Below are 144,179 nucleotides of genomic sequence, written 5' to 3' on the forward strand. Positions count from 1 at the left end.
CAACCTGTGAGGCACTCTTAAGGCAACTGATGTTTGGTTTTATGTGTCGACTGGACAATTCAGTGAACCATATAATCGAAGCCCTGAGTCAGTCCTTTGAAAAGCTGTTATAGATACACTGAGGAAGCTTAGAGCGACGCTGGTGTAATAGCCTGTATATACTATAGGCTATTATGGAATTTTTATGTATTTTTGTATTTCCTTTCTTATGCTGTATGTTGTGTTATATGGACTTGTGTCTGCAATAAATCTTTATTAATACCTTGAAAAAAGAAAATGGTTAGTGTACTCACCGTCTACTGGCACTGTATTCTGTTACTGCTGCAAGTTGTTCAGTATAAGAGACAATCAATTTGTCACTGGATTTAATGACTGGAAAAACTGTGCTAATCGCTTGCATGAACATGAGAATAGTATGGATCATCGTACTGCTGTGCTGAGTCTATCATCACTTGGAAATAAAAATGCACGCATAGATTCAAACATAGTACAGCAACAGGAGTCTGAGAGAGCATACTGGCTCAACATTTTGAAACGTATAGTGGCAACTATTCAGTTTCTTTCTTCACGAGGACTGCCCTTCCGTGGGGACGATGAGTTAGTAGGATCACCCCACAATGGGAACTTTTTGGGCTGCTTGGAGTTAATTAGTCGCTTTGATCCACTTCTGTCAGAGCATCTAGCCAGATATGGAAACAAGGGCAGGGGACATACCAGTTACCTGTCCTCTACAGTTTGTGATGAGTTTATTAATCTGATGGCTGAGAAAGTTCTGCGTGCCATTGTAAAAAAAGTTAAAGATGGCAAGTATTTCTCCATCATTGTGGACTCAACACCTGATGTCACACATGTTGATCAACTTGCTTTGATAATTCGCTATGTCCTGAAGAAAACTGGTGAGCCTGTCGAGAGATTTTTGGAGTTCATACCACTACATGGTCATACTGCAGAACACAAGGAGGAAACACTCAAATCTGAGTTAAAAGAACTGGACATTGATTTGATGGACTGTCGTGGGCAGAGCTACAACAATGCTAGTAACATGGCAGGGAAATATTCTGGACTCCAAGCAAGAATAAAAAATAAAAATCCTAATGCTGACTTCATACCATGTTCTGCACATTCTCTTAATTTAGTTGGTGCATGTGCAGCAGAATGTTACTCTTCCAGTTCATAGCAATGGCTCTTCTGGCATGTAACAATCCAAAGTCCAATAGTCTAGTGTGTTTCTTTGTTTGTGAGAAACCTGTAGGATATATTCCCAGTACACAAAGTTTGGCACAATGTGGTATTTTAAGATTAAACCGTTCTGACAAACAGTTTATGACATCATTCAGAACTTCGGTATATCAGAACATTCCCATAGACAGTGAAATTAGAGTTCCTTTATAATTTTGGGATTTTGTACATATATCAGGAATATTGCTAGACATATGATTGAGTTTTCAGGTGTTATATAAACCTTGTCAACCATTTATACTGTAATAATTTAAGCCGCGTGTTTATGATTTGTTTTTAGCCTTTAAAACGTATGCTTCAGTTCATTCAAATTCCTCTATTTCTTTCTCTTGAATGTCTTTCCTCCATGCGTTTAAATTGTCTACAGCAGACTCTTTAGAGTTAGACATTATTAAATTATAATATTTGACAATTGGCCCTTTTCACCTCTTTTTTTCAATTATTTCCTCAGTAATGACAGTTTGGGAATGTACATAATATCTGTAGACCTGGAAGACATAAAACTTTTAAGCTGTGAATATTAAAAAAAAAAATGTTTTGAGGGAATCTGGTGTTTAACACACAATTCTTGAAATGTAAGAAGTATTCCATCCATATACAAGTCTTTAATAGTCTGAATACCTTTAGTTTTCCATAGTTTAAATCCTCCATCCTTATATTTATTATTATTTATTGTTAGACAGTTTCTAAATGGTCTTGATGAATGTGAAGGGGTCATGTTTGCCTTCTTGTTCTTAATTACAACATTTATAAATGTTGTAGCTATTGCATTTTGCAGAAAATCTTAATTACAACATTTATAAATGTTGTAAAGCTATTACATTTGCAGAGAAAATCTTAATTAAATGTGTTGATTAAATGTAAACAGAGCAAATAAGATAAACTTATTTGCTCTGTTTTACCTCAGACTTACTGACACCTATTGGTTATTTACTGGTACTACTGCCTTAACAATGACACTCCCAATGGATGAGGATAATTTAATAGCATTTAACAGAGCCATGTAATGACGTATAAATATTGAATATCAAAAAATAGTCTGATAGACTGTTTAATATACAACACAACCAATTTGTAACCAAAGACTAGGCTATGTAAAATTGTGAATTAACTTTTATTAGTAACTTTGGTAAGTTTCAATTCAATTCATAAATAACATCGATGGAGGGGGGCCCAAAAAATGCAGCCTGCCTAGTGTAGTCCATTTATTTAATCCGGCTCTGGTGGAAACACTAAGAGTCAAAACTTATCACACACCAATCAGAACCTTCAATATAAAAGAGCCCCATTCAGTTCATTCAGTTTTGGAACAATGGATCCAGAGAGACATGACTGAAAAGGTCGAGGACACCAGAGAGGAGGAAGAGGATGAGCAAGAGCAGTAAGGAATGGAGGAAGAGGTGAAGGAAGAGGAAAAGGAGGAGAACGAGGATGAGGAGACAAGGAGTCTCATATGAAATTTGTGCCACTAGTTGTCCATGGTATGACTATGAGGGAGGCTGGGCAATGAGTTCAGCCAAACTTAAGTTGCTTCACCGTCGCCTTGATCATAAGAACATTCAGGGAGGAAAACAAGTAGATGTACCTCAGTGTACTCTATGTAACTTTTGAGAGCTGTACTCTGTTACAACACATGCTTCAAATTGCCTTACATACAGATAGAGTTTCTGTCTGCTTCCATTTTGTAAAAAGTACTTTTGTAAAATCAGTACTTCTTTTTTTGTAGGACACAGAGACGATAGAATGGAAGAAGCCTGACTAGACATTACAGTTGATGTGTGACAGGGGTGGATCAGTCATGCAAGAGGATTTTACCCCCACTGCCTGGCTAGGGCCAGTATATGTCTGTCCCAGACCAAAGATGTGATGCTGGGGCAGAATATTTTTTGTTGTTGTTGTTTTTTGGTGTACTGTACTGTACAGTATATTAAGGAATAGAAAATGTGCAAATGTATACACGTGTTCATAGTGAAATGTTCCTTGAGGGGGAGAACTACAAGCAACAACTTATTACTGATTTTTGTTTTTGGTTTTTGTAGTATTGTTTTGAATTTATCTCACCAGTGTGTAACACTATGTTGTGTGTGTGTTTTTGAGGGCTTGTGTGTGATGTCTGAGGGCAAAGTTTGATTTTTCAGCAAGTGTGAATAGTTTTGAGATGAAAATAGGTTGTTTGGGTAATTGGGTGAGGCGTTAGTAGCTGTCATTTAGCGTTATGGATTTGTGTTTACTGTTTTGAGAATATGAGGCATAGTTTCAAGAAATGTGTTTAGCAATCGAGAAAACTGTAATACAGAATTTTGATCCATTTTGTATCTGTCATTTATATTATGCACACAGTGTTTAGAGTTCTGAATGATGGATTGGTTTTGCTTTGACTGTTACTGGTATTTAACTCCTTTGTGTTGTGGTCACAATGTTTTGCAATGCATCTCTGTAAAATTGTTTTTACTCTGCCTTTGACAGTACAATCACAAATACTTCATAAAATTCTAAACCAGACCTAGCAATATGTAAAACATAATTAATTACAGGTGGGGTTAGGTATGACCTTCAGTACAAACCATTTATAGTCATCTATCCACCTTTTTCTTCAAGTAAGCCTGGGTGAGACTTGCAGATCATTAACCCATTAGCCTATGTAAATAACGAGGAGAATAACAACGTGCAGTAAACGGTAACACTGTGTGCACTACAAACCAGTATGTTCTTAATTAAGATAATGTAAAAATATAAGATAATAAAAAAGAAATAATATGATAAGAAACACCAGTTTTCAATATCAAGCAGTAAAACGAACTGTTTTGTACAGCTAAAAGTAGCTGGACGCAGATGAGACCGGAAGCCATACCCATAGAATTTACTAATGGCCACGCCCATTTTTACGTAGAAAGAAAAGGTGGATTGTCTTTCCCATTTTCTTGAGATTTATCTCGACATGTTCCTAGACCTAAAGTACCCTCCAAAAGAAAAAATAGAAAAGCCAAACGTGGGGAAACATGTCCTGTCAAGATAGAAAAACAGTAACTGCTAGAGTGATAGATAAAAACAAGCACCAGGTTTAAATGTGTTAACTTTATGTAAGAATTCAATTTATTATTTTTGTTGCTTGTAATGCTAAATGCTTTCAGAGACTAGATTTGCTTTATGTTCCAGAATATATTCTGAAAAGTGATTAAATATATATATATAAAAAAAACTTAACTACTTAAAACTGCATAAAGCACAACAAACATATGTTTCATTCAGTGCAATGTTCATGAAATAATGCTGAAATATAAAATACACAAACACTAAAACTTTAAGGCAGCTGCAGAGCATGAGCTCAAGAGATCAAGAAGTTAAGACAAGTTAATCCCTGCACAATGTAGTGCGGTCCTTCTGCATTATGAAGCTGTTACTGAATCCACTCTTTCTCAGGACCTTTTTTGGGTTTATTAGTTCAGGAGCTACCAGAGTGTCATAAAGTGACAAAAAGGAAATCCTTAAATACATGACTGCTTGTACGGTTATCTGTCAGTGATGGTCTTTGAAAACTCTGCTGAAAGTCAGATTTTCTTTGATGTTTGATGAATAACAATGAAATGGCAGTGAGGAAATAAATAACTAAAAAATAATAAATCTGTATTCTACCTCAGTGATTCTCAACTGGTTTCATTTGAGGACCCAAGTTTTACATCAGACATTTGACCAAAATTGCTAATAATACTAAAGTGACAGTAAAACCACATCTGATGCTGAAATGGATTAATATTACAATGAGCTGCAAATCAATTATTAAAATTAAAAACAATAAATATGATAAATATAATATCTAAATCCTCCAAATCCCCAAATCACTCCAAAACAACATATTTCATGAAATGATTTCACTTCTGCATGCTGCATTTTAATATCTGCACGCCACATTGCATCCCTCACATATATCCCAAAACACTGGGCTCATGAAACACCAGTTTCAGTTGAGAAACACTGCTCTGTATGGCAATTAGATTTTTTTTTCTTTTTTCTAAGACAAAACATCACAAAGAGCTGTACTTTAAACTCCTTAATCACATGCAACACTTGAGTACACTATTTTGTCTTCTCCATCAGGTTTATGTGAGAAAATAATCACAAAGATAAAATCAGGAATCGTGTTGATGCCACAATCACAAAACTGAAGAAAGTAAATCTCCCTGAGAATAACAAAATACAGACAGAAAATTTGTCACATTATTAAACTGATTAATCTAATCACTATAATACATTGTTAATCTAAATTCAGAGTTTACTGGAGAAACATTCTTCACACATTCAATGGACAAATACAGGAAACAGGATAATAAACCGAATAAATGTATTTGTGATTTTGAAATGGATACTTATATGTATTGGCTTTGGTTTTGAAACCCCCTTCCCCCACTGTACGCTATCCCTCCCTGTAGAGCAACGTTTACAAATGCAGTAACATGTTATATCTGTGTTTAACAAAATCCACATAGAACAATAAATATGGAAATAGAACATGCTTATAGCACAATACGAAATACGAGAAATATACTGCTTAAAAATACACTATAAATTAAATTTTGGTAACAATAAATATTTCAAACACAAAATGATATGCTGCTTTGGACACATGATATAACTATGTTTAATCATCACCATAATTGTTTGGAGATTCGAGTGTGCCAATGAATCTTTAACATCAAAACATACATTTTGTATGGAAGCATGAAGACATCTGAGTACAAATTACCTAAAAATCTTTAATTACCATTCCGGTCGGTTAACACTTTTTATACTTTCATCCAAAGAGACTAACAAGTGATGAACATCAAAAGCAATTGGTCAAAAAGCAGACTATTGTATATACACATAAGGTTTAGTGCAAACCATTAGAAAAATTGAAAGTCAGCAAAGTTACAGAAAAGAAAGGACATTTCTAAATAAATAACTATATTTACTAATGTTATCTACTGATGTGGAGGTCAAATAAGTGACAAACATGAAACTGAGAACAGAAGCAGCTGCTGCCCAAATGCAAATTCTACTGCTAACACTTATAATAAAGTGAGATCTCAACTGATGATGCTGTAAGGCTTGTTTCAGGAGCATCACTATTAAGAGCTGCTTAAAATAATCTTTATTTTAATCTCAGTAGTTTCTCTTTTCAACCCGTTCATGATGCTGCTGTGTTTAGATAATGTTTAAATTGCTACTCAAATCTAATTTCATTGGTACAAAAGACCAAGACAAACTACATGATCACCACTTTTGACATTTACAAGACATCCAACTAAAATCAATCACTAATTGTCTCAGATAAACATTTTGTATAAAAACAGAAAATAACTAAAAACAGTGAACAAAGCTCATGTAAATGACAGGTTAAATTACTTTTAATTCAACTGGACTGTGGTTTACAAAAGCAATAAAAATTTATTTAACACTAAAAAAATGAAAACATACACACACACACACACACAAATGTCTACATACACACACACACACACACACACACACACACACACACACACACACACACACACACACGGTCACACACACACACACACACACACACACACACAAACCATTAGAAGCTACTTCTGATGGAATACAAATAAGTGTGGACATAGATGGTCTTAAAATACTTCCAATTTTTTATTCTTATTTATATTTTGATTCTTTTAATTTTATTGTTCATATTTTTGTATGGTTTCAGAACAATGAAAATTAAGTAACTTTACAATTTGATAGATTGATAGTTAAGCAACATAAATGCTTAAAATGTTTCAATTCACACAAAGATAAATAAATAAAGTAGGCTAACTTATTTACTTTTGATTTTAGTCAGATCTGCATCTCCTGCCACAGAACAATTCAGAAAGAGTTCAAATGATGTAATTTCCTGTGGGACGTAGTGACATCATTTTTAATTTGAAGATGTGCTCTGTTTTTTTTTTTTTTTTTAATACTATGCTTTTGCATGATATTGTATAGCATTTTCCCCAATTTCTATTGTATTATTTCAAGGTTCACTTTTATGTCCTTTTCCTTCACATTTACTAAAAATGAAACTTTTTTCTTTCATTTTAGACCTGATGGAAGAGAATGCAAAAGAGTGAAGAACTGGAGTGAAGTGGGAGGAGAAACTTGAAGCACAAAAATTGAAGAAAAAAGCGTTCGAGTTGTGCTGCACACACACTACAAGTCATTTTGGTTGAAAACAAGATCATTTTTTACATGCCCTCATTGTGGGAAGAGTTTCTCAAACAAGCGAAATCTGGGACTTCATCTTAGAGTTCATAGAGGAGAAAAACCCTTCACATGTGATCAGTGTGGGAAGAGTTTCAGAATGTAATTTTTCTCATTTTGGAGAAAGACTACTTAACTGTGATTACAGTATATATACAATATATAAAAAGTTGTATTATATGCTATTATACAATATAATAATAATAATATAATTCAAATCATTATGCTTCCTTATGATTTTTGTATTGTGTCCATCTCAAATTTTAATTTCTTATAATGCATGTGTATATTTTTTCATTTACTCTTTTATGAGGGAAACCATAAATTTCAAAAATGTTCTGTTCTCATATCAACAGAAAGAGAGCAACTGAACGAAGACAAGAAGTTCAACCTTAATGTGCAGTCCTTTTTTTCATTTTAGATTGTATTCTGCTGTTTGTCCTTCTTTTATTATGATTTTTTCATCTTTTATGAGTATGGTGTTTTACTGAACTTTTAAAGAGGTGCGTAAATATAAATTAAGTTTGATATTGGAAACACAAATAACATGTCATTTAGTAATTTGTTTATGTATAATGAAAGACGAGTAGCCTAACATTAATGAGCGAAAGAATGATGATGATACCCAGGTTTACCTGGCCTTGTCTCCTGGACTTGCCCCAAATGACTACAGCCCCATTGACTCCCTCTGCCAATGCACTATGATGACATTAACAGTTTAGACGTGCCAGAACTTTCTTCAGTTAACATTATGAGAAAACTGAAGTCATTGCATTTGGAAACAAAGAACTAAAAAACAACTAAAAAATCAAGTCAGGAATCTTGGTGTGATTCTGGAGACAGACCTTAGTTTCAGTAGTCATGTCAAAGCAGTAACGAAATCAGCATACTGACATCTAAAAAACAAGAATGAGATGTTTTGTTTCCAGTCAAGACATGGAGGAACTTGTTCATGCCTTTATCACCAGCAGGGTGGACTATTGTAATGGTCTTCTCTCACGGCTTAAATTCTTAAAATTTTGAATAAATTTCAAATCATTTTCAAAGGTTTTAAATTCCTTGTTTTATTTTTGTGATTATTATTTTCATCATTATTATACTACCATCAATTAAAAAAACCACTAATAAATTACCCATTGTTTAAGAAATGTACTTGCCTTGCCTAACATTGTCACTGTTTGGCCCCATAACACTTTAGCACTAAAACACAAGCACTACAAAATAACAAATTACATACACTACATACTTAATGGCATTTAATGATTTGTAGTTTAGATCACATTCTCATGAACTCATCTCTATTTGGTTTTAATAATGTGTCATTGTTACGTTGCTACATGCTATGGCTTTGCTCTCGTGACATTTACATATTTTTTTTGACCGGCAGATGTCACCAGAGCACAGTAATATGAGTATTTCGAAGCAAACGTTCCTAATAATACAGAATTTCGATCAGCTTCGTCTCTGTCATTTATATTATGCACACAGTGTTTAGAGTTCTGAATGATGGATTGGTTTTGCTTTGACTTTTACTGGTATTTAACTCCTTTGTGTTGTGGCCACAATGTTTTGCAATGCATCTCTGTAAAATAGTTTTTACTCTGCCTTTGACAGTACAATCACAAATACTTCATAAAATTCTAAACCAGACAAGCAATATGTAAAACATAATTAATTACAGGTGGGGTTAGGTATGACCTTCAGTACAAACCATTTATAGTCATCTATCCACCTTTTTCTTCAAGTAAGCCTGGGTGAGACTTCCAGATCATTAACCGTTAGCCTATGTAAATAACGAGGAGAATAACAACGTGCAGTAAACGGTAACACTGTTTGCACTACAAACCAGTGTGTTCTTAACTAAGATAATACATTCAAATAATATGATAAGATATAATTTTCAATATCAAGCAGTAAAACAAACTGTTTTGTACAGCTAAAAAATAGCTGGACGCAGATGAGACCGGAAGCCAGACCCATAGAATTTACTAATGGCCACGCCCATTTTTATGAAAAGAAAAAGGTGGATTGTCCTTCCCATTTCTGAACCTATCTCGACATGTTCCCACCAAGGCAGGAAAACAGTAACTGCTAGAGTGATAGATTAAAACAAGCACCAGGTTTAAATGTGTTAACTTTATGTAAGAATTCAATTTAATTATATTTGTGGCTTGTAATGCTAAATGCTTTCAGAGACTAGATTTGCTTTGTGTTCCAGAATATATTCTGAAAAGTGATTAAATATTAAAAACCACTTAACTACTTAAAACTGCATAAAGCACAACAAATGTTTAATTAATTCAGTGCAACATTCATGAAATAATGCTGAATTCTAAAATACACAAACACTGAAATGCTGAAAATACATGGCTGCTTGTACGGTTATCTGTCAGTGATGGTCTTCGAAAACTCAGCTGAAAGCCAGTTTTTTTTTTTTTTTTTTTTTTTTTTTTTAATGTTTGATGAATAACAATGAAATGGCAGTGTGGAAATAAATAACTAAAAAAATAATACATTTGTATTCTACTTCAGTGATTCTCAACTGGTTTCATTTGAGGACCCCGCCGACAATCCCTCTTCCATTTTCCAAATCACTTGATTTCATGAAATGATTTCACTTCTGCATGCTTCATTTAATATCTGCACGCCACATGCTCCTTCACATATATCCCTAATAATGTGCCTCATGAAACCACCAGTTTCAGTTGAGACCAATGATCTGTATGGCATTAGATTTTTTTCTCTTTTTTTTTTAAGACAAAAACCTCACAAATATTGCAAATTTTGCTCATTAGATGCTGCAATACTGAGTACACATGGTACGTCTTCTCCGTCAGGTTTCTGGGGAAACATAATCACAAACGATTAAAATCAGGAATGTTGTTGATGCCACAAACACAAAAATGAAGAAAGTAAATGCTTTCTGAGAATAACAAAAATACAGGAAGACAATTCTTCATCATTATTAAAACTTGATTAACAGAGTTTTGAAAGTGAGACGCTTAGATCTCAAAACTGCCATTTTGCCTGGAAATTCCAAAATTTCAAGAAATAGAGAAATCTGCTCTAGAAAACCAAACAAGATGTTTCATCCTCCCTTCACCTCTTATCCTTACCATTACGGGTTTACAGAGTTCTGTTACTATACTTTCCAATGCCCTCTTTTGTGGGACAGAAATTGTGGAACTTCACAAGCTTAATTTCAATAAAAGAGTCATTTTATTACAGGACGAGGACAGTTCGGGGCTTTTATACCCTAAAAATGCTATTTTCTATAAAGAATTCAGCCATGAAATTAAAAATCACGTGAATGAGATGGCTAACACATCCAAACTACCAAATCACAAAGCCAGGACATAACTGTACGATATCATATTAAAACAACTTGAAACCAAATAGTGTAAAAGGGAGCAATTATTTGCAATATCTCAACAATAACAGACAGGAGCAGTTTGTGATACAAACCAAGTCTTCTGCAACTCGTGCAATCTGCAACAAATATGATCATGATCTGCACAAACCATGATTGAATGATCAATGCAAATAGATGCACACAGTACAGTTAAAGCAGCAACAAGACAACAGCAAGAAAGCATTTCCCTCTTAATGGTTATTTCAAAGGGAGCAAACCGTGTATCACTATACAAATAGTAATATCACTAGAAACATAAAGCTGGATCTATTATATGTATTTTAGAGATCTATCAAAACATCATCAGGGAGTAAATATGAACATTGCAATTTAAAATTATGGAAAAGTACACCATTTTGTGTCATTGTTGGCAAGTCTCAAACAGCAGGAGGTGATGTTTTTCTAAAAGTACACAATCACCTACAGGAGATTTTACTACTTCACAAGATAATGATTTCATCATTATTTGTGAAATCACATAAAAACAGGGTTTGTTTAATGTGACCCCTAAATGACTAACTGGAGCCTTTTCAGTCTGTTGCTACTAAAATCCACTGAATTTATTTGTCATACTAATCTGTGTCGGTTAGACATATTTGTAAAGATTTGCCACACTGTAGTAATGGGTGTGTAGCTAATTCCCGGAACAGGGTTGTCCATCATGCAGTGCCTGATGCATTGGTGTATGTGAAACATAACATATCACTTAAATGAAATCACTAGCTTTAAAAACAAAAATCATCGATACTTCAGTTTAAAATAAAGCAGGAATTTCTGCTAGGTTACAGTAAGAAATAAGCAAGCACAGACGAATATTGAGATTTCTTTTTTTTTTCTTTGAGCATTAATAATCCATCAGTTCACTAGTGCTAAGCTTTCTACAGGAAAGGAATGAGACACAATGCACATGTCTTCATTTTCAACCATTTTAATAATAATCAAAGGATGTGCAACGAATGTTGCTGTAGCATAATCTATGTAATCACATTCAAAAACATTAAAAATAACATTATACATGCTATAAACCCTTATACATGGAAATAGTGGTCGATAATAAACACTTGTCCAACACAAAGAGATAAAATTATTGCAGTTGCAGTAATACTTGCCCAAGTTTGTCGCTGTTTGACTTACGGTTCCTGATGTGCAAAAAACAAAAAATCCCCTCCCAAAACATGCAATTATGGCCGAGCCAACACACAACAATACACACTGGTTTTAAATAGGAACGATGAGGTTTCTGTACTAAAAAACAGGGCATAATACTTAGTATAAAGCAGATCTGGGGAAGACATTTGGTCTAACAGTGTGCTTAAGTTAAAATTCACAACTAGAAAGAAACTCTTAATATAAGTTTTTTATTTTTTATTTTTTTGCATCACTAGGTTCTTATTAATATAAACAAAGGATTAAAAAAAAGACCTATATTATGAGTATTAGATCTAGTCATAAGTATGTTGAGAAAAGAGAATGGGGGGAAATAATCTAATGTTGATAGGTGAGTTTTGTTTGTCGAACAGCACTTAAGGAAAAAACTTTCAACTTTTATCGACTTCAACAATGAGCGTAGCTCAGGTAATTTGTTTGTCCAATTCTCATAAGTTCTCATACATCATTTGAAGGTCTTTTAATAGAGAATGTTAAAAAATGAAATTGAAGAAATTTGTTAACTGTGATCCATTGTAGGCAGCAAAGGTCACTATTATATTACCTGTATCCAATACATGGGGTGAGGAGGGAGATTAATCTCCTCGCTGACCGCAAACTGCACATGTGTGACAGATGTTGGACTGATGTCCACGATGTATGGTCTCAGCTGGGGCTTCAGAATTGGGATTGTTGATCACCCAGCGTAGGTGTGTCAGTTCTCTTACATGTATGATTCCACCTCCATGAGTGTTACAAGAAGATGAGGATGAATGCTGAGATCAGACACACATGATTGGGGACAATAAACTGTTTCCTTGTACCAGGAGGAAAGAACGTCGAGAGTCACTGACTCCCACATTCCACAGCACTGACACACAGCAGAACCACATCTGGAAACTGATGATGAGATCTTTCAGTATGAAGTGAAGAAAGAATTTGAAGAGTTAATGGATGTATGACAGGAGAGGGAAGAAGAGCTGGAAAAACAATATAGAAAGAAACAAGGTAAAAGTAGTGTTATCTCCGTATTATCAATAAAAAACACATAAAGCAAAAAATAACCACGATGCCGATGTTTTCTTTCGGACCTGTCTAATCAAAATGAAAACACAACATTTTTAAATGCAAAGGCTGAGAACAAACATGAGAAATGCTTGTACGAGTATCCTCTACTTTAAGACAGTGATTGATCATTTAAGCAGCTGAATATATATTTCAACATTTGGTTTGTCATTTCATAGTTTCTGGCATTTGAATTAACATTTAGAAACTTTTATACAACATACTAGAGTTCAGAATTAAACATTGATGATCAAATCCTAGCATTAGTGAGAGTAGAGTTTACTCACCATACACAGTAACACTGGAAGCTCTTCAGTGAGGTTTCTCCACTGATAACAGTCAGTTCATAAAGGTCCAGTGTGTTCAGATCTGATGTTTCTGATGGTCAGAGATCCAGTTTGATTGTTCCATCAGTAGTTTGTCTCTGAATCTTCCATCCATTACTGACAAAAATAAAGTTTTATTTGAGTTCTTTTTAATGATTTCAGCTATTCGAGTGTTTTGAGGTCAAACTAGACGCCACCGTATCAGATCATCTCTCTGTACTTTAACATCAGTGTTGAGAGAGACAGAATCTCCCTCCAGCACTGCTAGACTGACTTCTACTTCATTTGTTTTAACATCAGTCACACCATGAAACACAAATTCAAACAACGAAAAACTAAGGATTAAAAGGAGGGTTTAAATTAAATATAATATTAAAATAATATTAAAACTTATTAATATAGTAACACATAAGCATATAAAAACGACTATTTGCATAGGTATACGTATTCTACACCATATTTGCGGGCTTTTCCGTCAAGACCACCCAACATAAAATGCATCCAGCTTTACCCATTTGTGATAAGAATCCATAAACAGATGAAAGCAGCTCGGAATTTCATATTACTCAAAAGATTTTCGACAGATTTCTGATAATTAAAGTTTCATAGCGCCGTCGAAAACGTTCGTCAGTCAAAACGACACAGCTGACATAAGCAGGAAGTAAGTCTTGATCTTGCGAGGAAGTGGAGGGGGCCATATGGCTTTATGACGCTATTGCACAACGCTTAGAAAGAGTTTTTTTTTTTTGATTGTTGTAAATTATTCGTGACTTCGTTAAGTTAATTGTTCTTAATTTAGATCTACTTCACATATACTGATTTTGATGTTACGTGTGTTGACTGAGAGAGTATCTTCATTATGTTCAGTCTTTGTAGATATCACTAACAGTCTATTATAATCTATAAACTATCCTATATACCTAATCACTATAATAACATTGTAATCTAACATTCAGAGTTTACTGGAGAACACATTCTTCACACATTCTGAGACAACTAGATGCACTTTTTTTTTAACAAGTGACCAAAAATATGGCAAATATTTTATTTGCATAGACAGGTAGACATTAACTGTAAATATAATGCAATTCATTTATTTGGCATAAATGCCTACCTGAGTTCACAATGGGATAGAGATTGTTTTGACCACTTTGTGTTTTAGGTTGGCCACTATTTCGAGGTTAGAGAAAATATACAAATGCAAAGTAAAGATGTTAAAATCTGTTGTTTATCCAAACGCGTAACAGCGATAGGCGACTGAATACCATTCATGGGTTATGCAAATATGGAAATAGAACATGCTTATAGCACAATACTTAAAAAATACACTGTAAACAATTTGCAACAATAAATATTTCAAACAGTATATGCTATGCTGCTGACACATGATATAACTATGTTTAATAACTGTTTGGAGATCTGAGCGTGTAATGAATCTTTAACATTATCCATCCATTTTGCATGAAGCATGAAGATACTGATACAACTGACCTAAAAATCTTTAATTACCATTCCGATTGGTTATCACTTTTTATACTTTCATCCAAAGAGACTAACAAGTTATGAACATCATGAGCAATTGCTCATAATGCAGAGCAATTGTATAAGGTTTAGTGCAAACCATTAGAAAAATTGAAAGTCAGCAAAGTTACAGAAAAGAAAGGACATTTCTAAATAAATAAATAACTATATTTACTAATGTTATCTACTGATGTGGAGGTCAAATAAGTGACAAACATGAAACTGAGAACAGAAGCGGCCCACTGCCCAAATGCATATTCTACTGCAAACACTTATAATAAAGTGAGATCTCAACTGATGATGCTGTAAGGCTTGTTTCGGGGGTATCACTATTAAGAGCTGCTTAAAATAATCTTTATTTTAATCTCAGTAGTTTCTCTTTTCAACACGTTCATGATGCTGCTGTGTTTAGATAATGTTTAAATTGCTACTCAAATCTAATTTCATTGGTACAAAAGACCAAGACAAACTACATGATCACCACTTTTGACATTTACAAGATATTCATCTAACTGCAATTATTTCTCTATTGTCTGTGATAAACATTTTGTATAAAAACAGAAAATAACTAAAAACAGTGATTAAAAGTTCATTTTAATGAGTTACCTTTACAGTGGGTACTGAAAGTATTCAGACCCCCTTAAATTTTTCACTCTCTTATATTGCAGCCATTTGCCCAAAATCATTTATGTCCATTTTTTTCCTCATTAATGTACACACAAAAAAGCACACCATATTGACAGAAAAACACAGAATTGTTGACATTTTTGCACATTTATTAAAAAAGAAAAAAACTGAAATATCACATGGTCCTAAGTATTCAGACCCTTTTGCTCAGTATTTTAGTAGAAGCAAGCACCCTTTGATCTAATGCAGCCATGAGTCTTTTTGGGAAAGATGCAACAAGTTTTTCACACCTGGATTTGGGGACCTCTGCCATTCCTCCTTGCAGATCCTCTCCAGTTCTGTCAGGTTTGATGGTAAACATTGGTGGACAGCCATTTCCAGGTCTCTCCAGAGATGCTCAATTTGGTTTAAGTCAGGGCTCTGGCTGGGCCATTCAAGAACAGTCACGGAGTTGTTGTGAAGCCACTCCTTCATAATTTTAGCTGTGTGCTTAGGGTCATTTGTCTTGTTGGAAGGTGAACCTTCGGCCCAGTCTGAGGCTCCTGAGCACTCTGGAGAAAAGGTTTTCGTCCAGGATATCCCTGTACTTGGCCGCATTCATCTTTCCCTCGATTGCAACCAGTTCGTCCTGTCCCTGCAGCTGAAAAAACCCCCCACAGCATGATGCTGCCACCCACCATGCTTCCCTGTTGGGACTGTAATTGGACAGGTGATGAGCAGTGCCTGGTTTTCTCCACACACACCGCTTAGAATTAGGCAAGGCCAAAAAGTTCTATCTTGGTCTCATCAGACCAGAGAATCTTATTTCTCTGTTTTTTTTTCTGACTGGTGGAGGGCTGCAGTGATGGTTGACTTTCTACAACTTTCTCCCATCTCCCGACTGCATCTCTGGGAGCTCAGCCCACAGTGATCTTTGCGTTCTTCTTCTTACCTCTGTCACCAAGGCTCCTTCTCCCCCGATAGCTCAGTTTGGCCGGACGGCCAGCTCTAGGAAGGGTTCTTTCTGGTCGTCCCAAGCATCTTCCATTTAAGGATTATGGAGGACACTGTGCTCTTAGGAACATTAAGTGCAGCAGAATTTTTTTTGTAACTATCGCCAGATCTGTGCCTTGCCACAATTCTGTCTCTGAGCTCTTCAGGCAGTTCCTTTGACCTCATGATTCTCATTTGCTCTGACATGCACTTTGAGCTGTAAGGTCTTATATAGACAGGTGTGTGGCTTTCCTAATCAAGTCCAATCAGTATAATCAAACACAGCTGGACTCAAATGAAGGGTGTAGAACCATCTCAAGGATGATCAGAAGAAATGGACAGCACCTGAGTTAAATATATGAGTGATGTGAAAACTTGGAGACCTAGACATTAACACCTCCCTCTGAGTTTTTCTTTTTTAATAAAATCTGCAAAAACAAGTTCTGTGTTTTTCTGTCAATATGGGGTGCTGTGTGTACATTAAATGAGGAAAAAAATTAACTTAAATGATTTTAGCAAATGGCTGCAATATAACAAAGAGTGAAAAATTTAAGGGGTTCTGAATACTTTCCATACCCACTGTAGTTCAACTGGACTGTGGCTTACAAATTTCTACACATTTCTTTCTTAATCCATCTCTGTGAAACGTCTTGTAATGTACACACACACGCGCACACACACACACACACACACACACACACACACACACAAACCATTCGCTACTTCTGATGGAATACAAATAGTGTGGACATAGATGGTTATTTTATATTTCCAAAACTTTGTATGGTTTCAGAACTATGAAAATTAAGTAACTTTACAATTTGATAGATTGATAGTTAAGCAACATAAATGCTTAAAATGTTTCAATTCACACAAAGATAAATAAAGTAGGCTAACTTATTTACTTTTGATTTTAGTCAGATCTGCATCTCCTGCCACAGAACAATTCAGAAAGAGTTCAAATGATGTAATTTCCTGTGGGACGTAGTGACATCATTTTTAATTTGAAGATGTGCTCTGTTTTTTTTTTTTTTAATACTATGCTTTTGCATGATATTGTATAGGATTTTCCCCAATTTCTATTGTATTATTTCAAGGTTCACTTTTATGTCCTTTTCCTTCACATTTACTAAAAATGAAACTTTTTTCTTTCATTTTAGACCTGATGGAAGAGAATGCAAAGAGTGAAGAAACTGAGTGAAGTGGAGGAGAGAAACTTGAAGCACAAAAACGGGAAAAAAAACGTTCGAGTTGCTCACACACTACAAGTCATTTTTCATTGAAAACAAGATCATCTTTTACATGCCCTCACTGTGGGAAAGTTTCTCAAACAAGCGAAATCTGGGAAACCATTCACATGTGATCAGTGTGGGAAGAGCCTCAAAATGTAATCATTCTCATAATAGATAAAGAAAACCAAACTTTCTAATTAAAAAAAAATAAAACACAACTGTGATTACAGTATATATACAATATATAAAAAGTTGTATTATATACTATTATATAATATAATAATAATAATATAATTCAAATCATTATGCTTCCTTATGATTTTTGTATTGTGTCCATCTCAAATTTTAATTTCTTATAATGCATGTGTATATTTTTTCATTTACTCTTTTATGAGGGAAACCATAAATTTCAAAAATGTTCTGTTCTCATATCAACAGAAAGAGAGCAACTGGAACGAAGACAAGCAGTTCAACCTAATGTGCAGTCCTTTTTTTTCATTGGGTATTCTGCTGTTTGTCCTTTTATTATTATTTTTTCATCTTTTATGAGTATGGTGTTTTACTGAACTTTTAAAGAGGTGCGTAAATATAAATTAAGTTTGATATTGGAAACACAAATAACATGTCATTTAGTAATTAGAAGCACATTTATGTATAATGAAAGACGATTAGCCTAACATTAATGGGAAAGAAAGAATGCTATGATGATGATACCCAGGTTTACCTGGCCTTGTCTCCAAATGACTACAGCCCCATTGACACCCTCTGCCAATGCACTGATGACATTAACAGTTAGACGTGCCAGAACTTTCTTCAGTTAAATTATGAGAAAACTGAAGTCATTGCATTTGGAAACAAAGAACTAAAAACAACTAAAAATCAAGTCAGGAATCTTGGTGTGATTCTGGAGACAGACCTTAGTTTCAGTAGTCATGTCAAAGCAGTAACTCAATCAGCATACTGTCATCTAAAAAACAAGAATTAGATGTTTTGTTTCCAGTCAAGACATGGAGGAACTTGTTCATGCCTTTATCACCAGCAGGGTGGACTATTGTAATGGTCTTCTCACCGGCTTAAATTCTTAAATTCATTTTGAATAAATTTCAAATCATTTTCAAAGGTTTTAAATTCCTTGTTTTATTTTTGTGATTATTTTTTTCATGATTATTTTACTTTCATTTATGTAAAGCACTTTGAATTACCATTGTGTAAGAAATGTGCCATATGAACTTGCCTTGCCTAACATTGTCACTGTTTGGCCTAAAACACTCAACACAAGCACTACAAAATAACAAATTACATACACTACATACTTAATGGCATTTAATGATTTGTAGTTTAGATCACATTCTCATGAACTCATCTCTATTTGGTTTTAATAATGTGTCATTGTTACGTAGCTACATGCTATGGCTGTGCTCTCGTGACATTTACATATATTTTTATTTTTGACCGGCAGATGTCACCAGAGCACAGTAATATGAGTATTTCGAAGCAAACGTTCCTAATAATACAGAATTTCGATCATCATTAATATAATGCACACAGTGTTTAGAGTTCTGAATGATGGATTGGTTTTGCTTTGACTTTTACTGGTATTTAACTCCTTTGTGTTGTGGTCACAATGTTTTGCAATGCATCTCTGTAAAATTGTTTTTACTAGTGGCGCCCCCAGAAAATTTTAATAGGGGGGCCAGATGAGGCCACAGTAAATCTTGGGGTGGCACATCAAAAAATAAATAAATAAAGGGTTTGCAATATTGACAAAAAATGATATCTCTGTGATTTCTGGGATTTTATCGATAACGAAAATTAGACAATATTTTTGCTGTGTGTGTTATTGTGCTGATATATTATTTCTAAGTGTGCTGACAGCTGAGGCTTTTATTTTTTTTTTTTTACCTTTACGCCATTTTTTTCTAAAAGTGTGCACCATCTTTTAAGTCAGACACTTGCATTTGGGCTGTTACCAAGCAAATTGCAATCAGTATCAACAAAATTGATCTTTGCAATGCAGAGAAAACAGAAAACTGCATCTGAAGTGCCATTTAGATGTTTTTACACACTGTTAAATGGAGCTCTGAGGGACATGGAATACTTTAAACCTGGAGTTACAAATGAATAGTTTTGATATTTTAAACATAAAACACATTGAAAACTGATGTTTAAATTGTTTAAAAAATAAAATGGTACTTAAATGTGAAATTAAAACAGCCAGTAGGTGGCAGCGAGTCACTGTTAATAAGTGAGTCATTGCGATTGAACCGAATCTTTTAAACGGTGATCATTCAGGAGCGAAACACTATCAGTTGCTCAGAGACGCAAAACGTGGCTGTGTTTGGAATGATTTTTTTTTAGAAATAGAGCGCAGAAAGTGAATATGTTGTCTACAACGTAATATTGATATTATACTTCTTTCTGAACTTTTGAAGTTGTAAAAATCAATGTCACAGTTGCAATTATGCAGACTTCTGGAGTAAAAACGTCACTCTTCGTGTGATAGTAACTATATTAAATGATATGTAAGTGTTTATAGATCTAAAATTAAAGATTGGTTGTTGATTTAAAATAGATTTAAATTAATAGTAGCCCACTGCAAATCATCTAGGGGTGGCCACAGGGGTGGCCAGAGTTTATACAGGGGTGGCCGTGGCCACCCCTTGGGGGCATGCTCTGTAAAACCTTTTTTTTACTCTGCCTTTGACAGTACAATCACAAATACTTCATAAAATTCTAAACCAGACAAGCAATATGTAAAACATAATTAATTACAGGTGGGGTTAGGTATGACCTTCAGTACAAACCATTTATAGTCATCTATCCACCTTTTCTTCAAGTAAGCCTGGAAGACTTCCAGATCATTAACCGTTAGCCTATGTAAATAACGAGGAGAATAACAACGTGCAGTAAACGGTAACACTGTGTGCACTACAAACCAGTATAATTAACTAAGATAATACATTCAAATAATATGATAAGATATAATTTTCAATATCAAGCAGTAAAACAAACTGTTTTGTACAGCTAAAAGTAGCTGGACGCAGATGAGACCGGAAGCCAGACCCACAGAATTTACTAATGGCCACGCCCATTTTTATGAAAAGAAAAAGGTGGATTGTCCTTCCCATTTCTGAACCTATCTCGACATGTTCCCACCAAAAGAAAAAATAGGAAACACAAGACAGGAAAACTAACTGCTAGAGTGATAGATTAAAACAAGCACCAGGTTTAAAGCACGTTAACTTTATGTAAGAATTCATTTTATTATTTTTGTCTCTTAAAACTAAAAACTTCCATAAAATACAATATCTTCTTTTTCCCCAGAATATATTCTGAAAAGTGATTAAATATTAAAAACCACTTAACTACTTAAAACTGCATAAAGCACAACAAACGTTTATTTCATTCAGTGCAATGTTCATGAAATAATGCTGAAATATAAAATACACAAACACTGAAACGCTGAAAATACATGGCTGCTTGTACGGTTATCTGTCAGTGATGGTCTTCGAAAACTCAGCTGAAAGTCAGATTTTTTTTTTTTTTTTTTTTTTATGTTTGACGAATAACAATGAAATGGCAGTGAGGAAATAAATAACTAAAAAAATAATACATTTGTATTCTACCTCAGTGATTCTCAACTGGTTTCATTTGAGGACCCAAGTTTTACATCAGACATTTGACCAAAATTGCTAATAATACTAAAGTGACAGTAAAACTACTACAATCAGATCTGATGCTGAAATGGATTAATATTACAATGAGCTGCAAATCAATTATTAACCTGAAATAGACTGAATATGATAGCTATAGTTTCTAAATCCTTCCATTTTCCAAATCACTTGATTTCATGAAATGATTTCACTTCTGCATGCTGCATTTTAATATCTGCATGCAGCATTGCATCCCTCACATATATCCCAAAACACTGGGTTCATGAACCACCAGTTTCAGTTGAGAAACACTGCCCTGTATGGCAATTAGATTTTTTTTTTTTTTTTTTTTTTTTTAAGACAAAACATCACAAATATTGCAAATTTCGCTCCTTAGGTGTTGCAACACTTGAGTACACTATTCCATCTTCTCCATCAGGTTTCTGTGGGAAAATAATCACAAAGATAAAATCAGCAATCGTGTTGATGCCACAAACACAAAACTGAAGAAAGTAAATCTCTCTGAGAATAACAAAATACAGACAGAAAATTTGTCGCATTATTCAACTGATTAACAGAGTTTAAAGTTAGACGCTTAGCTCTCAAACTGCCATTTTGCCTGAAATGCCAAGATTTCCAACATTTCAAGAACAGCGACAACTGTTCTAGAAAACCAAACAAGATGTTCATTCATCCCTTCAACTCTCATCCTTGCTGCTATTGGTTACAGAGTCTGTGAATATACTTTCATGCCTTCTTTTGTGGGACAGAATTGTGGAACTTCACAGCTTAATTTCAATAAAAGGTAATTTTATACAGGAGAGGAAGTTCTGAAAGGGGCATTATACCTAAAAATGGTATTTCCTATAAATAATTCAGAATTGAAATTAAAAATCAGTGAATGAGATGGCTAACACATCCAAACTAACAAATCACAAAGCCAGACATAACTTTACGATATATATTTAAAAACTGAAACAAATAGTGTAAAAGGGAGCAGTATCTCACAATCACAGACAGAGCAGTTTGTGATAAAACAAGTCTTCATGCAACTAGACAATCTGCAACAAATATGACATGATCTGCACACACATGCATGAATGATCATGCAAATATACGCACAAGTACAGTAAAGCAGCAACAAGACAACAGAAAGATAGTTTCCCTCTTGATGTCTATTTCAAAGGGAGCTCAAAACAGTGTCACTATACAATATAATATCAATATAAATAAAGCTTGATCTATTATATTTATTTTAGAGATCTATAAAACATCTTCATCAGGGAGTAAATATGAACATCGAAGGAAAGCTAAAATGATTAAATTGATTAAATTTAAAATGATTAAATTAAATGAACAAACAAAATAACAACATAATATAAAATATAAAGATTAACAAATAATAACAAGATAAGATAAAAGATAAAGATTCACCATTATTTGTAAATCACAGGTAGAACAGGTTGGTTTACTTTTAACTGACAAACTGACTTTTTTCAGCCTTTTCAGTCTGTTGATACTAAAATCCACTGAATTTATTTGTCATGCTAATCCATATTTGTAAAGATTTGGACACTGTTAGTAATGGGTGTAACTTAAATCCCTGTTCATTAGAAAGGGTTGTCCATCATGCAGTGTCTGATGCATAGTGCATGTGAAGCATAACATATCATTTAAATTAATCATAGCTTTAAAACCAAATTCATCTATAATTCAACTTAAAATAAAACAGAATTTCTGTTTAGGTTACAGTAAGTAATAAGCAAGCACAGATGGATATTGAGATTTCTTTTTTTCTTTGAGCATTAATAATCCATCAGCTCTCTAGTGCTAAGCTTTCTACAGGAAGGCAACGAGACACAATGCACACAGCAAAACTGCATCTTACCATATGATGTAAAAGATGTGCAACGAATGTTGCTGTAGCATAATCTATGTCTTCATTTTCAACCATTTTAATAATAATCACAGTTTAAAACATTATACACAAAAATACTTACAAAAAATAAACACTTTTCCAACACAAAGATGAATATATGCAGTTGCAGTACTTGCCAGTTTGTGTTGTTTGGTTACGGTTCCTGATGTACCAAAACAAAATCCCACCCAAAACTGCAATTATGGCCACCAGCAACAGTACAGCAAATGCCTGTGGTATGAAATAGGAACGGTAAGGTTCTGTAATAAAAGAGAGAAAACAATACTTAATATAAAGCAGATGTGGGAGACATTTGACATAAAGTTACAAATCACAACTTAAGAAACTCTTAATACTTTTTCTTTTTTTTTGCATTGGTTCTCATTAATAACAACAGAAATCAAATAAAAATAGCTATATTGTGAGTATTAATCTAGTAATGATTATTGAGAAAAGAAATGGAGGGAAAGAATTAATGTTGCTAGGTGATTTTGTTTTGGAACCTTCAGAAAACTTCATCAGTTTTTTCTCGAAATGGACTTTGATGACTTTATCGACTTCAAACGAGCGTAGCTCAGTCATTTTTTTGTCCAATTCCAACAACTCATATATCATTTTGAAGGTATTTTAATGGAGAATGTAAAAATAAAGTCTCATTTAGCCAGCACAGGTCACATATTTATATCAATACAGGTGATGAGATTAATCACAGCTGACGCACCTGCACATGTGTGACAGAGCTGACTGATGTCCAGATGTTTGGTCTGGTTTCTGATGGGATTGTTGAGCACACAGCTGTAGGTGTTTTTCTCCAGATATTCCACCTCCAGAGGTAGAGAGAGACTGATGCTGAGATCAGACACACTGATGCTGGACAATAAACTGTTTCCTTTGTACCAGGAGAGAGTCACAGCACTCACATTCACAGCTGAACACAGCAGTGAACATCTGGACACTGATGATGATCTTTCAGATGAACGTTTAGATGATGATGATGATGAAGATGATGAAGAACAGTTTGAAGAGTTACTGGTGATGACAGGAGAGGGAAGAGGAGCTGGAAAACAATGTAGAAAGATCAAGTAAAATTAAGTGTTATCTCAGTATTATCAATAAACAACAACAAAAAAATAACATGATGCAGATGTTTTCTTGCAAGTCTAATAAAAAAGAAACCAGTATTTTAATTGCAAGGCTGAGAACTAATTTAATGCTTGACACAGTATTCTACTTTAAGACAGTGATTGATCATTTAAGCAGCTGAATTATTATTTCCACATTTGGTTGGTCATTTCATAGTTTTTGGCACTTGAATTAACATTTACAAACTTTTATAGATAATACAAGAGTTCAGAATTACGATAAACGTACTTATTAAGCTCACCAAAATCTACATTTTTAGTGCACAGCATATTGGTTTCAGTACAAAAAGTGATGTTAAAATAAAATATTCTATCCCTCACGCGAAAATAAATGACAAAAGCATTTCAATTAAGATATACATCATTAAATGCAAAAAGTCTGGCTGTGCTTAATGGGTACATTTTCGTACCCTTTAAGCACACCCCTGTTCCCATTAAAGGGATATTTCACCCCAAAATGAAAATTCTGTAATCATTTACTCATCCTCATATCGTTCCAAACATGTATGAGTTGCTTTCTTATGTTGAACATAAAAGAAGATATTTTGTAGATTGCTGATAATCAAACAGTTGGTGGTTCCCATTGACTTCCACAGTAGGGAAAAAAAAATTTGAAAAATCTTTGAGCTCAGAATGGAAGTGTGCTTAATGGGTACGTTTACCCTAAACATTAATGAACAATCAGCATTAGTGACAGCAGAGTTTACTCACCATACACAGTAACACTGAAGCTCTTCAGTGAGGTTTTTCCACTGATGACAGTCAGTTCATAAAGTCCAGTGTGTTCAGATCTGATGTTTCTGATGGTCAGAGATCCAGTTTGATTGTCCATCAGTAGTTTGTCTCTGAATCTTCCATCATTACTGACAAAAATAAAGTTTATTTGGTCTCTTTTAATGATTTCAGCTATTCGAGTGTTTTGAAGTCCAAACGTCCACCGTATCTGATCATCTCTCTGTACTTTAACATCAGTGTTTAGAGAGACAGAATCTCCCTCCAGCACTGATACTGACTTCACTTCATCTGTTTTAACATCAAACACACCTGAAACAAATTCAAACAAAGGAAAAATATCTGTCATAAACAAACAAGGACAAACGAGGGGTTGAAAATAATTAATATCAAAATTTGAATACAGTAACAGTACACACACAAACGCATATAAAAGACTATTTGCATAGGCATACTGTATTTACACTACATATTTGCGGGCTTTTCTAGTCAAGACCGCCCAACATGAAATGCAATCTGGCTTACCATTTGTGATAAGAATCCATAAACAGAGGAAAGCAGCATCTGAATACATATTATTCAAAAGATGTCCGACAGATTTCTGATAATTAAAGTCTTCATAGCGCCGTCGAAAACGTGCGTTCAAAACGGCAGCTGCATAAGCAGAAGTAAGTCTACTCTGGTCATGCGGAGGAAGTGGAGGGGCATATGGCTTTATGACGCTATTGCACAACGCTTAGAAAGAGTTTATTATTTACATTATTTGTGAATTCGTTAAGTTACTTGTTCTTAATTTAGAACTACTTCACCATATACTGATTTTGATTACGTGTGTTGACTGAGAGAGTATCTTCATTATGTTCAGTCTTTGTAGATATCAACAGTCTTCTATAATAATAAATATCCTATATACTCTAATCACTATAATACATTGTTAATCTAAATTCTGAGTTTACTGGAGAAAACACTCTTCACACATTCAATGGACAAACACAGGAAACAGGATAATAAACCGAATAAATGTATTTGTGATTTTGCAATGGATAACACATGCATAACTTTGGCTTTGACTCCACCCCCTGAGGGGGGTGTTAGGGGCTTGGGATCTTGAGGCACACATTAACTTTTTTTTTTTTTTAAGAAACAAGACTAAAAATAGTAAATTTAATTTTATTTGCATCAAAAGTAGACATTAACTGTAAATGAAATTAATGAAATAAATTTATTTTCCTCAATGCCTACCTGAGTTCGCACTTTCTTTTCTTTTTGACACTTTGGGTTCTGGTTGGCCACTATTTCCTGTAGAGCAATGTTTACAAATGCAGTAACATGTTAAATTTGTGTTTATCAAATGTTACAGTGATGTGTGAATACCATTCATGGGTTATGCAAAAATGGAGATAGAACATGCTTATAGCACAGTGTTAACAATTTGCAACAATAAATATTTCAAACAGTACATGCTATGCTGCTGACACATGATATAACTATGTTTAATAATACCATAATTGTTTGGAGATCTGAGCATGTAATAAATCTTTAACATCATACATACATTTTGCATGAAGCATGAAGATACTGATACAACTGACCTAAAAAATCTTCCATTACCATTCCGGCCATTTAACACTTTTTTTTGTATATACACATAAGGTTTAGTGCAAACCATTAGCAAAGTTACAGAAAAGAAAGGACATTTCTAAATAAATAAGTAAATACATTTACTAATGTTATCTACTGATGTGGAGGTCAAATCAAGTGACAAACATGAAACTGACAACAGAAGCAGTCAACTGCCCAAATGCACAAATGACAACCACATAGATCCCATAATAGACAAGTTCTCATATACTGGCTGTCCATTTACCAAGAAACAAAACAAAACCACATTGGTTCAGTTCACACGTAGACCTATTGCCTAAATAAACCAGACCACAGCAGATCTCGCTCTGACTCAGAAACTCAGAGATGTCACTGTGTCACAGTGCATGAAGACCCTCATGTTTATTCCACTCACAGGCCTTCTGAAAATCCACTGCAGAAAAAAACAAAAACAAAACACAATGCAAAATCGTTTCATACATCATGGAAATCACCTGTTTATCAAGTTTTCTGTTGGTAAGGAACTTTAGATGCAGATCAAGGGTGTGGGAACAATTTTAAAATGCGATGACACATATAAGTGGTTCTGGGATACTCAAATTCCATCTGAAATATTCAGCCCTGGAGAAATAACAGTTTTACATCTTCTTTTAAAAAGCTGTAATGTAATGTCAGAAATTTGATTACAAAATGAAATAATCTCAAGCAAATCAAGCTTGAGCACAGTTAATTCATGCTAGCAACATGCAAACAATGTCATTGGTTTGGTTGAACAAAAAGTCCTGTTCACTGGTTTTAATTTAAGTCATGACATTAGTTCAAAGACCTCAACCATGCTGGGTAAAGAAGTGGTAAGATTAAAGGGGTCATATGATGCTGCTAAAAAGAACATTATTTTGTGTATTTGGTGTAATGAAATGTATTTATGTGGTTTATTTTCCAGATACTGTACATTATTGTTTCTCCTCTATTCCCCGGCTTTCTGAAACGCATTGATTTTTACAAAGCTCATTGGTCTGAAAAGCGAGGTATGCTGTGATTGGCCAGCTATCCAGCGCATTGTGATTGGCCGAATACCTCAATGTGTGACGGAAATGTTACGCCCCTTAACATATTGTGTTGCCTTTTTCCGGCCGGAGCGAGGAGACATAAACATACGACATTGCGGCAGCAACAACAATACTACACCCAGAATAAAAGGTATGCCTTCTTTCTTTGCGTGAACATTTGGGCGCCGTTATGCAAATATTCCCACATAGTGACGTAGACAGGTGGGGGCGTGTTAGAACGAGCCATTTTAGGGGGTGTAGTTGACCCTTAACTTTTATAAAGAATATCTCTTTGGATTTGAGACTTTAGTCTTTGCAACTTTACAGATCTAATTAATTCACCAAGAGCTTGTAACACTCCAAAGAGAAAGGAAAAATTTAAATCGCATCATATGACCCCTTTAATTTTTTTATCTACAACATTATTGCTGTACAAACATCAGAAAACATCACTTACTGGCTGGCCTGGTAGAAATAATAATAAAAAAAATCCATGGAATCTTATTCATGGAAACTATTTAAATTATAAACCACTGTTTATCTCAAGACTTCTTACATCAGCTTCAGATAAAGTGTGGGCTCATTGCATCAACTGCTTAGCTTTTAGTTTGTGTGTGTTTTCCGTTGACACTTGGTTATTTTAACTCTCTATAGTTATAGGTCAAGTCTTGTGATTTTTTTACACTGCCCAGATATACAACAACTTTCAAAACAAATGATATTTTTGTTTTACCACGATGATAATGCAGATCTCACAGCATCTTTGTCTTTTTTTTCTCTCTCTCTGGTCTTTCCAATAATGCATTAGCTATCTGATACCATGCAGCTTTTATTTCACTCGGATGATTCGGTAGTGCTCTCTAAATGGGATTTAGTGGTCAAAGGGCTTGATTACTTCCTGCAGACTGGATCTCTGACAATGCTAGTTATTGTTCCTCTTTTTAGTTCTCTAAAATACTTTTATGACTGTAACAACTGAAATAAAAAACAGCACACACTTTGGAAGTCGTTGCATCAAAGAAATTGCTTAATTTGCTCTTATTATAACAGATCATATAAGAAATCATTGTATAAGATTCTAGTCAAACAAACAGGAAAATCTCCCCCACATTAGCTCTGAGAAATTCATGAACGCCCTCCCTCTATTTCAGTTTCTACATCTCTCGCTTACAACCCACATCCTGACCACACCGTCACGAGAGACAGAATCCAAATGCGTGACTAGAAAAATTATATAGAATTCAAATTAAATACTTACTTCATATAAAGTTACATAAACATTTTATATAAACCTACATAAATCATTTAAACGCAGTCTGGTAAACAAACTCATGCACACGCTGATAAAACTCTTTATAGTGTACCACATGTAATTCTTCAGAATACATGGCTACTTTTGGATGAAAGGCTTTTTGTCTTTTTGTCTGCTTAGCCTACACATCTACCAGCAGAATGTGATCAGGTGCGCATGTGCACATGTTGCTGGACATCATAGTTAGTTATTTATTAAAGATTAATAAATCTTTTCAACTGCACGTCAAACAGCATGTCTGTTGTTCTGCTGAAAAAAAAAAAAACAACCCCAGCTAAAACCAGCCTAAGTGATTGGCTGGTCTTAGCTGGTTTAAGCTGGAAGTAGCTGGTTTTAGATGGTCTCCCAGCCTGACCAGCTAAGGAAATGGCCAAAACCCCTCTAAAACCAGCCTGATGAACAGCTAAGACCAGGCTGGACGACCAGCTAAAACCAGCCAACCAGCTTAGGCTGGTTTTAGTGTTTTTTTTTTTAATTAATTAATTTATTTTTTTCAGCAGGGACTTAATTCTGCTATTTTGAGCAGAAATACAGCATGCGTGCATATCCTACAAAAGTAAAGATATAAAGTGCCTTGGAAAGTGTACTTGTTCAGTCTGAAGAGCACTGTAAATTGTTCAGGGGATAAACGTACACTTCAGTGAATGTGACAAATTTAAGCAGCCATATCACCCTGCAGCCCAAGACTGGTTGCCCACTGAAGCTAAGCAGGGTTGAGTCTAGTCAGTACCTGGATGGGAGACCTCCTGGGAAAACTATTGCTGTTGGAAGAGGTGTTAGTGAGGCCAGCAGGGCCAGCTCACCCGGTGGTCTGTGTGGGTCCTAACACCCCAATGTGTAGTGACGGTGACACTATACTGACAAAAAGCACCGTTTTTCAGATGAGACATTAAACCGAGGTCCTGACTCTCTGTGGTCATTAAAAATCCCAGGATGATTATTGTTTTGGAAAAAGGTTAATCCTCCCGCGATCAAACTATGGCTTGAGGAACTGATATCTACTCTGCACTTGGAACGAACCAGATATCTTTTAAAAGGCAACATTAAACAATTTCACAAGATTTCTTCTGTTACCTCAAAAGTAATTATATTCCTTAATTCAATGTATTGTAACTTAAAAGTTATTTTGAATGTCACTGTATTGTATATTGACAGGCTTGGGATGAGGTGTTACAATTTTTTTTTTTTTTTTTTGTGCATATAAGAAAATTAATCCTGGATCATGTGATTATTGTAAGGTTTTTCTGATAATTGAATAAAAATTTATTTGACAAAAAAAAAAAAAAAAAAAAAAAATCCCAGGATGTCCTTCGAAAAAGAGTAGGGGTGTAACCCTGGCATCCTGGCCAAAGTCACCCATTGGACTCTGACCAACATGGCCTCCTAACCATCCCCATGGAAGCCCACAGGGACCACGTGGTTTTAAGTCTTCTACACACTGCATGGTTTTAGCAATCATTATAAGTCATACTGTGCAACATGATCTAATACACTTGGGTATTACATGTATAGGGGGGGTACTTATGTTTGGGCCCTATAACTACACTACAAATGCCCTCAAATAGAACATCACAAATAAGACTTAGGGGGGCGGGGTCCCAGGGCTTGAGGTTATGTTTGGGCCCTATAACTACACTACAAATGCCCTCAAATAGAACATCATTATGGAGTAACACAAAATACACAAACATATGCTTTGAGGTTCATAAATAGTACAATTTTAGGTTTTAGCGCCATGTCGGGTTGTTCGACATGAGATTTCATGTCGCATTTTTATTGCCTGGTCAGAAAACTTGGGTCACAGCAGTAAACACTAGGCTTGTTTGAGATAAGCACATGCTGTGTTGCTAATAAACAAGATATGATTTCAGTTATTTTGCTTTTATATAAAAATAAATATGATGATCAAGACACTTAAAGTGCCTGCTATTTAATTCCATATGAAAGGTGTATTTATAATCAACTTTTACTTTAATATAAACTTGTATTTTAGATTTTTATAGAAATATAACAATTATCACATATCTCACACAGAGATTGCACTGTCATAGTGTTTGTAAATATTCATGCATAATTTAAATACATAATCGCATGAAATCAGATAAAAAATAAAATATTTTAGCCATAGACCATAGACCAGATATTCAATTAGTTTTATTTGAGGGTCAGATTATTGAATTGAAAATTTGAAGGGGGCCGGATTGGGGCGGTCATCCCAATGTTTTTTTTTTGAGGGGCCTATAAAATAATAAATAAAATTGAAAAGCATATTCAGCTGTAAAATAAACAAATATTATACCAACAATAACATTTTTGAAAGGTTAACATTAGTGCTATCAATCCATTAAAAAATAACTAATCAATCACACATTTTTATGTAATTAATTGTGATTAATTGCATATTAATGTATTTATGTTATCATAATTTCACATCGAACCTCCAAATTAATGAAGAAATAACAAAGATAGTATATTTTAAATACGATTTTAATGGCATTTTTTCCCCCAAGTAGCCTACTGTTAATGAAGGCCAGTATCATTGATACCAGTAATGTTACTGATATCTCTATTAAATTAATTTTCCCTCAATTTTAGCCAATAATTATATCCTTTCAACATTACAGTATAATTGAAAGCGATTATTTTTAACACTTAATAGGCTCTGAAAAAATATGACAACTTTAAATTTAAGTGAATTTAAAACAGTCTTCACATAAACTATAAATTGTATATGTATAAACTATAAAATGAATATAAATTATTCTTTATTTAAACTACAAAAATTAATCAGCGACTAGAGCAGTGGAGTAATTTCTCCTTTTTCTTTTGTTCTTTGATTTACATCAATGATAGACTTCATCAGGTTTCACACAAAGCAGTGCTATCTCTTTAAAACCTGATGCACATGACGCGGATCTGACACACATATTCGCTTTTCTCCCAACATTTTAGGACTCATTTAAGAACGCGTTTACGAGGTAACTCATCATCGGTTCAGCAGCGTATGTGTAAAGTCGAACGCGCAGCCTTTCAAACACTATTTGTAAATATACTCGTTTAAACTAGAGTTGCGGATAACACATAATCCCCTCACATGAGTGCTTGTCGCTGAGTGTCTTCCTTTTCTTTTTTGGCTGTGAAACAACGGCCCTGGCCAGTGTTGCCACCTTGTGGACAAACTAATTAGAGCAAAAACAATTTGAGGCTGTATGTGACTCTTCCCCCGGGCCGGATGAAGATGATTGTCGGGCTGGATTAGGCCCGTGAGCCGCCAATTGAATAGCCCTGTCATAGACTGTATAAAAACATGGACGTAGTGTCCATGACGTCACCCATAGACTCCTGAAGAGCGTTTTTGAAGCTCAAAGTGTGCAGAGCGGGCTGTCACCATCTTGGCAGCTCGCGTCACAGTGCGACTCAGCTCATAGACAGTAAAAGAAATGGACACAGCGACCCCATTGGAACTCAGTTGAGACAAGTGAAGCCCGTTTTTAGCGATTTTTAGAACTTCCGTTTCTGACGCGCAGACTCAAACTAAGCTTGATTACGTCAGCAACCTGTCTGACAGATGTAAACATTCTAGTAGCTGTGCGTGCAAACTGCCATCATTAATCTTGCAGAGACGGCGAGCTTGAGCGGGGAGTTCTTTGGCGTGAGTGAGCAGGAGTAAGTATTCTGATTAATTATTTTGTATAGTATTTTAAAATGTAACGACCATACGCCATATCTCTTGACGTCTCCCCGATTGCCTGCGAGCTTCTCCTCCTGTCTTTACGGTAATTTCTCTACTGTGCGACAGAGAGTCGAGTGGTTATGACGCAATCGTTAGCCTATTTTTACAAAAACTGTTTCTACGGGGCCATAATGTAACATAGAAGGTAATGGAGCCCTTTATACATTGTCGTGTATCTTTAGAAATAAATAATGGAAAAATGGAGTCTTTAAACGCCTCAGATGTAAAGTTATTCGCTGTCAAAGTGACCCAAAAATGAATGGGAGTCAATGGGATGCTAACGCAAGTGAAGTTCTGCTACAAGATGGCGGCACGCGGCCGACTTCAACTTCCGGTCGACTTCCTTGCCCCCTGACTCAGCTGGATAATCGAAAATGGGCAAAAAGGCGGGAGCTGGTTGCTGAAGCCACGCCCACCTAGCAGAGACTTACAATCTCACCTGTCATCAGGGCTTGGGCGTCGTGACGTCATTACTTGGCGTGGCCACCATGTTGATGGCCTTCTTTACTGCTACTCGGACTACTGCGCAGTGTTTAGACATACTCCCTCTCAGCCGTGTGTCTTAATTTGATTAATTAAAAATCTATTTCAACCATGATTAAACCGTTGCTGTATTGTGGGGTGGAATAGAGCAACACATAATCGCCCTTTGAAAAAAAATGGATTAACTTGTACTGCTTTCCTGCTTGGAGGCGCGACCACGGAGACCAAGTGAGGTATAATATCTGAATATTAATTTATATAGCTTAAGTAAACACTGAAAATAAGGGAAATTTCCTGGGCTACTCATCCAAAAAAACAGAAAATTTCTACATTCATCTTTCTGTTGCTGTCCCTCTGCTGACAGCAAAAATTCGTACTACAAAACTGCTGCATTAACTAAGCGAGATTGTGAAGCTATGTCTAACGTGACTTTGCTTACATTGGTGTGAAATCGTGCTCTCACAACAACCACGCTGTTATCTTAAAAAGGCCAATATCACGCTAAGGTTGCTTTCAAGTAACGTTAAGCAAAACGATGGTTTGAAAATATCTGTTTTGCTGGAAGGGCAACTGTGTAGCAACAGGACAACAGCACAGAGACTGACAGGTCCGATGGAAGGGCTAACGGGATATTTTACAGGAAAATACTACAACGGAAAGACAGCGGGAAAAGAGCTCAAATACATGAGAACCCCGGAAAAAAGGGGAGGGTTGACAGCTACTAACTAAACTTTTGAAACACATAAGTTAGTTAAAAGTACATGTGAATGGTTGTTAGCACTAACGGTTAGTAAACTAGCAACTAGGCGGAGTGCAGTTTACCTTTGCCCGGATTACTGTATACTGTTTGCCGGCTTTATGATCTGCAGTTCCTTAACCCATCCATTTTGTGAACTGCACATGAGATTCCAATGACTTGTAGCTTCGGAACTGTTCTGAAGTGTAGGCGCTCACAAAACAAACAAGGTAGCCGAAGATATCTGTAATGCAAAAATGCGGCAGCAACTCGTCGTCGGTGCTCCACTCTTTGTTGGGATTTTTATATTGATCCAAACCGTTAATAGTGCCGATTTTGTCCACATACCGGTCCCTGGCATCCCTACTTAGCGTATCCCTGTAAATCCCACAACATTTTCGCGATTTTAACATATTTTTTCTTTCTCCCAACTCTGTTTCTTCTCGTTCGACTTGCTGTATGTTTACATTCACGACGCCATCAACATGGCCGCCACGTCCCAGAATGCAACGCGGCGCCCAAGCCCTATACAGAGACTTACAATCTCACCAGTTATCTTGTCAAAAATATTTTGTTATGTAAGGAATAATTGACGACGGGCCGTTGAATTATTAGAAAAATAATGCACACCGGAGGTGTAATGGCCACTCCGCTTCACATCGTGGCCGCATCACCACCTCGGGTGTGCATTAATTTTCTAATAATTCAACGGCCCGTAGTCAATTATTCCGCTTATACTACGGTTACCACACCTCAAGACATTGATCCGATGATTTATTTAAAGGGATTTGTCCGGTTGTTGTACTTAAATCGCTACTATGAGTAGGACTATTTCTTCCGCATCTCATCCAATGCCTCTTTTGCTATTACCAAAACGTTGTTTTAAAGCTGGTAACGGAGGCTTGAGCCGTTGATAGCATTCTAATGCAGTTATTAATGAAGTTATTAGAAATAGAGCGAGAGCGACAGAGACACACACACAGAGAAAGAGAGAGAGATTGTGTGAATTAGGCTAACGTACCTCTGTGCGTCTCTAAACACTCTTCTGCTTCAAGCGTCTCTAAACAGCGCTGTTATTACATCGCTATTGAGAAATGTCATGTCTTTTTGTGCAAACTGCGTAACCGTTATTATAGCTTTACTATATGCAAAATGATATGGAACTGTAATGCGGTCAAGAGAGCTGCCTGGAACTACGTTCGCCGTGCGTTTCCCAGAAAATAATTGCACACCTCAGAACGTTCTTCAGCCAATCAGATTCAAGCAATCAACGGCCCCATAGTATTATTAACAAAAATGCATGCCCTCCCCTTAATTTGCGCATACAATACAGAACTTCAGCGACCGTTTTTTTTTCAGGCTCAGTTTTGTCTGTTTGATGACACACCCCTACAGATCTATTCCATCATTTTCTGCAATAGGAAACCATGTTCTAAAGCCATACACTTCTGTTTTATCCTCCCACGGGCTTGTGTAGGCCTATCATTTCTGGTAAATTAATACTTCTATAAGAAATGTAATAGTTTATCCCATTCTGTCTGCCTTAAATATCTTTCTTGTATTTGTTCACACCTGGAGGTCATTTGCCCTAGATTTAACACACGTATAAACACATAAAACTCCATCTGGTCTGCGCTCATGACGATCAACACAAAGAGATTATGTGATGGGAGGGTTTTTCCCATCATTTCTCATATTACATACTACAACGAGCAGCTGTCAGATGACTCAGTGGAACATTTCATATGAGGAGGGTTCAATGGTGAGAAGACATGACAAAAAGGATATTTGGAAACTTCATTATATATTAGATAAATCATGTTTTAATTTAAACTAGTTTTGAGCAGGTAAGTGAAATTGATTAAGGCTTATCTTGTTATTCTCTCCACTTTAACTGTAAATTCAGCTCATATAATAACAACTGCAGTAATCTACAGAAGTCCACCATCAAACATCCACGAATCATCCGCACACCTGCTCATCATCTTTGAATCCTTCAGCACCGCAGACAGTGAATCATCATGATGCATCTGCTCAAACATGAGGACTTCTGGTGACGACCAGAAACACAGGAGGTCTGCTTCAGGACAAACGTTTCCCAGAGATGTTCAGTTCATCATAAACTGAGTTTCACTGTGTTGTGTGTCGATAGTTCACAGTTGTCTCTGTTCTGTTCACATCCAGAAAGCCTAACTGTAAGAAAGAAACATTCAACATCACAAACATGACTAAACTTCTGAGCTGACAGGAAGTAGATGAACAGACCTTAATTCATTCCTGAAACTGTAAAGTAAATAAAGTAATATTTAAAGTAAAATCAGTCACAATCAGATAAAATGTTTACTGACCTCTGGCAGATCTTCCTTCTGAAGGCAGTAGATGATCTGTGAGTATTCTGACATGTTTTGCTGTTCTCTGATTGTCAGATCTACAAACACAGACACGTGAGGATATGATATTCAGTATGTTAAATTGTTATCCGCCATCTAGTGGAATAAAATGGCATGACGAATAATAACAGGAGATATACTGCAAAAAATGATTTCCTTAGTATTTTTGTCTTGATTTTTTTGTATAAATATCTGAACATTCTTTAATGAAGGTGCAAGCAAACTGACTTGAGATATTATGTCTTGTTTTCTGAAAATAAAAATATATAAAAATTTTGTTAGTTTTGGCTTAAAAAAAAAAGAAAAATAATTTTAATTTAAAGGCAAAACAAGATTCTTGCCCCATTGTCAGATATTTTTTCCTTGTTTTAAGAAAAATCTAACAAAACTTTAATACATAAAAAAACGGGTATATTAAAAAAAAAAAAAAAAAAAAGGGGCCTTCATATCTTCAAAAACTTCGCTTCTCAGGTAATGTCTAGATTGTTCTCAGGTAAATGTATTATTTCATATTTTTTATATACAAACACAAAGTATATTAATATAATATTAACACAATGTATGAGTCAATAATATACAGTAAGTTTTGTCAGTTACTTGCCCTTTTGTTGTGCTTGACACAATTTCCTGCAGCAGCAGCACACCATCATAACAGCAGACATGAACACCAACAGCCACACACTAACTATTATCATCGGATTCAAATATGAACGCTGTCTCTGATCTGTAATGAACACGGAGAGAAAAACTTTCTGTTCAGAATTCAGCCAAAATAATATTAAAGGGATACTCCACCCCAAAATGAAAATTTTGTCATTAATCACTTATCCCCATGTAATTTCAAACCCCTAAAAGCTTTGTTCATATTCGGACACAATTTAAGATATTTTGGATGAAAACCGGGAGGCCTGTCACTGTCCCATTGACTGCCAAGAAAGTAACACTGTCAAGGTCCAGAAAAAGTATGAAAGACATCGTCAGAATAGTCCATCTGCCATCAGTGGTTCAACCGTAACGTTATGAAGCGACAAGAATACTTTTTGTACATGAAGAAAACAAAATTAACGACTTTATTCAACAATTCCTCTCCTCTGTCTCTCCACATCACCGTAGCACCATTTTGGAGAATATGAGCTGAATGCAGGCAGTTTACGCTATACTGTGTCAGCCGCGACACGAGGATACATTTTCTATGTGTATTTACACTTTGATTTGAAAGAAAACAGCACATCCTAGTTGCATGGCTGACACAGTATAGCATAAGCTGACTAAGCTGACTTTTCCGGACCTTGACAGTGTAAATTACTTGGCAGTCAATGGGACAGTCACAGGCCTCCTGTTTTTCACCCAAAATATCTTAAATTGTGTTCTGAAGACTAACAAAGCTTTTACGGTTTTGACGAAAACGTGATTTTTTTTTTTTTTTTAGCCCATTCTATCTAAACAATTATACTTTTTACGGTAATGACAAAATTTTCATTTTGGCATGGAGTATCCCTTTAAGTGTCAGTCTATAAATAGGAAACATCAGTCTTACAAAGAGCAACAGATTAAGTAATATCTCTGACCTGGACACGTGTGACAGAGTTGAGTGATGTCCAGATGTGTGGTCTGGTTTCTGATGGGATTGTTGATCACACAGCTGTAGGTGTTGTTCTCCTGATATTCCACCTCCAGAGGTAGAGAGAGACTGATGCTGAGATCAGACACACTGATGCTGGACAATAAACTGTTTCCTTTGTACCAGGAGAGAGTCACAACACACACATACAAAGATGAAAACATAAACAAACAACAACACAATGAAGAGTTACCTGTAAGTACTGTGACAGTTAGAAAACTACTGGTGATGACAGGAGAGGGAAGAGGAGCTGGAAAACATGAAAGACCATGTTTGTATTATAATCAACAAACTATTAATACAATTAATATGACAGATGTTTTCTTGCAAGGCTAATCAAAAAGAAACCAACATGTTAAATGCAAGGCTGAGAAAGAAATGAATGCTTGTACATCTACTCTAAAACAATGATTGATCATTTGAGCAGCTATTTGATATATTATTTTAACATTTAGAAGGTAATTTCAGTTGTAGTTTGTGCGTCATATATAATTTACAGCATTGTGAGTTCAGACTATAATTAAACATTAATGAACAATCAGCATTAGTGAGAGCAGAGTTTACTCACCATACACAGTAACACTGAAGCTCTTCAGTGAGGTTTCTCCACTGATAACAGTCAGTTCATAAAGTCCAGTGTGTTCAGATCTGATGTTTCTGATGGTCAGAGATCCAGTTTGATTGTCCATCTGTAGTTTGTCTCTGAATCTCCCATCATTACTGACAAAAACAAAGTTTATTTGGTCCCTTTTAATGATTTCAGCTATTCGAAACATCTGAGGTCCAAACGTCCACAGTATGTGATCATCTCTCTGTACTTTAACATCAGTGTTTAGAGAGACAGAATCTCCCTCCAGCACTGACACTGACTTCACTTCATCTGTCACAGCAACAAACACACCTTGTTTTTTTCAGAAAAACAAAAGTTGTTCAATGTAAATTAACAGTATGAAATAAATTTAACTAATCATGTCACATTTATCTGAATTCAGTAAAAGCAAAATTAAAATGAAATTACTTACACTTTGTGACAAACACAAATAGACTGAAAACAGCAGGATTTGACATCACATTCTTTAAAATGTGTCCGAAACAAAGAACAACAGAGATTCAAGAAATAATCGAACTATGTTTTCTTCCGATGACTTGATGAGTCCTAAATGCATGAACACACTGCTCACATCATGCTCACAAATACAGCGTCTGAGTCCAGACCCCATAAACTCAGTCTAAAAAAAGCAGACCACAACAGATCTCTCTGAAACTCTCAAACTGAGCTGCTAGTGTATCAGAGGGTATGAAGAGCCTCAAACAAACTGATAACAGACACCGTTTCCTAAACTCTTTTACAAGCAGGAGAGTATATACAATTTCTGACTTTCATATTCAGAGGTTTTATATTTCTTACTACAAAAGTACATTAAAATATAAAAATATTCCTTAATCTCTCACTTACTGCTTCCTCATATCTCACTTACAAACCACATCCTGTGAAACCAACAGACTGTTAACCACGTTAACAGAGAAACCGTCCAATCACATGACTCAAAATAATGTCTGATAAAAAATTATTAATATGTTATGTATTAGAAAGAAAGTAAACATGAATCAGTACAGAGGGCATGTTTTAGTGTGTTTATTTTTCAGCAAGTACAAACCACTTCTACTCTACAGCCACTGGAATTACACCACAACAAAAATAAAAAAGGACAAGAACTGCTAGTATGCTTTGGCACAAATAATAAAACAGTTTCAGTGAATATTGTCAATCCTCAATACTTTCAAGAAGTAAAAATCAAGATGAACCCTGCTTAGCTTGTGTTGCGTGACCAGTCTCAGTCCCATTCTTATTGAATACTATTAAGATAACACTTGTTTGCAGTTGCTTGATAATTATTATGCTACAATGCTTAAAGCAGTGTGTAAATTCATAGAGTTAACACCAAATATATGACACATCAGTAATCAAACAATCGAGTTGTCCATCTTTAGCTGATTGTACTGTTACTGGTAGGCAGCAATAAATAAAAATTACATGTTTTAATGATATTAGCTTTAGCATAGTTGTTTTCAGTTGGGTTGTTGAATTGTCTTCTTCAGAATACACAGATAATTCAGTTCTTAATGCTGTCAGTAGATGAAGATATGCATTTTGTCACACACATTGTGTAGTTGTTTTTATCAACCAGCAGGGGCTGACTTGATCATGCTACATGTAAAACTCACAACTATTCAGCAGATAGAGCAGGGGTGCCAAAACTCTGTCCTGTGGGGCTGGTGTCCTACAGAGTTTAGCTCCATCTTGCCTCAGTTTCTAGTATACCTAGTAAGAGCTTGATTAGCTGCTTCGGGGTGTCTATTTGAGGTTAGAGCTTAACTCTGCAGACACCAGCCCTCCAGGACCAAATTTTGACACTCCTCAATGATTACATGTATCTAAAAACACTGTCTACATTTGTACTCATTATGTAGCTCATGCTGGTGTTGTTTTTCTGATCCTTCTTTTGATCTATTTTTGTCCTGTTTTTCATGACTCTTGGTTCATAATCAGAGCTAGGATAGTAATCATGTGGATGGGTGTGAAAATAATACTGAATGCAAACCACCAAAAATCAAGTCTAGACAAGATGTGCGGCTGCAGACAAGACTGAGATCAGAAATTAATGGAGCATCTCATGAATTTGTCTGTTGTGAATACTTTAGACTTCTGGTCTTTCTTTCTTATTAAAGACCACATTCTTTTCATGAAGTAACTGCATGATGAAATACACTCATTTGTAGTAAACAATGCCACTACCAGCAGATTTGCAGTTCAACTTTGAGACTTGAAGCTTTGTTACATACTGACATCTGCTCCAACATGCTCTGGCCTGTAATAAGATGAGCTGTATAATAATACAGTCTGAATGATCATCATCTGAAAGACACCTCTGAATACTCTGTCTGATTCTGTCCATTAGTCTCATGTAAGAAAACAGACACGCATCAGGAAGAGAAAAACAATGCTGTTACTGAATATGCTTACAGCACAAAGATTTAGAAAAACAAAGTATAATACATTCCATACATAGAGAAAAGGAATACCGTGAGAAGACCAAATCCCACAAAAAAGGGACTGAAAAGCTTCAAGATCATGTAAGTACATGCACAGAGACGCAGAAGAACTGAAGCCAAAATTCACAGCCAAAGCACATTAAATTATGCAGATCATGAGCGTGATCATTCGAGATCTTGAGTCCTTTAAATAAGATAAAATGCATTTTACTTTTTTTAGGGCTAATTTCATTCCTCAGGCCCAAAAAAAAAAACCAAAAACAAAAAAAGAATCAGCACAATAGGAAAAAGCCTAGTTTTTATTATTATTATTCACTCTGCAACTTTACAGGTGCATCTAAAAAAATTTAATATCATGGAAAAGGTCTTAATTTTTTGTAATTTAATTCAAAAAAGCTAATTTTCTTATATTCTAGATTCAACTTGAATATTTCAAGAGGTTTTTTTTTTTGTTGTTGTTGTTTTAATTCTGATGGTTACGAAGATAAATTTATTTTTAATTTATTTAATAATTAGGAAAATTAAAAATTCAGTATCTCAAAAAATTTGAATATTCCATTTTGAGCTTGATTATTTTGATTAATTTTGAGTATAAATACTGGGTACCTCCTGGGCTAGTTTAGAACATGCAACCACAATTATAGGAACGACTACTGAGTTGACAGTTGTCCAGAAGACAATCATCAACACCCTCCACAAGGAGGGTAAGCCACAGAAGGTCATTACTGAAAGGGCTGGCTGTTCACAGAGTGCTGTATCAAAATATATTCATAGAAAGTTTACTGGAAGGAAAAAGTGTGGTAGGAAAAGTTTCACAAGCAACAGGGATTACCACAGCCTTGGGAATATTGTCAGGAAAAGCTGATTCAAGAACTTGGGAGAGCTACACAAGGAGTGGACTGAAGCCGGAGTCAGCGCATCAAGAGTCACCACACTCAGACGTCCTAAGGAAAAGAGCTACTGCTGTCACATTCCTTTTTTTCCTTCACCTGGGGTAAGGAAAAAAAGAACTGGACTGTTGTTCAGTGGTCCACAGTCCTCTTTTAAGATGAAAATAAATTTAGCATTTCATTTGGAAATCAAGGTCTGGAGTCTGGAGGCAGACTGGAGAGGCACAGAATCCGAAGTTTCCGAAGTCAGTGATGATTTGGGGAGCCGTGACGTCTGCTGGTGTTGGTCCATTGTGTTTTATCAAGTACAAAGTCAATGCAGCCATCTACCAGGAGATTTTGGAGCACTTTATTCTTCCATCTGCTGACAAGCTTTATGGAGATGCTGATTTCATTTTGCAGCAGGACTTTAGCACCTGCCCACAGTGCCAAAACCACTTCCAAGTTGTTTGCTGACCATGATATTACTGTGCTTGATTGGCCAGCAAATTCATTCACCTGACCTGAACCTCACAGTGAATCTATGGGCTATTGTGAAGAGGAAGATAAGTAACATCTGAAAAACAATAAAGAGGAGCTGAAGGCCGCTATCAAGCAACCTGGGCTTCAGTAACACCTCAGTAAAGCCACAAGGCTGATCGCCTTCATGGCATGCCGCACTGAAGCAGTAATTCATGCAAAAGGAGCCACAACCAAGTCTTGAGTGCATAATTAAACCTGCTTTGGAGATCTTGAACATTTCCAAATTTTTGGAGATACTGATTTTTTTTTGTTTTCCTAAGCTGTAAGTCATAACCATCAAAATTAAAATTCAATTCTGCTCTGATGATCCTGATGATACTGATGGGTTTTGATTTCTCAGTATAAATGTTCAGAGAATAACAAACACATCTTACCGAATCTTGAGCTCTGTTTGTAGTAAATATTGCATCAGTATAATCCAACCCTTCCACAGTAGTCCGAGCTGTTTAGTAAAATAACTTTTACAACATAGAAAATAAAAACACTATAACTGCATAAAATTATATTTTTTTCTGTTGATTATATAGGTAATACTTACTTTCTTGTACTGCTTTTTTTGTGGCTCCTGAGCGACAGAATATCCACAAAGCTAAAATTGAGATTGCTAACAACAGCAGAAATACAGCAGCAATTATACCTTTGAAAGTTAAGTGAAAGTCGTGACATTTGCCAAGTATGGTAACCTACATTAAGTGAAAGTCGTGACATTTGCCAAGTATGGTAACCTATACTCAGAATTCGTGCTCTGGATTTAACCCATCCAAGTGCACACACACAGCAGTGAGAAGTGAACACACCGTGAACACACACCCCGGAGCAGTGGGCAGCTATATCCAGCCGTGCTCAAGGGCACTTCAGCCATGGGTATTGAGGGTGGAAGAGAGCACTGTTCATTAACTCTCCCCCCCACCTACAACTCCTGCCAGCACAGAGACTCGAACCTGCAACCTTCGGGTTACAAGTCCAACTCTCTAACCATTAGGCCACAGCTGCCCCTTTACTGTAAATTAATCTCACCAGACTTCAATCAAGAAGAAATACCAGCAGATCTAATTGGGGTAAATATTATAAAAGATGCACCTAAATGTTTATGTCTGAAGTTAATAATTTAAGTCAATGATTGATTAATCAGTCAATTATTTACTTAATTTGATAAAAAGTTAATTTTTATTTCCTGTATTAAACATTTTTTTTTTTTTTTTTTTACATTTTATTGTGTTTTTTATCATTTATAGATATATATATATAGATCATAACAGTAATTAATGTGCTAAGATACAGCACAGACACAAATATGTGACGATGAGTTCTTTTATGAATCATTTAGAGATAAACCGTCCCAACAATAGTTTGGTGAAAAAACCCCAGTGCTGACGTACCTGAACATGTCTGACAGAGATCAGTGGTGTTGAGGTGTGTAGTTCGGTTGATGAATGAATAAGCCACAACACAGCTGTAAGAATCATCCAGACACTCAAGCTCCAGAGGTAGAGAGAGACTGATGCTGAGATCAGACACACTGATGCTGGACAATAAACTGTTTCCTTTGTACCAGGAGAGAGTCACAGCACTCACATTCACAGCTGAACACAGCAGTGAACAATTCTGCTCTGATGATCTTTCTGATACTGATGGGTTTTGAGGAAAATCACTGATGACTGGAACAGTCAGAAGACCTAAGAAACATGAAGAAAAGATGGATATTTTTAAAACAATCAATTATTGAAAGAGATATGTGTAAAGATATTCAATCATAGATTATAATCATAGATATAAAAATAATTTATCTCCAGATGGCCCAGATTAATCTTTTTAAGATTTATTTTTGGCATTTTTGCCTTTATTATAACAGGAGAGTGGTGAGCAGACAGGAAATGAAGCAGGAGTGAGAGAGGGGAGGATGAAGAAAAGGTCCTCGACCCGGGATTCAGACTCAGGACGCCCATAGCACAACAGCACTATGTCAGCGCACTTGTCCACAATTAAGGCTATTGGCAGCGCAGACCAGATTAAAATTTTATTAAGAATCCCTTTGAATAAGATTTATTCAGATTACTCACCATAGACAGCAAGACTGAAGCTCTTGTGTTTGACTCCTCCATTGATGATCTGTAGTTTATAAAGTCCAGAGTGTAATTTGTTGATGTTTGTGATGGTCAGAGATCCTGTCTGCTCATCTATCTTTAGTCTGTCTCTGAATCTCTCATTATTCTCTTTATTATCATATATAGAGACGATCTGTTTATAGATTTCAGCGATACGATTCTCTGAACTGTTAAGTCTAAATGTCCACAGTATCAGATCATCTTTCTGTAGTTCAGTTACATCAGTGTTTAAAGTGACAGAATCTCCCTCCATCACTGATATCACTGTTTCATCTGAATAAACTCCAGACACACCTGGAACAAAACAGACAACAACAACAAATCACAGATTCTCATCTAAGCTTTCAAAGTTTATTTGGAAAAAAGACAAAATAAATCACCACTATAATTTTTCAAACCTAAGCATTTTAAGTACATCAAAGCTAAAAATACAGCAAAAGTGTCAAAGTTCATTCTGCCATTAGAACATACTTGAATATTTTGATGTAGAAATATTGGGGTAAGATTCTCCCCATAGAGCAAAGTATATTTTTTTCTTTCTCTGGACAATAAGATAAGACTATTGGGGTAAGACGGGACCCTCAGAGGTGACACAGAAGCCCCACTTTATGTGGGAGGTTGTTATTTTTAAATTTGGTATTTATTGTAATTAATGGGGTTATTATTTAATATTTCCATAAATTAGATGTACATTTCAGACATCTTCCTTTTGGATTTATAGTGTTGCTTTTATGACAAATCTTCAATAAGATATTGCCATATAAATATGTAAATATTCATATACATGTATGTCGTAGAATAAATTAAACTTTCAGATGAAGCTGAATGACTTATACATCAAATTTGATTCAACTAAAAATGTAAGACAACTGAATTTTTATTTCTATTTATTTATTTTTACAGTGCATCTTCAACTATTTAAACATGCAATAGGCTATAGTTCTGCTAACTTAAGCAAAGTCACTGTTCTCACGCTCCCACGCCACATCTTTTTTTATCTTTTTTTCCCCGCAGTAAAAAAAGCACTCTTAAAAGAGTTCAAGTCAGAATTTACTCACCACTCAAAATGCTATGAGAATCGCCTCATTGTTACAAAACAAGGTGTACAGGATGCAAATAAAGAGATTAATTGTGCATGCAGTGTAGAGAGATTCATTGATAACGGAACTTTGTGAGATCAGGAAGTGACAGTATTTTAGTAAAGGAAGCTTTTCTATACTTTCTAGGCTACAATTCGTTCAGAATTTGAGAAAAAAAAAAAAAAAAAAAAAAAATATATATATATATATATAGATATAATATATATATATATATATATATATATATATATATATATTATATATATATATATATATATATAAAAGATTTGTTGTTGGTGGCTACATACTGGCAAGGTCTGCATTAAGCACATTGCTTGTAATATCTATAGATTTGATAGATTAATAGAAAAATATCAGAATTTTTGTATCAAAATATTTTTGAAAGGTGGTTGCAATTATTTAATGACTTTTAAGTCTTGCAATTCTCTCACTGTAAAATTGCTATTTTTATGGTAAAAATGTATTGCACAAGTGGTGTAAAATTGCTATTTTGGGTGACCTGGGGATGCAAAATAACAACACATCTCAGATGAGGAGCCCTTGTAACATGTAAGCCAGTTAACCATGCCATGTACCAGCTGGTAAAAAAAAACAAAACAAGATTGACTAAAACTTTACAACTGTAAAAAAATAAAATAAAAAAATAACAACACATCTCCACTTCCTCCTATACCTGAAAAAGTCAGCCAAAATGTCCAAGGGATCTCAAATACAAGGTATCATTTTACATAATTATTACACAAGCAAAAACTTTAAACAGCACTGTAATTTTGTAGGTTGGTTTTTTGAAGATTCTTGGAGACATTGCCACAGTTTTTCTGGACTGAGTCTGTCTCAGTTTGTTGTGTTTCTTCATGTTATTCCAGACAGACTGATGATGATCAGATCAAATCTCTGTGTGGAGCACTGGCTGTTGTCAGACACTGGATCTCACTGGATTATTACAATTAATCGCAAAAATAATGTTTGGAAATGTTAACTGATATTTCCTACTGACACATTATAGCAAAAAATAAAAATAACTGACTTAAAACCATTTTTAGCTGGCTAGTGTTCTAATAATTTTGGCCACCACTGTAAATCATTAAATTGTACATATTTTTAGTTGTCAAAAACCACATGTGGGTCACTTTGCAAAAATATTATGCTTCTTTTCTTTAACAGGGGAATGTCTGAAGAACAAATAATATTGAAACTAGAGATGTATCTTGCTTCCTTCTGTCAAAAAAAGAATTGCATTGAACTAACAGTACCTCTCTAAGTACCATAAATATACAGATGCATCTCAATTAATTAGAATGTTGTGGAAAAGTTTATTTATTTCACTAATTCAACTCAAATTATGAAACTTGTGTATTAAATAAATTCAGTGCACACAGACTGAAGTAGTTTAAGTCTTTGGTTTCTTTTAATTGTGATGATTTTGGCTCATCTAGTAATCTAGTTAATCTAGTCATCACTGTTGACACTGTCAAATAGGCAAATAATACCAGTAACCCAGGGTTTAAAAGAAAAAAAGCACTATATTATATATGACGCACATTGGTTTTTTGTTTTTTTTACCATTGAATGTGTACAATTTAATGATTTACTCCTGGAGCCATATTGAAATGCCAATAACTGAATTGAACCATATAGGGCCAGCAGCCAACAGCAAAACATGCTATCAATATCATGCAATGCAATAAAATAGCTTTTCTTCTCTGCAAATGTTACCATGAAGAATGTGAATATTTATTTTCAATGCAAAAAAAAAAGGCGTGTGGCAGAAGTTGATCCTGGTGCCACCCCAGCATGTAATGAGGCATGACATACTGTGCTTTCCAAACGGGATATACTGCCCTCCGAAGGGCACTTAGGAGTGAAAACAATCATGGCTGCCATATTGAAGGGTCGTTCCAAACCGTAGTGCTCCAAACTGGCCACTTCAAAGGGCCCTTTGGAATGAAGGATTTCGAAGGGTACAACTGATGTGACCCCCAAAACATTTTAAGGAAAAACTTAGGCACAGAATGGAATGGTTAAGCAATGAGAGCGGAAAAGCTACTTGTGTTGATAATTCAAAAACCCTTTTCAGGTTAATTAAGAAAAACAGGACAGAACAAATGAAGCTGTTTCAGATCATTTTGGATAAAGGATGAAGATCATAACCTCCAGATCACAAAGAGTATAAACACTCTCAACGTTAGTACACAGGAAGGCTGTTTACTCCGAAAGTTAAGCAACACAGGCTGCTTTTCAAACCCAAAGCACCCACCCACCCACACACACACATTTTGTGCATGTAAATACTCTGTACAACCAATAGCCTTTGGCCAATATCCGCAGAGAAGACCACAGAAAGTAACTGCTCTCTGCAAGCAAAACAAAATAACACACATATGTGCCATGCAAAATGCATGTTTAAACCCAATAATGGCAGTGAATTTAATTTAAATTTACCTTTTTCTTTTGCAGTTTCCAAAGAAAAAAAATGTCATATAGGTTTATAACAGCATGAGGATGAGTAAACGATGACATAATGATATTTTTTGGTTGAACTGTCCATTTAAGACAATGGAAACATTATGTCTTGTGTGTTGTGTGACTGTTTCCTCTCTCTCATTTACAAACCACATCCTGTGAAACTTGTCATATCACGGAAAATAACACAATTGGGTCATTCTCAAAAAAATAAATAAAAATTGACTTTAACTTCTCTTAAAACACAAAAAAACTGTAAATCATGTATTTAAAATAAAAAATATTTAAGCAATTAAATTTATTGATATAACATTACAGTGTAACACAGATGACATAAATGAACCAATTTATATATATATATATATATATATATATATATATATATATATATATATATATATATATATATATATATATATATATATATATAAATTTAATTTGGTAGGGAAATTACCATTGACCAGTGAACTTTGACCTTGGAAGTACTTTTCATGTTTGTATTTCTGGCTAGGTTTTTACATTGGTTACATCAAGGATAAGAACTTGAATCACTTTTAAATTTTAAATCACTTTATTTGGAATTAATTTGCACACTTCCTAGACCAATGCTTAACCTAGAAAGACAAAATAGGTAAAATACATAAATAGTATTTGTTATACATTTATAGTGTAGAAGCAGTGTGAAGAAGGACATATGTTTTTTTTTTCAGGCATTTGACATTCAGTAGTTGCACAGCCTTTTTCTCTTTCACATCCTTTGTTGTAAAATAAAACTCCCACTGAGGACAGTTAAACAAAGATTATGGCAGCTGCAGTTTTCAAGGTGATTAAGATAAAGCACCCACCAGCCATCTGGTTATAAACAGAATGTGCGTGCGTGTTTGTTTGTGTGTGAGGTGTTGGGTTTTTCCATACTCAGAAAAAAGGTTCAAAAGCTGTCATTGGGGCAGTACTTATTCAAAAGGTACACCGTTGTACCTTATTTACCCTTAAAGGGTATCAGGTTTAAAGGTTTTTGTGAAAGGTACTGTAGGTCACATGAGAGTAAAAACATGGTGAATGTAGTACTTCCAAATTATATTCATACTGTCTATAAAATAAAGCCTCAGATCAAAGAAAACATTTATCTATGTCTTGGACTGTGGCATAGGAAAAATGACTGACAGGTGCCGAAGGTAATTTTTTTTTTTTTTTTTTTTTTTTTTTTGTCGGAAGTTTCTCCTACACCCATAAAGTCAGCATGAAACGGAAGTAGCGATTGTCTTTTTTTTCTCTACTGTGAAGTCTATCCAAGTGAAACAGCATTTGAAATGAGAGGGCGGGACTTGATTTTGCCCTTCGGGCATTGATTGGATCGTTGGAAGCTGGGGTGTTGCTAACAAAATGGAGGCAGACACCCTAGCATTTAAGAAATGTTTTATTTATTGAAGAAGATGATGGCGAGGACAATCAATAGCACAAAACATGCCTAAGAAAGAGAGAGATAGACTGCCTGAATGACTGAGTGCGTCCTCCGTCAGGTTAAGTCATATTCATTAAAAAAAAAAAAAATGGCCAAAAAGGTTTGCTATGTCCTGAGAGTAATGTTGTGGTAATATGCTTTAAATTTTTTAAGGGTAGTGTACTCCCCCATGGCTCGCGTCAGCATTGGTCACTGCATTCATTTTTTATAAAGTGAAGCATCAGCTTTAGTTTTTCCCATAGACTGTATAAAAACATGGACGTAGTGTCCGTGACGTCACCCATAGCGTTTTTGAAGCTCAAAGCGTGCAGAGCGGGCCGTCGCCATCTTGGCAGCATGTCACCGTGCGTCTCTCCTGGATCATCGTAATTGGGCAAAAAGGCGGGAGCTGGTTACTGAAGCTACGCCCACATAGCGCGACGGCAGTGTCAGCAGCGGCAATCCACCTGTCACTCAAGTGGCCACTCCCTTATTTATGCAGAACTTTAAGGCTTAATATAATTTAAACAGATGAGTTGTAAAAAAATTCACCTCCCTCACACTTGTCATGAAGGGCAAAATTAGCTTTATAGACCAAAATCATTTTTGAACCAGGCTGTAAACATGTTTTTTTCTGCTGTAAAGTTGGGCATTTTAACATGGGGAGTCTATAAGACTGACTCCCTTTTGCAGCCAGACTAAAGCAGCCAGTCGATGAATTGCAGTTTTAGTCACTTCATTGTTTGCTTCACGAGAAAGAGCGGGAGGTTGCCGCTTGGTTTTTCCCCAAGCGTTTACCCCTTACGTCACTAGCTCCGCCCATGCGCCATAGCCCGTGACCGGAAGAGACGATGAGTCGTTTTGAGGGGGAGGGGAGGTTAACGCTTTTGATTAAAGATTATGAGGGCACATGATTTTTTTTTTAAATAATGAAGGGCATGGATAAATTATTTATAATAAACACTGCAGTATCACATTAAAGGGAAGGTCATGGCCTAGTGGTTCGAGAGTTTGACTCCTAACCCTAAGGTTGTGGGTTTAAGTCTCGGGCCGGCAATACCATGACTGAGGTGCCCTTGAGCAAGACACCGAACCCCCAACTGCTCCCTGGGTGCCGCAGCATAAACGGCTGCCCACTGCTCCGTGTGTGTGTGTGTGTGTGTGTGTGTACACTTTGGATGGGTTAATTGCAGAGCACGAATTCTGAGTATGGGTCACCATACTTGGCTGTATGTCACGCTTTTGATTAAAGATTATGAGGGCACATGAATTTTTTTTTAAATAAAGAAGTGCACGGATATGTCACGTCAGTTTCACAAAAAAATAAGTATTTAAAATTTTGATTTCATGGTGACTTTAGCTAAATAATTTCTGACAGTTAACATAATTTTAGTACTGATCGATCATCAAACTGATTAAAATAGTGTTAGAATAAAATAAAATTCACATCAACGAAAAATCATAAGATTTGCCAACACTGTCATGTTGGACTAATTTAAACAACATCTTCATAAAGAAATAATTAAAAACATTAATTATGCATGGCATACGCAGTTAAAATTGTTTTGCCATTTATGTGCTCTTAAAGTATAATTTCTAAAAGAATGAGTGAAAAAAGAAAATTATCAGGTGCACAAGGCAGGAAGCGACGCAAAGAAGAGGAGCATTAAAATATCAATATAGAGATAAAAATCACAAGTAATCGGCTGTGTATTAGCTTGTGATGTTTATGTAGTATTTTGAAATAGACTTTTTAGAACATCTTAACTGGCAACACTGACACTGTGGAATGTTTTTGCTTGAGTTAACTACTTATTTAATTTTACTTTATTATCTTTTTAAAAATTTAAGCTTCTGTAATGTTGTTTTAATATCATTTACATAGCCTACTGCTTGCTTTTAATTCACCAAAAAGTGTCTAAATGTCTTTTGAAAAAGACCATGACCAGGACTATAATCTAGGCTTCATAAAATGAAATAATTAAGTTTAAGTATATCATTTTTTTTTCCACTGTACGTATGCACAAAATTGAAATGAAAGGTATGGGTATGATAATTAGACTAACTAGCTAGCTAGCTGGCTAACATGTACAAATAAATTACAAAATGTAGCCTTTATTTTGTTGCCTTTGTTGTCTGTTAGACTATCTTAGGCATTTCATATTACTCATATTTCCCTTTATTGTAATAAGTACTTTTCACTGTGCATAGCTCATGTCTGGTCTCTTCAATAGGATGTTTTATCAGATTCACTCATAAAATACCTACAAGGCGCTTCAATATCTCCATTTATTTATTATCATAATTTATTTACTACTTATTTATGTTAATACTTAATCAGTATTTATGTAATGTTATAGTATAGGAAAGAAAAACCTGCATTTTCAGAATTTTTTTTTTTAGTGGGGGGGGGGGGGGGGGGGGGGGGGGGTGGGGGGGGAAAGAAAAAAGTATTCTTGGAGCATCTTAAAACTGAAGTTGAGCCAAGACGTAACTCGGGGGTGAAGAATGGTTGAGTAAATTATGTTATTTTTGTTTTCTTTGCACAGAAAAAAGTATTCTTGGAGCATCTTAAAACTGAAGTTGAGCCACTGATGTCACATGGATTGTTTTACCGATGTTCTTGCTACGTTTCTGGACTTGAGAACATTAGAGTTGCGTTGCTGTCTATGGAGGGTCAGATAGTTCTCAGATTTCATCAAAAACATCTTAATTTGTGTTCCGAAGATGAACAAAGGTCTTACGGGTGTGAAACGACATAAGGGTGAGTAATTAATGACAGAACCATTTAAGGATTGAACTCATTTTTAAATTCCACAAAACTTGAAGGAACCTTAACAAATCTACATTTGTGTTAATCAAACTTACCCAGGGGAACCAGGGTGATGCTTACTTCTGGGCTGGCCTACAAAACATGTCATCACTACAACACAGTTGATAACCATGTGATAAGAAGTGACCATTAAAAACACATTTAGTGCTACATAGAAATCAAAGGGGAAGAATAGCATTATTTTAATGTGCTTTATATTCAAATTGGAGCTGTATTTATTAGAGAACAATTTTAGTTTGTCTTAATTTTCTTAATTTATCTCCCCTTTGCATTTTTGATTAGCAGATGTAATGCATATGGGGTTAGATTAGAAAACATCACCCCCTGGTGTCTCTTCAAGTCTTGTGTTACTGAGCTCTTCTAAATGTGATGTCATAAACCACTACTGCAACAGTAGCCACGCCCACCACAGCAGAGATGACCAATTAGATCACAGCTTCAGTATAAACAAAAAACTGAACAGAGTCTGAAACAGAAGAACAAGGAAACATTAGTGCACTTTAACTCTTTCAAGAGCTGGTCCAGGCTGATTTATGCTGGTATATTGCTGGTCTAGCTGGTGGACCAGCATATACATACTGTTCTCAAGCAAAATGGAGCTGATGATGCTGGTTTAGTAGAGTTCAAGTAGAACTGAAAAATTTTAATTGTTCAACGCATCAAAGGAATTGTCTCCTGTTTCATAAGATCTTTAAATGGCCACTAACAAGAAACACTACATGCAATTGCTGAAATGGGGTTAATTCAACCAAAGTCAATGGCCACTAACAAGAAACACTAATCACCATAACGGTAACATACTTCAGCAACCTTTGTACATGTACTATATGAAAGAAATAAAGCCAATCTGGTTTGCAATAAGTGAATATGGTAATTCTGTGTTTGCAGTTGTTAAATCATCCTGTGGTTAGATATTGATTAAGGCTGTGTTGCTGTAAATTGATGTGTTTCTGCTCACCTCTCTACATTTTTCTGTTCTTGCTGTTCCTCTTATTCTCAGTGATTCTGCTTGTTAATCATAGGTGTCATCACTAATGCACTAATGCTAATGAATCTACTTTTATTCACTAACTAAAACACTGCTTTAGTGTTACTTTTACTCTCTATAGATCAGGATCATGTGAAAACTGAGCAGTGTTTGTTCAACACTGGGGATTTTACTTTGTAAATATGTAAGCAGCAACGTGTTTTTCTTTACTAAATAATTTATCAAAATTATTTTGGAAAATTGTCTTGGTCTTTAACTACAAATACAAACCAGTTTCAAAAGAAACGTGATATGTAACACATACAGTACATGCGTTTTTTGTGCAAAACATACCTTATGCTGGTTCACCAGCACACGTGATTTAATTTCATAGGGCTTTACCATTACATTTAGTGTTTGTTTTTTTTATCTCTTGTGGTGTTTAACTATAACCTTTACTGATTAAAATAGTTACTCACCGTTCAGGACAAACAGGATCAGAGCAGACGGATGAGAAAACATCATTCTGAATCTGAAAACTCTCATTACAGATATTTATCAAAGGTATTTTTTGAGACTAACAGGTTCTAAGAAGGTTTATTTGTGGATGTGAAAGGAAGCTGACCACAATTCACACTTTCATGTGAACATGAACAAACACAAATACACATCGGCTAACATCGTGTGCATTAGCTGAAGATCCTCGCAGCACATTTAACCACATTCAGCTCAGACACTACATTTACTGACCTCAATAACACAAGTGAAGTGAACATGTACCAGTTCACACACACACACACACACACACGCACGCACGCACGCATACACACACACACACACACACACACACACACACACACACACACACACACACACACACACACACACACACACACACACACTCACACACACACAACACGTAATAATGAGTCTCTTGCCAATATCTTAAGGAACATTTTACACAACACTGATTAACATGCAGTAGATTGCTAAGATATTTAATTAAAATGTAATAAAAGTCCACATAGTTTTTCAAAAATAAAATATAAAAAAATGTAAAAAAAAAAGAATAAAACGTTTATTGAACTCTTGTGTGTCTGCCACACTGTTTTAGTACAATTCATATTTAACTGGGAAATTTTTTAACATTTTTATACTGTTAAAGCATAAATTTGTAATCTTGTAAAACTGCATGTTATTCTTTCTGGCTTATGCATCAATACTATTGGGCGCCGTTTGTAAAGCGGCTCACACTGAAAATAACAGCAACATTTTGTCACATTTAGCTTCAAACTATGTTTAAAAAACTGGTAGGAATTTTTGATGGTCATTTTTTAGCACATTTACAACAATATTTGTCAACTTAGAGATATTTTAAATAGTTAAATCTAACTATTAAATGTTACACCTAAAATGTTAATCTAAATGTTAAATCTAAATGTTAAATATAAATCTAAATGTTAAATCTAAATATAAATCTAAATGTTAAATCTAAATGTTAAATCTAAATCTAAATTTTAAATCTAAATCTAAATGTTAAATCTTAATGTTAAATCTAAATCTAAATGTAAATGTTATTAAATGTTATTTAGATTTAGATTTAACATTTAGATTTAACATTTATATTTATATTTAACATTTAGATTTAACATTTAACATTTAGGTGTAACATTTAATATTTAGATTTAACTATTTAAAATATCTCTAAGTTGACAAATATTGTTGTAAATGTGCAAAAATAATGACCGTCAAAAATTCATACCAGTTTTTTAAACATTGTTTGAAGCTAAATGTAACAAAATGTTGCTGGTATTTTCAGCGTGAGCCGCTTTACAAACGGCGCCCCATAGCAGTACCACTTCATTAACATGAGTATGTGAATGACAAAATATATTTATAATTCATGTTGCATTTCGGTTGAGTTTTATCTTTGAAGCAGATGAACATGAAGCTTAATCATAACTGTGAATTTCTCATCTACAAACACAAACACATGCAGATGTTGAGAGTTGTGGTGTATTATGGATGATGATCAGTGATCTGCAGACGGTAGATGATCTGTGTGTATTCTGACCGACTTTTCTCATCTACAAACACAAACACATGCAGATGTTGAGTCTATTTATCCTCAGGTGCTGCTTTCTGTTGTTTCTCATTGTAAGCATAAAAATAAGCCATAATAAGCATACTTTTAATTTTAATAACAAATAAAAATGTTAAAACATCATCTTAGGCTTTTAGTCATAAAACTATTTTGCACATAAAGCATTTTTTTTTATCATGTCAGTTATCGTAATACTTGCCCTCTGGTTTTCTTTTTGCTCACATTTCCTGCAGCAGCAGTAAAACACACATGAAGAAATGAGCTGCAGCACACAAACACTTATAAGTGACATGAAATAGAAACGCTCAGCCACTTCTGTAATTAATAAAGAGAAAATGGTCAATCCTTTCAGTCAAACTTCATCCAGATGATATAAAACTGCACATTAGAAAGAAAACATGTTGAAAATATTACTGCTGATGTACCCTGCACATGTGTGACAGAGCTGACTGATGTCCAGATGTTTGGTCTGGTTTCTGATGGGATTGTTGAGGCACACAGCTGTAGGTGTTATTCTCCTGATATTCCACCTCCAGAGGTAGAGAGAGACTGATGCTGAGATCAGACACACTGATGCTGGACAATAAACTGTTTCCTTTGTACCAGGAGAGAGTCACAGCACCCACATTCACAACTGAACACAGCAGTGAACATCTGGACACTGATGATGATCCTGATGATGATGATGATCCTGATGATGAAGAACAGTTTGAAGAGTTACTGGTGATGACGGGAACAGGTAGATGAGAAGCAATATATATTCATTAAATGTAAGTATATTGCTGTAATGTGAGCAAAAACAGACAGAAAGTTAAGTGCCATCGAAAAAGTAGATGATGTTTCAATATATATATATATATATATATATATATATATATATATATATAATTGTGGGTATAATTCGGTAATATTTCATCCTATAGTTCCTAAATATGCTTGTATATAATAATTATAATGGTTTGTTATGTCCTGGAATGAATAAAAATTTGCAGTCCCCCATAGTTTCTAAAGTGCTTGTATACCAATAATTAATAATGCCTGCACCTGAAGCTTGTTCACCGAGTGCTTTGGCATGTTGATTTATAATGAATAAAAATTGTTATTGTGTTATGTTTCTTGTTTTTTGTTTATTTTCTAGATATAATAACTTATGATCTGTCTTATAACCACTGCAGTTGAAAGTTTTTTCCAGCATGCCTGCACCTACTGAAGGTTGTTAAGAGGCACTTCACTGAGTTTGTACTTCTTAAACCAAGCATTTTGTCATGTCCCTGAGGCACTTCACTTACTTTCTACTTAAGAATAAGTGTAAGCGTCATTTGCAGTGTCTGTGATGTTTGGTATAATATAAGCATTTATTTGTGTTCCTTTCTTGTGAAGAATATTTATCAGAAAAAACTGCAAGGTATTTTTATAAAACATAATTTAAAGTTATGTCCCTCAGTCAAAACTCAACCCCCCTGAAGAAACCTTCCTGCAAAACTACAGTACTGTGAAAAGTTTTAGGCACTTTGTGTAAAAATGCTGTAAAATGAGGATGATGTCAAAAATAATGTCCACTTACGCATAGTTATTTAGGTAGATTTATAGGTAGATGTTTCTTCAAGCAGTGTAAGCGTCATTTGCGTTTAAAGCAGCTTTTGCCCTTGGTGCACTTACGCATAGTTATTTAGGTAGATTTATAGGTAGATGTTTCTTCAAGCATCTTGGAAATGTTTAAAACCAAACTTAACTTAAAAAACTTAAAACCATTTTTAGCTGGTGAAAGTACTAGTGTTGTCTACCACTGTATGTATTTCTTAAATTAAAAACATAAAACAAAATAAAAATATTAATGACTTCATTAAATAAAAATCCTAAATAAACAAAAAAAACAAAAAATAGCAAAAACAATTACTTTGAAACAAATATACTTACCACAATCATGGCAACTTTTCACCAAAATTTGCAGCAGAAAGACAATGTTGCAAATGCAGATATTTTGACTCAGAAATAAGGGGACAATATGAGAGAGAAACAAAGCCAGAAATTTAAAATGAAAGCAATGCATCCCTTCAAACGTATTACAGTCTTCAAACCCATCACAACTTGTCACCTTAATATTTTTGGAAAAATATACTATCTGACATGTTAAGGACTAAAACAGTCAAATTTAGTTAAACTTCTAAAATAAAGAGACCATAGACACACAATTTGTGTATTTTTTAGCTTCAGTCCTGTAAAAATATGAAAAATATGATAAATGTTACATTTGTTATCATTAAATTGTTATCAGGGACACATGAGCAGTAAGTAGATTTTTATTTTAGTTCTGTGTAAAATCCTTTTTGAACCAATCCCATTTTGTTCCTTATGGGGTTGAGAAAAAAAAAAAAAAAATAATCTGAAAATGAAAAAAAAAAAAAAATATGATTTTTCGGAGGAAGGTTGTTAATGCCTAGAGTGAGAAAATATGATTTTTCGGAGGTTTGACGTGCCTATAATGCGTAATAAATAAAACCTATCTTAAGAAAGGATATTGGAAAATATATATATTCCATGTTGAAATGTGCTCATTGAAGGATTTCAGAAAATACTTTGAGAACACTTTGCTCCCGTGATTCTTTGCACAGGTTTAATTTGATTTGTTTGGCATGAACAAATGGCTGTGAAAGGTTTGGCATACGTAATAAATAAGGCCTATCTTAAGAAAGGATACTGGGTTACAGTTTGTTGGCATTTAATAGCCTTAATACATTTTATTGTTGTCATACCTTTTTAGTGTTGTCATATTCCATCCTGATTCACTACTGCCAGACCAATTATTAGCTTCAGGGCCATTTATATAAAATCTAATAAATTAATAAATATCTTACCTAACACAGAAACACTAAAACTCAATTCCTAGTCTCATCTTCCTCTGCTAATCCCTATCTTAAAAATATAAAGTCCAGAGTCTGTTCTTCTGATGTTTCTGATGATCAGAGATCCAGTGAAAGAGTCCAGCTGCAGTCTGTCTCCAAATGTCTCATTACTGCTAAACATATCAATGATGTGCTTATAGATTTCAGCTATTCGAGTCTCTTTAGGTCCAAACATCCACAGTATCTGATCGTCTCTCTGTACTTCAGTAACATCAGTGTTTAGAGTGACATAATTAACAGAAATATATAATCACATCCCCAAAAACATATAATAAAAAAAAATAAAAAATGCACATTTTTTAAAAATATTTTGTAAAAACACACTTATTTATACAAAACATATATAATAATAAAAAAAAAAGTTAAAATGTGCATTTTTTTTGCTTCTTTTGTGAAAATGCACTTGTATTTATGCAACACATTTATGATTAAAAGTATCAAGAGTTTCTCACCACACAGAACAAACAGGATCAGAGCACACAGATGAGAGGACATCGTGATACAGAAGTCCATCCAGCCGAGAGTCACTTCAGACACAGAAGAGCAACTTCCTGAACAAAGAAGTGCAGCTATTTCCTAAGCAAAGACTGCTAAATGAAAAGTAAACTGGTTTCAGTGGTCTTTTGGTCTTTATTCTCTTTTAATTTCTGACTGCACTCTCTGGACAAAGTTTAATGCATTCTTTATCTTTTTAAACTGCATTAACATTTTTTTTTTTTCATCTCAACACCATTCTAGATTGCTCTAAGTCTAACAGGCTTTCAGAGGGTTAATTTGTGGTTGGAAGAATAAACTTCTCAACATCTCACACTCTCATGAACATGAACACACACAAACACACACCGTCTAACGCTGCGTGCATTAAACCACATGCATTCAGCTCAGATGCCACATTTACTGACCTCAATAACGAATGATCAGACTCCAAAACATCAGCATGTTCTGGTTCACACACACAATATCATGGCAAATTACTTTCAATTGTCTTTACATAAATGAGTGAAATAAAACAGATAATTCTTCTAAATGAGAAAATACGGAACAAATAGATGCTTTAGATAAGGGAACACATTCTCACTATCAACTAAAGGTTTTCCCTCAGACTCTTAATTTGCTGCTTAACAGTTTAGATAAGGGAACACATTCTCACTATCAACTAAAGGTTTTCCCTCAGACTCTTAATTTGCTGCTTAACAGTATGTAAGGTAGTTGTTGTAGTAGTTAGGTTTAGGCATGAGGTAAGGGATTTACAATATGATAATGCAGAATAAAGCATTAATATGTGCTTTATTAATACTAAAAACAGACAATATGCTAGAAAAAGGAATACTAATATACAAATAGTTCATAATAAACATTCAGACTGGTAATCAAACATTTATATTTCAATTTAAAACACCCGTGTGTCAAGGATTCTTTCAAGAAAAACTATTTCATGTTTCAGTAGGTAGTAAGTGAGCAGATTCATCTACTGTGAATTACATCTTGAGCATGTTTCTGTTTTATAAGCATTATTGATATCAAATAATATAGTAAATATTATATAAGAACTGCAGTTTATTATCATTTCATCAAAGTGAATGAAAATTCCTATTTTTGCTCTTTTAGACATTTAGCAGTTTATTATCATTTCATCAAAGTGAATGAAAATGTTTATTAATAAAAATTCAGTCGATTTGAAACAGATGTACTTGAAGTCAAGATTCAGAATCATATTAATCATAGATCAGTCCTGAAGAGTTGTGGTGTATTATGGATGATGATCAGTGATCTGCAGACGGTAGATGATCTGTGTGTATTCTGACAGACTTTTCTCATCTACAAACACAAACACATGCAGATGCTGAGTCTATGCACAGTCAGGTGCTGTTTCTGCAACAATAATAATAAATTCAATCTATCTTCAAATACTAGAACTATAATAAATTTAATTGTTTTTCAAATTCTTTTTGAAAAATCATTTTTAGTCGTAGTAATACTTGCCTTCTAGCTTTTCTTGGTTGTATTTCCTGCAGCAGCAGTAAAACACACATGAAGAAATGAGCAGCAGCAGCACACACATGGCTATAACTGGCATAAAATATAAACGCTGAACGTTTTCTGTAATACACAGAGAAAATGGTCAGTCCTTTCACTCAGACTCCATCCAGATGCTATGAACTGCACAATTCTACACAATTTCTTTCTGCAAAAGAACGAAAATGTGTTGAAAATGTTGCTGCTGACCTGAACATGTCTGACAGAGATCAGTGATGTTGAGGTGTGTAGTTCGGTTGATGAATGAATAAGCCACAACACAGCTGTAGGAATCATCCAGACACTCAAGCTCCAGAGGTAGAGAGAGACTGATGCTGAGATCAGACACACTGATGCTGGACAATAAACTGTTCCTTTGTACCAGGAGAGAGTCACAGCACTCACATTCACACATGAAAACACAGCAGTGAACAATTCTGCTCTGATGATCTTTCTGATACTGATGGGTTTTGAGGAAAATCACTGATGACTGGAACAGTCAGTAGAGCTAACAAACACAAAATACAATTCAGGAAACAATCAATTGTTGAAAAATATTTGTGTAAAGATCCTCAGTATTCATAGACCAACAAATAACAATTGCATGTCAAGACGCTCTGGACCAGATTCTATTCATACATGTGCAATATCTTGATGCTGCAGTTTTTGATATACAAAGTAATATAAATTTCTCATTATGAAAAATGTCTCATTAAGCCAATTCCTGAGACAGTCTTCACTATCCCAAAAAGACAGCAATAACACTAATAAAAATATTTCTTCAGTTTACTCACCATAGACAGCGATACTGAAGCTCTTGTGTTTGACTCCTCCATTGATGATCTGTAGTTTATAAAGTCCAGAGTGTAATTTGTTGATGTTTGTGACGGTCAGAGATCCTGTCTGCTCATCTATCTTTAGTCTGTCTCTGAATCTCTCATTATTCTCTTTATTATCATATATAGAGACGATCTGTTTATAGATTTCACCGATACGAGTCTCTGAACTGTTAAGTCTAAATGACCACAGTATCTGATCATCTCTCTGTAGTTCAGTAACATCAGTGTTTAAAGTGACAGAATCTCCCTCCATCACTGATATCACTGTTTCATCTGAATAAACTCCAGACACACCTGGAACAAAACAGACAACAACAACAAATCACTGATTCTCATCTCAGATATATTTTAGAATTTAATAATTTACGCAGTGTGCTGTAAAACTTGTTTATTTTTTAACCGAACTTGACATGTTTCTTTAAACATATACACTTATGCATTTGGGGGATGATTTTATCCAAAGTGATTTACATTTACATATTTTAACAAAATGTTGATAAGCATTTTAAAGTCTTTTAAAAATTCAAATAACAAAGAAGACTACAATAAATATATAACAATATGTAATGTATAATAGAGTAAATCTGCTGGTCCACTTAGCATTCAAGCTTAATAGATGTTGGTTTATTAGATACATACATTTAATTAAAATTAAATAAAATCCACTTACATTTTGTGAGGAACATACACAGACAGTAAACAGCAGCGTTTGATATCATATTCCTTCAAATATGTCCGAAAACTCGTTGTGTTGACAGAAATTCAAGAAATAATCCAACTATATACACCACTTTCTCAAGCTCTCAAGCTATAATGCAAAATCCTCCTTCCTGCTGAATCTTGAACATGTAAAGTGTGTAGAACACACTGGACAACAAAGATTGAGTCCAGACACCATAAAGTGGCACACCTAAATAAAGCACAAAACGGCAAACCTCAATGAAACGCTCAGCCTGAGCTGCTAGTGTGTCAAAGTGCAGCTTCCTGTGATAAGAAAAACAACCTGACAATAAATGCAGTTTCCTTTGAAAGTGAGAGATAATGGTACTCTTCTGACTTTTGATTTCCTTTTTTTTCTCTCTCTCTCAGAAATACAAAGCACTCTAGGAAGTCAAACTTTTCCACATGAGCGCTTGTCAACTGGTATCTGAGTTTTTCTGCAGCTCTCACCCATCTCACAAATATAGTAACATAATCTGTACAGATTCAGAATAAGACGTTATTTCTTATCAAATACATAAACCATCTGTGCATACAAAAAATGTACAAAAGAAAAGAAGCGTTTATGTGTATAAAAAAGTGAGGAGTCACTAGAACCTATTAATCTACTGCCAAAGTGCTTGAATTCATGAATTATATGTAAATTTACTTTATTATAAAGTTTTATAACTCGCATACTTTCACCAATTTTTTTTTTTTTTTTTTTTTTTTTTTGCATATTTGCAATTTATATTAAGTTACATTAGTGTACTAGTTTACAAAAAAAAAAAGTACTAAGAAGTACAGTACATAAAGTACACATACACAAATATATAACTTTTGGGTTTATTACTAACGTAACATAATGCATTACTTTCCATAAAATGTAAGTAATGCAATTAGTTACTTTATGAATTAATGTAATGTTGTTATGCATTACTTTTTAAAAGTAACTTTTTCCAATTCTGGGCACAAATATGCAACAATGTGAATTCATCAACTTTTATGAATAATTTGTAGATAAAGCAGCACACTATTAACAAGCATAGTTTGGTGAATAAACTCTAATGTTGATTTATCTGAAGATGTCCGACAGAGATCAGCTGCTTACGAAACATTTCAAAATGTTTGCTGTTAGATGGCTTTGATTTGGTCAACCATGAACAAGCTTCTAATAGTTTTTAACTGATCTCCAGTCAGTTTTATAATGTAGAATCATTTTTAATTAATTTAATGAATTTTAATACTTTTATACGGTTATAATACAAGGAGAATGATGCTTAATTGCTTTTAATGAAGCCCTGCTCAATAACACACATAACAAACAGTACAAATAAAACACAATTTTAAAGAACCTTCATATTTAATTGTATTGAATTAGGATAGTAGATCACATTTAAAAGATACACTTTCATGGAAACATTTGCTATTGTTTTGTAAAAGGTGTCATTATACATGTTTGACCGCTTCAGAACAATTGGTTGAGTTGATTCAGAGCTCCTAAAAGCTTTGTTTCTCCCATCACTGCTCAGCTGCTGTCATATACAGGAAAAGGAACTAGCTGTTTATGCTCACATCATTATCACCAATGAACAATGCATTTAATGCTCCTACATGGACCACAAGGGGGCAGCTTTATTTATTCATTACTGTACTTTCATTTTAAATAGGCCTTATATTCAAATAAACAAGGTGCACAAACGTATCAAATTTTATTTATTAGCTTAATTTTTTAACAGAGAAAATGAAAAAAAGTTATGTTATTAGATTTATTATTATTGTTTTTTATTACTATTATCTTACTCTTGTGTTGATTAGATTCTTAATTAAATATTAAAATAATTAAAGGTTTTCAATTATTTCATTTTGTTAGTCACAGTATATTTTGCAACAGTGAATTAATTTCAGAAATACAGTAGAAATATATATATATACAGTATATTTCACTCAAATATGGTTTCAGAGAAGTGCATGAAACATAACAGTGATCAGTTATTTTTTCTCTTCTATGTATAGACAAAATTATTTTTAAAGATTTTTTTCTTATTGTTTCCACTTCTTCCTATACTTTTCTAAATTAAATTGTATATTTTAAATAATGCAAAAAAAAAAAAAAAGAAAGAAAGAAAGGTTTTGTGCACCTTGGCATCACATTTAACACGTGTTATATTTAATACATGCTGTTACTGTAGATTAGAAAACATCTCCCCCTGCTGTCTCTTTGTGTTCTGTTTTACTGAGCTCTTCCAGATCTGAAATCATAAACTACAGCAGCAACTGCAGCCACGCCCACCAGAGCAGAGACGACCAATCGGATCACAGCTTCAGTAGAACAAAACAAAAACTGAACAGAGTCTGAGGAAAGAAAGAGAAGAACACGGAGACATAAGTGTTTCATTTTAACCCTTTCAGGTCTGTAAAGAGCACCAACATTACCACTGATCATACCTGCACATGTGTGACAGAGTTGAGTGATGTTGAGATGTGTGGTCTGGTTTCTGATGGGATTGTTGATCACACAGCTGTAGCTCCTTATATCTCTCTGATATTCCACCTCCAGAGGTAGAGAGAGACTGATGCTGAGATCAGACACAATGATGCTGGACAATAAACTGTTTCCTTTGTACCAGGAGAGAGTCACAGCACCCACATTCACAACTGAACACAGCAGCACACATCTGGACAATGATGAAAGTCTAGATGATGAAGAACAGTTTGAAGAGTTACTGGTGATGACAGGAGAGGGAAGAGGAGCTGGAAAACAATGTAGAAAGAACAAGTAAAAGTAAGTGTTATCTCAGTATTATCAATAAACAATAACAAAAATAACACGATGCAGATGTTTTCTTGCAAGTCTGATCAAAAAGAAACCAAAATTGAAATGCAAAGTTGAGAAAGAAATGAATGTTTGCTGATTGAACTGGATCAGGACCTGGTTGATCATTTGAGCAGATATTTGATATATTATTTCAACATTTGTCAGTTCAGCTGTAGTTCTATGCAAGCATTTAGAAACTTTTATACAGCATGCTAATTTCAGACTAGAATAAATAATAAATGAACAGTTAGAGACAGTTTACTCACCATACACAGTAACACTGAAGCTCTTCAGTGAGGTTTTTCTACTGATGATAACGGTCAGTTTATAAAGTCCAGTGTGTTCAGATCTGATGTTTCTGATGGTCAGAGATCCAGTTTGATTGTCCATCTGTAGTTTGTCTCTGAATCTCACACTATTATTGACAAAAATAAAGTTTATTTGGTCTCTTTTAATGATTTCACACACCCGACACATTTGAGGTCCAAACGTCCACAGTATCTGAATATCTCTCTGTACTTCAGTAACATCAGTGTTTAGAGAGACAGAATCTCCTTCAGTCACTGATACTGACTTCACTTCATCTGTATCACCACACACTCCTGACACATGTTAAAACAAAGGAAAATTCTGTCATTACAAACCAAGAAGGAATATGCGTATCAAAAAAAAGTGTCAAAATTTGAAATGTGTCTTTATTACTGAAAAAAAGAAAGAAAAAGAAATAGCAGTTTATTGACAAAAGATTATTTGCATGTGCGTGTGTGTGTGTATGTGTGTGTGTGTGTATATTTGTCCAGGCTTTTCTGGAGATGACCACGCAACATAAAAATGAAATCCGACTTGTGATAAGAATCCATAAACAGATGAAAGCAGCATCTGAATGCATATTCCTAAAAATATGTCTGAACGATTTCTGATAAGAAATGTGCTCATAGCGCTGCGGAAAACGTGTGTTCAAAAAGACAGCTGCACAAGCAGAAGTAAGTCTGCTCTGCTCATACAGAGGAAGAGAAGAAACAGCGCTTAGAAGGAAATTATTATTGAAATTATTATTATTTTAAAACTACTTCACCATATACTGATTTTGATTACATGCATTGACTGAGAAAGTATCTTCATTATGTTCAGTCTTTGTAGATAACACTTTGTAGATGTCTACTATAATCATAACTATAGGCTACTGCTCTAATCACTATACTCATACAGTACATTGTTAATCTAACTTCAGAGTTTACTGGGGAAAACGCTCTTCACACATTCAATGGACAAATACAGGAAAACAGGTTAATAAACCAAATAAATGTATTTGTGATTTTGGAATGCACAACAAACCATATATGAACTTTCTTTGGTTATGACTCCACCCCCTGATGGGGGTGTTAGGGGTTTAGGATCTTGAGACACTAGATGCACTTGTTAAAAAAAAAAAAAAAAAAAAAAAAAAAAACTATAAGACCAAAAGTATGGCAAATGTTTATTTTATTTACATAAATATAGTCATTAACTGAAAATATAATGCAATTCATTCATTTGCCTCAGTGCCTACCTGAGTTCACACCTTCTAGAGATGTCTTGACACTTTGTGTTCTGGTTGGCCACTATTTCCTGTAGAGCAACATATACAAATGCAGAAACAACAAATCTGTGTTTATCAAATGTAACAGAGATGTGTGAATATAATTCATGGGTTATGCAAATATTGAAACAGAACATGCTTTTTGGATAATGCACAGTACTTAAAAATACAATGTAAACAATAAATATTTCAAACAGTATATGCTATGCTGCTGACACATGATATAACTATGTTTAATACCATAACTGTTCTGAGCGTGTAATGAATCTTTAACATCATACATACATTTTGTATGAAGCATGAAGATACTAATACAACTGACCTAAAAATCTTCAATTACCATTCAGATTGGTTAACACTTTTTATACTTTTATCCAAAGAGACTAACAAGTGAAGCATTTACCCAAAAACAGAACAAAACCACATTGGTTAAGTGCACACATAGACGTATCGCCTAAATAAACCAGACCACAGCAGATCTCGCTCTGACTCAGAAACTCAGAGATGTCACTGTGTCACAGTGCATGAAGACCCTCATGTTTATTCCACTCACAGGCCTTCTGAAAATCCACTGCAGAAAAAAAAACAAAAAAAAAAACATGCAAAATCTTTTCATAAATCATGGAAATCATCTGTTTATCACATTTTCATCAAAGTACTGTTCACTGGTTTTAATTTAAGTCATGACATAGTTCAGAGACCTCAACCATGCTGGGTAAAGCAGTGGTGAGATTCATGTTGTTTCCACGTACTATTGCTGGACAAATGTCAGAGAACATTGTATTATTCAATAACCAGACAATAAACAAATTTTACAATTTCTTTTTACAATTTGCACCCCCTTTTCTGCTTTTCCATTTGCCTTTGGATAAAGGGGGCTTGACGTTGTATGCTTAAAGCCATACTGTTCTGCAAACAGTCTGAATTCACGACTACTATACTGAGGACCATTATCACTTTGCACAATGAATGGAATTCCATACCTGCCAAAAATCCATTTCATGTGATTAATCACATCACTTGTTGTTTTATAACAGAGCGGTTCAATTTCAGGATAATTGGAATAGTAATCAATAACTACCAGAAAAATCCTTACCATTCAACTGGAACACATCAATTCCTACTTTTTGCCATGCTTGAGTTAGCACATCAGCAAACAGCATTGGTTTCTTTTGCCAGTTTATAGTGATGACACAAACAGACATCACACTTACTGATTAATTCCTCTATATGCATGTTAATTAAAGAAAAAGCTTCAGCAAAACATGGTCAGGTCAAAGTGTCTGAATAATTTTTGGTCCAAAATTTTTCATCACTTTTACTGGTAGTCCACTGTATGAAGAATTTTTGGGTACAATATGTCACAGTTTATTTTATGTTGCTATACTCAGTTACATAAATGAACTATAGCGGGGATAGCGAACTCCGGTCCTGGAGAGCCGCAGCCCTGCAGTGTTCATCTCCAACCCTAAAGAAAACTCGCCTGTCTGTAGCTTCCTAGTAACTGTTCAGACCTTGATGAGCTTGTTCAGGTGTGTTTGATTAAGGTTTGAAGCAAAACTCTGCAGGACTGCGGCTCTCCAGGACTGACGTTCACCACCCCTGAACTACAGTGTCCTGCACCCCACTAGTTTCAGAAATTATATCTGGTGAAACTTTGATCTGAACAGAATCATCTTGGTTTGACTGAATCAATTCTTCTTAAAACTTTTTGGTTTGACTGTGGATTTTTTTTCTTCTTGGAAAACTACAAATTAAATTCATGTCAAGAAGCAATCCATTATAATGATACAATGATACAAAATAAAGATTTTTGACATATTATACCCAAAAAATTATTTGCTTGGTCTTGTACAGATGTGAGTCTGGAGGTACGTTCTTGTGTTTCCCGTTTCACTGTTTGTTTTGTTGTCTTGAAGCACATGGTTCTGTCTCACATGCTCCTTTTGTCACACCTCTTGTTTCCCTTTGGTCAGCCCTTGTCTGCTTGATTGTTTTCACCTATCATGTGTGGCCGCTCTATACATGTATATTGGCGTTTCCTTTCCTTGGTCTCTGCTGGTTAAAAGACAATGCAGAATTTATCCCTTTGATTTAAAATGATATTTATATCCTTTTTGGTCTTTAGTTTTGTACAGTGATAAAAAGAATGGAAAGTAAAAAATTTGTTGTGCTCTGATCATATTATACCCAAAAATTATCTTGTTTAAGTGATTCAGTTTTGGATCTTGCAGTTTTTACTCTTTGAATATCTGATGAAAATTTATTTTGCATTGTTCAATTGTTTTCAATTGTCTTATTGTTGTGGGATTTTGAGTCTCGTCTTGTTTTAAAGTCAACCTATCTCACACCTGGCCACACCTGTACAGACTGAAAGAAAACCTCTCTCACGTGTGAAAGCATTGCTTGAGTAATTATTCAACAAAGTATTGATGGTTCTGTGTAAAGCTATTGTCATACTAACAGTTGTCCCTCCTGCCTGACCAAAATTTTTTGGTTGATTGTAATCCATTCCTCCACTGTTCCATCTATGTTTTTGTTAATAAAATGCCTTTCTATCAAAGTTATCTGACATTATCAAGATGAAATTGTTCCGACAGTTTAACTCTGAGTTCTTGTCATATTTTATCACCATTTCCTGAAATATAGCAAATAAACTGTGATAATGTGATAAATGTTGAAGATGACTGAATAAATTTTGGTTTGACTGTATATTTAATTTTTACATTTGATTATTCAGTTTCTGTAACTGGACACCTACAAACTTGAAAAAACATATTCCTTGTGTAAATAGCACAAATAAATAAATAGAACGAACATACAAATTAAACAATTTCAAACAGGGCCCAATGGTACAACCTTCACCGGGGCCCCGCAAACCCCAGCTACGGCCCTGACTATAAACACGTCAAACTCCATCTGGTCTGTGCTCATGACGATCAACACAAAGAGATTGTGTGAGGGGAGGGTTTTGCCATCATTACTCAAATTACATCCTACAAAGAGCAGCTGTCAGATGACTCAATGGAACATTTCATATGAGGAGGGTTCAATGGTGAGAAGACATGACAAAAAGGATATTTAGAAACTTCATTATATATTAGATAAATTACATGTTTCAGTTTGAGCTCCTTTTGAACAGGTTTAGTGAAACTGGAAAACGGCCTAAATTGTAATTATTTTCCAAACAATGTTCTTGTACAGGTCATCATTACACTGATTAATGTTCATCTTGATGTTCGTCTCTCTACTTTACTGTAGTGTAAGTCCAGCATCAAACATCCACGAATCATCCCCACAGCTGCTCATCATCTTTGAATCCTTCAGCAGCGCAGACAGTGAATCATCATGATGCATCTGCTCAAACATGAGGACTTCTGATGAAACTCAGGAGGTCTAGTTTAGGACAAACGTTTCCCAGAGACGTTCAGTTCATCATAAACTGAGTTTCACTGTGTTGTGTGTCGATAGTTCACAGTCGTCTCTGTTCTGTCCACATCCAGCAAGCCTAACTGTTACGAAGAATCATTCAACATCACAAACATGACTAAACTTCTGAGCTGACAGGAAGTAGATGAACAGACCTTAATTCATTCCTGAAACTGTAAAGTAAATAAAGTAATATTTAAAGTAAAATCAGTCACGATCAGATAAAATGTTTACTGACCTCTGGCTGATCTTCCTTCTGAAGGCAGTAGATGATCTGTGTGTATTCTGACATGTTTTGCTGTTCTCTGATTGTCAGATCTACAAACACAGACACGAGAGGATATTGAGTAGGCTACTGTATATGATATTCCAACGCTATCTCACGGCAATTCGTACGTAAATAGTTTTCTGCCATCTAGTAGAATATGATGGCATGACAATGAATAATAAATGGACATACACTGCAAAAAAAATATATATCCTTAGTATTTTTGTCTTGATTTTTAGTATAAATATCTAAACATTCTTTAATCAAGGTGCATGCAAAATTACTTTTTCTGGGAAAAAAAGTATAAAAATTTTGTTTTTGCTTAAAACAAGAATAAATAAATAAATAAATAAACTGCCAGTGGTGTAAGAAAAATAATCTTAATTTAAAGGCAAAACAAGATTCTTGCCCCATATTTTTCCTTGTTTTAAGAAAAATCTAACCAAAATTTAAAAAATTTTTTAGAGAACAAGACTTCAACTTCGCTTCTCAGGTAATGTCTAGATTGTTCTCAGGTAAATGTATTATTTCATATTTTTTATATACAAACACAAAGTATATTAATATAATATTAACACAATGTATGAGTCAATAATATACAGTAAGTTTTGTCAGTTACTTGCCCTTTTGTTGTGCCTTGACACAATTTCCTGCAGCAGCAGCACACCATCATAACAGCAGACATGAACACCAACAGCCACACACTGACTATTATCATCAGATTCAAATATGAACGCTGACTCTCACCTGTAATTAACACAGAGAGAAAAACTTTCTGTTCAGAATTCAGCCAAAATAATATTAAGTGTCGGTCTATAAATAGGAAATGTCCATCTTAAGAGCAACGGATTAAGTAATATCTCTGACCTGCACACGTGTGACAGAGTGGACTGATGTCCAGATGTGTGGTCTGGTTTCTGATGGGATTGTTGATCACACAGCTGTAGGTGTTTTTCTCCTGATATTCCACCTCCAGAGGTAGAGAGAGACTGATGCTGAGATCAGACACACTGATGCTGGACAATAAACTGTTTCCTTTGTACCAGGAGAGAGTCGCAGCACTCACATTCACAGCTGAACACAGCAGTGAACATTTAGATACTGATGAACGTTTAGATGATGATGATGAAGAACAGTTTGAAGAGTTACTGGTGATGACAGGAGAGGGAAGAGGAGCTGGAAAACATGAAATACCATGTTTGTATTATAATCAACAAACTATAATAAAATTAATATGACAGATGTTTTCTTGCAAGGCTAATCAAAAAGAAACCAGCATTTTAAATACAAGGCTGAGAAAGAAAGGAATGCATGTACATCTACTCTAAAACAATGACTGATCATTTGAGCAGCTATTTGATATATTATTTTAACATTTAGAAGGTAATTTCAGTTGTAGTTATGCGTCATATATCACTTACAGCATTGTGAGTTCAGACTATAATTAAAAATTAATGAACAATCCTAGCATTAGTGACAGCAGAGTTTACTCACCATACACAGTAACACTGAAGCTCTTCAGTGAGGTTTCTCCACTGATCACAGTCAGTTTATAAAGTCCAGTGTGTTCAGATCTGATGTTTCTGATGATCAGAGATCCAGTTTGATTGTCCATCAGTAGTTTGTCTCTGAATCTCCCATCATTACTGACAAAAACAAAGTTTATTTGGTCCCTTTTAATGATTTCAGCTATTCGAGTGTTTTGAGGTCCAAACGTCCACAGTATGTGATCATCTCCCTGTACTTTAACATCAGTGTTTAGAGAGACAGAATCTCCCTCCAGCACTGACACTGACTTCACTTCATCTGTTTTAACATCAAACACACCTGAAACAAAGGGTTTTTATTTTTTGTTTTTTTTCAGAAAAACAAAAGATGTTCAGTGCAAATTAATAGTGAGGCATGAACTGAACTAATCATATACCACATTTATCTTATCTGTACAAGCCAAACAAAAAAAAAAAAAACATCAAGCCTAGTTTTATATACATATAAACACAAATATAAATAAAACAAAAGGATTTGACATCACATTCTTTAAAATGTGTCTAAAAAGATAAACAACAGATATTCAAGAAATAATCGGCTTTCTTCCGATGACTTGTCAAAATGATGTACAACAGAGATTCAAGAACTGTTTTCTTCCGATGACTTGATGAATCCTAAATGCATGAACACACTGCTCACAAATACAGCGTTTGAGTCCAGACCCCATAAACTCTAAAGTCTAAAAAAAGCAGACCACAACAGATCTCTCTGAAACTCTCAAACTGAGCTGCTAGTGTATCAGATCCTAAACTCTTTTACAAGCAGGAGAGTATATACATTTTCTGACTTTCCTATTCAGAGGTTTTATTTTTCTCTCACTACAATATTATATATATATTATTTTAATATTCCATATACTACAAAAGTACATTATAATATTTAAATATTCCTTAATCTCTAACTAAATGCTTCCTCATATCCATATTCCTCCGTTAACAGAGAAACAGTCTAATCGCATGACTCAAAATAATGGCCGATTCTGATCATTAAATCTGAATCAGTTCCATTTTCTATTATTTATTTCAAATATTAATTAAAATGTTGTTTGTTTGGATATTTCTGTGACATAAGTGACAAAAAAAAAAAAAAAATACAAAGTACAGAGAGCATTATTAGTACAGAGTGTTTATTTTTTCTACAGCCATTGAAATTACAGCACAACAAGAACAAACCTGCAAAAGGGGCAGGAACTCTCCAGTGTGCTTCAGTAAGAAAGCTAAAACCTATAACAAACAGTTTCAGTGAATATTTTCAATTCTTTCAAGAAGTTTAGCTTCAGTGGGCGACCAGTCTTGAGCTACAGGGTGTTGCGGCTTTTTACATTATGTCACCATACTCTTAGAAAAATTTAAAATGTATTTTGAGCAAATGTGTGACATTCTGCAATATACTTAAGTACATACTTTGACTAAAGCTTTCACTTCTTACTGAATACTACTTAGGTGAAAACTTGTTTGAAATTGCTTGGTATGCTACAATGTTTATAGCGGTGTATTTCATAGTTTACACCAATATGACACATCAGTAAAAGGAAAATTGAGAATACACTTTACAGTTTGTCGTGATAAACACAAATAGACAGAAAACAGCAGGTTTTGACATCATATATTCAGATCTTAAGCCTGTCAGTAGATAAAAAAAGATTGAACACAACAGATAGTTGTGATTAAATGCATGAACACACTGCTCACAAATACAGCGTTTGAGTCCAGACCCCATAAACTCAGTCTAAAAAAAGCAGACCACAACAGATCTCTCTGAAACTCTCAAACTGAGCTGCTAGTTTGGCAGAGGGTATGAAGAGCCTCAAACAAACTGATAACAGACACCGTTTCCTAAACTCTTTTACAAGCAGGAGAGTATATACATTTTCTGACTTTCCTATTCAGAGGTTTTATTTTTCTCTCACTACAATATTATATATATATTATTTTAATATTCCATAATTTCTCACTTTATTCTTCCTTATATCTCACTTACAAACCACATCCTGTCAAACCAACAGACTGTTAACCACGTTAACAGAGAAACAGTCCAATCACATGACTCAAAACAATAGCCGATTCTGATCATTAAAAAAAACAAAAACGAAAAAAAAAAAAAAAAAAAAAACTTTTTTAAAAATATATTTTTCTATTATTTATTTCAAAATAATAATTAAAATGTTATGTATTTGGACATTTCTGTGGCATAAGACAAAAAAAGTACATAGAGCATGTTTTAGTGTGTTTATTTTTATACAGCCATTGAAATTACAACACAATAAAAACATTAGGTACAAAAGAACAAACCTGCAAAATCACAAATCACCTGAAACCTATTACAAACAGTTTCACTGAATATTTTCAATTCTTTCAACAAGTTTAGCTTCAGTGGGCGAGCAGTCTTGAGTTACAGGGTGATGTGGATGTTTACATTATGTCAGCATTCTTCAGAAAAATAGAAAATGTATTTGAGCAAATGTGTGACATTCTGCAAGAAGACACTCAAGTACATACATAGACTAAAGCTTTCACTTCTTACTACTTAGGTGAAACTTGTTTGAAATTGCTTGGTATGCTACAATGTTTATAGCAGTGTAAATTCATAGTTTACATGAGAACACTGTCTTTAACTTATTGTATTAAAACATGTAGATAATCAATAGGATAGTTAAGAAAAAAACACTACACAAACCAACTAAACTCTAATCATGTGGATGGGTGTGAAAATAATACTACACAAACCAGCTAAACTCAAGTCTAGACATGATTATAGTGTGTAAGGTATGAAGCTGTGCAGCTGCAGACAAGATTGATATCAGAAATTAACGGAGCGTCTCATTAGTTAAAGTGAAAGTTTGCCTGTTGTGAATACTCTGGAATTCTGGTCTTTCTTTCTTGTTAAAGATTAAATTCTCTTCATCAAGTACTTGTATTATTTGTAGTAAACTATGCCACAACCAGTAGATTTGCAGTTCAACTTTGAGACTTGAAGCTTTGATACATACGGACAAATGCTCCAACATGCTCTGGCCTGTAATAAGATCAGCTGTATAATAATACAGTCTGAATGATAATCATCTGAAAGACACCTCTGAATACTCTGTCTGATTCTGTCCATTAGTCTCCTGTAAGAAAACACACACGCATCAGGAAAAGACAGTAAAATAACACAATTTGCTTACAGCATAACGGTTTAAAAACAAAAAACAAAAAAACAAATACCATTTATACATGGAGAAAAGGAATGCTGTGAAAAGTTCAAATCCCACAAAAAAAGGGAATGAAATGCTTCAAGATCATGTAAGTACATGCACAGAGACACAGAAGAACTGAACTGAAGCCAAAATTCATAGTCAATGCACTTAAAACTATCAAGAGATCACGAGGGTGATCATTCGAGATCTTGAGACCATTAAACAAGAAAAAATCCACTGTACAGTGTTTTTTAGGGCTGGTTACACCGGCCACAAAAGAAAAAAGCAAGAAAAAGCACAATTTTTAAATTATTCATGCTGCAGCATCTTACGTATAAAAGTGCAGAGAACAACAAACACATCTTACCGAATCTTGAGCTCTGTTTGTAGTAATTATTGCATCAGTATAATCCACTTCTTCCACAGTAGTCCGAGCTGTTTTGTAATGATATATTTACAAAATATAATAAATAAATAAATAAATATAAATTGTTGGGACATATGAATACTAAAACTGCTTTTTTTTTCTCTCAGTTGTAGATAACTTACTTTCTTGTGCTGATTGTTTGCGTCTCCTGCGATTGAACATCATCACAGCTGAAGCTGAGATCACTAGCAGCAGCAGCAGCAGAGTTATAACAGCAATCATTAGATGTTTGACAGACTCAGACTGACCATCTGCAATGAATAAAGCAAAATCCCTCATTTCTGTAAACAATTCTTAACAGACTTCAATCAAGATAATATAACAGCAGATCTGAGTTAATATTATAAAAGATGAAACTTTAAGTTATTTTGATAATCAATTAGTCTGTCAATTATTTACTTAATTGGATAAAAAAAATCCTGTTTTAAATTTATAATTTATAGATCATAATAAAGTTTAATTATTATTTCAATGTGAGCTCAAATTATAATTTATAGATCATAATAAAGATTATAACAGTAATGTAGTTCATGTGCTAAGATACATCACAGGCACAAATATGTGACAATGTGAGCTCAAATTATAAATCATTTAGAGACAAAGCAGCACAACACTAAAAACTACTGACGTACCTGGACATGTCTGACAGAGATCAGTGATGTTGAGGTGTGTAGTTCGGTTGATGAATGAATAAGCCACAACACAGCTGTAAGAATCATCCAGACACTCAAGCTCCAGAGGAAGAGAGAGACTGATGCTGAGATCAGACACACTGATGCTGGACAATAAACTGTTTCCTTTGTACCAGGAGAGAGGCACTTCTCTCACATTCACAGCTGAACACAGCAGTGAACAATTCTGCTCTGATGATCTTTCTGATACTGATGGGTTTTGCAGAAAATAACACATGAACAGAAAAAACAGAAAAGAAAACAAAAATTAAATAAATAAATAAAAAAAATCATTTCCCTTTATTGTGAGAGGAGAGTGGAGATCAGACATAAAATGAAGCAGGAGTGAGAGAGGGGAGGGATCAGGAAAGGTCCTCGAGCCGGGATTCAGACTCGGGACGCCTGTAGCACAACGGCTCTATACTATATGTCAGCGCACTTTCCCACAAGCCTATCAGTGCAGACCAGATTAAAATTTTAATTAAAAATCCCTTTCGGTATGATTTCTTTAGTTTACTCACCATAGACAGCAAGACTGAAGCTCTTGTGTTTGACTCCTCCATTGATGATCTGTAGTTTATAAAGTCCAGAGTGTAATTTGTTGATGTTTGTGATGGTCAGAGATCCTGTCTGCTCATCTATCTTTAGTTTGTCTCTGAATCTCTCATTCTCCCCACTATCATACATAGAAATGATGTGTTTATAGATTTCAGCGATACGAGTCTCTGAGCTGTCAAGTCTAAATGTCCACAGTATATGATCATCTCTCTGTAGTTCAGTAACATTAGTGTATAAAGTGACAGAATCTCCCTCCATCACTGATTTCAACATGGTTTCATCTGAATAAACTCCAGACACACCTGGAACAAAACAGTCAACAACAACAAATCACAGATTTTCATCTTAGATATCTTTCAGAGTTTTTTTTATTATTATTATTATTTTATTATTATTATTATTATAAAGGGAAAAATTTCATTATAATTTCTTAAACATAAGAATTTTTGGTTACACTTTATTTTACAGCACATGTTCTTACAGTGTACTTATTCAAGAACGTACTGAGTAGTTTAAGGTAACTAAGATTAAGATAGGTTTAGGGATATGTTCAGGATTAGTACCTAATTATGACCCAGTTATTGAAATCGCAATAATAATGTAGTATGTACACACAGAACAGGACTGTACATTAAAATACGTCAATCAATAAAATACATAAAATGTATTGAGCATCCCCATTTATCATGTTAATGTTCTCGATTTGTCAGTTATGTGTAGTATATAAGAAAATGTGTATACTCCTAGTCTTTCTGTTTGTGTGTGTGTGTGTGTGAAAAGTAAAGTCTTACTCTTCTTTCTGTGTGTGTGTGTGTGTGTGTGTGTGTGTTGTATATATATATATATATATATATATATATATATATATATATATATATATATATATATTAGGATCCTTATTAAAAGTGTTAATTAGTCAAGTTTTTGTTTTGAGCGCACAGAAAACAGCGCGCGAGTACCGCGTCACGCCTAAACTTAAAATCGGCAAAACATGCATATGATACACTTTCGTGACAAGTCAAGCAGTTAATTTAACTTTCACGGCTGATTATTTCACACTTACTATTTAATGTCGATAAGCTTAAGTTCTGATTCTGGGAGAGAACATCTGACAATTTGAAATCAGCAAAACATTGTGCAAAACGAGTTAAATCTGATAAGAATAATGTTCTGCATAAAAGTGGTTTAGGTTTTCCTTACTTAAGTCTGAACTTGGCATGTTTGTTTGAACATGTATGCATCTGGCAACTTACATCATATTTGTTTAGTTCATTAAAGTTACTATTGTCACGGTAAGCATTTTGCACATAAATATCCTAAAGTAAGTATACATAGCAGAACGACCGATGTAGAAATATGACTGATTAAACTTGGTTTGCCCATTTATGTGAAGAGCATGCACGACTACATGAACTGAAGCCATAAAAAACAAATGCATAACTTACCATCTAAAAGCCATAAGCAAAAACAGACAAACGTGTAAGACATATTCCTTAACAGCTCAAAACATAAAACGCATATGCGTGGGACTGCATCCAGGTGCTACCTAAAAAAAAAAAAAAAAAAAAACGTTTCCAGACTTGCAGTAGACTTCCGCTGGTCATTGATCTCGTCTTTCACCAACCGAATAGAAAATAGAATCTTAACTGAACACAAACATATTGTAACGTACTGAATTAACATTCTATTTAAGGTGTAACTTGCCTGTGCATGTGTGTGACGTTCTTTGGATGCAGAAAGCACAGTGAGGAGAACGATGCCCCCCTTTTAGGAAGAATGTAGTGAACAAGTTTAAAAGTAAAACAGTGAAATCATTACATTTCAGTTCAAAGTGTTGCTGTTATGATGACATATCTTCAATTAAAATATGGGCAATATAATATAATATAATATAATATAATATAATATAATATAATATAATATAATAATATTTGGAAGCAGAAACCCAGTAAAAGAGATTAATCTGAAAGATACAATTATTTATTCCATAATTTATACACATACACATGAATATTTACATATTTAATTGCCCATCTTTTAATTGGAGATATGTTATAACAACAACATTTTCAGCCGAAATGTAATGATTTCACTCAGTTAACATTGGTTTTAATGAAAGTATATCTAATCAATGGAACTATTAAATGACAACCCTATTAATTACTGTAAGTAAGTAATTATTTTAAATTATTTTTAAATTTCAAAATAAGAACATTATAACAAAATGCCACATGGGTCAGTCTGTGCCAGTTCTGGGTGGGTCATCTTACACCCAAGCGTATAATTTTATCTTTTTAAATAAATTTCACCATAACAAAAAAATTGATTTGTCCACAGATCCCTCATTAAGAATTAGACACAAACAACATTATACTGATGTTGAGAATACAGTAATATTACTGTGAAAACAACAAAAATCATTTACATTGTACAGTCTTCAATGGAGTGAAAACGGTAGAAATCAGGATTAAGCATAAAACAATAAAACTCATTCATAAATGTGGACACTGGCTGAGAATTGAACAAATAGTTGTAAACTGGCTCAGAGGAAGACAGGAATCATGTCTTTGTTTATTTTGTGAGAAAATGTGATGTGCTAGAGTGAAATGAGCACTAGTTTTTAGTTTTAGTTTTGCAAACACAAGTACATACACCACTACATTTTTAGCCTTGCAAAGTAGTTTACAGCAAACCACTGTTTCCTGTGGCTCAGACTGCCTCTCCTACTCTTTGATCAAATATACCCTGGATGTCTAGAAATCTATCAATCATGTAAATGAAGAAACAGGTATAAGTTCTGAGGAGGACAATGGTCCAGATGACAGATATAGTGTAATCTACTTCTGTTAATACTTTAAAAGTTTTAGTGTTAAGTGTTAAAACTTTTTTACTTCTGACTTTCTTCAGGTTAATTCCAGCAGATATTTGGCCTCGGGCTTAGCTTTAAACAAATGAAGATATTTTAGTTAATTGCAGATGAAGGCTGGAGATCCTGAACTGCAATACAGTTTTTACAGGTATTTATATTACAAACAAAATTATGCAGCAAGCTGGCCTTCAGCTAAACCCACCAAACCATCCACCCACACACTCAATATACGTAAGCCCCCCATACATTCCAAAAAAAATGCTTTTCAAAAGGTACAAATATGTACCATTAAGGTATGCACACTTTAGATACCAATATGTACCTTTAAAGTATTTCTGTGCACCCTAGCTTTAGGCCAAGAGCCTACGAAATGAGAACAGAACATCTCACTTAGATTCAGTACTATGGAAAGAGTGTTACAGAGCATGAAGAACCTTGTGTTTATTCTGCTTTCTGCAAACAAACAAACAAATATACATATGTGTGATGCAAAATGCACAAGCACTGGAATAATTAATTTTAAAGGAAATTCATTTATCAGTGATTTGTAATTACATCAAAAATTTTATTCGCAATTACATTTGTGATATTACATTCTGTTTTTGTCTGTATAAAGAAAGTAATTTCTGTTCAAAATAATAGTGGCCCACTAGACTTTCATTGTATGGACAAAGACATTTATGAAAATATCTTCACAGGGGAAAGAAGTTTATACAGGTTTTTAAGAGCATGATGGTGAGGAAATGTCCATTTTTTGTGAACTATCCCTTTAAGAGAATGGAAACTTGATTTCTGTGTTGTGTGACTTCACATTTCCTTCATCTCTCACTTACAAACCACATCCTCTGAAACAAGAATACCCAAGAAAAACTGAGAGAAACCATAATCCCATCACACAATGGGACATTTTCAGAAAGCACTAAAATCAAATTATACCATTCACACATATGAACCAATTTTAAAATATATACATTTAAAGGTAAATTTAATAATGTTTTCAATATGGTGGGAAAATCACAATGAACATGTTTGGACAGCCTCCACTGAACTTTGACCTTCCAAAATATTTTGCATTGTTAGTTTTTAAACACTGTTTGCTTGTTTGTTTGTTTGTTTGTAGTTTTTTGCACATCTGCTAGACTTTGCACCAATGCTTATCCTAAAACAAAAAACAAAAATTGAAGTAAAATATGAAGAGTTCAGATGCAAAAGCCTTTAAGTGTCATTTGAAATTTTCATCTAAAATGAGCATTTTTATTAGGCTGCTATGTTTAGGTTCAGTTATTTTACTCTAATGGCAATGTTTAGGTCATTTTCTGTGCAATTAAAGTGAAAATAACTGAACATAAATATAGGGGCCTGATAAGGAGGACATCAGGGTTTTCAGGCATTTGATGTTCAGTAATTGCACAGCACTTTCACTTCTTTTGTTATAAAATAAAACTCACTTTGAGGTCAATTAAACAAAGATTTAGCTGCAGTTTTCAAGGTGATTAAGATAAAGTCGTGGCCTAATGGTTAGAGAGTCGGACTTGCAATCCAAGGGTTGTGAGTTCGAGTCTCAGGCCGGCAGGAATTGTAGGTGGGGGGAGTGAATGTACAGCGCTCTCTCCACACTCAATACCACGACTGAGGTGCTCTTGAGCAAGGCACCGAACCCCCAACTGCTCCCTGGGCACTGCAGCATAAATGGTTGCCCACTGCTCCGGGTGTGTGTTCACGGTGTGTGTGTGTGCACTTTGGATGGGTTAAAAGCAGAGCACGAATTCTGAGTATCGGTTACAACACTTGGCTGTATGTCACGTCCCTTTCACTTTTATCACTTTCATAAAGCACCCACCTGCTAAACAGGAGGTGTGTCTGTGTGTGTGTGTGTGTGTGTGTGTGTTTTGAGGTGTTGGGTGTTTCCCACACTCTCAGAAATGAAGGTACAAAAGCTGTCATCGGGGCAGTTCCGTTTTAAAAGGTACATATTTTTTTATTTTATTTTTTCTAATTTTTTTTTTTTTTTACCTTATTTACCCTTTAAGTTATATATTATAGTACCTAACTGGCATATATTAGTACTTTGCCCCAGTGACTGATTTTGTACCTTTTTTTTTTTCTGAGAGTGCAGAACGTCTGCTGTATACAAAATTATCCGCCACCCCACCCCCCAAAAATAAGCATTAAGTTCAAGGTTTTTGTGAAAGGTGGGTCACATGAGAGTAAAAACATGGTGAATGTAGTACATCCAAATTACATTCATACTATACAAATAAGCTTCAGCTCAAATAAAACATTTATCTATGTCTTGGACTGTGGTTGTGTTATTTATACAAAGTCAACTGAACATGAAATCAGTCAGTTATGCAAATCAGACTATTATGAATTCTAATTCACATTTCTCAGGCCGATAACAAAACTGGATTTATGTGGAATTTGAACCAGTTGAATCCGCTCCAACTGAAATTAACTATGCAAATTCTTATAACCTAGAGAGAAATTGTTGTTTGTGTGTGTGTCTATCCCTTGAAGAAATGGATTTTTGTGTAAATCAAACTTACTCAGGGGAACCAGTGTGATGCTTAGGCTACTTCTGGGTTAATTGGCCAAAACACATCATCACTGCAACACTCTATACAAACAAGTAAAAGGAACTATCCCTTGAAGAAGTGACCAATAAAAACACATTTAATGCTACATAGATCTCAAAGGGAAAGAAAAGCTTTACACAATCAATTCCTTTACTTTTCTTCTTAATGTTCTTTGCATTATTAGAGAACATAAGTTAAATTTGTTCATAGTTTTCTAAACTTTTATCTTGCTCTTGCATTTTGATTGGCAGATGTTCTGCATATGAGGTTAGATTAGAAAACATCGCCCCCTGGTGTCTCTTCAAGTCTTGTCTTACTGAGCTCTTCTAGATGTGATGTCATAAACCACAGTGGAGGTGGACTTCTGAAATAACAAGTGAGCAATAATAAATTAGTGATTTTCAACAAACCGACTTAAGAAACTGAACAGAGTCTGAAACAGAGAAGAACAAGGAAATATTAGTGCACTTTAACCCTTTCAGGTCTGTAAAGTGTATTTACTGCTGATATATACCTGCACATTCCTCCAAATGCTATGAACTGCACATTTAGAAAGAAAATATGCTGAAAATGTTGCTGCTGACCTGAACATGACTGACAGAGATCAGTGCTGCTGAGATGTGTTGTTCGGTTGATGAATGAATAAGCCACAACACAGCTGTAAGAATCATTCAGACACTCAAGCTCCAGAGGTAGAGAGAGACTGATGCTGAGATCAGACACACTGATGCTGGACAATAAACTGTTTCCTTTGTACCAGGAGAGAGTCACATCTCTCACATTCAACACTGAACACAGCATTGAACAATTCTGCTCTGATGATCTTTCTGATACTGAAGGGCTTTGAGGAAAATCACTGATGACTGGAACAGTCAGAAGACCTAAGAAACATGAAGAAAAGATGACATTTGAATTTTTTTTTTTTTTGGCATTCATTGTGACAGGAGAGTGGTGAGCAGACAGGAAATGAAGAAGGAGTGAGAGAGGGGAGGGATCAGGAAAGGTCCTTGAGCCGGGATTCAGACTCAGGACGCCTGCAACAGCGCTATATGTCAGTGCACTTTCCCACAAGCCTATCAGTGCAGACCAGATTAAAATTTAATTAAAAACCCCTTTCAGCATGATTTCTTCAGTTTACTCACCATAGACAGCAAGATTGAAGCACTTGTGTTTGATCACTCCACTGATGATCTGTAGTTTATAAAGTCCAGAGTGTAATTTGTTGATGTTTGTGATGGTCAGAGATCCTGTCTGCTCATCTATCTTTAGTCTGTCTCTGAATCTCTCATTATTATCATATATATAGATGATCTGTTTATGGATTTCAGCGATACGAGTCTCTGAACTGTTAAGTCTAAATGTCCACAGTATCTGATCATCTTTCTGTAGTTCAGTAACATCAGTGTTTAAAGTGATAGAATCTCCCTCCATCACTGATATCACTGTTTCATCTGAATAAACTCCAGACACACCTGGAACAAAACAGTCAACAACAACAAATCATAGATTTTCCAGATATCTTTTAGAGTTGTACTTATTTATTTATTTATTTTAAAGGAACAAATTCCATTATAATTTCTTAAACATAAGAATTTTTGGTTACACTTTATGTTACAGCACATGGTACTGAGTAGTTTAAGGTAACTAAGACAGTAGAGTAGTTTAGACAGTAGTTTAAGGTAACTAAGATTAAGACAGGTTTAGGGATATGTTTAGGGTTAATACCTAATTATGACCCAGTTATTGTAATCGCAATAATACTGTAGTATGTACACACGGAACAGGACTGTACATTAAAATACGTCAATCAATAAAATACATCAAATGTATTGAGCATCCCCATTTATCATGTTCATAGTAATCCAATAGTTTTGTAGAAAAATGTGTGAATGTTCTCGATTTGTCAGTTATGTGTAGTATATAAGAAAATGTGTATACTCCTAGTCTTTCTGTTTGTGTGTGTGTGTGTGTGTGTGTAATATATATATATATATATATATATATATATATATAGGTATTATATATATATATATATATATTATATTAGGATACATACTATATATAATAATATATGTATATATATATATATTGGCTGTATATATTAGGATCCTTATTAAAAGTGTTAATCAGTCTTTGGCTGTGAGCGCACAGAAACAGAAAACAGCGCGCGAGTACCGCGTCTACGCTTAAACTGTTTAAAATCGGCAAAACATGCATAAACTTTCGTGACAAGTCAAGCAGTTAATTTAACTTTCACGCTTATTGTCGATTAGCTTGAGTTCTGATTCTGGGAGAGAGCATCTGACAATTTGAAATCAGCAAAACATTGTGCAAAACGAGTTAAATCTGATAAGAATAATGTTCTGCATAAAAGTGGTTTTGGTTTTCCTTACTTTTATCTGAACTTGGCATGTTTTTTTGAACATCTGGCAACTTACATCATATTTGTTTAGTTCATTAAAGTTACCAGTGTCACGATAAGCATTTTGCACATAAATATCCTAAAGTAGGTTAGACCAGGTACAGTTGGTACAGGGGTACAATTAAAACACCTTAAATAACTTGCGTGCACAACAAGTCTGATCTGTGATATTTGCTTCGCACATGCGTATTAGCGTCCTCTTCGATCGTGGGAAATTTGAAGTACATGCGCTCCTCCAGTCCAAAGATATCGGCGAAAGTTTTTTTTCCAATGTAAGTTTTTCACTTCACCACATCCCTTCCACATTGAATAGCTTGTCATCCTTACATGACTGTTAAAGGTCACTTACATTTTCGTAAACCTTTATCTTTGCTATAAAAACTGACATATTTCATGACTTTGTGTCATGCAAGGTCATCGTTAAATCTAGAGAAATGTTCGAGGTGGTCAGCGGGGTACAGTTGAGACACGATGTACCAAATTGTACCCGCACTATATTCCTATTGCGGAACATGCAGTTTGGTTCCACGACGTTATTGTGTTATGTTTATTAGGTTTTTGTTTGCATTTTTATTATTGCTGTTTTATTGTTGTTGTTTTTTTCAACTGGTACTATAAGATGATGAACTGAAATTAAATATTGTATTGCTGTTTGCCATTACTGTAGCTACAATATTTTACAAATAAACTACTTTTAACTAAACAAATAATCAAATAAAATACTGAATGGAAATAAAAACTGTTGAATTCTATTTTTTAAAAGTATTGTACATTCGCAATGACTTGGTTAGGCAGCTTTAGCCTACAGCATTAAGTATGGGTGACTCAACTGTACTCTGGTACTGTTCCAACTGTACCAGACATGGGTATAGTTGGAACAAAAAAGCCTCTTGTGTTTATGAGCTAATTGTGGCAAATATGACTTACTTGTGGATGTTAATAATTATTTATATTTTAGTAGACAAGTAAAGGAACTGTCATATGAAAAATCACTTTTCTGTCCCTGGTTTTGGTGTGATAAAGGAAAAAGCAAAAAGTGTACCAACTGTACCCAGTCTACCCCTAAGTAGCTACATAGCAGAACAGCCGATGTAGAAATATGACTGATTAAACTTGGTTTGCCCCTTTATGTGAAGAGCATGCACGACTACATGAACTGAAGCCATAAAAAACAAATGCATAACTTACCATCTAAAAGCCATAAGCAAAAACAGACAAACGCGTAAGACATATCCCTTAACAGCTCAAAACTTAAAACGCACATGCGTGGGACTGCATCCAGGTGCTACTTGAAAAAAAAAAACACCCTCTTACGTTTGCAGACTTGCAGTAGACTTCCGTTGATCATTGATCTCGTCTTTCACCAACCGAATAGAAAATAGAATATTAACTGAACACAAACATATTGTAACGTACTGAATTAACATTCTGTTTAAGGTGTAACTTGCCTGTGCATGTGTGTGACGTTCTTTGGATGCAGAAAGCACAGTGAGGAGAACGATGCCCCCCTTTTAGGAAGAATGTAGTGAACAAGTTTAAAAGTAAATAAGTGAAATCATTACATTTCAGTTCAAAGTGTTGCTGTTATGATGACATATCTTCAATTAATACATAACAAATAATATAATATAATATAATATAATATAATATAATATAATATAATATAATATAATATAACATAACAAAATATAAAAAAAAAAGAAGAAACCCAGTAAAAGAGATTAATCTGAAAGATAAAATTATTCATTCCATAATTTATATTTATATTTAATATTTACATATTTAATTGCCCATCTTTTAATTAAAGATATGTCATAACAACAACATTTTCAACCGAAATGTAATGATTTAACTCACTTAACATTGGTTTTAATGAAAGTATATCTAATAATAATAACTTTATTTTGTATAGCGCTTTTAAAAGTCAATTCTCAGAGCGCTTTACATAAGCAAAATTAGGATAGATAAAATTGCCATGATAAACACAATACAAATAGAGTATTACAAACAATTTTACAAACCTAAAAACAATTTAAAAATAAATATCCAAGACATAAAGTAAACCCATAGAATACATCACATAAACAACCACAAAAATCACCTATCACCCAAATGCTTCCTTAAAATAATATGTTTTAAGTAAAGATTTAAACATTTTCAAGGATGATGCATTTCTAATTTCGGAAGGCAGAGAATTCCATAACTTTGGGGCAACTGAAGAGAACGCCCTATCACCCATTGTTTTTAGGTGCGTTACCGGAACTACTAAAAGACCAGAGTCGGCCGAGCTAAGATTGCGAGTCGGAATTTAGGGTATTAAAAGCTCAGAAAGATATTGAGGAGCAAGTCCATTTAATGCCTTGTAGGTCAACATAAGAATCTTAAAATCAACACGAAATTTGACAGGTAGCCAATGCAAGGTCTCTAAAATAGGTTTTATATGATTTCTATGTCTTGTCCTAGTCAGAATACGTGCAGCAGAGTTTTGTACCCACTGAAGTTTGTTCAAAATAAATGTTGATGCTCCTGCTAACAAGGCATTAATTCTAGAGAAAAACAGAATATTGATTAATTTTTCAGCTACAGTAAAAGGCAGCATGGACCGTAATCTGGATATATTTCTGAGATGAAAAAAAAAGAAACTTTAACAGTATTACGTACATGAAGATCAAATGTTAAATTAGAATCGAAAATTACTCCTAGGTTTTTAAATTTAGATTGGAACTGCATAACAGAGCCATCCACATGCAAGGCTACGGGTTTCACTCTGCGTAACTGGTGAGGCGAACCAATAAGCAACACTTCTGTCTTATCACTATTTAGACATAGAAAATGAACAGACATCCAATTTTTGATATCTGTGATACAGTTAGAAAGATGTGAAGCAGCCACATTCACATCAGATTCTGAGTGAATGTATATCTGGGTGTCATCAGCATAAAAATGAAAATGAAGACTAAGAGACCTCAAGAGTTGGCCAAGAGGAAAAATATAAAGACTAAAAAGTAAAGGACCTAAAATTGAACCCTGAGGTACACCATATTTTACCACGCCAACCTCAGATTTGCAGCCACCCAGCACAACAAATTGTTTGCGATCTGAGAGATAAGACTTAAACCAACTCAGAGCAGAGTCAGATACACCAAAGACAGACTTTAGGTGAGAAAGTAAGGTACAATGATCAATAGTGTCAAAAGCGGCACTGAGATCAAGCAAAATCAATATTGATAAGCATCCAGAATCGGAAGCCTTCAATAAGTCATTTGTGACTTTAACTAATGCTGTCTCAGTGCTATGCATTTTACGGAAACCAGATTGAAGAGGTTCAAAGAGGTTATTTACAGACAGATGAGAGAGCAATTGTGATGCAACAATATGTTCTAAGATTTCAGCAATAAAAGGGAGATTAGAGATGGGACGAAAATTTGTTAGATTCTCAAAGTCACAGCTATTTGTTTTTGGAACAGGGGTTACAGCGGCAATTTTAAGTGCTAATGGCACAACACCAGAAGACAGAGAGTCATTTATAATACTCAAAACAACCGGACACAATGAAGAAAAGCATGACTGAAACAACCTAGATGGTATGGGATCAACATTTGAGGTGGTAGCTTTCATTTTTAAAACCACATTACACAGGGATTGAGAATTTAACGTGGAAAATTCTGAAAGATAATCTGATCTCTTATCCCCTCAATCTTATTACCAAAAAACACAAGAAACCTGTTACATAATTGAACAGAAGCAGAAACATTGCAAAAATTATTTCTGTTTAAAAGATTGTTGATTAAATTAAACAATTTTTTAGGGTTATCTTGATTCCTTGAAATAATCTGGGAAAAGTGAGTAGACCTTGTCGATACAATTTCAGTCCTATATTCACCCAAACTTTCTTTCCAGGCCTGATGATACACAGTTAAACCAGTAGAGCGCCACCTGTGCTCCATTTTGCGACACTGAGTTTTCATTGCGCGCAGATCATCGTTATACCACGGGGCAGATCGTTTAAAAGAGACAGCACGTGACTTCAGAGGAGCAAAAGTGTCCAGGTGGCCGGATGAAAGAATTTTGTACAGCCTATTTACTTTGTCATCCAATGCATCAGATGGTAAAATACAGCTAGTACCAGAATCAATAAAGTCTGAGAAGACAGTGGGCACGATAGATCTCCACTTGCGGTAGCGAATAATACGGGAAGTAGAAGTAGGTATATCAGGTAACTCCAAATTGAATAGTATCAGCCCAAAATCAGATACTGACAACTGAGACACAAATGTACCATTTTGAATCATAAGATCTAACATGTGGCCTTTCTTATGCATTGGACAGTCCACAACTTGGTGTAGCTCAAAGAGAGTAAAGTCTCTCATTGATGAAGTGTCTTTTTTGTCCATGTGAATATTAAAATCACCAAGAATTAGAATTCTCTGAAATTTTAAAATCAACACAGACAGTATCTATCTATCTAATATCTAATTAATGGAAATATTAAATTACAACCTTATTAATTACTATAAGTATTACATTTAAAAATAAGAACATTATAACAAAATGCCACATGGGTCAGTCTGTGCCAGTTCTGGGTGGGTCATCTTACCCCAAGGGTATAATTTTATCTTTTTACTTCAATAAAAAAAAATAAATAAAAAAAATAAAAAAAAATAAATAAATAAATACTTTCACTATAACAAAAACATTGATCCCTCATTAAGAATTAGACACAAACAACATTATACTGATGTTGAGAATACAGTAATATTACTGTGAAAACAACAAAAATCATTTACATTATACAGTCTTCAATGGAATGAAAACGGTAGAAATCAGGATTAAGCATAAAACAATAAAACTCATTCATAAATGTGGAAACTGGCTGAAAATTTAACAAATAGTTGTAAACTGGTTCAGAGGAAGACAGGAATCATGTCTTTGTTTATTTTGTGAGAAAATGTGATGTGCTAGAGTGAAACAAGCACTAGTTTTTAGTTTTAGTTTTGCAAACACAAGTACATACACCTTTCTCACACAACTACATTTTTACTCTTGCAAAGTAGTTTACAACAAACCACTGTTTCCTGTGGCTCAGACTGCATCTCCTACACTTTGATCAAATATACCCTGGATGTCTAGAAATCTATCAATCATGTAAATGAAGAAACAGGTATAAGTTCTGAGGGGGACAATGGTCCAGATGACAGATATAGTGTAATCTACTTCTGTTAATACTTAAAAAGTTTTAGTATTAAAGTGTTAAAACAGAATTTTTTTCTTCTGACTTTCTTCAGGTTAATTCCAGCAGATATTTGGCCTCTGGCTTAGCTTTAAACAAATGAAGATATTTTAGTTAATTGCAGATGAAGGCTGGGAGATCCTGAACTGCAATACAACCATCCAACCAAACACAAAAAATACACAAACCAACCATACAAGCTGGCCTTCAGCTAAACCCACCAAACCATCCACCCACACACTCAATATACGTAAGCCCCCCATACATTCTAAAAAAGAAAGGCATTTCAAAAGGTACAGATAGGTAAAATTGTAAAATGTAAAAAAATACATTTGTTATACTACATTCTGTTTTTGTCTGTATAAAGAAAGTCATTTGTGTTCAAAATAATAGTGGCCCACTAGACTTTCATTGTATGGACAAAGACATTTATGAAAATATCTTCACAGGGGAAAGAAGTTTATACAGGTTTATAAGAGCATGATGGTGAGGAAATGTCCATTTTGTGTGAACTATCCCTTTAAGAGAATGGAAACTTGATTTCTGTGTTGTGTGACTTCACATTTCCTTCATCTCTCACTTACAAACCACATCCTCTGAAACAAGAATACCCAAGAAAAACTGAGAGAAACCATAATCCCATCACACAATGGGACATTTTCAGAAAGCACTAAAATCAAATTATACCATTCACACATATGAACCAATTTTAAAATATATACATTTAAAGGTAAATTTAATAATGTTTTCAATATGGTGGGAAAATCACAATGAACATGTTTGGAGAGCCTCCAATGAACTTTGACCTTCCAAAATATTTTGCATTGTTAGTTTTTAAACACTGTTTGATTGTTTGTTTGTTTGTTTGTAGTTTTTTGCAAATTTGCTAGACTTTGCACCAATGCTTATCCAAAAAAAAAAAAAAAAAATGAAGTAAAATATGAAGAGTTCAGATGCAAGTGTCTCTAAGTGTCATTTGAATAAAAATGAGCATTTTTATCAGGCTGCTATGTTTAGGTTCAGTTATTTTACTCTAATGGCAATGTTTAGGTCATTTTCTGTGCAATTAAAGTGAAAATAACTGAACATAAATATAGGAGCCTGATAAAAATGCTCATTTTAGAAGAAAATTTCAGACAGTATTTAGAGGCTTTTGCATCTGAACTTTAATGTATATATATATATATATATATATATATATATATATATATATATATATATATATATGTATAGTGTGGATGCAGCGTAAAAGGTGAAGGAGGACATCTGGGTTTTCAGGCATTTGACATTCAGTAATTGCAGAGCACTTTCACTTCATTTGTTAAAATAAAACAAAAAAAGGTGATTAAGATAAAGCGCCCACCTGCTAAACAGGAAGTGTGTGTGTCTGTGTGTGGGCGTGTGTGTGTGTGTCTGTGTGTGTGTTTTGAGGTGTTGGGTGTTTCCCACACTCTCTGAAATGAAGGTACAAAAGCTGTCATCGAGGCAGTTCCGGTTTAAAAGGTACATCTTTTTTTTTTTTTTTTACCTTATTTACCCTTTAAGTTATATATTATAGCACCTAACTGGCAAATATTAGTACTTTGCCCCAGTGACTGATTTTGTACCTTTTTTTTTTCTGAGAGTGCAGAACGTCTGCTGTATACAAAATGATCCCCGCCCCTCCCCCCAAAAAATAAACATCAAGTTCAAGGTTTTTGTGAAAGGTGGGTCACATGACAGTAAAAACATGGTGAATGTAGTACGTCCAAATTACATTCATACTATACAAATAAGCTTCAGCTCAAATAAAACATTTATCTATGTCTTGGACTCAGAGGTGGAAAGAGTACAAAAATATTCTACTCAAGTAAAAGTACCATTACATTAATGAAATTTTACTTAAGTACAAGTAAAAGTACCGGTCTAAAATCTACTCAAGTAAAAGTAAAAAAGTAGCTCATTTAAAATTTACTTACTTAGTTACATTTTAACAGTGGGAGGGAGGCAAAATTGGGACAGGCCAAGGGTGTCGAACTCAGTTCCTGGAGGGCCACAATCCTGCATAGTTTAGATATAACCCTAATTAAACACCTGATCCAGCTAATCTAATCATTTAGGCTTATTTGAAAACTACATGGTAGGTGTGTTGGAGCAGGGTTAGAACTAAACTCTGCAGGGCTGCACCCCTCCAGGAACTGAGTTTGACACCCCTGGGATAGGCCTATTAATCTCAAACCAGTTGTTTTTAATTAAAGGAATCAGTTATTTAGAATAATAAGACATTTGGGCTGTTACCAGGCAAATCAGTATCAACAAATTCATCTTTTCAATGCAGAGGAAATGCAGAAGCTTCATTGGAAGTGGCATTTAGATGTATTTACACACTGTTTAATGCAGGACAAGAATGCATTTAACCTGCAGCTACAAATGCATACAAGACATAAAATGTTGAATACTCATTTGAAATGATAAGAAATTAATTATTTAAAAAAATCAAAAGATACTTTAAATGTGAAATTAAAATGGCCAGTAGGTGTCAGGAAGTCACTGTTAATAAGTGAGTCATTGCGATTGAACCGAAACATTCAGGAACGAAACATTGTCATGCTGCTCAGAGACGCAAAACTATGGTGGCTGTGTTTGGAATTATTTTTTGTTGTAGAAATAGAGCAAAAACAGGCAATATGGTGTCTAAAACGCAAGTCTCTTAATTAACTTGTTTACTGACCTGTTGTAAATATATATATATGTAATCATGATGATTTTTTGCATGAGGAAAAAAGACGGCATTCTTTGTGTGATTTTGATTCACTATATGAAATGATATAAATATGTAAATTTTCTGCCCCTATATCTTTAATTTTGTGATCATTCTAAATGCATTTCAACAGACTGAATCACGCAGTGAAAGAACACACTCTAAATGCGCGCGCACATCATTAAAACAATTGTGATATTATCGCAGACGATATACTGTATATAGCACACTCCGCACCAGTCTTTTTGGCTAATTTGTGTAAAAGCTCTTGCTAAAATGTCAAAGCTTTATTTTAACCACCAATGCAACGATGCAATTATTTAGCTTACCTCTATATGCTTGCGAAGGGTTGACGTCTTATCGAGATTTTATTAGCTGCTAGTTTGGTCTCCCTAGGCAAGCACAGCTTGCACTGCTTAATAAAGCATAAATATGGCCAGGGCTTCACTTCATTTCCTTCGAGTTCAACTTCAGAAAATAACGGGGTTTCGTTTTCAGCGGTGTCTGCACCACTAACGCCTGTTTTGTCCGTCTGCATCTCTCTTGTGATTTTAGCGCCAGTTTGCCCTCCTGCCCATTATTTACTGCAGTAGTTTCCAGGGAGCGATTTTTTTTTTTTATTTTTTTTTTACTCAGTAATTAATGTGTTTTAAAAATGTAGCGAAGTACAATACTTCAAACAAAATATACTTAAGTAAAAGTAAAATTACAGATTTTAAAAATTACTTTAAAAAGTAGAAGTACACAAAAAAGCTACTCAATTACAGTAATGCGAGTAAATGTAATTCGTTACTTTTTTCACCTCTGCTTGGACTGTGGTTGTGTTATTTATACAAAGCCAACTGAACATGAAATCAGTCAGTTATGCAAATCAGACTATTATGAATTCTAATTCACATTTCTCAGGCCGATAACAAAACTGGATTTATGTGGAATTTGAACCAGTTGAATCTGCTTCAACTGAAATTAACTATGCAAATTCTTATAACCTAGAGAGAAATTGTTGTTTTGTGTGTGCGTGTATGTGTTTTAATGGATTTTTGTGTAAATCAAACTTACTCAGAGGAACCAGTGTGATGCTTACTTCTGGGTTAATTGGCCAAAACACATCATCACTGCAACACTCTATACAAACAAGTAAAAGGAACTATCCCTTGAAGAAGTGACCAATAAAAACACATTTAATGCTACATAGATCTTAAAGGGACAGAAAAGCTTTACACAATCAATTCCTTTACTTTTCTTCTTAATGTTCTTTGTATTATTAGAGAACATAAGTTAAATTTGTTCATAGATTTCTAAACTTTTATCTTGCTCTTGCATTTTGATTGGCAGATGTTCTGCATATGAGGTTAGATTAGAAAACATCGACCCCTGGTGTCTCTTCAAGTCTTGTCTTACTGAGCTCTTCTAGATGTGATGTCATAAACCACTAATGCAACAGTAGCCACGCCCACCACAGCAGAGATGACCAATCGGATCACAGCTTCAGTAGAACCACAAAACTGAACAGAGTCTGAAACAGAAGAACAAGGAAACATTAGTGCACTTTAACCCTTTCAGGTCTGTAAAGTGTATTTACTGCTGATATATACCTGCACATTCCTCCAAATGCTATGAACTGCACATTTAGAAAGAAAATGTGTTGAAAATGTTGCTGCTGACCTGAACATGGCTGACAGAGATCAGTGATGTTGAGGTGTGTAGTTCGGTTAGTGAATGAATAAGCCACAACACAACTGTAGGAATCATCCAGACACTCAACCTCCAGAGGTAGAGAGAGACTGATGCTGAGATCAGACACACTGATGTTGGACAATAAACTGCTTCCTTTGTACCAGGAGAGAGTCACAGCACTCACATTCACAGCTGAACACAGCAGTGAACAATTCTTGTTTGATGATGTTTCTGATGATGAACAATGAGAACAGTCTCTGGTGATGACAGGAACAGGAAGAAGAGCTGGAGAACATAAGAGAAACAGATAACATTTTAGGACAACAAATTATTGATCATGAAATGTCTAGATATTATTAATCTTTGTAGACATTGGCTGTTTATTACTTATAAAGCACATATAAATGCCTTATTCTGCATGACCTTATTCTACTACAATAACTATCTTATATTGAGCATTAAATGTGAAAACTATTAGTTAAGATTGAATATAATATTATACATATACAAAAGCACAAAAGCTGTAATTCCCTTCAAGGGATAGTTCACACAAAAATGAAAATACTGTCATCATTTTCAAGTTGTTTCAAACCAGTATGAGTTTCTTTCTTCTGTTGAACACAAAGAAGATATTTTGAATAATGTTGGTAACCAAACAGTTGCTGGTTCTTATTGACTTTCACTGTATTTTTTTTTTTCATACTGTATAAGTCAGTGAGGACCAGCGACTGTTTGGTTATCCACATTATTCAAAATATCTTCTTCTGTGTTCACTGAAATATTAATTGTTGAAGCAAATAGAAAGAGAATACAGATGAGATCTCATACATTAGAGAGTCAGGAGAGGAGTGAAGTAAGTCTAACAACATTTAAAGTTTAACATGTGTCACAAGCTAGAATTAGTATATGCATAAATGCATCTGCATACAAAATACATTTAACTTCAAAACAGAAAACAAAAAACAAATTAAAGACAGATATGAGCCTCGTTTTTTTTTTTTTTTATCAATGCAGTTAACATGAGGCTCTTTGTTCTGTTTCAGTTCTTTAGAAATATGCATGTGTAAAATTATATTTTAATCGCACAAAGCAAGAAAATATACATCCATCTATTGTAAAAACCTAATGCCATAACCAATAAGCAAACAAACATGGTATAAATGAAGATGGTGATCATAAAAATGATCAGCATACTAAATATACATAAGCATACTTATAATAAAAAAACAAAGCTTTTTATGCATATTTTGTAACATAACATCTTTAGTAAATATCTATCTAAAATATCAATTTTCTCACCATAGACAGAAACATTGAATCTCTTGTTTGAAGTTCCTCTGTTGCTGACGATCTGTAGTTTATAAAGTCCAGAGTGTTCAGTTCTGATGTTTCTGATGGTCAGAGATCCAGTTTGATTGTCCATCTGGAGTCTTTTCTCAAATATTGTATAAGTGGCATCTATATAAATGTTCTGTCTATGGATTTCAGCTATTCGACTCTCTTGAGGTCCAAACCTCCACAGTATGTGATCATCTCCCTGTACTTTAACATCAGTGTTTAGAGTGACAGAATCTCCCTCCAGCACTGACACTGACTTCACTTCATCTGAATCACCACACACTCCTGAAAATCATATAAATGTAATATTCTGTAATTATTAGACAACAAAACTAACTAGATTTAATTTCATAGTGACTGACTTTGTAAAATGTGTGTTTTTCTTTTTTTTTTTTATCTCTTTTGGTGGAAATTTGTGTTTAACGAACCACATTTACTGATTAAAAGAGTTACTCACCACACAGGACAATCAGGAACAGAGCGCACAGATAAGAAAATGCCATTCTGGATCTGAAAACTCTTATTTCAGATATTTATCAAAGATATTTTTCTGTCTAACAGGTTTTCAGAAGGTTACTTTGTGGTTGTAAGAAAAAAACTGCACCAGATCTCACACTTTCATGAACATGAACACACAGACACACATCATCTAACTCTGTGTGCTTCAGCTGAAGATCCTCGCAGCACTTTAAACCACATTCTCACAGCTCAGACACACATTTACTGACCTCAATAACACAAGTTCTGACTTGTGCAAGTTCACAGAGTTTAATGCAATGTAGAAGTTTAATGTAAATGTTTAATACATTCTTTATTTTCTTCTTAAATTACATTAACACATTTTCCATCACAACATCATAAACTGTACGTCTAACACTCTCAGGAACATGAACACAAACACTCATCGTCTTACATCGAGTGCATTCACATTCAGCTCAGACACACATTTACTGACCACAATAACAGAAGATCTGACTCCAAAACATCTCATGAACATCACAAATCTCTTTCAAATGTTTTGACACAATCATTTATTGAAATGAAATAATGTTCTAAATAAGAAATTACTGAATTAATTTAAAGTGTAATTACATTGTAAAGTATCCACATATGAATCAAATGCTTATTAATTTTAAACAGCATTGTGTGTCTATGACACTGTTTTAGCACAACTTCAAGTTTTAGTACGTAAGTGAGGAGATTCACTGACAATCAACTTCAAGTTATATGTTGAACACATTTCTGTAAAAAAATATTAATATCAAATTATATAATAAATATTATTGAACTAAGTAAAGCACAAAACGGCAAACCTCAATGAAACGCTGAACCAGAGCTGCTAGTGTGTCAAAGTGATAAAAACAACAACCTGACCAATAAATGCAGTTTCCTTTGAAAGTGAGAGATAATGGTACTCTTCTGACTTTTGATTTCAGAGTTTTGTTTTTGTTTTTTTCAGAAAACAGTTTTGTGTATTTTAATACAAAGCTCTCCAGGAAGTCAAACTTTTCCACGTGAGCTCTTGTCAATTGGTATCTGAGTTTTTCTGCATTAATCTGAGTAACAACGTAATTAAATCAGTAATGCAAGTTAATTTGTTTTCTCCTTTATTCACTGACAGCTTTCTGAGGAATGGAAAGCTTAGATGCAAGGGTCCACGCTCATCACTTTGTTGACTGTTGGCTCTTCATTCACTGTGGGTTTCACGGAGGAAGAACGCGACACCGCAATCAAACATTCAATAGCAAACACAATACAGCATGACCACAAAATGATGGTAACAGTTGATCTTCCCCTCATTCAGGCCAGGAGTCAAGTCAAGTCTGCATGGCGGTGGAAGGGCTTACCATCTCCAGCCCCAGGCTCAGGTACGCCTGTGACCAAGTCAACGCCACAGCTGTGCAAGGATGGATTCGACATTCAAGACGGTTCTTCCTGCGTTGTCTTGCTAATGAGGATATTGCTTGTGATGCTGATGAAATTCTCAGGCCAGATCCAGCTAGGCAAAGAGATAATGTATAGTATGTTTACTGTAGTATTTTCTGTACAATATTGTCAGTTTTTGTCAGATTTTTTTTGGTTTTATGTTTGTTGTTGTTGTTATTTACTGTAATTGTAACCTGTACTGGATACAGTATTTATTGTTTGTCTGTTGTTTGCTGAGCTAACAGTATTATGCACACTACTGTAGTAGCATGACAACTGGGACATGTTTTGTTGTGATTTTCCATGTAGTGTTTGGTAAACTATCGTATAGTTGCATTTTCCCTGTGTACTTCATTTACAGTACTCTAATCACTGAGAATTAGACTTGCTAAAAGTGTTTTAGGTTAGCAACAGCAGTGTGTAACTGGTTCTAAAAGATTCAAGTCATATGAAATGTGTTTCGTATGGTAACAAAATATTGTTTTTATGAAGTTGTGTATAGTTTTAACAAAAGTGTTCCATTTTGCAAATGATCTGAAGTGTTGTGTTACTTTAGTGTAGGGTTGTGTTAATTGTGTGTAGTGTTTTGACAAACCGGGCCATGTTTTCAAAGTTGTGCTTAAACAATCGTAAAAAACTGTAAACACATTTCTTGAAACTGTGCCTCATATTCTCAGAACAGAAAACACAAATCCATAACGTCTTCCCCAACACTCCAAATATCCCATTTTCATATCAAAATCAACCTCTACACTCAAAACCATTCACTTTTGCTGAAAAACCAAACTTTGCCCTCAGACATCACACACAAGCCCTCAAAAACACAAACACTACAACATAGTCTTACACACTGGTGAGATAAATTCAAAACAATAATACAAAAACCAAAAACAAAAACCAGCAATAAGTTGTTGCTTGTGGTTCTTCCCCTCAATGAACTTTTCACATGATAAACATGTGTATACATTTGCAAATGTTCTATTCCTTAAATCCTTTACAGTACAATACTCCAAACAACAACAAAAAACCTCTTCCTCCATTCCTTACTGCTGTTGCTCATCCTACTCCTTCCCCTCTCCAGTGTCCTCGACCTTTTCAGTCACGTCTCTCTGGACCCATTGTTCCAAAACTGAATGAACTGAATGGGGCTCTTTTATCTATCTATTGAAGGTTCTGATTGGTGTGTGATAAATTTTGACTCTTAGTGTTTCCACGTGGGTATCTGTGTGCTAATTGAGCTCAAGCTATGCTGACTTGAGTGGAACAATATTGAATGCTAGTGCTTTCTAAATGACAACATGGTGTAGGCAATGAGAAATGAAGGGATTTGTGTGTAGAGTTTTTGCAGTGACAGTTCAAGATTCATGTGTCCAAAAAGGGAAATAAATATTGTTTATAGTTTTAGGGAAATGGGTCTGCTTTTTAATAAATGGCGTTATGGTCTTGAAAGTTTAGTTCAAAAACCTGGTTATAGTATTTAAGCAATCGAGAAAAACCTTTATATTTAGGCATGTATAATACAAGGAGAATGATACTGCTTAATAACACACATACCAAACACTACAAATAAAACACTATCTTTACAGAACCTTAATATTTAATTGCAATGAATTAAGATAGTAGATTACATTACACTTTCAAGATACACTTTCATGAAAACATTTGCTATTGTTTTGTAAAAGGTGTCATTATATATGTTTTGGCCGCTTCAGAACAATTGGTTGAGTTGATTCAGAGCTCCTAAAAGCTGTGTTTCTCCCATCACTGCTCAGCTGCTGTCATATACAGGAAAAGGAACTAGCTGAGGTGCATGAGACATCACAGCGATCAGTTATTATATCTCTCTGTGTATAAACACGTTGTTGTTGTTCTGTTCTGCCCCCCCCCCCCCCCCCCCCTTCTTTCTATACTTACTTTTAGATAACATTGTATTTGTTAAATATTGGAAATGAAGAAAAACAGAAACATTGTTGTAACCCACAAGGTTGCTGATCACAAAAGAGATTCAAAACCCAAACACAACCCAAAAACAGCTGATTCTGAAAGGTATTGTTGTGCACCTTGGCATCAGATTGAACACATTATGTAAAATATATAATATATATATATGTTTGATTTGAAAACATCGCCCCCTGCTGTCTCTTTGTGTTTCTGTTTTACTGAGCTCTTCCAGATCTGAAATCATAAACTACAGCAGCAACTGCAGCCACGCCCACCAGAGCAGAGACGACCAATCGGATCACAGCTTCAGTAGAACCACAAAACTGAACAGAGTCTGAGGAAAAAACAGAAGAACATGGAGACATTAGTGTGCATTTTAACCCTTTCAGGTCTGTAAAGAGCACTAACATTACCACTGACATACCTGCACACCTGTGACAGAGTTCAGTGATGTTGAGAGATGTTGTGGTCTGGTTTCTGGATGGGATTGTTGATCACACAGCTGTAGGTGTGTGTTCTCCTGATATTCCACCTCCAGAGGTAGAGAGAGACTGATGCTGAGATCAGACACACTGATGCTGGACAATAAACTGTTTCCTTTGTACCAGGAGAGAGTCACATGACCCCACATTCACAGCTGAACACAGCAGTGAACATTTAGATACTGATGAACGTTTAGATGATGATGATGAAGAACAGTTTGAAGAGTTACTGGTGATGACGGGAACAGGTAGATGAGCTGGAAAACATGTAAAGAGCAATATATATTCACCTCATTTGTGGTCATTTGTATGCCTGACTGTGTTTTAAAGGCTTCCCAGTGTCATCTGCTTCCAGTTAGTTTTTAGTGACACAAAGCAGCTCATTATTTGGCTTGATATCACAATCTAGTATTTTATCATTTTTATTTTAATCTATTGTCGTACATATAAAACCCACTGGTTTTGTATTAAATAGTTTCACCTAGCGCCTAATGAAAGTCTTGCACATTCAGCTAAACTAGCATGCTTCCACATTGTAAAATAAGATGGATACAGTGAAGGTTAATTAACCAAGAAGACAGGTAAACAAAACGTGGTGTTTCAATCATAGATTTTTATGGTAAAACATTAAGTGTATGTACTTTAAAAATTGCACTTTACAGCTATGTTTACTAGAACAATAAAATTACTAAACTAAAATTATGTTTAGTTTATTACACATAAAGGACTGTCAATAATAGAATTACTACAGTAAATTTATGTTTAAAATTGTAAGAAATACACATGAGAAAAGACTGTTTAAGAAAGGATAATTGGATTATAGATTTCTGGTGAAAAATAAAAGTATAAAAGAAATGCATTTTATTTGTAAACAAGCCTATTTTTTAGTGTTGTCCATTTCTGATTTACTACTACCAGCATCAATACTAACTTCATCAACCATTAATACAAATAAGTTGAAGAATCGTATTTGTCTTACCATAGACAGTTAACCTGAATGTCTTGTCCTGAGTTCCTTCTGTCTGCTGCGGATCGGTATTTTATAAAGTCCAGAGCCTGTTCTTTCTGATGTTTCTGATGGTCAGAGATCCAGTGAAAGAAGTCCAGCTGCAGTCTGTTCCCAACCTATCTCATTACTGCTAAACATATCAAATGCTTGTGCTTATAGATTTCAGCTATTCTCGTCTCTTTAGGTCCAAACCTCTCACAGTATCTGATCATCTCTCAGTACGTCAGTAACATCAGTGTTTAGAGTGACAGAATCTCCCTCCCTCCATCCTGATTACTGACTTTCACTCACATCTGAATCAATCAAACACACGCTGAAAATCACATAAATTGTGAATATCTGTCTGTAATTATTAGACAGCAAACTACAAACTATATTTAATAGAGAACCACATTTTTACTGATTAAAATTTGTTACTCACCACACTGTTAACGAGTTCTCAATTAGGATCAGAGCACACAGAGATAACAAAATATCATTCTGGAGTCTGGACTTTGTTGTAAGAAAAAACTGCACAAAGAAAAAACACCACAAAGAACTCAAAACACAAAAAAATGAACAAACACAAAAACAATATAACTCAAAAACATCACAGCACAATAAATGACACACAGACCACACCATCATCTAACTCTGTGTGCTTCAGCTGAAGATCCTCGCAGCACTTTAAACCACATTCTCACAGCTCAGACACACATTTACTGACCTCAGTAACACAAGTTCTGACTTGTGCCGGTTCACAGAGTTTAATGCAATGTCGAAGTTTAATGTCAATGTTTAATACATTCTTTATTTTCTTAAATGACATTAACACATTTTTCATCACAACATCATAAACTGTACGTCTAACACTCTCAGGAACATGAACACAAAACACTCATCGTCTTAAATCGAGTGCATTCACATTCAGCTCAGACACACATTTACTGACCTCAATAACAGAAGATCTGACTCCAAAACATCTCCTGAACATCACAAATCTCTTTCAAATGTTTTGACACAATCATTTATTGAAATGAAATAATGTTCTAAATGAGAAAATACTGAAGGAATTGAAAGTCTTATTACATTGTAAAATATCCACATATGAATCAAATGCTTACTAATTTTAAACAGCATTGTGTGTCTATGACACTGTTTTAGCACAACTTCAAGTTTTAGTACGTAAGTGAGGAGATTCACTGACAATCAACTTCAAGTTATATGTTGAACACATTTCTGTAAAAAAATATTAATATCAAATTATATAATAAATATTATTGACCTAAGTAAAGCACAAAACGGCAAACCTCAATGAAACGCTGAACCAGAGCTGCTAGTGTGTCAAAGTGATAAAAACAACAACCTGACAATAAATGCAGTTTCCTTTGAAAGTGAGAGATAATGGTACTCTTCTGACTTTTGATTTCAGAGTTTTGTTTTTGTTTTTTCTCAGAAAACAGTTTTGTGTATTTTAATACAAAGCTCTCCAGGAAGTCAAACTTTTCCACGTGAGCTCTTGTCAATTGGTATCTGAGTTTTTCTGCATTAATCTGAGTAACAACGAAGTAATCAAATCCTCCTTTATTCACTAACATCTTAACACCCTTACACACTAACATCCAAATACTTTTCTGAGGAATGGAAAGCTTAGATGCAAGGGTCCACCTTTGTTGACTGTTGGCTCTTCATTCACTGTGGGTTTCACGGAGGAAGAACGCGACACCGCACTCAATCATGTAATGGCAGCCACACTAGAGCAGGAGCACAAAATGATGGTAACAGTTGATCTTCAGGAGTCAAGTCAAGTCTGCATGGCGGTGGAAGGCTTACGATCTCCAGCCCCAGGCTCAGGTACCCCTCATTCAGGCCATGGACCAAGTCGACGCCGCAGCTGTGCAAGGATGGATTCGACATTCAAGACGGTTCTTCCCGCGTTGTCTTGCTAATGAGGATATTGCTTGTGATGTTGATGAAATTCTCTGGCCAGATCCAGCTAGGCAAAGAGATAATGTATAGTATGTTTTACTGTAGTATTTTCTGTACAATTATTGTCAGTTTTTTTTCAGATTTTTTTTTGTGTTTTATGTTTGTTGTTGTTGTTCTTTACTGTAATTGTAACCTGTACTGGATACAGTATTTATTGTTTGTCTGTTGTTTGCTGAGCTAACAGTATTATGCACATTTACTGTAGTATGCATGACAACTGGGACATGTTTGTTGTGATTTTTCCATGTATTGTTTTGGTAAACTATCGTATAGTTGCATTTGTTTCCCTGTGTACTTCATTTACAGTACTCTAATCACTGAGAATTAGACTTGCTAAAAGTGTTTTAGGTTAGCAACAGCAGTGTGTAACTGGTTCAAAAAGATTAAAGTCATATGAAATGTGTTTCGTATGGTAACAAAATATTGTTTTTATAAAGTTGTGTATAGTTTTGACAAAAGTGTTCCATTTTGCAAATGATCTGAAGTGTTGTGTTACTTTAGTGTAGGGTTGTGTTAATTGTGTGTAGTGTTTTGACAAACCGGGCCATGTTTTCAAAGTTGTGCTTAAACAATCGTAAAAAACTATAAACACAAACCTTGAAACATATCCTCAGAACAGAAAAAGAGAAACACAAATCCATAACGTCTTCCCCAACACTCCAAACATCCTATTTTCAGATCAAAATCAACCTCTACACTCAAAACCATTCACTTTTGCTGAAAAACCAAACTTTGCCCTCAGACATCACACACAAGCCCTCAAAAACACAAACACTACAACATAGTCTTACACACTGGTGAGATAAATTCAAAACAATAATACAAAAACCAAAAACCAAAAACCATTAATAAGTTGTTTTGCTTGTGGTTCTTCCCCTCAGTGTACAATACACAAAACAACAAATTTCAAATTCCCTAAACCCTAAACTCCAAAAAACAACAAAAAACAAAACAACCCCCAGCATCCTCTTCCTCCATTCCTTACTGCTCTTGCTCATCCTACTCCTTCCCCTCTCCAGTGTCCTCAAACCTTTTCAGTCATGTCTCTCTGGATCCATTGTTCCAAAAACTGAATGAACTGAATGGAGCTCTTTTATCTATCTATTGAAGGTTCTGATTGTGTGTGATAAATTTTAACCTCTTAGTGTTTCCACGTGGGTATCTGTGTGCTAATTGAGCTCAAGCTATGCTGACTTGAGTGAACAATATTGAATGCTATTGCTTTCTAAATGACAACATGGTGGTAGGCAATGAAGAAATGAAGGGATTTGTGTGTAGAGTTTTGCAGTGACAGTTCAAGATTCATGTGTCAAAAAGGGAAATAGTGTTTATAGTTTAGGGAAATGGTTGTGCTTTTTAATAAATGACGTTATGGGTCTTGAAAGTTTAGTTCAAAACACTGGTTAGAGTGTTTAAGCAATCGAGAAAAAACTTTATATTTAGGCATATATAAACAAGGAGAATGATACTGCTTAATAACACACATAACAAACACTACAAATAAAACACTATGTTTTACAGAACCTTAATATTTAATTGCAATGAATTAAGATAGTAGATTACATTACACTTTCAAGATACACTTTTCATGAAAACATTTGCTATTGTTTTGTAAAAAGGTGTCATTATATATGTTTTGGCCGCTTCAGAACAATTGGTTGAGTTGATTCAGAGCTCCTACAAAGCTGTGTTTCCTCCCATCACTGCTCAGCTGCTGTCATATACAGGAAAAGGAACTAGCTGAGGTGCATGAGACATCACAGCGATCAGTTATTATATTTCTCTGTGTATAAACACGTTGTTGTTGTTATGGCTTCTTTCTATACTTTACTTTTAGATAACATTGTATTTGTTAAATATTGGAATGAAGAAAAAAAACATTGTTGTAACCCACAAGGTTGCTGATGACAAAAGAGATTCAAACCCAAACACAACCCAAAACAGCTGATTCTGAAAGGTATTGTGCACCTTTGGCATCAAATTGAACACGTGTTGTACAGTATGTAATATATATGTGTTGTTTGATTTGAAAACATCGCCCCCTGCTGTCTCTTTTGTGTTCTGTTTTACTGAGCTCTTCCAGATCTGAAATCATAAACTACAGCAGCAACTGCAGCCACGCCCACCAGAGCAGAGACGACCAATCGGATCACAGCTTCAGTAGAACCACAAAACTGAACAGAGTCTGAGGAAAGAAAGAGAAGAAACATGGAAACATTAGTGTGCATTTTAACCCTTTCAGGTCTGTAAAGAGCATTAACATTACCACTCACATACCTGCACACCTGTGACAGAGTTCAGTGATGTTGAGATGTATGGTCTGGTTTCTGATGGGATTGTTGATCACACAGCTGTAGGTGTTTTTCTCCTGATATTCCACCTCCAGAGGTAGAGAGAGACTGATGCTGAGATCAGACACACTGATGCTGGACAATAAACTGTTTCCTTTGTACCAGGAGAGAGTCACATGACCCACATTCACAGCTGAACACAGCAGTGAACATTTAGATACTGATGATGATGATGATCCTGATGATGAAGAACAGTTTGAAGAGTTACTATTAATGAAACAAACAGATAAACTAGAAAAAAAACAAATAAAAATAAATATATTCATGTCATTTGTGGTCATTTGTAACCTGAATGTTTTAAGGCTTCCAGTGTCATCTGCTTCCAGTTATTTTTAGTGATACAAAGCAGCTCATTATTTGGCTTGATATAACAAACTAGTAATTTTATCATTTTATTTTAATCTATTGTCGTACATATAAACACACTGGTTTGTAGTAAATAGTTTCACGTAGCGCCTAATGAAAGTCTTGCACATTCAGCTAAACTAGCATGCTTCCACATTGTAAAATAAGATGGATACAGTGAAGGTAAATTAACCAAGAAGACAGGTAAACAAAACGTGGTGTTTCAATCATAGATTTTTATGGTAAAACATTAAGTGTATGTACTTTAAAAATTGCACTTTACAGCTATACATACAAAACCAATATTATATTATAAACTACACAGACACAGCCTATATTTTATTACACATAAAGGACTGTCAATAATAGAATTACTACAGTAAATTTATGTTTAAAATTGTAAGAAATACACATGAGAAAGACTGTTTTAAGAAAGGATATTGGATTATAGATTCCTGGTGGAAAATAAAAGTATAAAAGAAATGCATTTTATTTTTAACAAGCCCTATTTTTTAGTGTTGTCATTTCTGATTCACTACTGCCAGATCAATAATAAGCTTCACAACCATTAATACAAATAAGTTGAAATCGTATTTGTCTTACCATAGACAGTAACATTGAATGTCTTGTCTGAGTTCCTTCTGTTGCTGCGGATCTGTAGTTTATAAAGTCCAGAGTCTGTGCTGCTGATGTTTCTGATGGTCAGAGATCCAGTGAAAGACTCCAGCTGCAGTCTGTCTCCAAATATCTCATTACTGCTAAACATATCAATGCTCTGCTTATAGAGTTCAGCTATTCTCGTCTCTTTAGGTCCAAACATCCACAGTATCTGATCGTCTCTCTGTACTTCAGTAACATCAGTGTTTAGAGTGACAGAATCTCCCTCCAGCACTGATACTGACTTCATCACATCTGTATCATCAAACACACCTGAAAATCACATAAATGCAATATACTGTAATTATTAGACAACAAAACAAACTATATTTAATAGAGAACCACATTTACTGATTAAAAGAGTTACTCACCACACAGGCCAATCAGGATCAGAGCGCACAGATAACAAAATATTATCCTGGATCGGAAAACTCTCATTTCAGATATTTATCAAAGGTATTTTTCAGTCTAACAGGTTTTCAGAAGGTTACTTTGTGGTTGTAAGAAAAAACTGCACAAGATCTCACACTTTCATGAACGAACACACAGAAACATGATCTAACTCTGAAACATGATCGCTGAAGATCCTCGCAGCACTTTAAACCACATTCTCACAGCTCAGACACACATTTACTGACCTCAGTAACACAAGTTCTGACTTGTGCCGGTTCACAGAGTTTAATGCAATGTCGAAGTTTAATGTCAATGTTTAATACCATCATAAACTTCTTAAATGACATTAACACATTTTTCATCACAACATCATAAACTGTACGTCTAACACTCTCAGGAACATGAACACAAACACTCATCGTCTTACATCGAGTGCATTCACATTCAGCTCAGACACACATTTACTGACCTCAATAACAGAAGATCTGACTCCAAAACATCTCATGAACGTGCAATCACAAATCTCTTTCAAATGTTTTGACACAATCATTTATTGAAATGAAATAATGTTCTAAATGAGAAAATACTGAAGGAATTGAAAGTCTTATTACATTGTAAAATATCCACATATGAATCAAATGCTTATTAATTTTAAACACCATTGTGTGTCTATGACACTGTTTTAGCACAACTTCAAGTTTTAGTACGTAAGTGAGGAGATTCACTGATAATCAACTTCAAGTTATGTGTTGAACACATTTCTGTTTCAAAATATTAATATCAAATTATATAATAAATATTATTGACCTAAGTAAAGCACAAAATGGCAAACCTGAACGCTGAACCTGAGCTGCTAGTGTGTCAAAGTGATAAAAACAACAACCTGACAATAAATGCAGTTTCCTTTGAAAGTGAGAGATAATGGTACTCTTCTGACTTTTGATTTCAGAGTTTTGTTTTGTTTTTTTGTTTTTTTCAGAAAACAGTTTTGTCTATTGTAATACAAAGCTCTCCAGGAAGTCAAACTTTTCCACATGAGCTCTTGTCAATTAGTATCTGAGTTTTTCTGTGTTAATCTGAGTAACGAAGTAATTAAATCAGTAATGCAAGTTACTTTGTTTTCTCCTTTATTCACTGACAGCTGTCCTGTCTCTGTGTTGAGAGACATTGAGAGTGAGGTGCAGAGACACTTCCTTCAGCCTGAGGCTCATTAATTTCACTTTTGGTGTGAAAGAGCTCTTACAAGTGCAAAAAATATAACTTTTGTTTTGTTTTGTTATTAAATAAAAAAATAAAATAGATAAGCAATCCCAGCCCAGGTGACAAAAAGTAACACAATTACTTTAAAAGTACATTTCCCCAACACTGACCACAAATACATGACAATTCAACAACTTTTATGAATCATTTGGAGATAAAGCAGCACACTATTAACAAGCATAGTTTGGTGAATAAACTCTAATGTTGATTTATCTGAAGATGTCCGCCAGAGATCAGCTGCTTACGAAACATTTCAAAATGTTTGCTGTTAGATGGCTTTGATTTGGTCAACCATGAACAAGCTTCTAATAGTTTTTAACTGATCTCCAGTCAGTTTTATAATGTAGACGCATTTTTAATGAATTGAATAAATTTTAATACTTAGGCATGTATAATACAAGGAGAATGATGCTTAATTGCTTTTAATGAAGGCCTGCCTAATAACACACATAACAAACACTACAAATAAAACACAATTTTACAGAACCTTCATATTTAATTGTATTGAATTAGTAGATCAGACTTAAAAGATTACACTTTCATGAAAACATTTGCTATTGTTTTGTAAAAGGTGTCATTATACATGTCTGACTGCTTCAGAACAATTGGTTGAGTTGATTCAGAGCTCCTAAAAGCTGTGTTTCTCCCATCACTGCTCAGCTGCTGTCATATACAGGAAAAGGAACTAGCTGAGGTGCATGAGACATCACAGCGATCAGTTATTATATATCTCTGTGTATAAACACGTTGTTGTTGTTATTGTTCTGCTTCTTTCTATACTTACTTTTAGATAACATTGTATTTGTTAAATATTGCAAATGAAGAAAAAGAAACATTGTTGTAACCCACAAGGTTACTGATCACAAAAGAGATTCAAAACCAAACACAACCCAAAACAGCTGATTCTGAAAGGTATTGTGCACCTTGGCATCAAATTGAACACGTGTTGTACAGTATGTAATATATATGTTGTTAGAGTTGAAAACATCTCTCCCTGCTGTCTCTTTGTGTTCTGTTTTACTGAGCTCTTCCAGATCTGAAATCATAAACTGCAGCAGCAACTGCAGCCACGCCCACCAGAGCAGAGACGACCAATCGGATCACAGCTTCAGTAGAACCACAAAACTGAACAGAGTCTGAGGAAAGAAACAGAACATGGAGACATTAGTGTGCATTTTAACCCTTTCAGGTCTGTAAAGAGCACCAACATTACCACTATCATACCTGCACATGTGTGACAGAGTTCAGTGATGTCCAGATGTGTGGTCTGGTTGCTGATGGGATTGTTGAGCACACAGCTGTATGTGTTTTTCTCCTGATATTCCACCTCCAGAGGTAGAGAGAGACTGATGCTGAGATCAGACACACTGATGCTGGACAATAAACTGTTTCCTTTGTACCAGGAGAGAGTCACAGCACCCACATTCACAGCTGAACACAGCAGTGAACATTTAGACACTGATGATGATGATGATGATGATGATCCTGATGATGAAGAACATTGTGAAGAGTTTGCAGTGATGACAGGAACAGGCAGACGAGCTGGAAAATAATGAAGGACATGGAACATTATTATCCAGATTCTCCAAAATATATTTAACAAAATATTAAGACAACTTCTAATGATGTGTGTATATAAAAATGGGAAAATGAATGGTCCTGACTAGTAGGAAGATTAAACAACAGCACAAACAGACAAGGTTTCTCACATTCACAAGCAGTAATATAAAAATGAGATTATTAGAGTAATTCTTTACTCACCATAGACAATGACACTGAATCTATTGTATGAGTTTTCTCTGTTGCTGAGGATCAGTAGTTCATAAAGTCCAGAGTGTTCAGTTCTGATGTTTCTGATGGTCAGAGATCCGGTTTGATTGTCCATCTGAAGTCTGTCCGCAAAAGTCTCATTACTGTTATACATAAATATGTTTTGGTTATATATTTCAGCAATGCGAGTTTCCTGTGCTCCAAACATCCACAATAACATATCTTTGCTCTGTACTTTAATATCAGTATTTAGTGTGATAGAATCTCCCTCAGTCACTGATACTGACTTCATTTCATCACCAAACACACCTGAAATACATATAAAAACACTGTATATTATTATCAGACTGAGACTTAATATCATTAACAGATCTATCAAATAATTATTTCACATATACAAACACTGTTCTAATCTTAATTCTGATAATTGTTTTTTTATATATATAATTTCCTTTAGCTTGACAGACAGAAAGGTAATATATATATATATATATATATATATATATGTATATATATATATCATTTAGTATTTAGTAATTTAAAAAATGTACTGAAAAGTTACTTACTGCACAGGATAAACAGGAGGAGAGCGCACAGATAAAAGAACATCATGCTGGTTCTGGAAACTCTCATTTCAGATATATATATCACAGGTTTCAGTCTAACACATAATAATAATAATTATTTGTGATAATAAAAAGAAACCCTCACACAAAAACAAAAACAAACAAACACACGCAGCTGACGTCTGTCACTGTGTGCTTTATCTGAACATCATCTCAGCATTTCAGACCACATGCATTCAGCTCACACACATTTACTGACCGCAATAACACAAGATCTGACTCGAAAACATGAACATGTGCTGCTTCACACTCACAATATAACAACGAATGACTTCCAAAATTAAATATTTTACACAATGCATCAAAAAGTTGTGAAGAATCATAAAAACACATTAAAATATCATAACACACCCACATGAGAAACCAGTGTGACATTGTTTTAGTATACATTTAAAAATCCATTGGATTAAATCCAATTCCCATTTTATATACGGACTGTTAATAAAGCTGTGGTATTGTTTTTATTTTTGATTTTTGGTGATTCTTTATATCATTTCATCAGACAAAGTGTGTGATTGAACAATAAATTATCTTTATCATCATCGGTTTCACTGTCATGTGCAAATATATCTGCAGATACGTGGATGGCCTTCTCTGAACAGCACATTTAGAAAGAAAATGTGTCTGATAGCTTAACATGGTTGACAGAATTCAGTAGAGTTGAGTTAAGTCTGGCTGCTTATTGAGGAAATGGCTAAATTATCTTAAAAAAATGATCAAAGCACCACAAATAAACATAAATATCTATACATGCTTACAAAAAAAGAAGGTCCACGCGTCGCACATCAACTGTAATGTCTAGTCAGGCTTACAAAAAAAGAAGTACTGATTACTGTAACTTTAACACATCCTTTTTAAAAAATGGAAGAAACGGAAGAAACTATTTTTATGCAAGGCAATTTGATGCATGTGTTGTAACAGAATACAGATTGTCCTCCTCCTCTTCCTCTTCCTTCACCTCTTCCTCCATTCCTTACTGCTGTTGCTCATCCTACTCCTTCCCCTCTCCAGTGTCCTCGACCTTTTCAGTCACGTCTCTCTGGATCCATTGTTCCAAAACTGAATGAACTGAATGGGGCTCTTTTATCTATCTATTGAAGGTTCTGATTGGTGTGTGATAAATTTTAACTCTTAGTGTTTCCACGTGGGTATCTGTGTGCTAGTTGAGCTCAAGCTATGCTGACTCGAGTGAACAATATTGAATGCTAGTGCTTTCTAAATGACAACATGGTGTAGGCAATGAGAAATGAAGGGATTTGTGTGTAGAGTTTTGCAGTGACAGTTCAAGATTCATGTGTCAAAAAGGGAAATAGTGTTTATAGTTTAGGGAAATGGGTCTGCTTTTTAATAAATGGCGTTATGGTCTTGAAAGTTTAGTTCAAAAACCTGGTTATAGTATTTAAGCAATCGAGAAAAACCTTTATATTTAGGCATGTATAATACAAGGAGAATGATACTGCTTAATAACACACATACCAAACACTACAAATAAAACACTATCTTTACAGAACCTTCATATTTAATTGTATTGAATTAGGATGGTAGATTACATTACACTTTCAAGATACACTTTCATGAAAACATTTGCTATTGTTTTGTAAAAGGTGTCATTATACATGTTTGACTGCTTCAGAACAATTGGTTGAGTTGATTCAGAGCTCCTAAAAGCTGTGTTTCTCCCATCACTGCTCAGCTGCTGTCATATACAGGAAAAGGAACTAGCTGAGGTGCAAGAGACATCACAGCGATCAGTTATTATATATCTCTGTGTATAAACACGTTGTTGTTGTTGTTGTTCTGCTTCTTTCTATACTTACTTTCAGAGGTGTCAAGTAACGAAGTACAAATACTTCGTTACATTACTTAAGTAGAAAATTTTGGGTATCTATACTTTACTTGAGTAATTATTTTTCAGCCGACTTTTTACTTCTACTCCTTACATTTTCACGCAATTATCTGTACTTTCTACTCCTTACATTTTAAAAATAGTTCGTTATTCATTTCGGCTTGTTTTCATTCCGGCTTGTCATCATTCCAAAAAAAAAAAAAAAAAAAAAACACCTATCCAGATAAATCGCGCCATCCGGATGAAGTGAAGTTGATTGTGGTTGGATGAGAAGTATAAACATATACCATTCCGACACCCTATTGGTTTGTACGCGATCCATCGCACCTGCACATGACACAGATCACGTCACACTCCAGTAAGGGCATAGCCAGTGTTGGGTTCGTATATCAAAAAATATATTTCTTAAAAGTAGGGTTGGGTATTGAACCGGTATGCACCGAACCGAATAAGGACACAGATTTCGGTGCCTCTTAAATGCCTGAGCGATCGATTGAAATGTTTGTCCTGGTTCTCCGAAATGTAGGCCTACACAAGAAGCATGGGCGTCGCTAGGCTTTTTTATAGGGGCTATAGCATTTAGCTCCATAAACTGTACTCAAATTCGCGATCGCCTCAGAGTCAGTCCCCTTAAATTTCATATGAAAAAGGCGGCAGACCGGTCTACTCTCCGTCTTTCAGCGCGCTCTTCAATCCACAGACGCCGGTGGAGCAGCGCGAGCGCACTTAAACAGAAACAGAGGACACAATGTGTGTGTTTATCGATAGATTGTTAGAATATCTGTATCTGTGCAGTTCTTTGTCATAAATACAGTTTACAAAAGGTCACGAGGAAGCAGTCGGTTTCTGTAAAAGTTTTCGCTTGTCACCGCTCATCACACCACAGCTGTTTCCTCCAGCGACAATCTAGCCCTTAACACATATAAACGTACGCATACTTCAATTGTACTTATTTAAATATACTGAATTAAATCATACGTACTTTATACATACACTACTGTGTAAAAGTCTTAGGCACGTTAGTGTTTCTCACCCCAAAGAATGGTGTTCGGACAGTTATTTATATATTTTGCTGTAGTGTGTCAGTAGAAAATCAGTTTACCATTTCCAAACATTCATTTTGCCGTTGTCAGACTGCTTGTGCATGCATTCAAAATCACACTAGATTATTATTAAAATTAATGGCAAAACTGATATTTCCTACTGACACACTACAGCAAAAAGATATAAATAAATGGCTTTAAACCCCTTTTTGGGGTGAAAATACTAAGACTTTTGCACAGTACTGTACTTTACAAACGACATTGTTGCTACTTTATAAAGAATGACCATACAGTCATTCGCAGAACTGCTTAAAGACAGTGACAGACACCACTCATTTTAACTAAATATCAGAGTGATTGACAGAGATACAGTAGAAACATTATGTGTGCTTTTGTGAAATACATTTATTAGCCTTAGAGTAAGGGAAGCACAACTTGGCAAATGAGAGCATCCAAGGTGAAAGCTATGGATTTATTTTAAATATTTGTAATGGTCTTTATTGTTAATCCAGGTTTTTTTTTTGTGGCTCTTTTTTTAAGTATCGTTTCAGGCACCGTTTAGGCACTGGTACCATTTTAAAAGTATCGAAATGGCACCGGACCCTACTTAAAAGTTATTATTTCTCAACTACTGGCTCATTTATCAAATGGGTGCTTTCTCTTCATCCTCCGCAAATTAAGCTACCGTAGGTAGTCCGGTAACTAGACGTTTAAATAAATTAGCGTTTGCGATTGACAACGCGATTGACAATGTGAAAGTCGTGACATTTGCCAAATATGGTAACCCATACTCGGAATTGGTGCTCTGCATTTAACCCATCCAAGTGCACACACACAGCAGTGAGAAGTGAACACACCGTGAAACACAACACCCGGAGCAGTGGACAGCTATATAGATCCAGCGCCCGGGGAGCAACTGGGGGGTTCAGTGCCTTGCTCAAGGGCACTTCAGCCATGAGTATTGAGAGTGGAAGAGAGCGCTGTTCATACACTCCCCCCCCACCTACAACTCCTGCCAGCACCGAGACTCGAACCTGCAACCTTCAGTTTACAAGTCCAACTCTCTAACCATGTAGCGAATACAGGAAGCTATCGATCAAGAAGGTATTAGGATTATGAGTTATTTTTTCATTTTTATTTTTTGATTAATCACTTGGATTAATCATTCATTTTGACAGCACTAATGTTTATTGTAAATAGACAACCATACAAGGGTAATTGTTACTAAGCCTGCCCTGGGTACACCAATTTTCTTGTTCATTGCCCTCGCAGATTCCTGCAGCTAAGCTTGGATGTACATTAAATACATTCCATTAAAAGTTATTGATGACATGCCTCTGAAGTTTGACTTTTTGCACCATTACAATACTTATAGGCAACTAGTCATCATATCTCTAGTTCTTTAATGTATTTGCATTGTACTAAAATGTGTTCATTTTCAATGGGCATATATGCGGCTGAAACAGGTAATCTAGTGCATCCCAAATTTTTCAACATGAATATTTTAATATAACATTATAGTCATAATGGCCTATAGCCTTTAGAAAAATGTTTTTTTGAGGAGGTGGGGTAGTGCACAATAGGCCCCTGTGGCGTGGCCTAAGCTTTTGTTCTTAATGGCATTTTTTTTTTCCTTACATTACTTTTACTTTTATACTTTAAGTAGTTTTGAAAACCAGTACCTTTACACTTTTACTTGAGTAAAAAGCTTGAGTTGATACTTCAACTTCTACAAAAGTCTTTTTAAAACCCTAGTATCTATACTTCTACTTGAGTAATGAATGTGAATACTTTTGACACCAGTGCTGACTTTTAGATAACATTGTATTTGTTATATATTGCAAATGAAGAAAAATAAACATTGTTGTAACCCACAAGGTTGCTGATGACAAAAGAGATTCAAAACCAAACACAACCCAAAACAGCTGATTCTGAAAGGTATTGTGCACCTTGGCATCAGATTGAACACGTGTTGTACAATATGTAATATATATGTTGTTAGAGTTGAAAACATCGCTCCCTGCTGTCTCTTTGTGTTCTGTTTTACTGAGCTCTTCCAGATCTGAAATCATAAACTACAGCAGCAACTGCAGCCACGCCAACCAGAGCAGAGACGGCCAATCTGATCACAGCTTCAGTAGAACCCACCAAAACTGAACAGAGTCTGAGGAAAAAACAGAAGAACATGGAGACATTAGTGTGCATTTTAACCCTTTCAGGTCTGTAAAGAGCACTAACATTACCACTGACATACCTGCACACGTGTGACAGAGCTGAGTGATGTTGAGATGTGTTGTCTGGTTTCTGATGGGATTGTTGAGCACACAGCTGTAGGTGTTTTTCTCCTGATATTCCACCTCCAGAGGTAGAGAGAGACTGATGCTGAGATCAGACACACTGATGTTGGACAATAAACTGTTTCCTTTGTACCAGGAGAGAGTCACAGCACTCACATTCACAACTGAACACAGCAGCACACATCTGGACAATGATGATGATCTTTCAGCCTCATAAGAGTTACTGGTGATGACGGGAACAGGTAGATGAGCTGGAAAACATGTAAAGAGCAATATATATTCACCTCATTTGTGGTCATTTGTAACCTGAATGTTTTAAGGCTTCCAGTGTCATCTGCTTCCAGTTATTTTTAGTGATACAAAGCAGCTCATTATTTGGCTTGATATCACAATCTAGTAATTTTATAATTTTATTTTAATCTATTGTTGTACATATAAACACACTGGTTTGTAGTAAATAGTTTCACGTAGCGCCTAATGAAAGTCTTGCACATTCAACTAAACTAGCATGCTTCCACATTGTAAAATAAGATGGATACAGTGAAGGTAAATTAACCAAGAAGACAGGTAAACAAAACGCTGTGTTTTAATCATAGATTATGGTTAAACATTAAGTGTATGTACTTTAAAAAATGCACTTTACAGCTATGTTCACTAGTCCATTTACATTTTTCATCTATACAGACACAGCCTATATTTTATTACACATAAAGGACCGTCAATAATAGAATTGCTAAATTAAATTTAAAATTGTAAGAAATACACATGAGAAAGACTATTTAAAGAAAGGATATTGGATTGTAGCTTGCTGGTGGAAAATAAAAGTAGATTAGAAATGTATTTTATTTTTAACAAGCTTTAATTTTTAGTGTTGTCATATTCCATCCTGATTCACTACTGCCAGACCAATTATTAGCTTCAGGGCCATTTATATAAAATCTAAGAGTTGAAGTAATATTTGTCTTACCGTAGACAGTAACACTGAATGTCTTGTCTGAGCTTCCTCTGTTGCTGCGGATCTGTCGTTTATAAAGTCCAGAGTCTGTTCTTCTGATGTTTCTGATGGTCAGAGATCCAGTGAAAGAGTCCATCTGCAGTCTGTCTCCAAATATCTCATTACTGTTAAACATATCAATGATGTGCTTATAGATTTCAACTATTCTCGTCTCTTTAGGTCCAAACATCCACAGTATCTGATCGTCTCTCTGTACTTCAGTAACATCAGTGTTTAGAGTGACAGAATCTCCCTCAGTCACTGATACTGACTTCATCAAATCTGTATCACCAAACACACCTGCAGAAGCAATAAAAACACTTTATTATTAGACAGATACTAAATAATCTAATTTCCTGGAGTTAATCATGCACTTCTAAAAGGTAAAATATGTATTATTTTTAATCTCTTGTGGATATGCACTTGTGTTTAAATGCCACATTTACTGATTAAAAGTATTATAAAAGTATTTTACTTACCACACAGAACAAACAGGATCAGAGCACACAGATGAGAGGACATCGTAAAAGAAACGTCCAGCCGAGAGTCACTTCAGACACAGAAGAGCAACTTCCTGAACAAAAACTGCAGCTGCTTCCTAAATCTAGACTTCTATATCAAAACAGAACTGTTTTTAGTGGTCTTTGTTCACTTTTCATCTCTGTCTGTGCTCTCTAGACAAAGTTTAATTCATTCTTTATCTTCTTCTTAAATCACATTGAAGATCACAACATAATTCTGTAATTTCAAAATATTTATTTGTGTTTGTAAGAAAAAACTACACATCTCATACTCTCATCAACATGAACAAACACACACCACCTGACATTGTGTGCATCGCTGAAGATCCTCGCAGCACATTAAACCACATGCATTCAGCTCAAACACACATTTACTGACCTCAATAACACAAGATCTGACTCCAAAACTGTGCTGCTTCACACACAATATAACTTTTTTCAAAAGTTTTTACACAATAATTGATTGAAATAAAACAGATTGATCTGAATAAACAGAAATACTGAATGAACTTTAAATGTCGTGTTAAAACATCATAAAACATCTACAAGAGAATCAAGCATTCATTAATATAACAGCATTGTGTGTCTATGACACTGTTTTAGCACAAATTCCTTTTTAGTATGTGGGCAGATTCATCTACAACCACAATCAAATTAAAATAAAAACATAAACATATTTCAAATAAATAGAAATTATTTATCTTTAACCTTGTTATATTGCATTGTTCTTTAAGGCTTTTGGTGATTTATTAATACCATTTCAACAAAATGTATGTGAATGATAAACTATATTTATTATAAGTCATGTTGCAGTTCAGTTGAGCTTAAAGCAGATGTACATGAAGTCAACATTCATCATAACTGTGAAATTAAATCAATCATATTAATCATAGATCAGTCCTGATGAGTTGTGGTGTATTATGGATGATGATCAGTGATCTGCAGACGTTTTCTCATCTACAAACACAAACACATGCAGATGTTGAGTCTATTTATCATCAGGTGATGTTTCTGCAATTTCACATTAATTACATAAAGCATATTTCTTAAAACTAAAAAATAATAATAATAATAATGATGATAATAATTAAAAGTTCAACTTTGCTTTAGGTTTTTAACTATTTGCTTTTTCTTTTTTATCATGTCAGTTATCGTAATACTTGCCCGCTGGTTTTTCTTGCTCACATTTCCTGCAGCAGCAGTAAAACACACATGAAGAAATGAGCAGCAGCACACAAACACTTATAAGTGACATGAAATAGAAACCCACAGATTCTTCTGTAATTAATAAAGAGAAAATGGTCAATCCTTTCAGTCGAACTTTGTCCAGATGCTATAAACTGTACATTTAGAAAGAAAACATGTTGAAAATGTTGCTGCTGATAAACCTGCACATGGCCAGCAAAGCTGACTGATGTCCAGATGTTTGGTCTGGTTAGTGAATGAAGCTGTAGGTGTTTTTATCCTGATATTGCTGATATTAAATGCGTTACATTTACTGATTTCAAGTATTAAGAGTTTCTAACAGAACAAACAGGGTCAGAGCACACATATGAGAGGACATCGTGATACAGACGTCAAGCCGAGAGTCACTTCAGACACAGAAGAGTGACTTCCTGAACAAAAACTGCAGCTAAACATAGACAGCTAAATAAAGTGAACTGGTGTTAGTTCACGTTTGTTCTAAATTCAATGATCTTTCATCTCAATGTTCTAGAAACTCCCTGTCAATCTCAAACATACTGCATAAACAATTTTTCATTGAGACATCATTCTGGATTGCTCTTTATCAGAAACGTTCTGAGACTAACAGGTTTTCAAAGGGTTCAGTTGTGGTTTTAATCGCACACTCTCATGAACATGAACAAACAAACAATGTCTAACATTGTTTGCAGTAGCTGAAGATCCTCGCAGCACATTAAACCACATGCATTCAGCTCAAACACACATTTACTGACCTCAATAACACAAGATCTGACTCCAAAACATCTCATGAACATGTGCTGAGTAGTTATTATAATACACCAAACATCACTTTTTGACTCATGTATGTCGTCTGTTATGGAGGACAAATGTTGTCCCCACAGGACAAATTTGTCTTGTGACCATCTCGGCGGCAGTGTCAACTTATTGTGACGAAATTTTAGTCTATTGATTCGTGTTCGTGAACACGAAATTCCCCAGCAGCGGCGGCATCGGATGTGCACTCAGCACACTTTCGATACGGGTAATGTATTTCTGAGGAAATCATTTTTCGCTGTCTACATAGACATGGACTTTTACTCACCTAAAACCCCGAGGAGAATTGGATTTTTCTTATTTGTTAAAGGCTGATTTTTAAACTTTAAAGCGTACAACATTTAACCTTGGCGATTTTATCAGCTTGTTTTAAAATTTAATCATTCTGTAGGCTGCTGTGTTATGGCCATAATCCCGAGTAAACTCACTCTCTATTTCTTTTCTGAGAACTGTATAAATCGTTTCACAGACGTCAAGAAGATTTGCAAAATAAGCAGGGTAATATTTGCTGAAGTGTACAATTAAGACTGAAAGCGTAAATTAAAGTTTCATCTTAGCGGTAGATGAGCTATTGTAAAGTTGAATGTAAAAACATGTCCCCCTCGTAAGAAAAAATGATCTCAGTCTCTGCATTTGTAATGTGTGTGTGCATGTGTCTTAACCCACTTGCTTCAATGCTGGGACAAAAAAAGTTATGATCTGCTTACACTGACCTTTGTGTTTTGTGTTAAAGATCTGAGCTGTCGCATACGACGTGGCTATTTTTTTTTTTCAGAATCTGTCCCGGTTAGCACTGCAAATGATGGTCTCTCCTCTAAATCCTCTCAGCGAAAGACAACAGTTGTGCTCTCTCATACCGTGTCACGCAACCCAGTCTCACGGCAGTTGCTATTTCTTTTCTGAGAAAAGAACAACCAAGACATTCATCTCCAATAAAATAAAAACAAATACACGTGCTATATGTCTACGAAATGAGCTATTGTGCATGTTCGGGAACACAAATTCCATTTTTTTCGAAATAAGCCAATAATGTACAGCTCCGTCTTTCGTTTTCTCTGCGCTTACAATTCTTTCTGCACAATTCTCTCACTAACTATTTGATTATTCATTTTTAAACTTTAAGCGGGCGGGGCCACCTTTTTCTCCTAGCCAATCAAATGAGCCTCTCGCTGATTCTTCATTTACTGTGCCACGGCCATTGGTTCAATAAATGTTGCACATCATTTTCTGAGACAACAATTAACCAAGACATTCATCTTCATTTAGTTCAAAATAGTTCTTGCTGCAGGAATGGTACTTTTACCGTACACATACACACAAAAAAAAAAAAAAACTTGATATTTTATAAGTTGTGTACCAAAAGGCATGTGTTATTTGAATTTGGAGCTGTGTAGTTTTCACCTCTTCCTCAACAGGCTTTGTGAAATATTAGTTTATTGTAATTTGGAGCTTGTAATTTGGATTCTCTTCCTCAACAGTCTGCTAGTGTATCTGCACTAGTTTAATGTAATATTATATTGTACGTATCTACTGATACTAAATTTTTAAACACAAATTTGGTTCAATAATAATTGTACCAACAGAAATAATGTTTTATTTAACATGTTGTAATAAAAGGGGATTTGACTAAATATTACTAAAACATTTATTAAAATATTTATCTCTAATTTAGTCACCATTTATCATGTGTATTACTATCGTGTAACCACTAGATGGCGGTTTAGCTCTCGCTATATAAATATATAAACATGACTGTGTGTTCCCTATAATGGCTTTATTAAGGTAACAATTAGTTACCTGAATTTGGATATATATTTAGACATTATTAAAGACATATTTATCAAAGTTTTTGTATTAGTCAAATCTGGACACAAAGAAAGCTTTTTGTTACTCATTTTTGCTTCATATAATATCTTGATCAGTCACATGAAAGTAATCAGTGTTAAATACCATAAACAGAAACATGATCTGAAAAATTGACAAATTCATATTTAAGTAGCTTTATTTGCATGGTAAAAATGTTTAACAAAGTATAGCATTCTGATATCATAGTGTCGAGCATTGTCACATAACATCATTTTGATTATAAAGTTTAACATCAGCTCAGTGGTGTAAGCAGATTGTGAAAGTTCAATGTAAAGCCAAATCAAATAATGTTAACACTAGCTCACAATTAAGTATGAACACAGCTTATGAAAGGAGCATGTTTTAATTAAGTTGTTATTTTTATTTATTTATTTTACTGTATATGTATGTTAAAAGTACCATTCCTGCAGCAAGAACTATTTTGAACTAAATGAAGATGAATGTCTTGGTTAATGTCTTGGTCTTGGGGCATGATGTGTTTATTGAACCAATCAGATAAGAGTAAATGAAGAGTCAGCGAGAGGCTCATTTGATTGGCTACAAGAAGAAGGTGGCCCCGTGCCAAAATTGTAAGCGCAGAGAAAAGAAAGACGGAGCTGTACATATCGGATTGTTTCAGGAAATTTTTGCACCACATGCACAACAGCTCATTTAGACATTTGCAACAGTTTGTTTTTTACACTTACAGATTGGTTCTATGCAGTCAATCTGTTTTGCAGTTCTTTAAACTGTTGTTTTCGCTTGCAAATCTCCGTTCACAGGCTTGCAGTGCTTTTGACCGTATTTTGGCGAAAAAAACAAAAAAAAAGTGCCAAAAGTGTAAGCGCGGAAAAAAATGGAAGTCAGAAGTCAGATCATATTTATTTTGCTTCAGCATGAAGCTGCAGTTTCACAATACATGAATTACGCTTACAAGTAACAGAAAAATGCTGCAAATCATTTTTTCTTACGCTTGAAACACGATTTACACCTTTACAAAGCTTCTCTTGCGCATGCAAATTTAATTTACGCTTACAGTCTTATGTACACTTCCGCAAATATTACTCTGCGTATGCAAATCTTTATGACGTAATTTTACCTCCATAAAATGCCATTTTTCCCATCTATTTGGTGTGTCAAATCTAACAGTAGACTACAGTAGCCATGAGCCTTACTTTTAATACATTGAAGACTTCAGCTAAAACTACCTGAGGACCCGCAGCCGATTCTCTTTTAATGATAGGCTATACTAATTTTCTTTCAACACATAAACATGAAAGCTTGCATGAAAATGCATAAATACGATGTCCACCACGCCAGTTTGTGACATAGCTACTATCTTCAACACATAAACACGTGTTGCTTGATAATTCAACAATACGATGTTATGACCATCTGTTTTATCGAATAGGGCTTGGGTGCGCCGCGTTGCATTCTGGGATGTGGAGGCCATGTTGATGGCCTCGTGAATGAAAACATACAGCAAGTCGCGAACGAGAAGAAACAGAGTTGGGAGAAAGAAAAAAATATGTTAAAAATCGCGAAAAGGTTGTGGGATTTACAGGGATACGCTAAGTAGGGATGCCAGGGATCGGTATGTGGACAAAATCGGCACTATTAATGGTTTGGATCAATATGAAAATCCCAACAAAGAGTGGAGCACCGACGACGAGTTGCTGCCGCACTTTTGCATTACAGATATCTTCGGCTACCTTGTTGTTTTGTGAGCGCCTACACTTCAGAACAGTTCCGAAGCTACAAGTCATTGGAGTCTCATGTGCAGTTCACAAATGGATGGGTTAGGGAGCTGCAGATCATAAAGCCGGCAAACAGTATACAGTAATCCGGACAAAAGTAAACTGCACTCCGCCTAGTTGCTAGTTTAGTTACCGTTAGTGCTAACAACCATTCACATGTACTTTTAACCTAACTTATGTGTTTCAAAATTTTAGTTAGTAGCTGTCAACCCTCCCGTTTTTTTTGCGGGGTTCTCATGTATTTGAGCTCTTTCCCGCTGTCTTCCCTTTGTAGTATTTTCCTGTAAAATATCCCGTTAGCCCTTCCATCGGACCTGTCAGTCTCTGTGCTGTTGTCCTGTTGCTACACAGTTGCCCTTCCAGCAAACAGATATTGTCAAACCATCGTTTTGCTTAACGTTACTTGAAAGCAACCTTAGCGTGATATGGGCTTTTTAAGATAACAGCGTGGTTGTTGTGAGAGCACGATTTCACGTAAATCGGTAAGCAAAGTCACGTTAGACATAGCTTCACAATCTCGCTTAGTTAAATGCAGCAATTGTAGTACGAATTTTTGCTGTCAGCAGAGGGATAGCAACAGAAAGATGAATGTAGAAATTTTCCCGTATTTTGGATGAGTAACCCAGGAAATTTCCCTTATTTTCAGTCTTTACTTAAGCTTATATAAATTAATTTTCAGATATTATACCTCACTTGGTCTCCGTGGTCGCGCCTCCAAGCAGGAAAGCAGTGACAGTTAATCCATTTTTTTTCAAAGGGCGATTATATGTTGCGCTATTACACCCCACAATACAGCAACGGTTTACCATGGTTGAAATAGATTTTTAATTAATCAAATTAAGACACACGGCTGAGAGGGAGTCTAAACACTGCGCAGTAGTCCGAGTAGCAGTAAAGAAGGCCATCAACATGGCGGCCACGCCAAGTAAAAAATAAAAAAATAATTTAAACAATACGATGTTATGACCATCTGTTTTATTTGATTCTCCTTCGATTGTGAGAACGGGGTATTATTATATTAATTAAATTAAAATAAAATAAAAAAATAATTTAATTAGTGGACGCCAGCATTACCCGTGATCCTCAGCTTCTGTTGCTATGGAGACGGAGCCATTCCTCATTATCAGAAAAAAAAAAAAAAAAAAAACGGGAAATAAGGTTTGCTAAAAGTCTAACTAACTTCAACATAAGCTATCTAGAGGATGTAATTTTCTCTCGATCATCGTGGTTCACCCACTACGTCACTGGAATGTCTCAGTTATAGTGATATAATAATAACTTGGCCTAAAGTTACTGCCCCTTAAATCTGGGATGAGGAACCCCAGTCGCATGTTACACACTTTTTATTAATTTATTAAGTATTTTTAATAAAATGGGAATCTCTCACTATTGGTGTACTCATTTTAAATCTTTTATCAACATATCTAGCCTACACTACATAATTAACATTTTCTGTTCTCCCTGCAGATCCTGTCAAACTTCACCTTTCTGACCCTATAGATACACCTGATACTCAAAACCCAAAGAGCCAACCTCTATCTACCACTTCATCATTTTCTGTCTCTCACAACCTCTCTTCCTATCTATCCCACCATCTATATTTCTATCCATCTCTTCAGTCTATATATGTTATCTGTCTTTCAGTCTATTTCTACGTCCCGGTTCCTCCTAACAGTTCTAGTGAGACATGCAGGCCTAATCCAAGCGCTGTGAGCAGCCTTGCGCAAGTGTTCTGATGATTCAGTGTTTCCCGTAAAGGATGTCATACTCCACAGACTCGCTGCATCATGTCTTTTACTGCCTAAAATGTTTCCCATAACTGTACACACACACACACACACACACACTCGGCCTTTGTTAACTGTGAACATCGTTTGGTCTGACTGTACATGTGCCGGCAGAGCACAGCACCTGTCGCCATTAAATTACATTATATTTCCCCCATAATGTCATTAATATACTTGTACATACTGACTTCAACTTGGGCCACCAAATAAATAGACTGCCGTTGTTATGTAAGTATGAGAGCTAGATTATTTAGTGTACAGGTCGTTTCAAGAGTTATAAACAAAGTGATTAAAATGTTAAAAATGTTTAATGTTTAAAAATGTGGAAAACACTCATTGCATCACACCATCTCCTGACTCTATTATTATTTGTAAAATAGGGGGTTCATGGAGTGTGTGTATACATGGATATAAGTATAACAGTTTATATTTCATTAATTTGGGGAAATGAACAAGTGTCTTATACCTCAATGGACTATTTGCCCAACCAGCTTATTCCTGCTAAAATGTTATTGATAGTGTAAAAAACATCAACTCTGAAGCACATGCTGATTGATGGACTAGCAATTACTCAACATTACTCACTATCTTCCAGAAACACTACATTCAATTAAAGGTAAAATAGTAAACACATAATTCATTTAAATGGAGCCGGAATCGGAACCTGAAAATTTGTATACTGTAATATTTTGTTGAATTTTGCACTGTTTAGAGACGCATGCAAAGAAAATAGCGCATCCATGACATCCATGACTTGTAATGTGTCATTTAATACGTAATAGTTGTAACAGAGACTCACTTTTCATGTTGAAGCCTAGTGTCTCGCTGTCGTCGTTCATTAATTCGTGTAAAACACACATCAGTTGTTCAAAGACTGTACAAAAACAACCGACGAGCAAAAATGTATACAGTAAGTAGAAAAAAGGTATTTACAGAGCTACATTAAAAAATTCACAATAGTTAGAAGAGTGGATTTCGGTATACTGATACATATTTCTGATGGGCAATCATAGTTCGTGTATAAAAGACTATATCTATAACCTTTTCAGGGGAATGTACTGTAGTGTAATATTATGGTTCTAAATCGCGATCACGTTACAACAAGATGACATAGTCCCTCTACCAAATCCACCAAAAGTGTACAAACAGAAAAATGTACCACTCAGTAGATGCTAATAGCCTAGTTGTGACAGATGGGGTGTACACATAGACCGAAGCTTTAATGTCAAGCGGAAATGTTGAAAGAAACGAGTATGACGAGTAAAATGTGAACATCGTCATCAGGTATCTGAACAAGAGGTCTAAATCTAGTGCCTTAAGAAAAAAAAAAATTAAGAAATTTAAAGCAAACTTTATAAAGAATATACCCAAATGGTCACGATCGGGAATTTCCACTTTCATATGCTAATTTTCTTAGTGATTCAGTGTGGGTTCTGTGTGCACAACATTACTTTATTTTTTTATGAGTGTGGAACTTCAGCAACCTCAAACTTTACTGAATTTCTAGTTTTGACCGCAATGATGTGATGTGTTTCAGTTGAAAGTGTTAAACTGCACTGAAAAAAATAATATGCTATTTACTTAAAAATATAGTGCATCCTTTTTGTATCCCTTTTCTTAAGTAAATTTAACACGGAATTTTAAGCAGTGTTACCTTAAAATCTTTAGTCGACAATACTTACATATTTGAGTATCCTAATGAACAAATTTATTAGTTGGTGTAACACAATATTTTAAGTAGATTTTACTAATAAGTGTAAATTATTTCTACAATAAAAGTCTTGCTTACCCCATTATAAAATTTAAACTCATTTAGATTTATAATTTTAAATTTTTGTATTTTAAAATACATAGGTACTGCTCAATACTTAAATTAGATATATATATTACAATGAGTGGAAGACATGACAGACAACTGGTAAATATTAAATGACTTTATTTTTTACAAATGCTACTTAAAATCTTTTAAGTAGCATTTGTAAAACGTTTTTAAAAATGACAATACAGATACAGTAAAAATACTGAACAGTAAGTATCAACATCTTTTATATTTGTGGTGTTGTGTGTGTGTGTGTATGTGTGTGTGGGGTAATATATTACACAGTGTTTGATGTGTTGTTTGCGTGTTTGTTTAAGTGCAGTGAAGTGCTGAGTATGTAATGTGTGGTAGTTGTATGCTTTTTTTGACTTGCATGTGCGAGTTTTACAATGTTCTGTGGCATTAAAAATGCATTACAGTTTGTATCGATTGCTAACCCACAATTCATGAAACAATTCACAGTTTTCTATAAAACATAGCCTCAAAACTACACACCAACTTGTGCAAACTTCAAACTTCCAGGTCGAAATCAAACACATGTTCTCTTTTGTCAAACTCAAACTTTGGCCGCAGATGATACACAAACCTGAAGCTCATTACACTAATGTAAAGTGATCTTACAGTAAATGAAAAGCACTACGTAAAAAGCGCTAGAAGAGAATAGACCAAAGACCAAACAACTGATGGTAAACACACGTTGGGGAATACTGCATGTTAAATATATTGTTTTAAATAAAGAATATAATATGTTTTTTTTTTTAATATTTAAATGATAGATGATATGGATAGTAAAGATACGTTTAACATAAAATATATAAAATAGAATTAAAGCTGTTAGATGTACAGGTGGTCATTTTAATCTTTTTTGCTTTTAAATAGAGGTATTTTGGAACAGCTAAACAGAGGCCCTGCAAAATTTCTTTTCTGCTCTGTGTCTGAAAATAGCATAGATATGTGTAAGGTTTACGACCATAGCAAAGTCAAATAATTATTATTTCACGGGTAGATTTGGTCCATATGTGAAATCACCATTTGTGTTTACACACACTTTTTTAAATGAAGCATAACATGCCTAATGGCAGTGAAGGGCACAGTTCTTAAATTACATCTCTAGGATGCACGGTTCCGCAGAGGCATCTGCCTGAACCATCTTTAATGACTGAATACAATCGAGGGTCTTTCTCTGAAAATATTTTTCTAAAAGATACATTAACTTCATCTAAACTTCACAGTGCTGTGCTGTGACAAACAAACAAGCTCCTCCGCATACGTTTAAAGCAAAATAAATATCTTTTTCAACATTTAAAAATACATATATACTTTGCCAACATTTTTCATTTTTTTTTTTTTGTGTGTGTGTGTGTGTGTGTGTGTGTGATAAACAAGAGAGAGAGAGAGAGAGAGTTGGTATTAAAACTTTGAAGATTATGCTAAAAATAAGAACTTTAAAGAATCTAAAGTGTTTAATGCGTAATATTATATCTAATATAATATAATCATATAAGTAATAATATTAAAATTATTATGTATTATATAAATTATTATATATTATATACTATTATATAAAATATAAATATTATATGTAATATAAATTATAATTTTGTTGAAATTTAAGACTCATCGCACATAAGATGTAGTAGGGTGTACTGTTTATTTAAACTCTACATTAATGTTATGCTTTGAAATAATGTACCCCATTTACTTGGATCATGCAGTCTAGAACTCCACCCTCACCGCGAGGGGGATGTGAAGCACCCCCTCAGTTTCACATACAGGAGAATACCACTACGAGGACCTGTGAGATTTTGTTTATGATTTAACTTTAAAAATTGTATTTTATTTTTTTAATTTTATTATTTTATTTTGGGGATATTTCATTCATGTTTGGACATCTCTTAGCAGTCTAAAAAATGTACGGGATAATTATTTTATATTTACCATTAGAAATGTTCATTTTATATAGTATGTTATATATAATCACATTTTATGCATTAAAATAAGATAATTTTTCTTATTTTTTAAAAGAAAAGAATGGTGTGTTTTATAAGTTAGTAGCATGATGTCATATATAATTATTTATTTCCATATTCTTTAACCCTTTGGAGTCTGAGTGGGTTTTGGGGGAGTGGAGATAAACGTATTAATGATTAAAGTCTGAATATACTGTATTTATCACGAACGGAGCTACAAAAATATGTGAGCACCATGAATGTACATGTCTGTGATTTTGTGAAAGCAGCGTTTATGAGTAGTTTTTGTTTAAAATGTGTTTAAAATGTGTTAAAATGTTATAAATGATTTGCTTTGGTTTAGTAACATGTTTGTTACTACGATGTGTTTTATAAGTTTGATAAACTTAAATGGCGAATACTTGTTTAAAATGTATGTTTTGCTTTAGTAACATGCTGTCATATATAATTTTATATTTTATTTATTTTCATATTCTTTATAATAGAGATAAGTCTTTTTTTAACTTGATATGTTTATGTATATGTGTGCTTTTTTATATGATTTATCAGAATACAAATTTGTATACTGACATTGATATTACACTGATATAACTGTGCAAATGTGTTTATGATGAAATTTGAGTCGTCATAATTCGGATCGCTTAAAAACTAAATAAAAAACGTACCCACATACAAAATTTTATTGTGTGGTGGTAGGTGTACAGTAAAAATAAATGATTATACAGCTTTTGAAAAAGATCATTTATACTACATGATCTTCAGAATGTTTACTGTGATGGTAGGTTTAGGGGATGATACTGTATAAAAATCATTAATATAATGTAAATATGAATATAAAAGGTTTTAAATATAATGTAGAAAATGTGTTGCGACAGTTAATGTGAATTGAATTGTATTGTGCCTATGGAAAGTCTGCATAAACATGTCAATGACCTGGCCGGACATGTCCTGGTCCCCAGTACCCCATATCATTAAACCATATAAATTTTCCTGATCCTGGTAGAATGTACAACATTTTTATATTTTTAGTGATGATTAAAACTAGTGAGAACACATAATTTATTTACACTCAATTAAAAAAACAAAAAAATAACGAGAAAGTGATTAAAAGAGACATAAATTCAACATGATACCTTGAGAGAGACGGAGAGATCACGAGAGAGGGGTGAAAAGAGACATAAATGCAATAGGATACCTGAGCGCGCGGTCCACAGATGTGTCTATGTGTGTGAGAGGATTTAGAGGAGAGACCATCATTTTGACGAATAACCGGGACAGATTCTGGAAAATACCAAATAGTCACGTCGTATGGACAGCTCAGATCTTTTAACACAAAGGTGTAGTGTAAGGAGATGATAACTGACTCGTCCCCAGAATATTGGTAGCACGTGGGTCTAAGACACATGCACACACACACACACAGAGACTGAGACAGAGAGAGCACGAGAGAGGGGGACATGTTTTTAGACGATTCAGTTGAACAATACTCATCTACCACTAAGAGGAAACTTTTATCCGTTTCTTTATTAATTGTTTTATCTCCATTTAATTATTAGGATTTTTATTTAAAATCTTTACTATATCGCCGTGAAATGATTTATACAGTCAACAGATTATATTTGAGAGTGAGTACCGCTGAGAAACCTCGAAGCACAAATTACTGTTGTACGGCTTTCTCGGCGCCAAAGTCAGCCTTTCCATCATCTCTTCATCCAATTCCCTCTCGGGGGTTTTAGGTGAGTATAAGTCCATGTCTATGTATTTTTCACAGCTCTTTTTCTGATTTCCTCAGAAATTTGAGGGACCCATATTTATCTATGCGAATGCAATCCGATGCCGCCGCTGCTGGGGGAACTCTCCCCGAGTGACGGGGCGTAAAATTTCTCACCCTAAGTTCACCTGTCACCGGATGGTTACACAGAGACAACATTTGTCTTCCGTAACAGACGACAAGGTCAAAGCCATGTGTCTATTGTTACAAACAGGTGACGTAATTTAGGGATAATCCCCTAATGACATGATATATTACAAAACAGATGACGGATCACAGCTGCCGATTATTCACGGAAGTTGTAAATATTGAGTCATTTCACATTGATGACGTATAAACATGATTTATTACAAACAGATGTCATATCACATGTCGTAACAACAGCAGCGACCGTTACAAGGTCAAAAGGTCAAGGACGAGTGGGGGAGGGGTCAATGTCAAAAGGTCAAGGTCATGTGGGGGAGGGGAGGGGTCAAAAGGTCAAAGCCATAAATCAAAAAGTTATGTTTGGTGTATTATAATAACTAATACTGTGCTGCTTCACACTCACATTATAATCAATCATGAAACATTTTCAAAAGTTTTTACACAATATTTAAAAATAATTAAAATGAAATAGATTAAACTTTTAAATAAGAAAACAAACAAAAAAATGTTTTGAAATTCAAATAATGTTGAATTAAAACATAAAACATCCATATGAGAAAACAAAGTTTATTAAACCAATCTGAGCACTCTTGTGTGTCTGTGACACTATTTTAGTAAAATTCATATCTTATTGGCCAGATTTACCTGCATATGACTCTAAACATTTTACTCTACCAAATGCATTTTACATTTTTATGCATGTAATGTTAAACTATAAATCTTTAACCTTGTTAAACCACATGTTCTTTTGTTTTATTTTTTTGGCTTTTGGTGAATTAATACAATTTTAAAAAATAAGAGTTGTGGTGTATTATGGATGATGATCAGTGATCTGCAGACGGTAGATGATCTGTGTGTATTCTGAGAGACTTTTCTCATCTACAAACACAAACACATGCAGATGTTGAGTCTATTTAACATCAGGTGCTGTTTCTGCCACTTTGCATTGATATATTTTAAATTATATAATAAGCATATTGTTCATTTTAGAACTATTATAAATGTAAAAAATATAAATAAATAATCAATTTGATTGTTAGCGTTAAACTATTTTGCATAAAGAGTCTTTTTTATCATGTCAGTTGTCGTAATACTTGTCCTCTGGTTTTTCTTGCTGACATTTCCTGCAGCAGCAGTAAAACACACATGAAGAAATGAGCAGCAGCAACAGACAAACTACTGTTATAAAGAGTGAAGAATATGAATTCTGTACCATTTCTGTAATTAACAAAGCGAAAATGGTCAATCCATTAAGTCTGACTTCATACAAAAAAATATAAATCACACTGTTTAGAAAGAAAATTTGTTGAAAAAATATATTGCTAATGTACCTGAACATGGCCAGCAAAGCCAACCGATAAAGCATACTATTGTAATGTGAGTAAAAACACAAAGTAAAGTAAAATCAAAACTGCAGATGATGTTTAATAATCTGTTATTATTGAAGGGTTGTTCCGAACCAAAACTGGCCTCTTCAAAAGAGATTTTCAAAGGATACAATTCATGAACACTTCGATCCTGTGATTGTTTGCGCAGGTTTAATTTGTTTGGCATGAAGTAATGGCTGTGAGGTTTAGATTTTGACTTCACCTATATTTGCAGTTATGCTAAATATTCATAGACATAAACCTGGTAGATTTTTTGATAAAAAAAATTATAATAAATAAATAAAATAAAAACCTTAGGTTTGTGTACATTATTAATTACCATTTACAGCTATGTTTATTGGTCCATTTATATTTTTCATATATACAGAAATAATCCATTTTATTACACGTAAAGGACTGGCAGTAATAAAATTACTACAGTAAATATGTGTAAAAATGTAAGTAATACACCAGAGAAAGAATTCATGTCCTTTATACATAAAGGGTCCCCTGAGAAACAGGTTTTGGTGCATGCTTCAAATTTTTTATTTATTTTATTTTTTTAAGCTTTCACTCTGAAGAGTAAACTTTTCAAATGAATAACAATATACATAACATACATTACAAAGATTAAAATAAATAAATAACAAAATAAAACCTGCATTGCATGTTACCTTACAAATGATGAATTTATCCTGTCTTAAGAAAGGATATTGGTTACAGTTTGCTGTGTAGTGGAAAATAAAAGTAGATGGGAAATACAATTTATTTTGAACAAACCCTAATTTTTAGTGTTGTCATTTCTGATTCACTGCTGCCAGACCAATAAGCAACTTTGTGTCTATTATAAGAGGTTTTTGAGACATATTTGTCTTACCGTAGACAGTAACACTGATATCTTGTCCGATTTCCCTCTGATGCTGCAGATCTGTGGTTTTATAAAGTCCAGAGTCTGTTCTTCTGATGTTTCTGATGGTCAGAGATCCAGTGAAAGAGTCCATCTGCAGTCTGTCTCCAAATATCTCATTACTGCTAAACATATCAATGATGTGCTTATAGATTTCAGCTATTTGAGTCTTTTTGATTAAAAGTGTTACTCACCACACAGGACAAACAGGATCAGAGCACACAGATGAGAAAAAAAAATCATTCTGGATGTTTTTATTTTTTATTAGTCTACAGGTTCTCAGAAGGTTTATTTGTGGTTGTGAAAGGAAACTGGCAACATCTCACACTCTCATGAACATGAACAAACAAACATCATCTAATATTGTGTGCATTAGCTGAAGATCCTCGCAGCACTTTAAACCCCATTCAGCTCAGACGCCACATTTACTGACCTCAATAACACAAGATCAGACTTGAAGTGAACATGTACCAGTTCACACAAGGCATATGACAATTAATCTATATTAAATATCTTACAGAACATTTTACACAATATTGATTAGAATACAATAGATTAATGCTGAGATATTTAATTTAAACATTAAAACATATTTAATAAATAAAAAAAATCCACGACTGTTTAAATTTCTGTTTTTAAACTAATCTCAGTACTCTCATGTGTCTGCAACACAAGTACAAATACAAATCAAAATTACATTTTTTTTTTTTTTCAACTTTTTTCAACTGCTTACACAAAATCTTTGCTTGTCACAGAATTTCTGAACCTGAAACTCAAACAGCAGAACCACACACCAAATCTACAAACCCATACACTAATTCTTGGTTTTAGACTGTTTTCAGTTTCATAAAACACTTTTTGCAAAACACAACGCACAATTCTCTATGTACTGTAACAAACACAAATCTAACAAGAATTAATATTATGGCAAAGGTGGCAGTGCTTCATTTAGCAAGAGATGCGAGACATTTTGTGTTTGCAATTCTTGGATTTGTGTGTAAAGTTTTGAAAAAAAGAGGCAAAGTTTTGAAAATGTGTGTGATCATCTAAAAATAAAAAAACTGTAACTGAGTAGATTCATCTGTTATTGACTTTAAATTACACGCTGAACTTTCATTTCACTGTATCAAATGAATGTTACATTTTTATGTATGTAATGTTAAATTATAAATCTGTAATCTTGTTAACCTGCATGTTGTTCTTTTAAGCTTTTTGTGATTTATTAATACCAAGTGTGTATGTGAATGATAAACTATATAATATTTCATGTTGCAGTCCAGTTGAGTTTTATCTTTGGAAGAAGTAGAACATGAACATTCAGCATAACTGTGAAATGAAATTAATCATATTTAGCACAGATAGTTGTGGTGTATTATGGATGATGATCAGTGATCTGCAGACGGTATTCTGACCGACTTTTCTCATCTACAAAACATGCAGATGTTGAGTCTATTTATCCTCAGGTGCTGCTTTCTGTTGTTTCTCATGTATACAATACATGTACATTGTAAGCATAAAAATAAGCATATAATTTACATACAATAAGAATTTTAAAAACTAATAAAAATGAAAAAACATCAACTTTGGCTGTTATAGTTTTAAAGCTTTTGCACATAAAGAATTATTTTTATCATGTCAGTTGTTGTAATACTTGCCCTCTGGTTTTCTTTTTGCTCACATTTCCTGCAGCAGCAGTAAAACACACATGGCTATAACTGGCATACACAACACAAATAAGTGACATGAAATAGAAACGCTCAGCCACTTCTGTAATTAATAAAGAGAAAATGGTCAATCCTTTCAGTCGAGCTTCATCCAGATGCTATAAACTGTACATTTAGAAAAAAAAAATATGTTGAAAATGTTGCTGCTGATAAACCTGCACATGTCTGACAGAATTGAGTGATGTTGAGATGTGTGGTCTGGTTTCTGATAGGATTGTTGATCACACAGCTGTAGGTGTTTTTCTCCTGATATTCCACCTCCAGAGGTAGAGAGAGACTGATGCTGAGATCAGACACACTGATGCTGGACAATAAACTGTTTCCTTTGTACCAGGAGAGAGTCACATGACTACACAATTAGCAGCATCACTAAAATAAGATCACTTGAGGGGATAGTTCCCCATCATCTACTCACCATCATGTTGTTCCAAACCAATAATTTATTTTCTACTATTGAACAAAACAAATTAATGTTGGTAAAAAATTCAGCAAACAATTTGTGCAAATAATAAACTTAACCGATTGTTCACACACTGCTGTTCTCTTTATAACATTCACTTGGATGCAACAAAACCACAAGTTTAGCACATACACACTATATCATGCTTTGTTCATTTACCCAGCACAATAAACCACATGCACTGAGCTCAGAACCAAGACTTACCCACCAAATCAATACACTTCCACAAAAGCATACAACACAATTAAAAACAGAAATCACAAACCATAAGAATATTTACAAACTAAAATAATGTTCACTCACTAAACCACTCAAAAAACAGTTAACCACTCAAATAAAACCACATTTAAATTTTAACACAATTTTCTTAACATTTGTAATCAAACATAAATTATCTAGTATATGAAGTACAACTTTTATAAAATCTTTTCATATATGCATAAACATTTAATAATTTTGTTATTTTGTGACTGAAAACAACATCTGATCCTGGGATTCATAAAAAATTGAATTAAAAAATGTGCATCAGTTTTCCATGAATAAGCTTATATGCATTTGATTGAACATAACAATCCTCTGTATCAGGGCTTTACTGTGGCATAAAGAGACAAAAATAATCAGTGCAGAGAGAATTTTTAATAATGCTTGTTCAGAAATACACAAATCACTTTGTAGGGTCAAAAATTAACAAAGCCTTCTGTTTTCCTGTCCCAAACATATCTTGAGCAAAAGTGCTGATATCGATCAAGGCCTGTAGGCCAACATGTGTATACATCAGGGGTCTGCTAATTGTCACACCTTTTGCCCAGTGGGTGAAGCTGTAATCTGCTGATTGGTCAGTTTGAATTTGGTACCATATTCCTCCAGATGTATTACTCCTTGTAACTCCTGGATTAAGAACAACAGAAATCCAAGAAATAATCCAACTATGCACACTGCTTTCTCAAACTCTTAAGGTAAAATGTAAATTCCTCCTTCCTGTTGAATCTTGAACATGTAAAGTGTGTAAAACACACTGGACGTCAAAGATTTAGGCAAACCTCAATGAAACGCTCAACCTGAGCTGCTTGTGTGTCAAAGTGCAGCCTCCTGTGATAAAAACAACAACCTGACAAGAGTTACAGTTTCCTTTGAAAGTGAGATATAATGGTACTCTTCTGACTTTTGATTTCAGAGTTTTGTTTTCCTCAGAAAACAGTTTCATGTATTTTAATACAATGCTTTCCAGGAAGTCAAACTTTTCCACATGAGCTCTTGTCAATTAGTATCTGAGTTTTTCTGTGTTCATCTAAGTAACGAAGTAATCAAATCAGTAATGCAAGTTACTTTGTTTTCTCCTTTATTCACTGACAGCTGTCCTGTCTCTGTGTTGAGAGACACTGAGAGTGAGGTCCAGAGACACTTCCTTCAGCTTGAGGCTCATTCATTTATTTTTTGGTGTGAAAGGGCTCTCACAAGTGCAAAAAATAATTGTTTTTTTTTTTTTTGTTATTAAAAAAAACAAAAAAAAAAACAAATAAGCAAGCCCAGTCCAGGTGACAAAAAGTAACACAATTACTTTTAAAAGTACATTTCCCCAAATACACGACAATGTGAATTCAACTTTTATGAATAAACTCTAATGTTGATTTATCTGAACATGTCCGCCAGAGATCAGCTGCTTACGAAACATTTCAAAATGTTTGCTGTTAGATGGCTTTGATTTGGTCAACCATGAACAAGCGTCTAATGGTTTTTAACTGAACTGAACTCCAGTCAGTTTTATAATGTAGACTTATTTTCAATTAATTTAATGTATATGAATGTATAATACAAGGAGAATGATGCTTAATTGCTTTTAATGAAGCCCTGCCTAATAACACACAAAACAAACACCACAAATAAAACACAACTTTAAAGAACCTTCATATTTAATTGTATTGAATTAGTAGATCACATTGAAAAGATTATACTTTTATGAGAGCATTTGGTTTTGTTTTGTAAAAGGTGTCATTATACTGTACATGTTTGACCGCTTCAGAACAATTGGTTGAGTTGATTCAGAGCCCCTAAAAGCTTTATTTCTCCCTTCACTGCTCAGCTGCTGTCATATAAGCGATCATTATTTTATATCTCTTATGTCTATGTATAAAGACAAAAGAATTTTTCAGATCCTTTTTTTTTTGCTTCTTTCTATACTACGATGGCATTTTAGTGCCACGTTAAAAAAAAAAATAATAATAATAATAATCTAAGATTACGAGATTAAAGTTGTAATAAAAATAGAAAAAATACAAAAATAAAATAATAAAATAAAATAAAAATGTTTCGAGAATAAAGTAAAAAAAAAAAAATTACGAGAATAAAATCGAAATATTACAAGAATAAAGTTGAAATATTACGAGAATAAAGTCTAAATTTTTCAAGAATAAAGTCGAAATATTGCGAGAATAAAGTCGAAATAAGATATTCCGAAGTCTCAGCCACCAAAATCAATGTGGCGTGAGTCAGATCGCTGTATTTGCTCTTTCCGATTACAATAATGAGACATTTTTGTCAGATCGCTGTATTGTGGCTCTTTCCGATTACATTATAATGAGACATTATTTTCATTATAAATTAAGCTATAGGTTACTGTTTTTTTTATGCCTTCTGATGTTCCTTCACTTTTTTTTATCTTGCTAGAAACTTGAAATAATTTCTATTTTGTGATAAAACTGATAGAGTTTAGAAAGTTGAGCTGTGTTATATTAAAGCAACAAAGCACAAAATTATTGCGATTACATGGCTGGTGTGCTACAAAATAATGAATGGAAGACGTTAAATATTATGAGAAATAAAAGTTTGGACGCCACAGACGTTTTTGCGGAGTAGGCTGTGGTGGAATTTTCACAAAGAAAACGGTTTAATTTAATTAATTGGTTCACATAAAATACAGCAATCTGATCATTAAAGAGCTTGAAAAACACAGTATTGTAAGACAAATAATTTCTTGTTTCGCTATAAAACTGCTTTTGAAAGCTGAGACATATTAAAAGTAGGCCTCCCAAAAGCACAAAGCTTATTGCTAATGGGTGGCTGGCACACTACAAATAACGAATGCAATGGAAGACATGAAATATTATTTGCAGTGTTTTAAAAAAAGCATTACATAAGAGAGCTACAGCGCACATCCCCCCCCCCCCACCCCCCGTTATTCTTGAAACATTTTTTACTTTATTCTTGTAATATTTCGACTTTATTATAGAAACATTTCGACTGTATTCTCGTAATATTGCGTCTTTATTCTCGAAATATTTCAACTTTATTCTTGTAGTATTACGACTTTATTCTTAAAACATTTAGACTTTATTCTCTAAATATTTCGACTTTATTCTCTAAATGTTTCAACTTCATTCTTGTAATTTTCGACTTTACTCTCGTAGTATTACGACTTCATTCTTAAAACATTTTGACTTTATTCTCATAATATTTCGAAAGTGAAAATGAAAGTGACATTCAGTCAAGTATGGTGACCCATACTCAAAATTCGTGCTCTGCATTTACAACACACCCAGAGCAGTGGGGCAGCCATTTATGTTGCGGCACCCGGGGATCAGTTGGGGGTTCGGTGCCTTGCTCAAGGACACCTATGTCGTGGTATTGCCAGCCCGAGACTTGAACCCACAACCTTAGGGTTAGGAGTCAAACTCTCTAACCACTAGGCCACGACTTTCCCGTCATATTTTTCATATATCCTATCCTATACATATCCTAATATTTCAACTTTATTCTTGAAAATATTTAGACTTTTTTCTCATAATATCGACTTTATACTCAGAAACACTGTTTACTGTGCAACACAAATACCTTCCACTATTAAACACATAAAAAAACCAATATAAAACACAAAAAAAAAACAAATTAATATAAAAAAATATAAAAAACGCTGAATATTTCGACTTTATTCTCGAAACAATTCAAATTTATTCTCGTAATATTTCGACATTATTCTCATTTTCAACTTAAATCAACATTGTTGTAACCCACAAGGTTCCTGATCACATTCAAAAAACCAAACACAACCCAAAACAGTATTTAATACATGCTATTAGATTTGAAAACATTGCCCCCTGGTGTTTCTTTGTGTTCTGTTTTACTGAGCTCTTCCAAATCTGAAGTCATAAACTACAGCAGCAACTGCAGCCACGCCCACCAGAGCAGAGACGACCAATCGGATCACAGCTTCAGTAGAACCACAAAACTGAACAGAGTCTGAGGAAAGAAACAGAACATGGAGACGTTAGTGTGCATTTTAACCCTTTCAGGTCTGTAAAGAGCATTAACATTACCACTCACATACCTGCACACCTGTGACAGAGTTCAGTGACTCTGAGATGTGTGGTCTGGTTGCTGATGGGATTGTTGATCACACAACTGTAGGTGTTGTTATCCAGATATTCCACCTCCAGAGGTAGAGAGAGACTGATGCTGAGATCAGACACACTGATGCTGGACAATAAACTGTTTCCTTTGTACCAGGAGAGACTCACAGCACTCACATTCACAACTGAACACCATAGTGAACAATTCTGACCTAATGATCCTGAGGATGAACATTTTGAAGAGTTTGCAGTGATGACAGGAACAGGCAGACGAGCTGGAAAATAATTAAGGAAAAAAAGCATACTATCCAGATTCTCCAAAATATATTTAACAAATATTAAGATGACTTCTAACGATGTGTGCATATAAAAATGGGAAAATTAATGGTCCTGACTAGTAGGAAGATTAAACAATAGCACAAACAGACAAGGTTTCTCAAATTCACAAACAGTAATATAAAAATGAGATTATTAGAGTAATTCTTTACTCACCATAGACAATGACACTGAATCTCTTGTATGAGTTTTCTCTGTTGCTGAGGATCAGTAGTTTATAAAGTCCAGAGTGTTCAGTTCTGATGTTTCTGATGGTCAGAGATCCGGTTTGATTGTCCATCTGCAGTCTGTCTCCAAATGACTCATTACTTTCATACATAAATATGTTTTGGTTATATATTTCAGCAATGCGAGTCTCTTGTCGTCCAAACATCCACAATAACATATCTTTGCTCTGTACTTGAATATCAGTATTTAGCATGATAGAATCTCCCTCAGTCACTGATACTGACTTCATTTCATCACCAAACACACCTGAAATACATATAAAAACACTAAACATTACAAACAGAAACAAAAAAATTAACAGATCTCAAATAATTATTTCACATATACAAACACTGCTCTAAATGTTCATTCTGTTAAATGTCTTTTTAATATCATTTCCTTAAGCTTGACAGACAGAAAGGTAAAAAAAAAAAAAAAAAAACCTTTTTGCCAATACAAAATGAAGAGTATTTAGTAATTTAAAAAAAAAATGTACTGAAAAGTTACTTACTGCACAGGATAAACAGGAGGAGAGCGCACAGATTAGAGAACATTATGCTGGTTCTGGAAACTCTCATTTCAGATATATATATCACAGGTTTCAAACTAACAGGTTCTCATAATAATTATTTGTGGTTGTGAGAAGAAACTGGCCCCCTCACACAAAAACACACAAACACACGCAGCTGACGTCTGTCACTGTGTGCTTTATCTGAACATCATCTCAGCATTTCAGACCACATGCATTCAGCTCACACACATTTACTGACCGCAATAACACAAGATCTGACTCGAAAACATCAACATGTGCTGCTTCACACTCACAATATAACAACGAATGACTTCCAAAATTAAATATTTTACACAACACATCAAAACGTTGTGAAGAGTCATCATAACACATCAAAATATCATAACACACCCAAATGAGAAACCAGTGTGACATTGTTTTAGTATAAATTATATTTCATTGTATTAAATAAAGTTCCCATTTTATATACATACTGTTAATAAAGCTGTGGTATTGTTTCTATTTTAGATTTTTGGTGATTTGTTTATATCATTTCATCAGACAAAGTGTGTGATTAAACAATAAATTATCTTTATCAGCATCAGTTTCACTGTCATGTGCTAATATATCACAGCCCACAGTTTTGCTCTCATAAGATTTCTGTTGAAGATAGAGAAAAACACGCAATAGCATATAACAACACTAAAATTGTGGTTTTATGTAGAAACTCCCTTAGTCTAAATATAAGCTGATAGGAAGTAGTTAAACAAACAAAAAAAAAGAAATGAATATTAGTCATATGAATATTAATCATAAATGTGAACCGATATCTCTTGGACTGAATATATAATAACTGACCTATGGCAGATTCCTCATCTGAAGATGATCTGTGTATATTCTGACATGCTTTTCCAGTCTACAAACACATGGAGATGTTGAGTGTATTTAACAACAGTTATGCGGATGGCCTTCACTGAACTGCACATTCAGAAAGAAAATAGTTAGAAAATGTATCTGATAGAGCTTAACATGGCTGACAGAATTCAGTAGCATTGAGATGCTAAGTCTGGTTGCTAACTGAGATTCCCTTTCAGTCGGTCACTCTCGACGTCACGTCGGATCACTGACGAATTGGGATCTTGCTTAGAGAGACCAATCTTCTTTGAGTGTAAACTAAACAAGCCAATGAACATTGGCATGCGATTATTGCATCCAGCTGCCGCTGATCACAGCGTGAGTATAAGTAGGCAGCAGATGCAGTGCATATTCAGCTTTTTGCTTCGGAACCAAACGGTTCTATCGTTCTGCTCCTGACCTTCTGCTTTGAGTCTACAAGATGAGTTCAAGCACGCTCTTCGAGGGCTCTTGTGCTGGTAGTAAAGGCACTTCATCGGCGGTGGTTGGACCCTCCAAGGGGAACCACCTGTATCTTCCGTGGCTCCCCCCGATGATCGGATGTTATTCACTGCATCGGAGGGAGAGCCAGACTTTTCTGGGGAGGAAGATCCGTTGGATGCGGATCCGGAAATGATGGCTATGCTTTCCCAGGCAGCTGAGAGTGTCAGGCTCGAGTGGAAAATTCCACCGTGTCCCAAACCCTCAAGGTTGGATGACTGGTTTCTCAGGGTGGCTTGCACTGGTTCCCAGGGCCCTGCCCTCAGGTGCATGAATGTGATCAGGCCAGAAACTGCCCCAGTGGCTCATCCTCCCTCACCACCCTTGATGGTGGTGCATCACAGACCTACACTTAAAGTGACGTGCAATGTCCACTATGGTGGTCGTGGAGCACCATCTCTGGCTGTGTCTGGCCGACATCCGTGATACGGACAAGACACGCTTCTTGAAGGCCCCTGTGTCCCAGACCGGCCTTTTCAGTGACGTGGTGGAGAACTTTGCCCAGCAGTTCTCTGCTGCCCAAAAGCAGACTGAGGCCATCAGGTACATCCTGCCCTGGCATGCAGCTACTGCCTCCACCCGGCCGCCGGCAGCAGCACCTCAGCCTGCTCGGCCCCCTGCCGCCACCCCCGCTCCCATGCAGCAAACGTAACAGCCTCCAGCAAAGCAGCACCGTGGAGCCAGCCGCAGGGCAGCCGCCCTGCCCATCCAGGCCCCCACCAGAACTGGTGGTAAGCGCAAGAGCAAGCAGCCCTGAGACAGGTGACCCAGAGATGGAGGGATCTGCTCTTCGAGATGGTGAATGCACCACTGAGCCAGGCAGAGAATCTTTTCTTTTTTTTTTTGTATTTGTACCCAGATATTAGACAAAAGAGCAATTTCCTCTGTCTCTGGGTCCCCAGAGGGGACGGGGGTTGTGGACGATCCAGTGTCGTGTCATAAGATAATACGTCTCTTGCCAGTGAGCAGCAGTGTGCGGATCAGGAGGACGAACCCAATGGACTACCCACGCACCCACTGCTCGAACGCAGGTAAGAGTTACACACACCTAGACTCCGCCTCGGACTGGCAACGAGACGCCTGGGCTGGGTCCCTGCATTCTTCCTCGCTGCCCCACTGCGGGTACGCCTGTAGTTCCATTGGTGCATTTGCGGTTGTCTGGGAGCCTGGCTAGCGCTACCCCAGCCTGACTCAATGGCTTCTTTGGACTGTCAGGCTCAGCTATGTGATTCAGTTCGCCTGGTGCCCTCCCAAGTTCAGGGGCATCCACTTTACTTCAGTGAAAGCGGCAGATGCCAGTTCCTCCTGCCGATATGAGGACAGGGTTTTTTACAGCCCCTACTTCATGTACCCAAGAAAGGCGGTGGGTTGAGACCCATCTTGGATCTGCACGTCTTGAACCGGGCCCTTCACAGCTCCCCGTTCAAGATGCTTATGCAGAAGTACATCTTCAGGTACATCCGTCCCCAAGGTTGGTTTGCAGCGATTGACCTGAAGGATGCGTACTTCCATGTGTCGAGCTGCCTCACCACCGGCCATTCCTGCGGTTTTGCGTTCGAAGGACGGGCATATCAGTACAAGGTCCTGCCCTTCGGGCTGTCCCTGTCACCCCGTGTCTTCACGAAAGTTGCGGAGGCGGCCCTGGTTCCTCTGAGAGAACAGGGCATTCACATTCTCAACTACCTTGACGGGACGCTCATACTCGCTCAGTCTCAGGGTCATTGTGCAAACACAGGGACTTGGTGCTCTCACACCTCAGCTGTTGGGCCTTCGGGTCAACTGGGAAAAGAGCAAACTCTCCCTAACGCAGTGGATCTCTTTTCTCGGTATGGAGTTGGACATGGTCAAACAGACAGCACGCCTCATGCAGGAACGTGCTCAGTCGGTGTTGAACTGCTTGAATACAAGTCAAGTCAAGTCAAGACTGCTTGTATTGTCAATTCTTCCACATGGTACAGTACATAATACAGAGAATCGAAATTGCGTTACTCTCAGACCCCCGGTGCATACAGATAACACTAACAGTAGAGCCTAAATCTAGATCAAATATAAAATATAAGATAAAACTATACAATAAGGGAATGTAAAAAAAGACAAAAAAAGACAAAGACAAAAAAAAAAATAAGGTTAAATAAAAGCAGCGCAAGGCACATGGCAGAGTAGAGTGCAAACCAGTGAACAAACAGTGCAGATAAAAAAGATTTTTTAGTGCATAAAAAATAGCTTATTCAGTCTGATTAAGTGACAAAGGGCTCAAGAGCAGTTATTTTTTCTTTAAAACTGACTGATGAGTGGTAGAATGACCATCATTTCCATGGTGAATGAGGTAGTGAGCAGACCAATGCTGCAAAAAGTGACCTGGTGCCATGACATCGTATGTTAGAGGAGAGGGGGGGTGGAAGGACCTGGAGATGTGGGATCTGGGGGGTGGGGGGTCATAGTTCAGTGGTGCCTGGGGCAGAAGAAGAGGGACGGGGGGGGGGTGCAAGTTCGGGAGCGAGTTCAGCTTCCTGACAGCCTGATGGATGAAGCTGTCCTTCAGTCTGCTGGTCCTGGCCTGGAGACTTCCGCAGTCCTCCCTCCCTGATGGCAGCAGAATGAAGAAGCTGTGTGACGGGTGTGTGGGATCACCGACAAGCAATGCAGAGGGCTTTTGCCGAGTGAGACGGGTTCCATAAATGTCCTGGAGGGAGGGGAGAGAGACACCAATGATCTTCTCAGCTGCGTCTCACTATGCGTTGCAGAGTCTTCCGGCAGGACGCGTTGCAGGCGCCAATACCACACAGTGATGCAGCTGGTCAGAATGCTCTCGATGGTGCCTCTGTAGAAGGTGTACATGATGGGGGGTGGGGCTGCGGGCTCTGGCTCTCCTCAGTTGTGCGGAGAGAGCAGTGCTGCGATGCTGCAGTGTTGTCGGTCCAGGAGAGTTTGTCGGTCCCAGGAGAGGGTCCTCTGTGGATATGCACACCC

General features: G+C 35.0%; 6 protein-coding genes and 1 long non-coding RNA gene across 10 annotated transcripts; all 7 read right to left on the minus strand.

Annotated features, from left to right (window-relative positions):
* Positions 1–21,851: 21,851 nt before the first annotated feature.
* Positions 21,852–65,809, minus strand: LOC109047231 (SLAM family member 5-like). The gene is made up of 6 exons (XM_042756177.1): positions 65,749–65,809; positions 62,632–62,634; positions 25,205–25,537; positions 24,073–24,408; positions 23,434–23,611; positions 21,852–21,876 (listed from the first exon to the last, which is right to left on the minus strand). Exons 1-6 carry the CDS (start codon positions 65,792–65,794, stop codon positions 21,852–21,854), a joined length of 921 nt encoding a protein of 306 aa, XP_042612111.1. The 5' UTR covers positions 65,795–65,809.
* LOC122144944 lies at positions 38,334–38,916 on the minus strand. Its single transcript, XR_006159978.1, has 3 exons — positions 38,720–38,916; positions 38,375–38,401; positions 38,334–38,344 (listed from the first exon to the last, which is right to left on the minus strand). It is a non-coding gene; the product is annotated as an uncharacterized LOC122144944 (long non-coding RNA).
* On the minus strand, positions 43,558–45,920 carry LOC122144933. The gene is made up of 2 exons (XM_042756165.1): positions 44,678–45,920; positions 43,558–44,293 (listed from the first exon to the last, which is right to left on the minus strand). Exons 1-2 carry the CDS (start codon positions 44,973–44,975, stop codon positions 43,941–43,943), a joined length of 651 nt encoding a protein of 216 aa, XP_042612099.1. The 5' UTR covers positions 44,976–45,920; the 3' UTR covers positions 43,558–43,940.
* An 8,607-nt stretch (positions 65,810–74,416) lies between the features above and the next one.
* On the minus strand, positions 74,417–95,918 carry LOC109047239. Its single transcript, XM_042756178.1, has 6 exons — positions 95,873–95,918; positions 95,377–95,700; positions 94,066–94,362; positions 75,457–75,585; positions 75,275–75,342; positions 74,417–74,838 (listed from the first exon to the last, which is right to left on the minus strand). Exons 1-6 carry the CDS (start codon positions 95,916–95,918, stop codon positions 74,788–74,790), a joined length of 915 nt encoding a protein of 304 aa, XP_042612112.1. The 3' UTR covers positions 74,417–74,787.
* On the minus strand, positions 82,322–85,969 carry LOC109068858. The gene is made up of 5 exons (XM_042756146.1): positions 85,619–85,969; positions 83,151–83,480; positions 82,593–82,889; positions 82,419–82,441; positions 82,322–82,372 (listed from the first exon to the last, which is right to left on the minus strand). Exons 1-5 carry the CDS (start codon positions 85,692–85,694, stop codon positions 82,322–82,324), a joined length of 777 nt encoding a protein of 258 aa, XP_042612080.1. The 5' UTR covers positions 85,695–85,969.
* An 8,882-nt stretch (positions 95,919–104,800) lies between the features above and the next one.
* On the minus strand, positions 104,801–117,152 carry LOC109047519 (SLAM family member 5-like). 4 transcript variants are annotated; one of them, XM_042756160.1, is made up of 4 exons: positions 116,803–117,146; positions 116,297–116,623; positions 115,287–115,580; positions 108,143–108,883 (listed from the first exon to the last, which is right to left on the minus strand). In XM_042756160.1, exons 1-4 carry the CDS (start codon positions 116,843–116,845, stop codon positions 108,765–108,767), a joined length of 783 nt encoding a protein of 260 aa, XP_042612094.1. In that variant the 5' UTR covers positions 116,846–117,146; the 3' UTR covers positions 108,143–108,764. The 4 variants fall into 4 exon arrangements, with proteins under 4 accessions (XP_042612097.1, XP_042612095.1, XP_042612096.1 ...); XM_042756163.1 differs by lacking the exons at positions 108,143–108,883; positions 115,287–115,580 and adding an exon at positions 104,801–104,926 and having other exon boundaries at positions 116,803–117,152; XM_042756161.1 differs by lacking the exons at positions 115,287–115,580; positions 116,297–116,623; positions 116,803–117,146 and adding exons at positions 108,978–109,289; positions 109,509–109,913 and having other exon boundaries at positions 108,090–108,883.
* A 13,618-nt stretch (positions 117,153–130,770) lies between these two features.
* On the minus strand, positions 130,771–139,561 carry LOC122144954. The gene is made up of 5 exons (XM_042756179.1): positions 139,253–139,561; positions 138,739–139,035; positions 138,619–138,650; positions 134,113–134,257; positions 130,771–130,838 (listed from the first exon to the last, which is right to left on the minus strand). The coding sequence occupies exons 1-5, from the start codon at positions 139,551–139,553 to the stop codon at positions 130,771–130,773; spliced, it is 843 nt and encodes a 280-aa protein (XP_042612113.1). The 5' UTR covers positions 139,554–139,561.
* Positions 139,562–144,179: the final 4,618 nt, after the last annotated feature.

Source organism: Cyprinus carpio, unplaced genomic scaffold (assembly GCF_018340385.1).
Source record: "Cyprinus carpio isolate SPL01 unplaced genomic scaffold, ASM1834038v1 S000006809, whole genome shotgun sequence".
Taxonomy (NCBI): Eukaryota; Metazoa; Chordata; class Actinopteri; order Cypriniformes; family Cyprinidae; genus Cyprinus; species Cyprinus carpio.

Coding starts and splice junctions, on each gene's coding strand:
- LOC122144933 (XM_042756165.1), bottom strand. CDS start 44,975: ATGGAGGGAGATTCTGTCACTTTAAACACTGATGTAACTGAACTACAG. Junction 44,294..44,677: donor CTTCAGTCTTGCTGTCTATG/GTGAGTAATCTG, acceptor CATGTTTCTTAG/GTCTTCTGACTGTTCCAGTC.
- LOC109047231 (XM_042756177.1), bottom strand. CDS start 65,794: ATGCATTCAGATGCTGCTTTCATCTGTTTATGGATTCTTATCACAA. Junction 24,409..25,204: donor CTTCAGTGTTACTGTGTATG/GTGAGTAAACTC, acceptor ATTGTTTTCCAG/CTCCTCTTCCCTCTCCTGTC. Junction 23,612..24,072: donor GCTCTGTCACACATGTGCAG/GTGCGTCAGCTG, acceptor CTTTTATTACAG/AACCTTACCGTTCCTATTTC.
- LOC109068858 (XM_042756146.1), bottom strand. CDS start 85,694: ATGTGCGTTTTAAGTTTTGAGCTGTTAAGGGATATGTCTTACGCGTTT. Junction 83,481..85,618: donor TTGCTTATGGCTTTTAGATG/GTAAGTTATGCA, acceptor GTTTTGTTCCAG/GTGTGTCTGGAGTTTATTCA. Junction 82,442..82,592: donor TCTCTGTCAGTCATGTTCAG/GTCAGCAGCAAC, acceptor TCTCTGTTTCAG/ACTCTGTTCAGTTTCTTAAG.
- LOC109047239 (XM_042756178.1), bottom strand. CDS start 95,918: ATGGCATTTTCTTATCTGTGCGCTCTGTTCCTGATTGTCCTGTGTG. Junction 95,701..95,872: donor GTTCCTGATTGTCCTGTGTG/GTGAGTAACTCT, acceptor TATGATTTTCAG/GAGTGTGTGGTGATTCAGAT. Junction 75,586..94,065: donor TCTCTGTCAGCCATGTTCAG/GTCAGCAGCAAC, acceptor TATTCATTGCAG/ATGGTCAGTCTGAGTCTGTC.
- LOC109047519 (XM_042756161.1), bottom strand. CDS start 109,881: ATGATATTAAGTCTCAGTCTGATAATAATATACAGTGTTTTTATATGT. Junction 109,290..109,508: donor ATTCAGTGTCATTGTCTATG/GTGAGTAAAGAA, acceptor ATTATTTTCCAG/CTCGTCTGCCTGTTCCTGTC. Junction 108,884..108,977: donor CACTGAACTCTGTCACACAT/GTGCAGGTATGA, acceptor TTCTTTCCTCAG/ACTCTGTTCAGTTTTGTGGT.
- LOC122144954 (XM_042756179.1), bottom strand. CDS start 139,553: ATGAAGTCAGTATCAGTGACTGAGGGAGATTCTATCATGCTAAATACT. Junction 139,036..139,252: donor ATTCAGTGTCATTGTCTATG/GTGAGTAAAGAA, acceptor ATTATTTTCCAG/CTCGTCTGCCTGTTCCTGTC. Junction 134,258..138,618: donor TTTGTGGTTCTACTGAAGCT/GTGATCCGATTG, acceptor TTGTCCAGCATC/AGTGTGTCTGATCTCAGCAT.